We start from the raw sequence: 144179 nt of genomic DNA on the forward strand, positions 1-144179 counted from the left end.
TATTCATAACTAGCTGGCCCGGCAAACGTTGCATTGCCCTCTATATTATTTCTAGGTAAAAAATTGTTGAAAGCTATGTTGTTCAGGCTGGGATACACTGATAAATTTATTAATCGGATTTTCATTCAAGCACCTTGTTGTAAACGACATTCTTCGTTTTTTGGTCGGGTGCAAGAACAAATAATGCGGATCGTTTGCCAACACGTGAGCATGCCACGTACAATTGACCATGAGAAAAACACGCATTTTCTAGATTGAGGCCACAAATAGTCAAAGATTGGCCCTGTGACTTGTTGATCGTCATGGCGAAGGCAAGACGAAGCGGGAATTGAATTCGTTTAAATTCAAAGGGCATATCTGTTGAGCTCATCGGAATCCTAGGAATAAGAACTTCCTCATCTTTAAATTTTCCTTTGAGTATCAACGCGTGAATCACATTGCTCATCAGTTTTCTTATCACCAAACGCGTTCCATTGCACAGTTTTGGTTGGTTTAAATTTCTAAGCATGCAAATCATGGAGAATTGCTCTTTTCATAGCTGTGTTCATTTCTTGACGCCGGTCAAGTTGTTCTTCCATATTGCCCATGAAGTATATTTGCAAGAATTTTTGCTGTGCATCTTCAATAGGTTGCAATGATCCAATGCGATGGCAAATCTGGCCTTGAATCTTTAAATTCAAAGCCATAGTTATAGTTATATTTACAAACACTATTTACAGAAATCTAACAAACTACATTATTCCAAATTTTTTTTTGGCAGTCATAGAAAATAAAATTTTTAACGTAAATTACCTTAAATATCCGTCTCCAATATTTTCCGCCCCAAATTATGTCATTTGGAAACAGGCATTGTATTTTTGAGTGTTCGCTAGAAAATGTCGTGATTCTAGTGTTTCGCCATAAAGCAGGGAACGCAATGGCTATGGTGACCGCTAATGGCAATGTCACTTTACCACTAAGGCAGCACAAACCGGGCGTTTCACCAGCAAACTTCAATGCGCCACAATGCTAGCAAACAACGTCCATTGGACCAATGCAAACTAAACGATTCAAGCTGTAATCAATGGTGCAATCATATCGAAACGCTGCTCGATTCAAATCAATCCTTGAACCATTTCTTATTGCCATTTCACGGGCTGCCTCTCTTTGAGAAGCACGAATTAAGGCCCTTCTTCCCTGGGTACTAACGCGGAGCCTTTCTCGGGCGATTTCTCGCTCTTCGTCAGATAATTGACTCGCGCTATTCCGTTGCCTAATTGCATTATGGGTCCGCCGGGAAAGATTAGATCTTCTAGGACGCGGCATTTTTATTAATAGTAATACTGCCCTCGCACAAAACCATATAAAACAATCGAGAAATATAAATATAAATAATTTACACAAATTTATGTTTGAGACAAACAAATACCTGAACTTTCGATATTTAGCTTTTGTAAAAGTCCAAAAATACAATTTTTAATAATTAACTTTTTTTTTTTAATTTCGAATTTTGAATTTTGAATTTTTTATTTATTTTTGATTGTTAGGTTTTAATCTTTTGATTTTTTTTTTTTAATTTTTGCAGATTTTTGATTTGAAATATTTATAAAGTTTAAAAGTCCGAAAATATAAAAAGCCAAAAATACACTTTTTAATAATTACCTTTTTTCTTTTTTAATTTCGAATTTTTAATTTTTTATTTATTTTTTGAACAGTCAGGTTTTAATCTTTTGATTTTTTGCAGATTTTTGATTTGAAATATTTTTCCTTTTGATTTGAAATTTTTTTTTTTTTTTTTTTTTTTTTTTTTTTTTTTTTTTTTTGAATAGTCAGGTCTGCTCGAGGTCAGGAGACCGTAGACTGATTGACTACATTTGTTTATTTACTTCTACACTATTGTCAAAACTGTCACTGTTACCAAGCCTACTGGGTATAAAAAAAATTTGAACATTTGGGGAAAAAACCGCGTTTTTCAAGTATTCGGCAAATTTTTTCAGTATTTTTAAGACCCTATACTAAACTCGTTGCGGAGACAAATCCAACAAATCAAAAACCATGAAAATTGGTTCAGCCCAAATCAAGTTATAAGCAGTCTTCACTTTTACACAACTTTCTTTTATATATATAGATATATTTATATATTTTTGTTCTTATAGTAATGAAAACGTTTCTTTGAAGATCAATTAATCATTTATATATTGTTTATTCTAAAATTAAAATACAGATATTTAAAAATTTTTCAAAAATAAATTGTAAATTAATTTAAAAATTAAAATTGAATACTTTTCTTTATATTTTATTTTATATATTTAAATTTAATATTTTTAAAAATTTATATATATTTTTTAAGCTACCATTAAAAAATAAATTAAAGTACATAATATATTTGTTTTTAATCTGCTAAGCTTATCGAAAATGTTACTTTTATTTAAAACTCTATCATGTATGTTTCATTAAATTATTTTTTCTACAATTTAGAATTAAATTAAATTTTTTTTTTTCAATTTTAATATTATTTTTTCAATTTTAATATTATTTTTTCATTAAAAAAAAGAGGTTTGAATTAATTCTAATTACGAAGCAAAACACTTTCCCTTTACGCTGGCTCATTAATCAAACGCCCCAAAAAATGTATAAACAAAATGTAATAAACAATTAGCAATCAGTCGACATAACGAGCCAAGGTCAAATTTCGATGGCACAAGAACAAAACTAACTAATTTCTATAGAACAACAAAATAGGGCAACAGTTGTTGCTGCTGTTGTTGTTGCTGTTGGGGGTGTTGCCGGTGCTCGACTTCTATTTACAACATCCACAAGTCATTGCCAATCAAATAATTAGAGTCTGGCAATGCTGGCCAAAAAATGAGAGTTCAAGCCAAACACAAACAGGCAGTCAAAGTGTATGTGTGTTTGTGTGTGTGAGTCTTACAAATAACGCGCAGAATCTCTCTTTTGTACATATATATATATAAATATTTGATAGAGTATACACAAATGGCAGACAACAAAAGTTCAACGCGCGCTCTCCAGCCAAAAACAAAAAAGCAAAAGCAACAACAGCAAATTGTATGGCAAAAACTTTGTTGCAACACATTTGGGGGCAAGTACTAGTCAATGACATTGAAGAGTCTACAAGCACACATACATATTGATATATACATATATAGATATATATATATATATGTATATATCTGTGTGTGTGTCTCTCTCGGCATTATAACTAGTTACACATAAGTGTTGCGTTTTCCAAACAAGATTTAAATAATTGACAATTTAAATTTTCGTGTTTGGACTTTTCAAGGATTTTATGACATTTTCAATGCTAAATCTGAAAAGTCATCTCGATGAGAGCGTGTTTTCTATTCTATTTTCCTTTTGTTTTGTTCTTGTTTGATTGGCTTTCAAGTGCATTTGCATGAGCAATGCGAATGCTTAGAATTTTAAAGGGGTTTGAATATTTTTGTGTAGGCAATCGATGTTGCATTTGCAAACAAATGGCTAAAAAGAAAAAAAAACAACAACAACAAAAAAAACAGTAACTCCATTGGAAATTGAGCTAGAAATAGCAGTTATACAAAGTTCTTATGGTGTGCACAGAATTTTAATTTTGACTATCAACTAGGAATATAGATATTCAGCTACAGCTTAGAAACAAATTCAGTTTAGCAAATTTTCTTGTTATATGTGAATATTAATTTTATTTTAGATAAAGAAGTATTCTTCTAAAAATATTTATAGAACAATGAAAAATCTGAAGTGCAGCTACAAAAAGTATGCTATATAGATTTTTTTGCCTTTATAACTCGTTTAATAATTAAACAAAAAAAAAAAAAAAAAAAAAAAAAAAAAAAATTACAAAAAATATGATAAAGTAAACATATTAAAATTAAAAAAAAAAAAAAAAAAGAAAATGTTTGCCTGAAACTTAAGCTGTACTTAAATTTATATAAAACAAAAATAAAATTAATTTGTAATATCATCATTGTTAAAATAAAATGTATAAATTTGTATGTTTAAATATGTATGTATATATGTAGATATGTATTTTGCTTATTTCCGAAATATTTTCTGGTTATGGGGGCATTGATGAGGCATTATGTGAATCATATTAAATATAAATTTTCAAATGTAATTAAATCGTAAAATAGAATAAGTCATTAAAAATAAAATTGTAATAAAGTCTTCATTATGAAAACCATAATTCTATACAACTTTAATCCGCCTAAGCAATACTCAACCAAAATTAGATAGATATTCGTTGACCACAGTTCAAGTAGCTACCGATATTAAACCATCTTACGCTCTTGTAGTACCACAGCTCTGTCATAAAAAAACCAAACCCCGTCGCCCATAAAAAAAGCGAGAAGTAGACGGGAAAAATCAAGGGCTGCACGTGTCTGGTTTTTTATGATGTTGCTCGCATGTTCAGGCCGGACGCGTGAATAATTCTGCAGCAGGACCTTTGGTCACGCTGTGAATCAATCTTGCGTCACGAACAGGACACAGGAAGTAAACAGATCTAACTGAGTGCCAGACTAGAAGTCAGTTCTAAGACGCAGCTGGATAAAATGCAATTTTGTTGTTGTTGAAAGATTTTGTTGAAGCAGAAAATATTCTTCGTTTTCTTTTTTAGGTATTTAGGCAAAGCTTGATATATTTTGAATATATACAATATATATAGTAGATATATTTTTGGCTTGTTTTACAGGTTACACAAACAAAATGGAGCCAAAACGTTTTGCTGGGGGTTGTTTGGGGCCGAGACGCAAACTATTAGCGTTTAGTGCGCATGTTTAAGAAGAAAAGAAAAAATAAGCACACACACACACACGCACACCTCATCGACGTAAGCCAAACCAAACAACGGCAACAACAGTGAGAAGAAGCAACACTTAAAAGTGGTTGCAACCCTGCGTAGAGTTTGTTTGTTTTTTTTCCTTCGCTTCTGCCTCTTCATCGTTTTTGCTGGCGCTGCCGCAGCGTGCGCTTTTTTGCGCCATTTGTATTGGCATTTGCAGCGCGTGCTCCAATAAGAACAAAAGAAAATCTCATCACTGATTTTTTCTCGCTTTTTCTTTGCTTTCATTTTTTTTTTTTTGCCATTTCCGCAATGGCAGAGACAGGCGACAGCTAAAGGTTATTGAAATGGCAGCGCGCATTTCGGGTTCAAAAGTTTAAAGAGCCTTGCGGCTTACTTTGTTTTACTTTTTTTTTTATTGGCAAATCTTTTTTTTTACTCGCTTTGTTATGCTTTTTGAGCAATTTGTTTGTTGGCAAATTTGTATTTTCCTGCTTGCGATTAAATATTGCCAATTTTTTCAGTTGATTTATTAGAATGAAAGCTGGGAATATTTTTGAAGCAGGCATTTATTTTTGAGAATTTGTTTAGTGAAATGCTTTATTGTTAGAAGAATAGTTAAAAATAATATGAAAATTAAAAATAAAAATAAAAGGTAAGCTTTGTATTATATTATATTTATTATATAAAAATATAAAGTCTTTATAATATTTTAAAAACAACTGTGATATATAAACATGAATCTATATATTTTACTTTATTTATTCAACTTTAAAACAAAAAAGTTTCTTCAGAAAAAAGGTATATATAATAATTGTTTTTAATAAATGAGAAAATTAATTGATTTTAAAAATTATTATAAGTACACATAAGCTTTGTATATTATAATATATATAATAATAATATAACAATTAAAATATATAAATAAATTTTCATACTGGTGAAAATAGTTAATTTTATTAAGTTTGTACTGTAAGTTATAAATTTAATAAGGCTTAAGTTATAATTAATAATGTATATAATCGATAAAAATAATCAAAATTAGTTAATCTAATATTTGTTGTTGGCTTTAACATTTCATTTGATTTTACTAGATTTTCGATAACATCTCTATTTAAATCTATCCGCATCTATCTTCTCTCATCTTAGTGAAATTTGTTGCCGCAGCAATGACTACATAAATATAGAGCGAAACTATCCATAGCTAAATCGACAGCAACTGTCCAGAGCTGTGCATTTTCTCATGGCAAATTATTGAAGATTAACAATCATTATATTTATTACGCTGCGATGCCAGCAGCAACAACAACAACAACAATGAAAATGAAAATCAACCCTCAGCTCAGGCCTAACGAACATCGTTTGTATTTATGCATAAGGGGAGAGGGCAGCGGAGGTTAATGTTAGTCCCGGCTGGAGCTGAGGGTTCGATCTCTGTTGGTCAACGCAGCAATCTGTCATCTGGGCTTTAATTGCGGTTAATGCCAGGCGAGACTGGGCTAGGCAATGCGACATTCAAAATCAAATTAATCAAAAGGCAAATATCTGCAATCGTCAAGGAGAAAGAGAGACTGAGACTGAGACTGGGACTGGGACTGGGACTGGGACTGGGAGATCCCTTTTCAAATGCGGGCACACACAACATAAATAGTGGTAAATATTTTTAATTTTGTCCCAAAAATGGAAAATTAATCACAACGAAATCTTGTACGTATTTTTATTTGTTGTCTAATTATGCGTAATTATCATTGCGCTGCATTTGAACTTGACCTTACGGGCAGCCCATTAGGTCAGAGTTGGGTTTGGCCTAGGCTTGAAGGGCCTGCAACTTTTGTCATTTGAATATGCGGGCCTTTAACATATAATAACAAGATATAAATGCATTTTTATACATGTGAATATATATCACTAATATCTCACATTCATTAGGCATAATTTTCTATAATTTTTTCATATCCTTTTCTCTTTTTTTTATTGGATTTTATTTTTATTGGGGCACATAAATTTTTAGATTTTATTATATTTTCTTTTTGCTGGGTGGCATATTGATATTTGACAGTTATTGTGGCATGCGGAAACGCCCACTTTTTGCTTTTATTTTATTTTTTTTTGGTATGTTGTTTATGTGCTGTAATTTTGGAGGGTAATTTTTTGTTTCCTGTTCCTCTAAGGAATGCCATTTGGAAATTTTGGGCACAAATATTGATGGCTGTTTTTTTTTTATTCATTTTTTCGTTCAAGTTTTATTGATTGTAAGCTGTTAATGGTGTGTTTGAGTAAAAAAGAATGTTTATATTTATAAGAGAAGACCAGAAGAACATCTAAATTGATATTACAGAAATTTAATTATTTATATAATATGTTATATAAATTTTATATTTAAACAATTCTATTCATTTTATTAAAAATGTTGGTTATGATCTCTCAATAAAAAACCTAGCAAATGTCTGTAATTATTAATTAAACAATGTCATTTAAGTAATTAAATATGAAATAATAAAAAAAATATATAATTCTTATTAATAGTATATATTTTTAGATTTTATTAAAGTCGTTAAAATTATTATTTTATATTACCATTCAAATTTTTTAAATTTTAAATGCATTATATTTTTCAATATTTTTACTACACAAAATTTCATGTATCACATTTAAAAACAAAACGAAAATAAATATGTATACAATCCTGTTTTCAATACCGAACCAACTGCTTTACTATCTCACGACAGCATATCTATTTATTCTGAAAGCAAACAACTTTCTAGATTTGTTTAGATTTTTATCAGACTGGCCAACTGTTTGCGAGAAACTTGGCAAAACATTCATTACAACAAATTACAATACGAAAACAACTGGCCATCAAAATGAACGGTAAAAGGAAATCCAACCACAGGCAGCAGTTAAATGATGCTACTTAGGCGATAAGCACGACCTCCAGCAGTGGCGGCGACAAAAAAGAAAGAAAAAATAATAGAAATAAAAAAAAATACGCCCTAAGAGAGATAGAGGGAGAGGTAGAGGGAGAGAGACGGGACATTCTGCCATTCATCCCTATGGCCGGGCTGTAGGTTTGTGTGTCTGTGTCCAAAACAATTTCCTTCCTTAATCACATGGTAACTGGGACTAACAAAAATTGCATTTATCTGGCCAAGAGCAAAACAAATCGGCCCGAGCGAAAACAAACCCATGAACAACGCTTCTAATTGTAAAAGATAAAAAAAAATAAAAGAAAAACAGCAACAATAACAAAAAGAGGGAAAAACAAGACTTGGAGCGGTCGAAAACTCTCGTTAATGTGTTTTTATATACACTAACTGTGGGTAATTTTAATACATGTGAGCATGTGAGCATGTATGTAGCTATAAATATATATTTTATAAAAATAAATGTCAATAACAAAAATTAAAATATTTTATAAATATACAAAATTGCAACAGAATAAGAATAAGATGAAATAAAGAAAAAGTATATTAATTTAAGAAATAAATATATATGTATCTATATCAATATACTTCGAGTCTCGATAATTCGCACCCAGCTAAATCGAAAATAGCGATAAATCGAAAAAATTCTATCCCCTTGAAAAAAGTTCGTTCTCAATATTTGAATCGAAAAAAAAAGAAAACTGATCCTTTTGCTATTTGGAATTATCGGGATTTTACTGTATTCTTACAGATTTTAAATGATAAAGGGCATTAAATTAAAATTAAAATCCGAAATAAAATTTTAAAACCATTTTCGTAATCAAGCTGGGATTTTTAAGTGGAATATGAAGTGTTAATAACAACATAACATATATTAATATGTAAATTAATTAATAAATATTATATTTTATTATTTTCATTCTTATCAGTATTTTTTTCCCATAATTCTTAAGTTTTTAACTCAGCTTTTTTAGTTTGTACTCATTATTTTTTATACTTAGCAGAGTATTAGCATTTCGACAAACCCAACAGTCTATTCCCTTCTTGTTTTTTGGGTCAAAAAACCGAAAAAAAAACGAAATGCAGCGAAGATAAATGACGGGCGGACAAGTTTTATGGGGACAGCGGGCTGCGACTGAGCTCAAGTATTGAGGCTTGTAGATATATGATTGCATATGTGTGTGTGTGTGTGTGACTGTATGTGTGCGTTGAGAGGGACATTTGCCAGCAACTGTAGCATACTTTGAAGTGTCTTTCGATGCATGGTATGTATGCCAACAGCTTGTCGAGTGGTTTTTCATTTCTCTCTTTTTTTCGAGCAAAGTATTTGGACTATCGATGTCGCCATAAGTTGTGCAGCTCTTCAGACCAGCCACGCCTCTCTACCCCTACTCCTATATCTACCTATAGCTTAGCCCGCTACTGTCCATGCCTGACCAAGTGCAAAATGTCAAGTTTTTGCGCGCTCACACACACACACACACACACACCCTCGTTTTCGTTTTCTGTGTGTGTGTGAGTGTGTTTTTATGTTCATGCAACAACTCTTTGATGTATGTAAATTTTGTAGCTTATCTGTATCAGTGCCATGCTCTGTGCCTTTAATCGAAAAATGCAACCCTCACGCACGTTAAGCCGCCTGTAAATATGCTCGAAAATCCGCTTTGCCCAGTCGATGAGTTGCCCAGCCCAGCTCTGCCCCGCCCAGTCCCGACTGGAGTTTCTGTTGTAAATCGTTAGATTTAAAGTTGATTATTTCTGTATTTTATGACCAAGTCGACGGGCTGCTGAATGCCCGACTGGGCTGTTAACCTTATCTGCGCATCTTGTAACAGGTTGCCCAACTTCTGTTGTTTTAAGCTAAAGCACAAACAATTATAACGATGCCGGTTGACTAGGGGTGTGAGAGAGAGAGGGAGAGAGAGAGAAGGAGAGTGGGAGAGAGAACGACATAATGTTGTGTATATATCTGAGACAGTTCTTTAGTAAAAGGAGCTGTACATTTACGACTTATTGTATGTTTGATGTGGACTTGCCAAATACCAAAGGAGACAAATTTTAAAGCTTGAATGGAATTTTGCATGAGAGTGAAAAGTAAGAAGATAAATAAGTAATATATAAAGGAATTCAAAAGGTGTCTATTTGAAGCGATGAGGAATTAATACAATTAAAAAACTGTTTTATTATTATTTTCTTATAATTTTCCTTTAGTTTAATTTTTAATTTAATTTTCTTTTTATTTTATTTTAATTTAATTAATTTTATTTTGATTTCATTTCAATTTTATTTTAATTTTAATTTTTTATTTTTTTTATTTTATTCATATTTTTATTTTATAATTATTTGTTTTTTCTTTTTATTTTTATTCTACTTTAATTTAATTTAAATTAATTTTTTTTTTTTTTTTTTTTTTTACTTTTATGTTTTACTTTATTATTACTATTCTAAAAATGAAAATACAAATATTTAATTTTATATTATATATTTATTTTTAAAAATGTATTTTTATTAAATTGTCTAGATTTTCTGCTTTATAAATAAAAAATAATAATCAATTAGGGCTTGCCATAAAACTGAATTGTTTGTTAAATATAATATGTGTTGCCTAAAAGAAAGTAAAATAAGCTTAATATAATAATTGTACCATAGGACAATTAATTCTTAAATTTGACAAATAATTTCTAATTTGGTATGCAATTATTTCTTGAATTGCCAATCATGCACCTGAGCCAGCTCGTTAACACCCCCCATTAAAAACGTCAGCGCACGCCCCTCAATTGAAGTGTAAAAAAATTGGAAGTCATAAAACCGACTAATTGGGCAGATGGATTTGTGGTTGCCGTGGCTCATCGACAACAGGTTGCCAACAACAACCTGAGGCGAACTTCAGATTAACGCATCGCTGCACTGTCAAGTTGTGAACACAATCAATTTATATAGAGTATAGAAATATTTGAATATATATGTACATATATACATGGCAATCGTGCTGTTGGTGGTGTATATAAGTATATAAAAAAACATAATAATAATAATAATAATAATTATGTCATTCAGTAGGGTAAAGATTTCTATTGCCATATGCAAACTACACGCAAGTGGGGTGGGGCCACCCTTGCCTGGCGAAACCACCTCCACCCACCCAGGCGAAAGCGAACCCTGGTGACATTTTTGTGGTTAAGCAATTTACCCTTCAGGGCCGAGGCCGACGCATAATTTATAATTGTCAAAGGAATTGCCCCGGCTAAAGCGCGCAGCGTCCACTGATTTATGGAATTTCATAAATTTTCACAGATTTTAATCGTTTGTAATTATGAGCGATGTGGATGGGGTGGGTCAGCAGCATAAAAAATAAAAATAGAAATACTTTGGCAGTTGCAAGCGCATATTCAATTAAACTTTAAGATAGCTTCACTTATTTGATTGGATTTTTTTTTTTTCGTAGAGGATTTTGCATTATTCTGATTTTTTATTTTCATTTCATTATCTCCACTCATATACCATTAATTTCTTTTCACAACATCCTTTGCATTTTTGTCAGTCTGGACCTTGGTTGAATTTTTTTCTTTTTTTTTTTTTAAAGCTCGAGCTGGTAGCAGCCACAGATTGATTTTGTTATTACGTTTTATTTCCTTGGAGACAAACTGCCCGCCCACAGGACGCAGCTTCCCTCTCACTCTCTGTTCATTTATTTTTTAGTCCAACTTCAAAGAAACTTTTGGCCGTTCAAGTGTCCTTGCGCTCTCTTTGTGTGTGTGTGTGTGTGTGTTCTTGGTCCTTCATGCGGTCGTCGGCTTATGCGACAAATTTTTCAATTTATGTTACGTTGCGTTTTATCGTAAGGCTTCGGCTTCCCAATTTTTTTTTTTGCATTTTTTTTAGCCTTCTTTCGGCCTCATTTTTTTTTTGGCCCAAAAAAAAAACTTGAGGTACGAAGTAGTCGGCACTTTTGCGGCTTTTTCCAGTCAGAGTTTGATTGAGAGGGGGCGACGGAGCTGCTCTGTGCTAGTTGCGAAATTGTGTCGAGGGCTTTCGGTTTGATTTGACAACGTCGACTAGAGGGACGCACAACACGGACGTCAATTACTTTTTATCTCATTTAAGTTTCTTTTAAATTATGTTTAATTATAATTTTCATAATTATGAAATAGGAGAATAGTAATAGTATATTTATTATATTTAATGATTCTGAAATGTATAATACACTATTTTTTATGTCACACTGCATCTAAAAATTTACTTACATAAATTAGTCAAATAAAAAATATATAAAAATGTAATGTCTTTTCAACTTTTATACTACTTAAATTTAATTAATACATAAAATTACTTACATGCAAAACAAGATACATTAATATTAAATTTTTATATATAAATGTATAACCTCAAAATATATGTTATGATAATTTTGCAGAGGATAGCATAAAGTTCCCAAGTATAGACATAGTTTGAGCACTTCGTCCAACAAAAATCAAGTCTTGGATATAATCTAAAACAACATCTTTATATAAAACTTCACATAGTTCAATTGACATGTCAAGTTATAAACCCATTTACCCTGTTTTTCCACTCAAATCAAAAAAATAAACAAAAAAAAAAAAAAAAAAAAAAAAAAATGTATAAAAGAACTATATCTAAATAAGACTTGTAACTGAAAATTGTGAAACCAAAATTCAAGAAAATTCTATTGCCAAACAAAGAACACGCATAGGCAACATGTCGACTGAGCGCTGTCAATTCTGCGTGAGTGTGCGATCCTTTGTGAAGAGCACGCTCTATGTGGACGCCTATCTGATCGTGTTGGCCCTGCCGCAGTGGATGGTATTGTCGATGCTGGCCTCGAAGGAGCATATACTCTATACGCTCGGCTGCTTCGTGGCATCGTTCTTGCTGCTGAGCGTCATACAGAAGAGCGACACACTCAAGTACCGCTGGCCCTGGAGATGGATGGCCATGGGCTGCTGCTACGAGCTGCTGACCATTGGCCTGGGCACATTCCTGATGAACATCACCTTTCAGCATACCATGACCTTGGTCTCGGCCTCGATGATGATCTGTAATTTGGTCTATGTGATATGCTTCTTTATCATTAACGCCTTTCAGCTGCCCAATCCCTACAAGCTGGCCGGACTGGCCATAGTGGGCCTGCTGCAGGTGTTTGTGCTGTTGGCCGTGTCCACGGTATATTACTCGCCACTTCTGCTAGATCTGGCCCTGTTGCTGTTCGTGCTGAGTATACTGATCATATTGGTGTCTGTGGTGCTGATTTCCTATAATAATCATGGTGTATTGATACGAGACGATGCCCTGATGATGGGCTTTCTGATCTATGTGAACTATGTGCTTATTATGCTGGCCTGCTTCATATGCTATCAACGCTTCAACAGCAACTCAAACAGCAGGCGCAGCAGCTCCAATGCTGGCAAAAAATAAAGGCCGCCTCACCTAATGCCCGTTGACGTGCTGGCATGCAAGGCTGCGGCTCAATAACGCCCACCAGCCAAATACAACTATAATCTATACACACATGTACACCACACACACAAACATACACACGCATATATGCATGTATATATCAGTATAGAGTTGTATTTGTATATGACATAAATGATTCATTCGTTTCAACGGTACGTTGTAGCTGCCTGACTTCTCTTTCCACCTCCGCTCCACCGCTTCTCCCTCCTCCCTCCACCCACCTTTTCCAGGGCGCAGCCTCAATCACGTCGCATTCTCAGCGGGTTCTGCATCCGTTCGAGCTGAATCATTCGCTCTGCCCCTGCAGCTGAGCTGCGTACGTGACACTCGTTTTTGATCTCAAAGTGAATTCTTCTTTTAAATATATTTTAGACTATGTGTATTTTATTTTTTATTTTTATTCAATGCACAAATGCGAACTTTTACATTTCTCTTTGTTGTTATTGAAAAATTTAATTAGAGTTTATATTGTGAATGCATAAATATGAGACCTTCAGCGGGATGCGTATTTTTCTGTGTGTGTCTCATTCTTTTTACAAACTGGCAGATGATGATCATGTGGATTAAATAGAGTAAATCGGAACTATTTTTGGCAGTTGAGTGAGTCGAGGCAAAAATTAGGATAGAGTGAAATAGGCAATTCATAAAACTGTTATTATTTTTAAGATATTTGCATCTACACAAAAGTTTTTGAAGTAAATGTTTGCTATAAAGTAAAATAAGATCGTGAAGTCCTAAAAATATATTAAAATATACTTATACTTATAGCTCGTTTTATACCATTAGGAGTAGAATAATATTTGTTATTATTATATTTGTTTGCTACAATTTGTATATTTTACTTAGCATTTAATTATTAAAAATTAAATAAATAATAATAAAATAAATATATATTTGTAATTGATTAATTAATAATAATTTATTTAACGCAATTTGTAGATATTAAAAAAATAAAAATTTAGAAAAACGGAGTAGAAAATGTAAATAGTAGAGCAAAAATTATTAAAACTATTGTGGGTTGGTGTTCATAAAAAAGAGGATATATAACTTCTAGAAAGTCGGAAATGTATATAGGTCTGTAAATAAAAAAAATCTTTTATTTTTGTGATATTTTCAAATTTATATATTTTATAATATAAGTAAAATAATATATTATAAAATAATATAAAAAAATTGTACTATACTTTTTTAAATTGCTATTCAATAATATTAAATAATTCATACATATATAAAAGATAATATAATGACATGATTTACACATGAATTCATAATTTATAATAAATATTTATTTTATTACATATTTAGAGTATGAATAAAAAAAAATGTCGCAATAATAATTTTCATGTGGAATTTAATATTCAGTTTTTTTTTTTTTTTTTAAACAGCTTTAATTTCTATCCGCAATTTTATTTGCAAAAATTGTACCCCAGGCAATTTCGATTGGTTTGACTGCAATACAATAAAACAAAATCACTTAAATATGGCCATTGGTCGCATTGGTCAAACCATAAATTAGACTAGAAAAATATTTTTGGGCGTTAAATGAATGTCAATGCGCAAAGCGAGGCGCTCGCAATACAGAAAATGCAGAAATTTGTTATTGTAATGGGAGTGAGGCAATTGAAATGGTCAATGTTGTTGTTGCGGCCGTTGTTGTTGCTGGGTCAGAACGGATGCAATTCCTACAAAATGATAATTTATGATAATGATGCTTCCGGTTCATGCAGCAGCGAGCACAAAAACTGAACGCCATGCAGCATAAAAATCAGGCGAGCACGAAAAGCATTTTTGCTGGGAGACCAAAGGCAGCTCCAGATAGATAGATAGATAGATGGATGGAGTGATGATGACGGGGGGGAGTTTGGGGTAGTTGGGGTAGCTGGGGTAGTTGCGGGCGGAGGTTTATATTTTGCGGCGCGGCTGGTCTCGCATATTTATTGATAATTTCCGTAATTTCAGCGACAAAGCAAAAACGGAAGTTATGCCATTTGCAGCACGCCTGCGAAAAGGACAACGCCAATGCCAACGCCAACAGAGCACGGACAATAGTTGGCAACGCGACCAGAGGCTGCAGCTGTGTATGCGGAGGGGGAGGGGGAGGGGGGATAGGCGTGGATCATTTTGTATGGCGGGCCATATCAAAGTGCCTATCGATTGCGTCGATTTGCCTTGTTATTGTCTATAAATGTCGCGTCGTCTGTGCAATTGTTTTGACTGCGTCTACTATTTATGGGTTACGCTCGAGCAGCAATCGCAACAACAACAACAACAACAACAATTTAACAATAACAATGGCAACTGGCCTATTGTTGTGATTATCATAAACATTAACAACAAAAGGATGGCTGCTGCTGCCGCTGTTGCTGTTGCTGCTGCCGTTGCCAATGTCAATTCAGTCTCTCGAGTCGCTCTCAGCGTCTCTATTTGCGCATTCAAATGACCTTGAAAATTAGTTCCTGACTCTGTGTGTGCGTGTGTGTGTGTGTGTGTGTGTGTGCGTTTGGCACAATAAATCTTTTGGCACACGCCCACTTGGGCAGCAATAATTGCGCATCATCATCACCATCATCATCATTATTATTGTTTATTTATCTTTTATTGCATATTAATTGTTGTCGCCGCCATTTAAATAAATGCAATTTATATAAATGTTTACCATATTGCAGTCAGCACTTTTGGCACATATGCCATGGATCTCGTAATACTTCCGCTTCTCGGTGATTCAGTAGCCAATTGCCATCATTAAGGCCAAATAGTGTTGACCATAAATCCACAAATAATTACCCTCCATATTGCGGACAATTATAATGGAAATTGTTTTTCAAATAAATGTTCATATATGAAGTTTTGTGTGTGAATTATTGTTGATTTGTGAATTGTTTCATTTTCGTTATATACTTTTATATTGCATATATTAAAAATTAACATTTATCATTGATCAGGGATAACGCATATCGGATTGGTGATATTATTGTAATAAATTTTTGCATTTTTGTAGGTTATTTAATTTTAATTTTAGTTGACTTCGATTCTGTCAACATTTTTAAAATTATTAAATAAATAAAGATGCAGATATTGATAATAGAATAAGACCAGCTCTTTTGCTGCTAAGCACTAGCTTAATTTGTAAGAAATTCTTTCCTTAGATTTGTTAATAATTGAAAATAATTTGGGTTGAGCATCTCAAAGCTACATACAAAGTTTAAAAAAAAATCCTCTCCTTGCATTTATTCAATACAGAAACCCTTTGATCAACATATTGAAATGTAAGAGGGATTTATCATGATGAAAACTTTTGTTTTTTTCTTTATATTTTTTTACGAAAATAATTAATTTTTTTTTTAGTTAATTACTTTAATAGTACTATTTTTATTTATTTATTTTTTTATTAAATTTATTTTTTTTATTTTTTATTATATATTTTGTTGTATTTCCTCGACTTTTTAGGCACAATCGAAGACGATCGAATCCATACCAATTCTTTTATGAATAATACAATTTTAAATTTATATCATAATATAATATAAAATTTTATTTTTATATTTGTGTAAATAAGATAGTCGTATTAATATAATATATAATTAAATTTTATTATTATAACTTGCATATATACACAAATGTAAAAAAATAAAATGTTCTATATATATTTAAAATTTATTTAAATACTATCTATTTTGATTGCAAGTTATTCATTCAATTCAGCATTAAATTGCCAACTCAGAACGTAGCATCAGAGTCCGCAATGGTAAATATAGCCTTAGCTTCAGCTGAAGCAATAGCCAAAGACAATTTTCAGCTCAGAGTCAACCTGGTGCAGGACCAGAGGGATGCAAATCCGGCATATCTATTGAGTAGCATCGAGAGTAGTCAGCTTAGTCATTTGCAAGAATTTAAAGTGCACTTTGCACAGTCGCATGTGATGCTGCAAATAGTTTGGCTTATCTGCGAGCTGCCACAACTTGCTGCCATTTGGCTGCTGCAAGCAAAATGGCGCAGCAAATGGAGCCAAAGTTATGGCCGTACGGGTCACACACACACATACTCGCACACACAGAGGAGTTCGACTTCCTGCGGCAGGGCTTCTACTTATTTGCGCTCCGCGAAACTTTGGCCAGGATAATGCTACCAACAAAAAATAGGAGAAGAAGAAAAATACGGGAGTGTTTGCCATAAAGTTATGCAGCAAGCCAAACAACAATAAAATAATATAATATTATATAATTCTCCTTTTTCTTTTCTCATCTTATTTTGCTAACCAGCCAAGCAAAGCGAAGCCCCGAAATCGCAGAGCCCGTAAACTTTGGAAGAAATATCGAAAGTTTTCCAAGCTGCAAACTGCGAGCCTCGGCGCTGAGAGCCGCGCGAACTGCGAGATGAGCGCGCGAGAGACACACAAAGGCTACAAAACTTATAACGAGAAAACTTTGGCACTTGGTAAATGCGCGATAAAGAAACAAACAAAACAGAACGGCGAAGAACAGCGCGCGCAGCGTGCTGAAGATTGGCGAGGAGTGAAGGAGCTGCTGGCGGAGGCGGAGAGACGTGCGGGGATAACTACAAGTTGAAGATGTGGGCACGTTGATAGAAGTTGGCAAAATGAAAAAAAAAAAAAAAAACGAAAAATTTGAGAGAACAAAAATATGAAACGAGATGGAGAAACAAAAAGAAAGTTGAACGCGCCAATGGAAAACAAGTACAGTTATTAATCAATTTGACGAAAATTACATGCTCTATGGACTTACAAATTTAGTAAAATAAATATAGAAAAAAAAAAAAATTAAATATAAATAATAACATTAGTAGATCTATAAATATTTAGAAAAAAAAATTATATATAGCTAAAAAATATATATATATTTATTTTCATATTCAGATATTCATTTTTAATAAATTAGCATATTGCTTTTATAATAAAATACGTAAATATTTACATTATTTTTTATGTTATTAGTTTAACATCACCAAAAAATTAAAATGTTGCAAATTTATTATTTTCAATATATTTACTCCCTTATTAAAAATATGTATTATAAACAAACTTCATTTTGTGAATTGAATATAGAAAGTTTAAAATATATAAAATTAATAATATTAAATTTAAAATATAAAAAATTAATTATACATAATTGTAAGAATAAATAATTGTAAGAATAAGTTTTGAATTGTTTAATTAAGAAAAGAAAAATTATTTTCTTGATTACTTGATTAATATATGTTTTTAATAAATTAATGAGAGATATAAAACGCAATGAATTTATAAATAAATATTATATAATAAAATATATTCATATTAAAAGTTATTTTATAATTTAAAAAAATGGTAAATTTGAAGGACATTTGAAATTATAATATTATGATGATAATATACATTCAGACTGATGTCTATTATATAGTGTATACGAAAAATAAAAACGAAAAGATTTGGATAAAAAGTTGTTCAACCTTACGCACGGGAGCAGTCATTGGAACTGAAGAAATTGCCAGGCTGGCAAAAAACTTCTGCCGCTACAGAATTTTTCGCTCACAATGCGAGAGGAGAGGAGAGTGGGAGGGGTGGGAAGATGGGAAAGTCGTGGAAACTCAAGTAAACTCATTCGCTCGTTTTAACTAACTAGAGAGACGAGAGCGAGGAGCGAGAGGGACAGCGGAGTGAGTGCGCGTGGCTGGATAGAAAAGAATATATACGGCAAAAATTATTATTTACGCACGGATGGTGTCATCTAATTATGAATTCATTTTGCAAGGCACTGTGCGACAACAACAACAACAACAACAACAACAACAACAACAACAACAACAACAACAACCACAACATCAACAAAATGGCGGTGCTGCTGCAAGTGAATAGCTGCAGAAGGAAGCAGCAGCCAGAAAAGGACACGGGTGCACAGTTGCTTGAAGACGAAGGCAACTTTCTTTTGGCTTTTGAGGCGCTGAAAATTAACAAAATGCGCGCTGGCCAAACAAAATGGCGGCAGCTCGGACAATACACCTGCTAACGGTGCTGGCGGGCGAACAGGTGGTAATGTGGGTGGAGCATAGCAATGCCAGCAACAGCAGCCGCAGCAGCAGCAGCAGCAGTAGCAGCAAAAGCCGCGGCTTCTTTTAATGCAATATTTTCCAGCATTTTCTGTGCTAACGATAAAAAGTTTTATGCATGCATTTTCAGCATTTTCGCCAGGCCAAAGAAATTTCATGCTCTTTGAAAACTTGTTAAACTATGATAACCACAATGCTGGCCACACCCGCTCCCACCCCCGCAGCCCTCGCCGTTTGGAATAAAAAAATATTGCAAAGCAGCGTAAATAATAATAAGCAAGCTGAAATTTTACTCGTTAACTCGGCGCTGTACAAGTTAAGAAATGCATAAAATATGTTAACAAGCAGCAGCAGCAACAGCCAGAAGAAAAAAAAATTGGAATAAAACTAAAATCTAAATAATAAGAAACGGGTTCTTTACGTAGTTTTCTCTTTGGTCACCCAAGCCATTTTCTTAGCGGAAATAACTAACAAGCGCAAATTTTGTAAACCATTTTCATATTATTTGCAGTTTTTCTTGGCAAACGCTTTGTTTGGCCACAAAATGTGCAAAGGTTCAGGCTGAAATGCTTACGTAGAGTGTACTTGAAGCTAGCTGAAAAGCCAACTAATGAGCAACTAGTTAGTTAACAGCATAATTTAGCAAAAACATTTTTTTAACAGACCTATAAAATGTTTATACTATTTTATTGAAATTTTACAATAACAAAAATTTTACATTTTAATATGACTATTAAATAAATTATAATATAATAAAAAAAATAAATTAAAATAAAACTGTTTTTATATTACGATATTTATATTATAATCTTTTATATTTGATAAATTATGTCGCTTTTTGAACAAGCGATCACTTAAGCAGAGAAGGAGACCAGTTCAATTCAGCAGCGCTATAGCTTACTCTTCTCAGTGCAATATAGAACAAAGCTCTTATTTATTATATATATAAATTTATTAAAAAATAATATATAATACATTAAAATAAAATAATATTAATAAAATGAAAAAAAAAAAAAAAAATGTTAGTTTGCTGTGACAGATTTTTATTATGAATATTAAGTAGTAAATTAATTCCGTAAAATATCGTTTTTTTTAAAGTTACCTCTTCAATGTTTGTGAATGGTGTTTTGCAATGATTCATCTCTTTACAAAATATCAATTAGGAAAACAACAAATTTAAAACTGAGCGAACTTTGACTGTAAGTAGGCTTATCTACAATTTATGAATTAATTAATTCTAAAGCAACATTTAATGGTTGATAAAAAAAACTCATGAATTTTTCAGTAAGGCTTATGAAAAACTATACATATTTACATTTTAAAAATATATAAAATATCAAAGTTTATTTATTTATTTCTTTTTTTACTTTTAAAATATGTTCGATTGCCGACATACGAAAAAAATCTATTTAACTTAATTATTTAGTAAAGAAAGATAAAAATACGCAGCAATCACGATTTGAGGTTTCTGTCAATTTGGCCATAGCATAAAGCCTGTAATTCAGCATCATTTATTTCAATCATTTATCAAAATGTTGGGGCCGAATATCTTACTGGATCTCGGCCTCGGTCTCGGTCAAAGCGTACCAGCAGCGGCTAATGAGCCAAGTGCGAAGTGCCAAGTGCTGTGTGTCAATCCATGGAACTGTGACTCAGTCGACTTGGCCGACGCGGAGAAGTGAGTATGGCCCCTCCACCCTCCTCCTGCCCAGCCAAGTTGACAGGCCAACGACTGGATTCAAATGTGGCCAAGTTAAGTGCGCACATTCATTAATTTACATTAAAATGTAATTAGTGGTCAAAACAGCAAATACAACAAAATGGACCAAAAATGAAACCGCAACAATTTTGCGCATAAATGAAATGCAATATTTTTAAAAAATTTTTTAATTATTTGAGTAAAAAATAAGGAAAACGCAAAATGACATATTGATGGAGATTTGAATAAAGAAGTAAATCTGGTTGAATTGCAGCATATTTAAAAGCAAAATGTTGAAACTTTATCTAAATTTGTTTGTAATAAATTTAAAAATTATAAAAGTTACATATTGATCTAAAAATTTTCGGTTAGTATAACTTTAATGATAACAAAATATTTAAAAAATAATACTATAAAGGAAACAAAAATTATATATAATATTAAATATTTTATATATAATAATGTGTAAGTAAAATAGTAAATAATTATTATATATATATGATTATTGTAAATTAAAAAGCTAACTGAACCAATTCGTTTACAAATTTAAATACTGAATAAGGTAATAGGCATAAGTTATAATTCTCTGTTTATAAACAGAAAGTATTAAATATATTAAATAATTATTAAGCCTGAAATTATATTAGTTTAATGAAATTCTGTCTAGCATTATGAAGAAACTTATTTAATTTAATTTTTTAAGTAGCCCATTCTATTTAACTTATTTAAGAAAATAAAATACTATATAATATTTTTGATACTCTCAAGCTTTTATAACAAAGTCCCGTTAGCTTTGGCACCTCAATGTCTGCTATGCTTTTTTTATTCGCCAAGCTCATCCGCTTTTTTTCACCAACATTTAAATTAGCTAAATAAAAAAATGTTTTCCAGGTTTTTAAGCACAGTCTCATCATGCGCAGCTCCATTAAGTTCAGTGCTACAATCAGCTAATTTTGCACACATTTTGATAAGCTTTGTTGTTGTTGTTTTTTCATATTAAAAATATTTTATGCCTCCGCTGGGGGCTGTTGCATTTCCCTCCTCTTTTTTTTTTTTTTTTTTTTTTGCTTTCATGCGCATGCGACGCCAGTTTGTTGCCTGCTGTTATTTTTTTCTTACACCTATGCTGCAGATTGACAGGTGTGAATGGGGTGGCGCATTAGCAGATACTCGCTCACACACACACACACACATATGGCAATAATTATGCGCGGCATGCACACCATCATCGTGAGCATTTTTATGATTATGGCACTCGTGTTACCTGCCCAGCCCCGATTACAGCCAACCAGCCAGCCAGCCAGGCATCCATCGTGCTGCTGCTGCTGCTGCCGCCAACCCCCCGCCAATTAGGCAAATTGTGTGCTATTTTCAATTTTTAAAATTCAGCGTTCGCCGTCTCAGTCTCTGCTTCGTCTCTCTCTGTCTCTTTCGGTATCTCTGTTTTCATCTCTATCTCTATCGCTGACTGCCTTCCTGGTTGGCTTAAGTGGCTGCCACAGCAGCTGGCAACAAAAACAATGGCTAACTGCCATTTGTTGCTACTCGCCCCAAAAATTAGTCAACTTTCAAGATGGCGCACATGCGTCTATCTCAGTGTTTGTGTGTGTGGGTGGGTGGGTGTATGTAGGGGAGCGGCTGTCCATTAGCGAAATGGAGCAGGCTATTTTTGATTTAATGAGCCATAGTCTAATGGATTTGTTTTTTATAGTCTTTAGGTGTCTGCGATTATTTATGCGTTACTCAAATGGTTTTACATTTTAGCCGTGTGTGCAATTAATTGTTAATAGTTTATGCTAGCGAGGGTAGTTTTAGAAGTTTTATTAGTAACGTATAATAAATGAAAATAATATATACAAAAAAAAAAATAAATAAACATGTATATTTATAATATTATTATAATAAAATTATAAATATTTGAAAGAAGCACCTAATGAAGGGAGTTGAATTTACACTTTCTAATAAATTTACTAAATTTATATTTATTTATAAATAAACAATTATTAAAATTTGTTTAAAAAACGGTTTAAGTTACATATCATATTTTAAAAAATGTGGGATTAAATAATTTATTTTTTTATATATTTTAGATTCGTTAATATAATCAAATTGGTTTTTGATTCAAATGTTATTTTATTATATTTTTATTTCTTCGATATTTAAGCAATTTATATAATCCAGTTTGTTATTTCAAATATTTTTTTTTTATTATATATTTTTATTATTCTTTATAAAATTTTAAACTATTTTCATTTTCAAATAAAATTTTTTTGTAATATTAAATTCATCTACTAAGCTAAAATACTAAATAATTACCCAGCAACCCTCGCATTACGTTTTTTTCGCAATCTCTTAAATTTTTCTCTTTGCTAATGGACCGATTGTCGTGCCTTTCTTACCGCTCAAATGCTTCGCTGTTTGGCATAAGTATGATAAATATCGTTTCATATTTTGCTGATGACTTTTTCAGTTTATTTATCATATCTGCAGTCAGCACTTGGACCTCTTTGTGAGGTTGTTGACAGCCAAGTGAACGAGATTTTGAGCTGATGCAGGAAGAATGAAACCAGATAACAATTCAATTTTTAAAAAAATTAGTCAATTCTCAGAATTGGCTGTAATTAGTCAAGCTGTGAATGCTGATAATGTGGTTTGTAAAACAGGAAAAAGGAAATTCGAATATCATAACAAGGTAATCAATCCATCTTTATGTTAAATAAAAGCAAATATTCCTAAGGTTAAGTATATTACGTTTTAAACTCGGTAATATCATTCCCATTTATTCCCAGCGTTAATCTCTAATTAAAGTTCCATTCTCTTGGCTTTTGCCATTCTCAAAACACATCAGCATCTAATTCTCTTCTGTCCCAAGCTCAAGCTCACATCTTTCCCCAGGAACAACAAAATGTTGCTAGAAAGTAATAATTGAAGCGCACTGAAGGACTCGACCCCAAAATAGAAAACCTGAAACCCAAATTCGTATGCCAGGGACCAGAACCAGTAACCAGAATCTCAACAACTCAGGGTGTAAACTGCAAGAAGAAGAAAAAAATAAACAAACAAATGCCTCATTACATGCGAAATTAAATTTAAATGTTTGCTTAATGTGATTCCAGAGAGTTTGGCCCAGGGCCACAGGGCGATCAGGGTAAAAAAAACAGAGAGAAGGTATGTAGCCCGAAAAAATAGAAACCGAAAATAAAGCAAAGCAAACAAACCCAAGCACATAAAATATAATTTCATTTTGGAAGCCCTGGGCTAACCAGGGAGCAGCATTCCAGGCGTTGGTCCTTGGCGTCAACGCATGCTTAGAAATATTTCTGGTATTTTATTCTGGTTTCTGTTTTTTTTTTTTTTTTTTTCATATTACTTTTTTTTAATGATTTTGCGTTGTTTTGCGACTGAGTGGAGAAATTAGAATTTGTGTGCGGATAGCGGGTGTGTTAGTGTGATAATGTGAGTGTGCAGTTGTCTGCGGTCGCCGGTGGACGCCGACGGAAGCCGCTAACGCTAACGCCATGGCGTTCGCATTTCCTCTGCCCCCTGGCCTGGCGCCCTGCCACCCCTCACTCACCCTCGCTCCATGCCTTGCGACAAAAATTTAATATATTTTTCTTTGGGGCGTCAGAGAAAATCATAATAATAATTTCAATATTTTTGTAACGCTTGTCAAGCCGTCAAGCTGAGGCGTTTATTTGACAGGCGGCGGTGGAACTGAGAGGGCGAGCGGGCAAGGATTAGAGAGTGAGACTGAGGCTCAATTAAATTATATGTGCACATATATATATATATATATAAATATATATTTTTTTTTTGCAAACAAATATATGGAAAAAGTAATATGAAATGCTGAATTACCGGTTAGCTGGTGCCTGGCCATAAATTAAAAACTTAATAACGAGCGCTGCGCACGGATTCGTACATAACCAGGACATGCCCAATACGTACGTGTATCCTGTTCCGTTGTCTGTCCCGTCCTCTCTCCCTCTCTCTCTCTCTCGGTCTCTCTCTCTCTCTCTCTCGTTGGCAGACACACATCACAAATATTCCCATTGGCTCCGTTCTCTACACTATTTGCCCGTCTCTTCGCTCTGTCTCCTGCGCTCATCCTGCGGCAGCAATAAATCGCTAACAGCAAATAAATCAACGCGCATAAATTCCAATGTTCGGCGACGAGGCCTGACCCGACTTTATTTACGACATTGCGACAAAGACACTTACGGCAAAATGTTGGCCCCGCACTGGATAAAAATCGTGTTGAAAATGTGGAAAAATCAGCAGTAGCTGCAACAACAACAACAACATATGCAACGCTCCCAGGTCAAATGCCAGAGGATTCCTATTTGCTTTTGCATGCAATTTCATGGAATGGAAAAAAATATTGAAGTTTCTAATGCAAAATATCTTTAAAAAATATATATATAAATTTTAAATACTTTAAGTTTCAATTTTTCTACAAATTACAATATTCAAAATATAATTTTAATTTGGTAAGCAAATTAAATTGAAGATTCTCTTAGTAATTTGCTCATTATTAGCTTTTATTTTTATTCTCGTTTTTTTATTTTCTATGTAAATAAAAATTAATGCCTTATTATTATTTTAAAAAATTATCAAACTCATTTTTTTAAATTATTGAAAGCAAAATTGAATAAATATAAATTATATATTATTATTTATAAATGTTTTATTATATTTTAAAATATATTTCATTAATATATTTAGTGTTTTTTTTTTTTTTTCAAAGAGTTTTAAAATTGATTAGAAATGCAATCAGCAAAACTAAATAACATACTTATATGTATTTATAAGGATTATATATATATTTAACGTATTTAATATAAGTTTTTAATAAATATAAAATGTTTTATTCTAATAATATTTCACTTCATATTTAAAATTCGACCTAATATGAAAAACTAACTCATTCCAAAAGTAATTTAAAATTTGTTCAAAGTCAAATGAATATAAATAAAAATAAAAATATATTTATTAATACATATTTATGTGTATACAAATAGATATATATTTATATGCATATGAGCTGTCGCAAATAATGGGAACGAAAATTCTCATTCAGTACGCCAATGAACACGAAAAAGGTCGACCTCCGGAGTGTCGTGGCAATATGTCGGGACAATTCACATAGCCGAGGCGAGGGAAAAATGTCAGATACGTTGTCCGTGGTTAACCAAAAGCAGTTGCCATGGGGTTAAATGGGTTAACCTCCATGCAAAAATGGCTGTAAAAACAGAATATGAGAAAAAAGAAGGAAAATAGCAGAGAAAAACTAAAAGAGTAGATGAGGTAGGTGCCGCTGAGAGGCGACGACGAGTATATTTGGCATATTAAAACAAAAGGATGCCGTGTGCTTGGCAAATAGACAAAGGGATTCACACACACACACACACACACAGATGGAAGTCGCCAAATCAAGCGTTGATTTATGAGCAGTCAAAGGAGCCTAGAGGAAAAAAAGCGGAGAAAACTAACAAGGCGCAGATATTAACACCCTTGTAAAACTGTAAAACCGCCGTGAAAAATATGCAGAACAGAGACAGATAGACAGACAGAGTGAAAGAGAGAGCGAGAGAGTCTACAAATCAAATTGCAGAGTCCAAGTAGAACTCGTTCCCCCTAGCCGGTAGCTATTAGTTGCGCCACTCGGCGACGGCCACATACCCAGGCATGGTGATAATTTATTTATTTGAGATTATTTATTGCACATACATCATAATTTTGTGCCTCTGACGGCAACGCCCAAGCTCTAGGCGCTAGAGGGGGGCAGGCAGGGGGTGAAATATTTTATTACGACTTGTAGGTACGAGAAGATGTATTCCTTTTCTAATGCTCTTCCATTTTTTTTTTTTTTTGTGTCATTGTCATATCCCAGCGATAAGCGTATGGCTCAAGGATTTGGCGAGCAGCCGTAGAAGAAATATAACTTATAACAATGAAGGATGAGCCATAAATTAAAAATTCCAAACTTCAAAAAACGTAACAATAAAATACACGATACAACAGCAACAACAGCAGCAGCAAACGGGACATGCAGTTGATTTATTTCAAAAGCGAGAATCCTTGGGATGTTCCAATAATACCCAGCACAGCCATCGATACCAGCCAAGGTGCGCTGCTCAAAGAGACGGAAGTATTTATTTCATAATCGTTATGAAGTAATGAATGAAAAAATACAGCCGAAGATGTAAGATTGGGCCTGGCCAACAGTACGAATCATTCACAAGGTATATATTTGAAAAGTTAAATATTCTATATATGTGTCCGTTTTTTATAATTTCAAATTTTTATTTCCATTATTTATGTCTATTATTAAAAAAAATGTCGTGTATTTCTTATATAATTTAAATATTAAGTTAATAATTTAATATATAATAAATATAGAGGTATTGCAATTTTTTTAGCTGATATCACTTAAGAATACACTTCCTCGAAGGATGTACTAAAATGCTTCTAGCTGTACAGCTCTCAACATGGCTCTAGTGTAAATGATTGAGCAGCGGTGCAGATAAAAATAGGAAAGAAATAAAAGCCGAAAAGACATAAAAAAAGCAAAAGAAAACGAGATACAAGGCGCATATTAAATTCTTATAAAAATCAGCGCGCAGGATACGCGACGGTAATGCGCGATTCGAGGACATGTGGTAGGGGCCAGGGGACTAGGGACTAGCGAGTACGTCCCACAGACCAGGGTGCTATTGTTATAGCTACTTTTATGATGGCATTGTCTGCCCCTCGCCAGTGCCACGGCTCCTGCTAGAGCTCCTGCTGATGCAATATTAAAAAACTTGTTGCTAATAAAAGATGTGTGAATATGGATGCACGGACACGCCTGTCAAAGCAGTTGATCATGATGATGACATCAATGACATTTGTTGCGGTTCAATAAATTCGCAAGCGTTTCGAAAATAATATGTGTATTCGTGCACTTAGAGAATGTTTTGGCTGGGATAAGTTCAGCTATATTAGAAATTTGTTAACGTTTGTTAGAGGCATTTTAACATTTAAGATTTCAATTAAAATTAGTTCTACGGATTTTTTTTTTTAAATATTTTAAGTATCTTAATTAATTATATATATATATATATATATATATATATATATATATATATATATATATATATATATATATATATATATATATATATTGAGAAAAAGAATATAAATTTGATTTTCAATATTTTGAATATATAACAATAATAAAAATATATAACAATAATATTTTTTTTTTTTTAATTTTTTTAAGGAATATATATATAGATATATATATTTTTTTTATTATTGTTATATATTCAAAATATTGAAAATCAAATTTATATTCTTTTTCTCAAAACTTCCTTTAAAAAAATAGGTTTGATGTCTAAAAATTTATGTATAAAAATATTTTCTTTAGCACTATTCTAGTATATTTCTTTATTTGACAATATTTTTATTTAGCTTGATTCATGCTTACTTTTATATTATTCACAAGGAATATATATTTAAAATTTGGTATTCTTTGGTTCGACTTAGAAACAATTAAAAAGATGTCCCTAAGATTTTTAGGTAAGCATTTTATCTCTCAGTGTATTTAGTGCACAATGGTTTCATAGATTTTTTAACTGGTCGAACAAGTTTTACAACGAATTTTATAATTACTCCTTTTGTTACAAATAAAATAAAATAAAGTTAAGATGTGCTTTCGAAATTTTACAGTAAATATACATATTTTTATAGAGTTTATATAATTATAGAATTTTATAAATAAATTACTATATTTTGCTTTGAGTATATTTATATGTATAATAAATAATAATATATATTTAATATGTTTATATAGTAAATCAACCTGTTTGTCTTTTTTTTTTCTCAATAATTTGTATATGTTTATACAGTAACTACCTTTTTTTTAAGTTTCGAAATTATTTACTTTTGCAGTATAACATCATATAGCATTTTTTAATAATTATTTGTTTCGCTCAGTGTATGTATATAGCTTGTATATGGCACCTAAGTAGGCTGAGCCTCAGTGCGCATTTAATTGTTATATGGTTGGCTGCATGGCAATTGTCAACACGAATCGCTTCTCATTCAGTCAGCGCAAGGGAAACATGGCTTGGTTAACAATTTTGGTTTGGGGTTCGATTTAGTCTCTCTTTCCATCTCTCTCTCTCTCTCCCCCCCTCTTTCTCTCTTACGCTATTGCACTCGGCTCTACTCTAAGGCTACGCTAGGGGTGTTGTTTAGCTGCCGGATAATCCGTTGCATGTTGCCGTTGCGCCGTTTTTGATTAAAATTACATGACAAACCCATGCATACCCCTTAGGCGTGTGGGACGGGTGGGGGAGGGCATGTTGATTTGAATTGTCTATAAGCTGCTCTACGTTCGCCCATCGACTGCGGTATTTGAAGTGCCAAAAAGCGCACTTTGCCCATTGCTGTTGGCCTTTTCTTTACTCTCTTTTTTCCCTCATATTCTATATAGTTTTTTTTTTCCAGTGTTGTCGAGTGCGCGTTTTAGTGAAAGGATTTATGCCCATTGCTGCTACTGCTGCTGTTGCTGGTGCTGCTATTTGTTTAGCCGCTTAGTTTTGCATTTGCCCATTGTTTTAGGCCAAATAAATTGTGGCGCGATTTGTGCGCATTTGAACTTTTTGTGTAAGCCTGTGTCATTTTTTTTTTTGCTGGTATTTATTTCGGATATGGCTTGGCTTAAACTAAAGACAACCCTTGCGATAGACTAGGCTTTAAACGCGTTCGATTGTAAATTTTAAAATGTTTGATTGAGGTTTGCATGTAATTTATTGCAATTTTTATATATCTTATACATTTTTTAAATATTCTGTAAAATCAAAAACAATATTATTTAGACACTTACAAAATTTGGTAATTAGAAATAAGTAAAAATATATTTTATAATAGTCAAAAAAAATTTTTTGTTTTTTTCAAATATTGGTAATAACTTTTATTTAATTACAGTTTTGTCTTTAACAAATTTATTTGTATTATATTTTTTTCTCTATAACTAGATCTAATCAATTAGCAGCTTTAGAGCATTAGATTTTATTCCTTTGGCTCCAAGACAACCAAGTGGTGAAACTTTTTGCGCAACCAGGCTCTATAGTCGATCCGCTCATCTGTTATATGAATAATGGAACCTAAAAAGTGAGACGAAGGTGAGAATAACATGGCTGGCGATACCCTGTAGTCAGGCAGTATTAGATTAAGTTGTAGATATTGGGGGAGCTCTCTCTCTCTCTTTCTCCTTCTCTCCTATGCGCTCTGCATAACACAGGGTATTGTAAGCCCACTTACCTAATATTGAGAAACCAGCCCTATGATGCGAGTCACATTCTCTAACCTGTGCAAATAATGCCTCGCTGAGCACACGATAGGCCCACTGGAAGACCTGTTTGATGTGACAAGTTGCAATGAAGCTGCGTGAGTTCTGCCGTCCCGGCAGCAGTGGATCGTCAATGTAGAGCGAGGGAGTCCTAGAGCCCACTAATACGTTCTCTTTGCGCACATAGCCTTGCCATATGGAAATTCCAATTTGAGCGTAATTAAAGCTCAGGCCATAGAGCTCGAAGAATTCGAGCAGAAGAACGCCCAGATTCGTAGACTCCGGGTAATGTTGACGCGGATGCATTTGCAGGAAGTTAATGCACATGATAATCAGGTTATAGGAGGAGATGCCTCCATTCAAAGTGCTAATCAAATTGCGCTGCTCCAGAAACTGTTTGAGCACCAGCACCAGTTTGCCCAATACCGGATGCTCGTGCAAAAACTTTTTGACCAGCTCCGAGGATTCAATGCCATTTGGCATATTGACCGAGATATCAATTTTGAGATGTGTTTCGCAATCCGTAAACCTGATGATCGGCACTGCAGCAGTGTCCACCACTTGCAGTGTTCCGGGCAACACGATGCCGCTGCTGCGTAGCTCCGATTCGAGGCTGCGCAGCGGCAGATGCTCCCAGCGACCTGGGAGAATGATTATGGTTAGTCGATTCATATGCAATGTGAATGCCACTCCTCACCCAGCACCACCAGATCTATGTCTGAGTTGGGCAAATTGATGCCAAGGCGAAACGAGCCAAAGATCTCAACCAAAGCCTCCGGCCAAAGGCCTTGAATCACTCGCTCAACCCGGCTGAGCAGCTCGATTCGCGCTGCATGCTCCGTTGGTGTGGGCAGTATGTATCTGTAGAAGTGCTCGATTTCCTCGTGAAGTCCAATAATGCCGTCGCCGTAATTGTAGCTCGATTGTCGCCACGGATAACCACCATATTTGCGTGTTGTTTGCATCTTCCAATTGAAAGCTAATGTCAATTGTAAATAGTTGCAACGGCGTTGCCACCTGAGGCAGAAAATTGTGAGGCATATGAATGGGGCACGCGTGACACGATTAAGCACGAATATACATTAAGTAAATGTTGATTGAATATATATTAGATATAATCAATATTATTATTCAGTGAAATATTTGTGTTAAGCAAACGTACTCTATTTTTAGTTATTTTATTTTAAATATTATTTAATTTTATATATGTATATATTTCACACATTCAGAGCGTATGCAATTCGTGCTCCATTGAGCTTCAACACATCACTATATTCGCATTCATATGTAGATATAAAAGAGGGAAAGAGAGAGAGAGAGTTAGACTGTGTATTCGCATTGCGAATGGTATATAATTCAGTGTTGCCTGCTTAGCCTACTTCACAGTCCCTCTCTCTCATCATCTACAGAAGATCGTTTAAGTTGTCTATATTTGAGAAAACGAAGCTAGAATTCTTCAAGCAGCAGAGAGTGTTCCCATTGCTCATTTACAGCTCGACTGCAACGACGCCTACCTCGGGCCGGGCTCAACATTTGAGAGCGTGTTCGTGTATGCCCTATATAAAGGGCAGCAACGGCAGCATTTCTTCAGTCGCCCAGGCCTGGTGAGGTGACTCGTGCAGTACAGTAAAGTGAAGTTAAGACTGTGATCATTCATCTAATCAATAAAAGCCTTAGAGGAAGTACTTAGAGGGAATACTTAGAGGAAATACTTAGAGGAATTACTTAGACGAAATACTTAGACGAAATACTTTAAGGAAATACTAAAAGGAAATACATAGAGGAAATACTAAGAAGAAGTATATGTATGTGGGTAATAGAGCTTCTTATTGACTTTGTATCCCACTAATAAATTCATTTCAGAAATATTGTCTTATTTCCTTTTTGATTATTGTAAAAACTCAACTAAAAGAACTTTGTACACTTAACCCCTTTTTGAAGCACTTTTGAAAAAATTTTAACAGATGACGCTTAAGAAGGAGTCATTTACTCATTGCTGCTAAAAATGCCAATCAATTAAATAAAACACCACATGAATCAGCGTTTAGCTCGTAATTATTATAATTGCTGTGGCAAGTAAAAACCCAAAAATACAAAAAAAAATATATATATAGGTAATAATAAACAACAGCAGCAGGAAGCCCAAAAGGTAGGAATTGAGAAAAAAATGAAAAGATTTTACCAGCTATTGTCTCAGGCACGCGACAGGGTGACTCTAGGGATTTTGCATGAAAGTAACGCCCACGGCCACGCCCTCCCACACACAGTCGCACTCACATGGAAGTAAACGGCTGAGCAACGGATTTGAACACCCGAAAAAACTTCATTACAGCCTCCAACATTGAGAGATGACTTAATCAAAGTTGGATTATCTGCAGTGCAGCCGAAGCCCGGTAAACATTTGAGAGGAGGCATGGAATTCTCATTTGCTCGCCGGCTGGATTGGGTTGGTGTGGGTTGGGTTGGGTTGATTTTCCCTTGTATGGCTTTCATTTGAATTAAAAAGCGCTAGGCAAGTTTGACAGATTTTTGCAACAGCATGGGGCCATTTGGCACACATCTAAGGCAGATGGGAAGAAAAGAAAAAAAAAAGTGGCAAGAAGAAGAAAGTCTGGCTGGCTCAGCTGAACTAAATTAAATTCCATGTCTAATGCTCGCACAAGGATTAGGACAAACAACGCCTCATCGCCTTTAGATGGGTAATATTAAATAATTTTTCCACACTCATACATGCACACAGCCACACACAGACACACAGGAAGGACTCGCAGGACACATATGCCATGAATTCGTTCATTGTTTTGCATCGAGTCGAGTCGAGGCGAGCCGAGCAGCAGCAGCAGAAGCAGCAGCTCTCATAGCCACAGATTAAAGTCTCCCGTGGTGAACTTAATATAAAAGCAAAGGACGAGCCTGGCCAGGACAACGGCCATAGAGTGTTTCCAGCTAGCTAAAGCGCTCAGCGCCAAATCTTTTTTCGAGTGCGAGACATTAGCAGCATTAGAACAACAACAACAACAGCAGCAGCAAGCGGCATATATACATATATATAGTTAGGAACAAGGACTTACTGCAACCTCAACTTCCTCCCCTTAACAAATGCAAAAAGCTGTGCAGACCAAAGAGCGCCAAAATAATCAAAGGACTTAAGTCGGCTCAGCCGTTGAAAAGCGACGCAGATTTTTTTTTCGGGCTACAGTCGAACCGGAAAAGATATGTTCATGTGGAGAGAGAGATAGAGAGAGAGGAAAAGAAGATGAAGCAGCAGCATCAACACTGCAGTGGTGCTAAGTTTGAGCTGTGCTCATTTGTGGTGTCAGTTGCTGCATTATCAGCTATAACAGTTTCGAGTTTAGGAAATGGGGGCAGCTTAAAGCAACAAGGGAATAAATTGAAGGCGAAAATTGGGAATATTAAAAGAGAATCCAAAGTATATGATTGAGAGAAAGTAGTTAGTAGGGAGAGTATATAGGGGAAAAATTGTTATTTAGCTTACACAATGCATCTTTTTTTATACTTAGAGTTAATTCTTTGTAACAATTAAATAAATAAATACAAATAAATAATTTTACAAATTTATTGTAAAATATCAAATTAAATAAATAATTTAAAATTTAGCTTATACTTTTATATTTTACAAAAAATATCCATTTAAATCAAATTAATGTTTTTCAAATTATTATTATTTTTTATATTTTACAATATAAAAAATCTAAAATTAAATTTTTTAATTTTTTTTTTATGGCTTAATATAATTGAATATTTTTGGGTATTATGCAGCTCTATCAAATATTTTCACTAGTGACTTTTAATTTTTATATAATGTTAATTATGTTTATATGGAAATTTTTTCACATTTAAGAATTTTTTGCTTAAAAAAATAATAAATAGACTTAAAAAACATTATTAAATCTTTTTGAAATGGCGTCCGTCACACGTATATTTAAGGAATACTGCAGATTTGACAATATTTTACATAAAAACATGAATTTGAGTACGATTGTGAGTGTTAGTGTTAGTGATTTCTTTTCTCTTTTGATTTCAAGTAGCCCACGTCTTACATACATAACTTTATGCACTGAATCCCTTGTACCAATAGGAGGCGAACAGTATTAGCCATTGTAGGATATTGAAGTGTACATTATACGATACCCCCAATAGGCCCGCGCTCTGTGTATCGATGCCGATCATGCCCAATGTGAGTTTGAATAACCAACTGGACATCAGTATGAACACGGGCATGAAATGCCAGAATTTAGACCCGGGACTACTGCGCACCACTATAAACGGTGGCAGATTCTCGTCCCAACGGATTTGATTGTTGTGGAGTCCATCGCCGGCGCCAAGCATCGCGTTATGTAGTCGGAGCTCGCGTGTTAAGGCCATCTGTTGCAATATATTTAATTCGGGTGTTCCGATTCTGTTGCGTGGCACGTTTAGGTGTTCCGGAATGGCTGCATCGCCAGCTGTCTGTGGAAAGAATACATCCAAAATGTGCTCGTTCGGCAGATCCATGATGTCAAAATTCTCTAAGAAAACTTTTACTACTAAAAAAATTTTTTTTTACGTTCACTCAATCAGTTGTTGAATTCAATCTGACAATTGATACAAATTGTATATATGTATTTATAGAGAATGGAGAATGGAGAATTTACCATATATAAAATAATTTAATTCTTAGTAATTTAATTCTTAATATTCTTCAATTAAATTAAAATTAAAATTACAATAAACAAATATTAAAAATAATAAAAATATATGCATTTACCAACTTAAAAAAAAAAGGTTTTAATAATATAATTTATATATATATATAAGGAAAAGAAAATAAAATAAAAATCAATAATGAATAAGATCTTTAGCCAAATGAGTAAAGTAGAGAATAAAAATAAATATTTAATTTATAAATAAAAATATTATTTTGTTGGTTTCCAAGATGAAAATTATTCCTTTTCGATTAATATGATTTCAAAGAATTTCTTATTTGATAAACAGAAATGTTAGTAGTAAATTAAGAGCTGAACCAAAAATACGGTTTTGTTTAAACGAAATAAAACATGTATATATTATTATTATTATTAAATATATTTTCAAATTAATGGATTTTCCATGGAATGTATTTTCAAAGAGATTTTCCATAAGATTTTGTTAGTCCTGCACGTGGAATTTTTATGCTGAAAAGCTGCCAGCACAATTAGCGCATATGAATTCCGATTGTATTTATTCATTACAAACGCGAAAAGTTGTAATTTTTTTCCGCTATATGTTTATATTTTTTAATTTTAATTTTAATGAGTTGTGGCAACAAAGGCGCATTTTTAATGAAGCAAAAAACGGCAATTACTCACATTTTACAACACTATTGCCGTTGATGAGGACGATAATGATGATGAGGATGATGATGAGGAGGATGTTGATGGCAGTCAGAATTATGCTGAAAATCGCTTAAATGCAAAACTCATTAAAATAATTGCAAAATGCAAAAATATAACAAACTCATTTGGTATGGTCGGAGAGAGATGTTGAGGGGGGTGTGTGGGGTGTGGTAAAGCTTTGGCTGTGGATGGAACGCACACTCATTAAACCAACCATAAATAATTAACAAAACAATTTATTTTCAAGGATATGTGTGTCTGTGTGTGTATGTGTGTTGATGCTGTGGATGCTGTATGCACACCTATACTCCCATACCTGCTGTCTATAATTGCGAAGAGAATGCATTTCATGCGCTCTATGCAAACTTCAAAGCTCATTTATGCGAGCGTCTGAGATGAAAAGCCACACACACATGCACGCACACATACACACACACAAGCAGCCGTCTAAAAGTCAACAAACAGACGGCTGTCCACTGATGCGCGATATCTGAAAACACTTAGGGCAAACACTTACATATTGCGTATACGCAGCGGTTGCACTCTCTTTCTCTATCTCTTTCTCTCTCTGGCTCTGTCTCTGTAGTTTGCGAGTCATTAAAAGTAAATAACCTCAAAGCAAGCGGCTTTCTCCCCCTTTTGGCTGGCACTTGAACCACGTCAACGGTCGCTGTGGCTGTGCTTAAAAGAAATGCTCCGCTTTGACCCACCAAACCACTCAAACAGCCCAGCCCAAGCAAACATCCAAATGCCTTTGGCTAACCTGTCATCAGGGCCATGTCCAGTGCTCACACGTGTCGCTCTCTCGTGTGTATGTATGTGTGTTTGTTGTGCCAGCCATTTGTCCGCAAACACTTGTAATTAATTGCGCATGGCCGACAGAAGTCAGCTAGTTGCACTTGCCACGGCCCCCTCCCTTACTCGATTTGTTCAAGTTTAGACGAGTGGCAAAGCGATTTGCCAAGCAGCAGGAGCAGGAGGTGCAGGAGAAGCAGCAGCAAGAGCAGGAGCAGCAGAGGCAGCAGGTGTGTTAGCGGAACGTGTCCACACGATTTGAGCTAAAATAGGTCGAAATATTTACGACGTTTTTTTTTTTTTTTGGGGAAAACTTATATTTTGTGGCTTATGATATATGGAATATGACTCAGATTATTTAGCTGTGAATATATAATATTTTAAAATTCAAAACAATATATTTAACATTCACTTAAATATATTTTTAATTGGTGTTTTAATTTTAAGAGGTTTATTTTTTTATTTATGATCATTTGTACACGCTCTGATTGTTAAAATGTTTAATTAATTTTAATTAATTACTTAATATTATACTTATAATTCAAGAGCTTTATTTAAATTATGTATTTAAATGTAATATCATATTTTAATTCAAAATTATTAAACTTTTTTTTTCAAATATTACCAAGCTGCTTACATATATGTTGATTAATCTATTCTATTTCTATTTAAAGGAGATTTAATTAGATATACGCTTTCTATTTCTTTGATAGGAATAAGAAATGAAGCGTATACCTTTTAAGAAGGATTTAAGGAATGATCGATTATAGATAAATACTTGTAATTTATTCAACTTGACTTTAAAAACATAATTGCAATGTGATGGAAAATATTCCCAAATTGGATAAATTTAAAATATTTTTGTTTTTCATGAACTATACATACATTCATACACCCCCAAAGCTCTCTTTCAAATTTCTCAAGTACATCTCGCTTTAACAAACAGAAGAGCACAGCGAGGCTGTCGCTCTTTGAATTGCGTTGCAATTTTATTGTCATAGTCTAAACGAATTTAGCATAATTAATTGCCGTGTCGCAAAATGTGTGCAAATGGAGCGCCTGCATTGCCCGCAGCGGTGACGGCTAAGTGGGTGGCACTTCTTCTTCTTCTCTTTGCTTCTTCTGCTTCTTTAGCACTTGGCAAGGCAATGCAGCAAAATTTTTTTGCTCTCGCATGTTTTTACTTTTTTTTTTTTTTTTTCATATTGCAGCTTTACGCATTAGCTTCATGTGCCATGGGCCAGACTCTGGGAATCTGCAACTGAAATGGAGATTACGAGGCTGGAGCCTAACTGGCCGCCAGGGTGTTCTCATTAGCACGACTCAAGTGCATTTCGCCCTCGGGGAACTATTTAGCTCAAACACAACAGACAAACAACAGAAGAACAATGAGAGGGAGATTGAGAGAGACAGACGGAGTAGCTGCGAATGGAATAAATATTCATTTGAGAGCGTCGAGCATGCAGCATAATAATGCAATGCTTAAAATGGGAATTGACATAGGTCGGGCACAAATCTAGACTTTATTCAATTTTCAAATTAAATACATTCATAATATAATCATATATAATCATGCATCAATTATATATATATATATATATATATATATATATATATATATACAAAATATATAATATAATGTATTATATACATTTGAGTATAATATTATATTTATTTAGCAATTTCAATTTTGTTTAGCTTTAATTTAATGCTATAATGTGTATGAATTGAAAATTTTTTACATGTCTATTAAATTAATATAATATAATTATGATATTTAATAAAATATAAAAATACAGTATACTTATTGTGAATTTTTTTAATACAGTACATTCTATTTTATTTAAAATTTCTTCATTTTGATCAATTTTTTTTTAGTGCATTTTAAATTATTTATAAGTTGAATTATAATAAAATTTTATTTTATAAATGCCATAGATAGTTTACTCAATTTTTCGTTGTCTACTATATTTTCTATTATTTATTTATATATTTATTTTTATACTTAGGTTATACTTAAATAAAAAAAATAAAATAAAATAAAAAATAAACTTCTTATTTATTTATATCATATTACGTGCAACTCTTTTATTTATTCTTGAAAAAAATTACCACCAACTTTACGTAAGCATCTCACGGCACTGCGGCAAAAAATATACAAATTGTACTTAGCGCCTTTGCGCATCAATCGACGCCGCAATGGGCGTAAGTGGAGGGGGACAGCTGGTTGGTCAGAGCGGGTCACGGGGGGTATTATGCAAGGGTCGCTTCGCCTTCGAATGAGTAATTAAAACATTTTTCACTTTGCTTTTCTTGTTACGCGACACTTTTCTGTGTTTTGTCTAACGCGCAGAATTTATACACCTATAGAGGGTAGCATAAAATTATCATCATCTTCAACAATCATAACAAAAAATATTTTTAACTTTTAAGAGTGTACATGTTATATAATATTTTTAAGAGTATAAATCTGTAACTTTTCATGTTTAATTTTGTAATCATGTTAACAAGAGTATTTTGTTTTCGGTTTAACAATAATAGACACGTTTCTTGTTTTTTATGTCTCTGCCTTTTGCAATTAAAAACTAAGATGAATGTTGAGTAGCATTTCGCAGAGGAGACAGGCATGGCTGACATTCAGCTGCGCTACTTTATATTAGGTAACATTTTTACCTGCCTATTAAAAAATTTATATATTATATTAATTATATAATTATATTATTATAGTTTTAAGTGATCACTAATTATATAATATACAAAAATATAAGTATATATATTAAAAATTTTAAAACAAACCGACGGAAAATACTGAACAAATTATGAGAAAATTTAAAAAACACACAAAAAAGAAAAAAAAAAAAAATATATATATATATATATAGTTGCAAAAATTAAAAGTAAATGTATATGTATATAAAATGTCTTTTCGGCAGCCTTTGAAAAATGATTGCTGCCTTGATCAATTTTACTTTATTATTATTTATTTTGTTTTAAACATTTTGTGTTTACACTTTTGTTTGATTTTTTTTTTTTTTTTTTTTTTTTTTTTTTTTTTTTAATAAAAAATAAAGTGAATGTATTTAGCTGAATATTTTTAAATACCAAAAATGTATATTTCTATGTTATATACAAATTGAGAATATAATATTTTCATATGAATTCTCTGTGTATACATACATATTTGAATATATATACTGTTCTATATATTTATGAAAATTTTATTTATTTTATTAAAGTACTAAATTGAAAACTTATTATGATGTTATTTTAATTAAGTATAAATTGTTATGCAATCCGTTTTTTTTAAATTTATTTTTATATCTACATATATTAAAATGTACTATAAATATATACAGCTGCGAAAAATAAAATAGCACCACTTGCAAACGCAAAGTTTAAGAAGTTCTCCTAGGTGCATTTATCAATGTATTGATCTAATTTTTTCTTGTATATAAGCAGAAAACAATTAATAATCGCAACAAGCAAGAATTATCCCAAAAATATTAATCGTTTTTATATAATTCAAAAAATTCTCAAAAAAGTCGTAAAAATGCCGAAAAAAATAATAGCACCACTAACCCTTTTCGAGTGAAAATCTATATTTTTCGCAGATTTGAATATCTTCAAAAGCACTAATTGATGAGATTTGTTGGTTATATATCTATTTTGATTAAAAAATTTTCAGAATTTGTGAAAATTTAAAAAAAAATGGGTCGTGAAGAGCATTACACCACCGAACAACCCAATCTCATCAAAAAGTTGATTTCGGCTCAAAATTTTCACAGGAAAGTTGGTCATTTGATGGGTTGTTCAAATAAAATGATCCACAATGCATTAATCCATAAAAGAAATTAATGAAAAGCGCGGATTTCGTTGAGTTCTGACCCAAAATCATGTCACTCGTCTCATTTACGAGAGTAAAAGGATCCTTTTAAGCCGGCTACTCAACTGAAAAAGGACCTAAACATATCAGCAATGGACCAAACAGTACGGAAATATTTAAGACATCTCGATTTGAACACTTTCCGTTCAAGAAAAGTACCATATTTGAATATGAAACACATTTCCAAATGGATGCCGTTTGCAAGGGAAACACAAAAATTGGTCTACGCAGGAATGGAGAAACATACTTTTGAATAATGAAAGTAAGATGCTAATTTTTAGTGGAAAAGGATCGCGGTCCTACGTGAGACATCCACAGAACTTAGAATTCGGTCCTAGATATACAAAAAAACCCTTAAACATGGAGGATCAAGTGTATTAGTATGAGACTGCTTTTTTGCAAACTGCATCCATTTGGAAATGTGTTTCATATTCAAATATGGTACTTTTCTTGAACGGAAAGTGTTCAAATCGAGATGTCTTAAATATTTCCGTACTGTTTGGTCCATTGCTGATATGTTTAGGTCCTTTTTCAGTTGAGTAGCCGGCTTAAAAGGATCCTTTTACTCTCGTAAATGAGACGAGTGACATGATTTTGGGTCAGAACTCAACGAAATCCGCGCTTTTCATTAATTTCTTTTATGGATTAATGCATTGTGGATCATTTTATTTGAACAACCCATCAAATGACCAACTTTCCTGTGAAAATTTTGAGCCGAAATCAACTTTTTGATGAGATTGGGTTGTTCGGTGGTGTAATGCTCTTCACGACCCATTTTTTTTTTTAATTTTCACAAATTCTGAAAATTTTTTAATCAAAATAGATATATAACCAACAAATCTCATCAATTAGTGCTTTTGAAGATATTCAAATCTGCGAAAAATATAGATTTTCACTCGAAAAGGGTTAGTGGTGCTATTATTTTTTCGGCATTTTTACGACTTTTTTGAGAATTTTTTGAATTATATAAAAACGATTAATATTTTTGGGATAATTCTTGCTTGTTGCGATTATTAATTGTTTTCTGCTTATATACAAGAAAAAATTAGATCAATACATTGATAAATGCACCTAGGAGAACTTCTTAAACTTTGCGTTTGCAAGTGGTGCTATTTTATTTTTCGCAACTGTACATACATATTTTTGCTATATATCTACTCTGCCCTTGCCTTGCCTTATCTCCATCTTTGGTAGCGCATTGGGGTTGCCATTTAAGCTCAACCATTCTGTTGCTGCCCCAGTGGCGCCCCAGCAGCACCTCAAAAGTGTCGGCTTCAAGTGCAGCTGCAGCAATTGCTACTGTAGCTGTTGCAGTAGCAGTGGCTGTTGCTGTTGTTGCTGTTGCTTTTATACTCATTTGATGCACTAAGTTGGCAGTGTGTTCTCTGTCACCTGTTTTGGCACTTGAAGCGCAACGCCAGAGCGCCAGAGCCGCCAAATAAGCTAATTAGTATGCAAAACACATTAAGTGGCAGCTAGAAACATTGCCGCAGCACTTGTATATTAGGGCGATGGGGGAGTCAAATCAGGTAGAGGCTGCAATGGTAGTGGAGCGTGGGGCGTGGGCCGTTGGGCATGGGGCTGGCATATCGCGCACCTCTGCGTTTCCATTGTTTTCACAACCTACAAAACATTTCAAATGGAAATTTTTTCCTACAGTTCGCAATACAAAAGCTGCGCGACCGAGCGGCAAATATTGACAACCTTCACCTTCATTGATGCCCATAATTAGTGCACAAAGCACAGAACGCAAATCGCAAAAAAAAAAAAAAAAAAAAATGGGAAAAAATATGGGAAATATGAGGCAACCAGAGAGAAAAAAGCTGACGGGATATGCAGGGAAAATCAGAGGAAACTGCAGGGAAAAGTTGATGGAAATTTGCGGCTGGAGCTGTGTTTCAAGCAGTCGCATGGGAGCAGTTTATTAATCATACGCCATGTTGACGCAGTCTCACAGGGCTGCACTCGTTCGGCTGCTGTTGCTGTTGCTGTTGCTGCCAACTGGCTGTGTGTACTAATTAAGCCTTCGATTAATTTACGCCTTTTGGCCCCGAACGCCAAGCGAGAAAACAAAGAAAATTAAAAGCTTCATAGCCGCCGAACTTCAAAAGCCGGAAACGGGTCGAGCACCGACGTCTGCCATTGCCCAAAGGCAGCTGCTCGGGCCAATGCGTTAATGATGCCATCATCAACAGCAACAGCAACAACAGCAACAGCAACAACAGCAACAACAGCAACAGCAACAGCAAAAACAGCACAACAACAACAACACCCCAAAGCTGCTGACACTGTCTGGCTTAGTGGCTCCAACTCCGCTTTTGGCCAACTCAGGCGACATCAAAGCGTTGAAGCTTGGGAATTGTTGACACACCGGATGAACGTAGATCTCTCTCCCTCTCTCTCTTACACGTTTCACTCTATCTCACTCTTTCCTATCTATGCATATATATTATTTATAATACCCTGACTGCTGCGCTCGCTGATAAGCCTGGGGATTTTATTATTACTCCTCTTCGTTTTTTTGTTTTTGTTTTTTTTGTTTTTTATTTTTTTCATACTCCCTGGAGCTCGATATATTTTTTTTATATTTTTTTGCCTGTTTCTCATTTGCTTTGGGCTATGGCGTTTTGGCTTCTGATAGAAGTTGACATTTAAAGGGCTAATTTTTTAGAAGAGCCTATTTATGGCAAAGAAGTTAAAAAGCAGAAAAGTATCAAAAGAGTAGAAAAGGTTAAATATAGTAAATATTCAAAAAAAAAAAAAAAAAAAAAAAAAAATGTTACATTTAATTGTTTCATAATTGTCATATTTATTATTAATTTTATTATATATTATTATTATATTATATATTATGATTTATATTTTACATTTTATTATTTCAATATTATTTTATATATTATATAAATATAATATATATATATATATATATATATATATATATATATATATATATATATATATATATATATATATATTATATATATATATATATATATATATATATATGCTTACCTCTTGCTTACGAGAGTTTTTTTTTGTCCACTATTTTGAGTCTCTTTTACTTATTATAATTTTTTATTTAGTTGCTAATTTAAATGTACATTTGGAGAAGCTTAAATACTGGTTAGCGGGTGAGAAGACTAGCTGCCTTGCTAGTCGGTTGATTGAAATGAAATAACTGTTTATTTTGATAATTTGAAATGTTTATACAATCATTAACATTCGCCAAATTAATTCGGCTTTTTGTTTAGGCTGGCATCTATACGCATAATTCTCTAAATTATAATTAAAATCGTCCGCAAAATGCTTTTAGTTTTGTATGCATAATTTTTGCATGCTGAATTACGTTCCACATTAAAATTATTAATTGAAATTTGTGGTGTTTTTAGTATCTGTATAAATTAATCTGAATTATGTTCCCCATGCTAATTTGACGGCTGTTGATCCAGATCAACAGATAGAGCTCTTAGATTTTTTCATCTGTGATTTCATTTGTGTATAAATGTTATTCGTGTTCCCATAACTATGTATATTGGCTTGAGCTAATGATGTTAATGTTAATTTCTTCACTGTATTTGTTAAATGATCACTTTCGACTGAAGCTCTTTCTATAGAATGTTATATTGTATATTATAATATGTATTATAAAATATACAAAGAGAGAGAAAAAAAAAGATATAACGAGAGTCGACTGTATACATATAATGTGTATATATAAATAAATTTAAATTATACATAAAACAAAAAAACAAAAAATTTTTTTTTAATTATAACGTTTTTAATATTATGTAGAAATACAACACAGATTAATTTTATTTACATTACATTTTTGTATAATACTAATCTTTATATTATATATAAAATTATATTGAGTTTTTTAATAAATGAAATTAATTAGATGTATATAATACGTTAGTGTAATATTAAACATTTAGTATCAATTTATATAAAATTTATGAAGGAATTAATACATATCTTCTATTTTAGAAAAATATATTTCATTAAATTATATATTATTACTAGTTAGTTCAAGTTAAATCAATTCCATAATTTCCTACGCAATTTCCACCATTTGGTTGGTTGTTATTACTCTGTGAAATTGAACTCGAAGCTGTGAGCCCTTGGTCAAATTATGTTAACCAATTTCCAGCTAACCGGATGCAGAGGGCTTTATGTAATGCTATATGGCCTGATGGTCTGTAATATTAGAGCCCGAAATCCTAAATCAAACTTAACCACGATCCATTGTGCGCCACAGAAATTCAGCCGAACCACACACTAGCTCTAGCTGTTTGTGTGTGTGTGAGTGTGCATGTTTGTGTAAGTGTGCGCTGGCTTTGAATTTGCGGAAATGAATTGGTATTTAATTAATAGTTTTACCCTGATTAATCTGCCCTGTGCGTTGCCGCCCTTGAAGCCGCATACGAGTCGTGCGCAGGATGAGGACTCGCCAAATCTCCTGCACTCACTCTGCTGCTCTATAGAGCTTGCTCTCTCCCTCTGCCTCCTGCTCTGTCACTCTTTGGACTCGTTCTGCCGCATGTTGACCTAATGAAGTTGGCGTATAATTGTTGCTCAGACGTTGCTCATTGAGGCTGTTGTGGGCGGGGCGGGCGGCTGCCACGGAAATCAAATTGAAATTAACGTGAGAGATGGGTTGGGGCGGGGGTGCGGTGCGTGAGGTGAGTGTGGGGGGGGGGGGGTGAAAGGCATTTCGAGTTGTAGCTGTTGCTGCTGCTGCTGCTGCTGCTGCTGCTGCTGCTGCTGCTGCTGCTGCTGCTGCTGCTGCTGCTGCTGTGGCCTGTTGTTGTTAATTTGATTGGATTCTGATGATGGGGCGTAGCAATTGCAACGCCCACGCACACGTTCAGCCAAGTCTGGGCAGGTCTTTGCTTTTCGCTTTGGTCTATTACTTTAGTGCCCGAACTTTGATTTGTGCCCAGCAATAACAACAACAACAACAACTAACAACCCTTGTGCCTGTTTTGATTGTGTAATGCAATCACGTCGTTGTTTTGCCTGATTTTTTGCTGCTGCTGCTGCTGCTACTTCCTCGTTTATATTTCTTTTTTTTTTTTTTTTTTTTTTCGTTGTTGCTGATCTCTCTCCCTAGTCAAGGTAAGTTTAGTGGAAGGGTCTCTGAATTTTAATTTTTCGACAGCATTTGGCGCTGCGCACGAACAATGTGCGTAATCATACGTGATGATGTGTAGTAGTCGAACTTGTCGTCAACGACATTTGCCAGGGGTGTAGAGGTGTCTGTGTGTATGTGTGTGTGCCTCATGTTTAGGCCGTGCGGGTGAGGCGTATGCGTCCATTGTTGTGCTGCCTGAATTGGAAGACATTGATGTGCCGGTAATGTGGATGCTGCTACTGCTCCTGCTGCTCCTGCTACTCCTGCTTCTCCTGCTGTTGCTGTCGAAGTCTTCGCAGCACTTCACAAAATTAATAAGTTGATAGACTTGCGCGTTTCTTGCTTGATTGAACTGGGATTTTGGGCTCATTTTCGTTTCGCCTTGTCTGTCTGTCCGTCTGTCCGTCTGTCCGTCTGTCTTCGCGTCTGAGGTCAGATGTGAGTGCGTGCCCGCAACCGCAAATGATGCTCAAGAAGAGCGCGTGTGTATATATGTATTTATATAGTAGTATATCTAAATTGAATTGAACTTTGTTTTGCTGCTCAAAGCAGCGTGCGATGTGTGTGACAAGTTTTCATAATAAATAATCATTTCGGGCAATAATATATATGTAGTGGTAAATTTAAGCTCAAATGAATTTACAGGCAAAGCCAAATAAATTTTTATTTATTATATTATTATTATATAAATTTATTAATTATATTCTATAAAAATTGCTTGCTTTTAAATGAAATTAAATAATTAATTAAATTATTATTAATTAATTTAATTTAATAAAAATTTTTAAGTCGATGCTCAAGACTTAATTAATAGTTTCCTAATTTAAAAAAATTAAATTACCTCTAAATATAAGAATATGTATGATTGTTTCTTCTTTTTTTTATTTATTTTTTATACAACTTATATATATATATTTTTTTTGAAACAAGAATTTGTATATATAAAATTTTAAATCAAACTTTTTTTCTAATAAAATAAATAGAAAAATATATAAATAGAAAAAAAAATATAAGCTACAATCTTTTTTTTTTTTTATTTTAAAAATTGTGTATGTAAAATATATTCTTAAAGAGAACATATAAAGCATATTTATTAAAAGCTCATTATATGATCTCTAAAATCAAATACAATAATTTACCAAATGCGTAACAAAGAACTAATTTAATTATCATTATTATATTATATTTTAACACCAAATTTGTAGCTTGTCATCCGAAAAATGTATAATTATTATTAAGATTTTTTAAATTGTTATATTTTACATAAAGTTATATTTTTTATTTGATTATTGTCAAATTATATATAACTAACACTTAAATATTCTATCAAGATGGTTGTATAGTTGTAATTGTAGTACTATTTTTTTTTTGTTCTTTTTTTGGTTTTGTTTTGTTTTTTTTTTTCTTTTTTTTTTGTAAGTTTTCGAAAGATTTAAATAAACTCTTTTATTATTGCTAAAAAATTTAATATATTTCAATTTATTATTTACTTAAACTTCAATAGCATAATTTTATTTTCTTTTTATAAAATTTCTGTACTTGTAAAATAAATAAAATACTCACAAAATAATAAGCTCTCATTTATTTTGATTTTCGACTCAGCTATAACCAAAATATTTGCTAATGAATACAAAAAATTGAGGCATAAATTAAAATCAAGCTCTTTCAGCTTCATTGGGTGTGCTTGGAGTTGTTTTAGCTGCACCGCTGGGGTCTTCTATGCTGCTGCGTTCGCTCTGCAGAAAAACAAAGAATGAGACAGGGTGAGAGGGTGAGAAGGGTGTGGGGGCCGCTTGCCAGGATGCTGCTGTCTGGCAGGAGCTGCCAGCGCGTTGACATGCCACGCATTTAAACGTCACCGGAAATGCCTTTTGTTCTTATGCGCTGCCGTTCCACAAACTGACGCACTGACAGACGGACAAACTGACGCATTGACAGACTCAGTGACGTTGCAACCACCCTGCATGAAATATAGAAAAATAAAATATTGATATGAATATTTGTAATTTGAAATTTGATTTTGGAAATTTTCTTGTAAAATCATGCAAAAATCATTTCACCTGCAGCTGAAATGTTATTATTGTTTTTTTTTTTTTTTCAGATACAACTCAAATTGAATGATTGGGCATTACTGAAACATATAATTTATGATAGTTCACACTCGCACACACGAGTGCAAAAATGTGTCAGGATGCTGTCAATGACAACTGAGAAGAAGTAAGAAAAAAGACGAAAAAAAAAAAACTGCGTCATTCGTCATTCTTATTGTTGTTTGTGTCCTGTTAGGACTTCAGGGGAATCGACTGTAGGTAGCAGGTCACTCTCACTCGCTGTCTCTCCGTCCCTCTCTCGCCCCTTTTGTGGCCAAAAGTCAAACTCTGTTTGATATTATTACGACTATTTCGTTTTTCATGCTTTGTTTGCTATTTTGTTCGATTTTTTTATTGTTTATTCGGAATCCCTCTTTGGCCATTTTTTGTAGAAAATTTCTAATGAATCGGCACTGTAATCGTTCATTCATAAAGATTCCTTGGCTGTCAAACACTTGAGTTTGGTTTTACCTTTGTATGTCTACTTTTTTTTGTGGATATTTTCTTAATGGGTTTTCCTCAGCCCAATTTAATGGCATTGCCCTTGGTCATGATATGTGTGAGTTTTTTATTATTATTATTTTTTTCCTATATTTTTTGCTCGCACAACTTTAAGCAAACAAACATTTTAAAAGCCGCAAAGTGTTTGACTTGGGGAGAAAAAAATATAAATCCACTTCAGCTGATGCTTGTGTAAAAAGTTTAATGTCATTGTATGAGTTTTGCTGCTGAGTGCTCCAAATATTTATTTGCTCTTAGCTGATGGAGGGAACAGAGCTTGAGAGAGAGAGAGAGACAGCTTCTCACTGCATTCACTTTGCCTGGCCATATGCTCGTCGTTACACATGTAAAGCCCAAAAACTTTGCTAAATGCTGCCTGAAAAGTTGCTCCGCATACAAAACACAGCCGAAAAAATATGAAAAAATAAAATAAAATATAAATAAACAGAAATATGCAACAAAAACGCTTCGCATTTGCACGAATTTGCGCCCACAAACAAAGCCCAAAATACTGGCTGAAATAACAACGGCAAACAAAGTGTAAAACATTTGCCTGCCCATTTAGAGGCGCGGCATCGTGTGGAAACTCAGAGTTTTTCCTTGGCGCGCCTTGATGCGAAAATTGTTGGTAAAACAAACGCAAACACCTGCCAATTCCTGATTCCTGATTGTATATATATATATTCTGTAAGTGTAAGAAATTGCATTGGAGTGTACGTCTGGTGCTTCTATTGATTAGTTGTCCATCATTTTTCCATTCAATGAGCCGTAAAGCTGTTTTCAAGGCAGCGATGGAAGGAATTTTCAATGAGGTATTGGAGTGGTATAGAGTTTGAATCTTTATGGCAGAGGCTGGATGGTACGGGAGAACCATTCCTAAAGATTCTTCAATTTTCGTAGACGACTTAACAGTAATTGTTTTTATTAGGGTTTGAAATCATGGAAATTTCATGGAATCATGCTTTTATTTACTGAAAGTGACTTGGAGAAAAGTCGGGGCAGCACTTAGTAGAAGGTAAAAACACGTGGAGAGGCGTTTGAAGGAAAGTTAAATGTGTATAAAGAAGAAATAAACTTGAAACTTGAGTTAGGGCAGCTGCATGAAAAAGCTGAATGCTACAAGACTCGATGTAGGTGATAGATATTCTACCATCGTACATCTATGAAACTTGTGGAAATATGATAAACCAATAAATTTCGAAGTAGTACTCGATTTCGATGACTGTTCGATAACTGTTTATTGATTCCGATAAATATTTATCGAAATCTATGAAACATGTGGAAATATTGATAATATTTGCTTGAAACTTGAGTTAAGACAGCTGCATGACAAAAGCTGAATGCTACGACACTCGATGGTAGGTGCATTAATAAAACTTGTGAAAATATTGATAAAAAGTTTCCAGCTCAGAAAAAAACATAGCCCTATGTATGCCTCAGAAACTGGGGGTTAACTCTGCTAGTGAATGTGACAAAAACAAAACTTGAACTTGAGTTAGGGCAGCTGCATGACAAAAGCTGAATGCTATAAGACTCGGTGTAAGGTCATCAATGTCAAAGCCATCAGTTTATCAACAAATAAATTTCGATAACTCCTCGATAACTATTTATCGATTAAGATAACTATTTACCAACATTTATGAAGCATGTAGGAATATTGATCATATTTGCTTGAAACTTGGGTAAAGGCAGCTGCATGACAAAAGCTGACTGCTACGAGACTCGGTGTATGGTACATCAATTCCAAAGACTGAATATACGAAGCTTGTGGAAAATGTATCCTCATTGCCACGAAATAGAAAACATATCATATGCTTCATAGAAATATAAATGCTCTTAATTTAGATCTTCTAGCGAATTTATGGCAGAAGCTCTGAGTGTGCTCTGAGACTGCATGACAGAAGCTGAATGGTATGACACTCGGTGGATGGTACATCTATGAAACTTGTGGAAATATTGATCAGGATTTGATCGCTAAATAAAAGGCATAGCATTATGAATGATTAAGGAACTGTGCTCAACTCGTCTAGTGAATGTACCAAAAACAAAACTTCAAACTTGAGTTAAGGCAGCTGCATGACAGAAGCTGAATGCTACGACACTCGATGGAAGGTGCATTAACAAAGTTGTGGAAATATTGATCATAATTTGTCCGTTCAGAAAAAAAGCATAGCCCTATGAATGCCTCAGAAACTGGGGGTCAACTCTTCTAGTGAATGTGACAAAAACCAAACATGAACTAGAGTTAGGGCAGCAGCATGACAAAAGCTGACTGTTATAAGACTCGGTGTAAGGTCATCAATGTCAATGCCATCAGTTTATCAACAAATATATTTCGATAACTCCTCGATAACTATTTATCGATTTAGATAACTATTTACCAACATTTATGAAGTATGTGGGAATATTGATCATATTTGCTTAAAACTTGGGTAAAGGCAGCTGCATGACAAAAGCTGAATGATACGACACTCGATGGAGGGTGCATTAATAAAACTTGTGGAAATATTGATCATAACTTGTCTGTTCAGAAAAAAAGCATAGCCCCATGAATGACACTGAAACTGTGGGCCAACTCTTCTAGTGAATGTGGCAAAAACTAGAGTGAAGGCAGCTGCATGACAAAAGCTGAATGCTACGGAACTCGATGTAAGGTACATCAAGGTCTAAGACTGAATACTATGAAGCTTGTAGAAAAATGTATCCTCATTGCTTACGAAATAGAAAACATGATCATATGATTCACAGAAATATAAATGCTCTTAATTTAGATCTTCTAGCGAATTTATGGCAGAAACTAAATGCGATGAGACTGCATGACAGAAGCTGAATGATGTGACACTCGACGGATGGTATATTTATTAAACTTTCAGATCGTGATGATAAAATGCATGCAAGTTTAAACTAGAAATTCTCGTTAATATCAACAACAATTAAATTCTTGCACTGCACTAAAGCTAATCGAATTAGTTGAGTCTCCGGCAGTAGCTGCTTTGAACCTGAAATTCTTAAGCCTCGCCTGGCCTGGCCTGGCCTGGCGCTTGTCATGTCAGCCAAGTGCAGAGAATAGTCAGTCGGACCACTTGACTCGGGACTTGTTTTAGAGCGACTAGCTAGACTAGATAGTTACGCTTAGGCGCGCCCGGTAAGCTCGATGGGCTCAGCAGTTGGAGGAGTTGGTGGAGCTGCTGTCGAGTGCTTGAGAGGAGTGGCTGGGTCTCGTAGATGGCGTTGGCTTGATTTGCGCTTGGCTGCATTTTGCCAGTGATACTTTGTTTAAGTTTTCCTCCTACTTTGTGTGTGCCATATATATACATATATATTTTTTTGCCTAACCAACCCCAAGCAACGCCCATGCACTCCACTTGTGCGACGCCAGCGCCCCCACCAAAAAGAAGGAAAAAAAAAAACCCAGCTGGCAGACAGACAGCGGATTGCTTCCAATTCGTCGCGCAGTCGGCGGTGCAAAGTATTTGCCAACGGCATCATGAGTGCTAGGGATTAGTGCCCACTCACAGGCAGCTTTGGCCCGGCTTGGCTCGGCTTGGCATGGCTCGACTTGGCTCGACTTGGGTCTCTGGGCTCGCAGCGGAAGGCATTTTGTGCATAGATGGCACAACCTTGGGCTGCCTGACTGGCTGATCCCTTGCCACACGCTTTAAAGTAGCGCTAAAATGGAGATACAGCAGACATACACATACACATAGGTATATATGTGTGTGTTTGTTCGTATATATATAAATTAGTTAATAGCGGAAGTCATCGCACTGTTTTATGCATCCGCCTCAAGTCTGGAGCCTGCGCAGTGGCTTGGAAATTTTTGTTGGTTCGGCAACTGTTGCCATTTCAGCGCTCGGCTGGCCATAATCATAATTTATAATTTATTGGCCAGCCTCCGATTTATGTGCGTTTTATGGCCGCTAATTAGCGTGAGGCCAAGACCAACAGCAGTTACAGGCGAAATTATGGGAAGACGATTTTCAGCTGCTATTGACAATAAAATAAGCGTAGCTTCGACAGCAGAAAGAGTTTTCTATATTAAAGTTTTCTTGCAAGTTGAGTAATATTATATAAATTATGAAATTATGTTTTTATTATTATTGTTTGTAAAGTGTAAAAAGTATGATATGTATTTAAATATGTATTTTATATAATCTAAATATATTAATATAATAGTTTTTATATGACATATTTAAAGCAAATTATGAAGTATTCAATAATTAAACATTTTAGGAGTCGAAATAATTATTATTTAGTAATAATAATAAATTTAAATATTATATTTATATATTTAACAATATATAATAATAATAATAATAATTACTTATTAATTTTTAAATAAATGTAATAGATTTTATAATATATATTTAAAGCAAATTAAGAAGTATTAACAATAATTAAAAATTTTAGGAGTCAAAATAATTATTTTTTAATAATAATATAATAAATTTAAATATTAAATTTATATATTTAAAATTAAATAATAAAATTAATATAATGAATATTAAATTATTTATATATATATGATAAAATAAAATAAAATATTTAAAATTTATTTAATCGCATAAAATATAAGAGGCATATTAAATATGAAAAATAAAACAATGAAAATTATACTGAATTACCAAAATTAGCAATAAATGATTAGAAAAATAAAGTAAGTAAAACTCATTAAGAATTGGCAAAAATTTTAAGTTTTCTATATAAATGAAATGTAATCAGAAATATTCACTGAAACCTGCCAAAAGCCGCCTAAAATTGAATCAAATACAACTCGAAGCTTAGCCTAAAAAAATGCCAAAAACCAAAATTCAAATACAGGAGAAAATCTTAAAATAAATGCGATTGGCATGAGCCATGGTCAAGATGGTATTTTGTTTTGCTTGGCAAGAGCAGGAAGAGTATCAGAGGGAGCGACAGGAGTAGGAGCAGGGGGCGTCGTGGGGCAGCAACAACATTTGCAGCATTTGCCGGCACTTTCCAATTTTCATTAAAATAACAGAGCCGACGCGCTGGGCAGCCATTATTTCGAAAGCAGCTCCGACTACCCAAAGCGAGCACCACCACCAATCCCACTCCCGGCCCACTCCGCTCCCTCCCCTCACTTTTCCCTATCAACGGCAAAAGCCTCGAGTCGAACAGTTCTCTCGGTTTTTCATTTTTTTTTTTTTTTCTCTGTGTTTTTTGAGTCCAAAGAGGTTTGGGTTGCTCGCTCGTCTGCGTCTACGTGATTGCTGTGCCAGCCAGCCAGCCAGCGAGCCAGCCATGGAGTCCATGTCCTCATCCATATCCTTCGTGGCCTCCATGGACCAAAGCAGCCACACCCCCCCTCGGAGGCCGCCCATTTTGGTTGTTGTTACGTTCGTTCGTTCGTTGTGTTTCGGGCGGCGGTTTCGTTCCATTCGTTAGTTCAACGCACACGCGGGAGTATGATGAAATTAAATTGGGGAAACTTTAGCAGTCCAGCATGATGATGACGATGGGGATGGGGATGGGGATGGGGATGGGGATGGGGATGGGGATGGGGATGGGGATGGGGATGGAGATGATGATGATGATGATGATGAGCTTGATGATGTTGCTGATGGCAGCCATCAAGAACGTCATCCGCAAGCATCAGCGGTTGGTCGGCCAGCCTTCGTCCTGCTGCTGGCTTAAAATCCCATTCTCGTCCAGGGTTTTGCGACTTCCATTTTTTGTATATTTGAATATTTTTTTTGTTTTATTTTTATTATTATTATTATTATTTTTTTTTTTTAGCTGCGAAACGAAAGCGAATGTAAATTTTTCAACGTTGCCTTTTGGTTTGTTTAAAAATTTAAACTTGTTTGACTGGTGGGCGCTGGGTGGGGGTTGAGCGGGGACTGGGGTGCCTGGTGGTGCGATGAGCGACGTTTGTTTTAAGCTTTTACCTGTTTCACTTCCTTCGCACAGCTCCCAACCCCTCTGTGTTGTTCTTGTTCGAAAATTTAATCAGTTGCCAAAGTTTTGCAATTTTAATTAAATTCTCCAAATTGGTTTTGACTGCTCTGTGCCAAAGTTTTTCACTGCGGGTGTGTGTGAGTGTATATGTGTGTAGAGTGTGTGTGTGTGTGTGTGTGTGTGTATCATTGTCGTCGCCATTCGTCGTTTTTTACCCATTTTGCAGTGTCGCCTTTTCATTTGCCAGCTGCCTGTTTGGAGGTTATCCAAATTGGCAACTTTGTAGGTAGTCGCGAAAAGTTTTTAATTGTTTAAGAAATGCAATGCAATGCCAAGTTATCAAGAAATACACTGGCAAAAAAAATGAAAAGTTATGTAAATTGCAAAAAAATTAAAATTGGAAGAGAAATATGAAAATTTGGATATGTAGTATTAAGGAATGCAATAGAAGAAGAAAGAGTTCAGAGACCGGAAAATGAATATATTATATGTATAAATAGTTGAATGCATGTAGAGATATATCTAGATAGATAGGTACTTTCATAGATAAATAGATTCTTAGATGTATTTCTACGTAGATAAATGTATGTAATACTTATATATAAAAGGAAATTAGGAATACATAGGCAAACAGGTACATAACATGATTGATAGACATATAGATAGATGGATGTTTCATAAAAAAAACTAAATGATAAAAATTTTGTTAGCTTTCAATAATTTATATAAATTTAATTTGAATAAATAATAAGCAAAAATATTTTCATATTATTATTTATTTACATTATTATTCAATTAAAATTTAAATACACTGGCTATATGCCATATTTTTTAAACATATTCTCTGATTTCAGAGTTAAATGTAGCTTGATTCCTATTGATAACATTCCTTTAAAGTCATTTAGTTATTTCTTTTTTTTTTTTTTTTTTTTTGCAGTTTAATAAACTATCATATATTGCTCTATATTATTATTGTTGCTATTTCAGCAGCCTAATTTTTTTCAGTGCATTATAATGCAGAATAGTGAAAAAGAAGAGCAAAATAAATTATATAAAAAGTTTTGCTCATTTAATGTCGCCATTTTCCTAGATATATAGCAATAAAATATAGTCAGCGTGGGCGTGAGGAGGCTGTAGAACACCGCGTCCTAGATGCGCACAAAGTAACTTTGGTTTCATAAGTGATTACCGACATGAGAATACCCTGTTATAAAAATGTTACTCATTAAAAAAAATATTTTTTTTTTTCTTAATATTGCAGTATTATTATTTATTGAGAAGAATATATGCTTTACCTTAGAAACACGACATCCTATTTATGTATACCTATAAAACAAATTATTAAATTAAATTAAGCTAAAATTAAATTAAAATATTTTATATATTTATCATTTAATATATATATATTTTAATTAATGCAATCAATTTTTGAATATACCCGATCATAATTGCCTGTAGTACAGGGTATATTCAAGCTGACCCAAACGGCGTCATCGCTGGCGACGAAGAAAACGCGAACACAAAAACGCCATTTAGCGCACAGGAAACAGTTTTAAAAGCTCGCCCAGGATCGAGGGCAATGAACACAGACGGCAGACAACTGGCGACGCAACGCGTCGCCTCGTCTTCTCTCTAATGGGAGCTGGGGCGGCGGAAGGGCATACACAATTCTCATTCGCAGTCGGGTCCATCTCTATATGGACAGAGCAAAGGCAACGCAATTGCGTTTAATTGCAAAAAGCCGGCAAGAACTGTTAGACAAATTACGCGAAGAAAACACAGAGTAAAACGTAAAGTGGGAAAAAGTTTTTGGCAAATGACCAAATGGCATTTGAAGCCGAGCAATGGGCCAACTACTTATCAAACTGTTTGAAAGCTTCTATTTTCTTGCTACACTATATACGCTAACAGAAGGTATTTCTATTTTGTAAAACAATTCGCTCTTAACGAAATTGAGGGAATCTTCCAATGTTGAGAGTGTAAAGTGGAGAAAGTGGATATTGTGGATGTTAAGAGCGAATGAGTTAATCTTTGTATCCACATTTTACAGTTGACACATACTAGCCAATGGCGACAACTGAGAGCGAACATTCGAGATGAAAGCTTTTCATGGGCACATCACGCTCATATGCTTTTGATCCCGCTACTTTTCTGTGTACTCTAAGCGCCTTGTGGCTGGTGTGAGAGCATTACATATGTAATGGAGAGCATTACATTTTGGTTCCTCTTGTATTTGTCGAAAGGCTCGCTTAGCGTGGGAGTGAGCGTAATTATGCAGTTTAGTTTGTGTGCGTTCGCGAGTTTGATCAGTCTAGTTTTGTGTTGCGAGTGTGTTTGTGTAATTTTATAGAAAAGTCCAGTTTAAATTGATTCTTATGTTGAAAGAGCTAACATTTTGTTTCATTAAGTATTTTATTATTTTGTGTATCTAACAATTGTTAAACCAATTGGTAAAATATGTGTTTTTTATACCCTGAACCCATTGAAAATGGGAAATCAGGGTATAATGGTTTTGTGAAAAGTATGTAACAGGCAGAAGGAATCATCGCAGACCCCATAAAGTATATATATTCTTGATCAGGACGACGAGCTGAGTCGATATAGCCCTGAGTCGATATAGCCCTGTCCGTCTGTCCGTCCGTCCGTCCGTCCGTCCGTCCGTCCGTCCGTCCGTCCGTCCGTCCGTCCGTCCGTCCGTCCGTCCGTCCGTCCGTCCGTCCGTCCGTCCGTCCGTCCGTCCGTCCGTATGAGCAAAAGGATCTCAGAAGATATAAGAGCTAGAGAGCTGAAATTTGGCAAGCATACTCGTGTATACCATAGGCAGTACAAGTTTGCTTTATTTTTTCGATAACTCATCCGATAACTTTTTTATCGAGAATAATCGAAAAATCGACAATGTTTTTTCAGCTTATTTTGAACACTTTTAGACCTGGAGACTTCAAATTTGCGTTGTATATAAAGTTAATGGATACAAAGATTTTGTAATTTACAGATTTTGGATACCACGCCCCCTTCGCCCCCAATTTGTAAAAAACGCATTTCAAGTACTAGAGACTTGTGCTTTGAAATGTACACACATTTAAGCCATATGATTACGCTCTAAAAGTTTCATTAAGATCGTATGTCTACAAAAGAAATTATTCAACAAATAAATTCTCGTTATATTGCCCACACTGCAGTGCAGCCCAAGCGCAGCCGCTGCTAGCTGCGCAGTTTGCAAAGCGCGTGCTTATACGTGCATGTGTATGTATGTGTGCATAAAAGAAGTCCAGAATGATTAGAATATCAGTTTGGAGGGTTCAGGGTATCTCCTAGTCGAGCAGTCTCGACTGGAGCCTTCTTACTTGTTTTATGTTATTATTATTGCGCATTTTGAATGCGATCCACAACCAGAGCGCAACAATGTGAGAGGCGGAGAGCGAAGTGGAACGAATGGAAGTGAGTATTTAAAAGCTATACTTTCTTAGCACTTGTCTTGCTTACCATTTTATACTCTCACTGAGCTTTGCATAGTTATGTCCCAAATGTATTGTATGTAAAGAAAAGTTGTAAACAACTTTTAATATAAAATAATAAATCACTCAGTTATATTAAAAATCTAAGTACCGCATATGCTTACTATGTATTAAAGAGTATTTATACTTGTGCTCGAATCTCAGTTTTTTTTGTTATTTTTCTACATTCTCTGTCGTTGCTTGAGTAAACACATCAGCTGCAGATCGCACTGAGATCGATGCAAGAAAGCGATGTGCTGCAATTGAAAACTGTTTAATCAACCAAGTCAATAACAAGCGTGCAGAGGAGGGTCGCAAAGGGGGACTGGAAGGAGCGGGTAAGCGCGAAGATTAGTTGATTGCATCAATATGCTCGTTGTCAGTGGGAGTTGTCTGTGTGTGAGTGAGTGGGGGGCGAATTACCACCCCGAATGCGACTGGGCTGTACGATGCGCTATCTCATCGTTCATGCGAATCCGAAATTAAATTATCTGCCAACTGTCGGGCAACCCTTGTTTCAAAGTCTCCGCCATTCGGCCCGCCGCCCACTTTGACTCAGCTTTTATTCCAATCAGATTGTTTCCGTGGTTGTCTGTGTGTGAGTGTGTGTGTGCGTGTGTATGTTGCCCTCAAATAGGCTTTTTACATTGTCGCACTGCCAACAGCCTTGCGGATTGAATTCGAATTAATTCCTTTGACCCGCCCCTCCACCTAACACCCCCTTGGCATCAACCACCCATCCGCCCACCTCCTCTGGCCCAGACGACCGCCAAGCTCAACCTCATCATTTCCCAACATTATCCTCATCGCCCACACGTTTTGCAGCTGATCCTTTTGCCCAGCCATCATCATCTCCCCAGCTTCTGCTTGCGGCGCGTGTGCGTGCGCCTGATTAACATATGTCAACAGTATTATATAAAGTGGTATTTTGGTCCTGGGCATTTGGACTGTGCCAAGGCATTGGCATTGGCACTGCCTAGGCAGGGCCAGCAAATTCAATTACGCCCGCATTTGCTTATTTTTGTAAGAAATTAACTTGTAGTATATACATATTTTTTCTTACTTATCCCTACCCTTATGGAGAGCTTGTTGATTGTGTATTATGGCAGGTAGTTTATTATAGAGATTTTTCCTAGAGAACTTGTTGCGGGTAATGGAATTTTGTTTTGGAGATATTACGTGATTACTGATGAATAAATTCATCTATTAATAAGAATTTTTTCAGTTGATTATTACATATATTTTAATATTTTATAATATTTTTAAATGAATAGCTTTTGTAAATATTTTTATTCAGTAAACTTACTATATTTATATTATTCATTCACTTATATTTATTTCAAAATATGTATTGATAAATAATAAATATATATTTGTCCTTAACTTAAAATTGTTGAAATACTGAATTACTTTATATTTAATTCAAATATTGATAAATAATACTAATAAATATTAATATTTAATAAAAATTAACGATTTCAGTTTTTGTTTTTAATACATTTTTATTATTATTATTTTTTTAATTTATTAATTTTTTGCAATGTTGACATAACAGCTTAATTTTTCGTTTATTTTATTTTCTAAAAGTATTGCGATAAATATTATTAAATATACCAATAATAATAATAATTTTGCGATATCAAAAATTTGTTTTATTAAATATTGTATTAAATATTGTATATATTGTAAATAGTTAGAAATTATTTTTAGATATTTAATAAATATTTTAATTATTATAGAAATTATTCAAATATTACATGTTATTTAAATATATTAAATATTATCATATTAAATATATTTAATTTTGTTAGATTCTTAAGGCTTATGGCATTGCCATTATTGCTGCTGTTTTTGCAGCCTTTATCTTTATCGACAGGGGGCATCGATATAATGCTCGCCATAAAGGAAATTACACTTGAAATTTGCGCTCGCCTCGCCGCAGTTTGTTTTTTTTGGTTTTTCTACTGCCTTGGTCAACCACCGAGAGCCAGTCGAATGCAAATGAACAGCCCAGCCAGCCCATTACAGCCAGTAAGCGGAAAAAATGAAGGGCAATGGGGAAGAGCATGCCAATAACTCGTCTAGACCCGAACCCCAGCCAAAAGAACTGGCCAACGGCGACGGCAGTCGATGCAGCAATAAATCAGCGAGCTGGCCAAAAGGCTCCAATAATTGAGTGGCGCAAGCGGTGACCAAAGGGTTGCAAATCGAGTGGGAGAAAGGGATGTGAGTGTGCGTGCGTGTATGTGTGTGTGTGCTAATAAGTGTAGCAATAAAGTAGGAGAGCAATGTCTGCCTAGCACTGAGTGGAAGGGAGAGAGCTGACAGGGAACTGACAGGGAGCTGGCCGCTCCCTTCGGTCTGGTCAGACACTCGAGTTGGCTGAGTTCAATGAGTTTGTTTTTTATATTATTTTATTATTTCTGTTGGGGTTGCCGCCTTTTAATTAGGCGCGTAATTTATGAAATATTTTCACGTGCTGCTCGAGTGGCTGCCAAAAGGCTGACTGAATTCTAACCAGAGGCTCTAGTGGCAATCGGCATTTCGGCTTGTTTTCAATTTTGTCTGTAATTTTTTTTTTTTTATTATTATTATTTTTTTTTTTTTTTTGGTTCACCCACATTTTTAGTCGTTGAAAAACAATGAGCCGAACTGTACGCCTCGGTGCCTCAAGCATCATCGAGAGAGACAGAGACAGAGAGAGATAGACACTGCCTCCTACCCACCCTGTGGCTCCCTCTCTCTCGCATTGTCAGTTCTATTTGCCTCTCTGTCTTGCTGGCCGTGTGCACTCGAGTGGCTGGCGAAGGGTTCATCATCAACGTCGAGATATTTTCTTGTTGAGGAGTTTTGTCTTTGGCTGCCGCCGTCGTCCCCTCTCCGTTTAGCTCTTCTTTTCTGGCTGCTCCTGCTGCTACTTCTGCACTTGCCAGCCCAACGCAGCCCAGCCTAGCCAGCCAGTCAGTCATCCAACCGGGCCGCACTTGAAATATTTGTGGTTGTTGTTTGATTGAAGCGGTTCAAGCCGTTTGCAACGGAAGTGTGTTTGATTAAACCTAGAAGGACAGCAACAACAACAGCAGCATCAGCCACAGCAGCAGCAGGAGCAGCAGCAGCAGCAGGAACAGCGGCAGCATTAATGCCAAGTACGGACGAACGCTTGCTCGTCCTCAAACTGTGACGCTTTAAAGAGCAGGTACAATTCTCGCATTCTCGCATTTATCCATGCAGAGGCTTACCCAACAGAAGCTCAGCAATTGAGTCCACCAAACGTGAAACCCCAATGTCGAGCACAGCGAGTTGAGCCGAATTCTCTCACCCACGCTAAACGTATCGTTTCATTAGATGGCCAGATTATATGGCACAGTGGAGCAAACTGAGTATTAGGTGCAAACAATTTAAGTTATGCTAAAGGAAAAATATAGAAGAGTTAGTTAATATATAAGGATAAAGATTTTTGCATATAATGGAAAACAATTTATAATAATAATTATAATAATATAAATTAAAATGCAATTTTTTATATTTATATTTATTTTATTTATATTTATTATATGCTACAAAAGACTTTAAGAAACAATAAAATTTTTAATTATTATTATATTATTATTATTATTATTTTTAAGAATATTATTAAAATAATAATTGTGCTAAGAAAATTTATTATTATTGTTAGTAATATATTATATAAAATGATATAAATATTTTTAAAATTGTTCATATTTAATATTCGTTATTAGTACATATTAAATAATTATTTAGACTAAAAATAAATACTTTTATATTATAGGTTTCTACTGTTTCTTTAAAATGCACAGAGCTATTGGTTTTCTCATAAATCAACAAATTTCAAATAAATATTTTTAATTAAATGAAATTGTTTTGCTGATATATAATTTATTTAAACATACTTATTATTCGTCTTATTATTTTTAATGCTATACAAATTTATCTATTACTTTTATTAATTCTACTTTAATTTTATTCTTTTAATAACAATCTGAACGGGTACAGTGTAATTTAACGCATTGCATTTGCTGATAAATTGTGTTGCTCAGGTATTTAGATTAATTTCATTGTTATTATTCGTCATCTATTACAGTTGGATGTGGCATTGTGTTGTGTAGGGGCTCCTTAGCTGTAGGAGCATCATTAATATTGGGGCGCCTTTAATGGCATATCGATTTGTTGTTTATGGCCAGTTGGCTGCTCCTGTTTGCTGCCCTTGTTGTTGTTGTTATTGCTGTTGCTGTGGCGAGTTGTTGGCCAAAAAATCGGATGAAAAGGGCGCCACCATTTGCCAGTATGGCCAACGAATCTGTTGGCTCGCCCATGTTGGCCATGAGGAGGTCCGCAACTCTCGGCCAGCTGGTGTGACATTGTTGCCACTTAATCCGTTTATCTAACTTCGTACACCGTTGGACTCGATGCCGAAAACTTACAGCGCGTGGTTTAAAAGCACCGATTCCACTCGCTCTCCCTCACACTCTGGTCTTGGTTTTGCTTCTTTTTTTTTTGCGTTTTTCGTACAGGTCTTGGCATGATGACGTGGAATACATCGGCACTCGAAATTTGAAATGCATTCGACCGTACAAGCTGGCCGAGCTGCGAGCTGATGCCAAGTTCCCCTTTTGCCCTTTAAGCTCATCGTCAGCGTCAGCGTCGACGTCGACGTCGTCGTCATTCCGCACGCCGACATCCATTAGCAATCGCAGTCATACAGACTTCCGCATCATACTTTGAACTTCCGCATATTTTATGAGTGTGTATGTGTGTTTGGGTGTGTGTGTATGTGTGTCTGTGTGCGTATGCGGGCGAATGTCGCAGTCTGTAAACAAAATGGCGGACGCTCACGACATTCGTCCAGGTCCACGTTGGCCATGCGCGCACTTCGATAAACCCCCCAAACACGCACACACACACACACACACACATAGCCACAAATCCCCCCACATTCTGCTACCGTTTTCTTTGCCCACTTTTTTGCTTCACAAAATTTTTGTCGCCCTGCTTGGATTTCATGCTTTTGGCCATGTTTCTGCTGCTGTTGTTTTTTTTTTCGGTTATTTCGCTGATGAACTTCTGCTTCGCGCTTCAGCGTTTTGGCCATGTTACAGCTTTGAATTTTTTTTGTCAATTGCTATTCTATGTTTCAATAGCTTTCAAGACAGTTTCTTTATCTTCACGTACCCCAAAATCATTTTTTTTTTGTGGACATTCGCTGCTTGTATCTCCCACTGTTATTGTTTAGTATTTTTTGTTATATTTTTGAATTAAAAATTACAAGTACTGGCTGCCCTGTGCAGTGTGATGAGTCGCCATCATTGTTGGCACTTCCACATAATAAGATTAAATTTGATTGAATTTGCGTTTGGCATTGTGTTGGCTGCATAGCCTCCCATTTAAATATCTTATAATTGGTTTCTCAATAAGGAATTTTGTATTAATTAATTAATATATTACTTGGGATGTGCACTGTATGATAAATAGATTAGTTTAATGAGTTTAGGTTTTGTTCTCAATTCTCATTAAATCACCTTTAGTAAAACGAACTTTGATAATTATCATGGTCATAATCATTAAGGATAATATACAATATATATTACATTCAATTTTGATACAAATAGACTTTCCTCATCTGAAATTCTTCATTATATAATATACCATATACAATTTATTAATACAATACATATATACAATAAATTAATTTACATACAATTTTCATGCAAATATTAGAGTTTCCTTTGTATCTCCTACTTTTTCTGCTTCTTTCTGATTCTCTCTCTTCTATGTATCTAATTTGTTGTCTTTATTTTTCCTTCCTTCTTACTCGCTCCCAGCCTCTCTCTCTCCACCTCCTTCTTTCTCTATTTTATTAGCACTCTCCATCTCTCCCTTTCCTTACCCTTTCCTGTCTTACCTTTCTCTTACATCTCTCAGTCTAAGCCCCTTTCTGGTTGAATCTCTCTCTCTCTCACGCTCTTTCTCTATCTCTCTCTCACTCTCTTTTTCTCTCTTTCCGCCTAATTTGTCTCAAACTAAATCTGTGCTCTCTCTCATACTAGATCTCTGTCTATTACTATTTTTTTCTCTGCTATTTCTATTTCTTTTTCTCAGGTATTTTCTAAAATGATAAATATGTACATAATTTTGATATATAATAAAAAAATACAATTAGATATAATCTTAACCTAAATCTCTCTCAATTTCTTTAGGCAAGTAATTTCATGTGATTTTCTTCATTTCTTATCTGCTATCAAGAGCTCTCCCTACCTTATCCTGTTGACCGACTCCCTTAGCACTCCAACTCCCCAAAACGGAATTGTGGTACGACAAATTTAAAGGTATCGTTGGCAAACAAAATGCGGCACTTGGCCTTAGCCAAAAAGCCAACAACGACAAAATATGACAAATTCGGCTAAACCAAACAGGAAACAAGCGCCCAAACACACTCGAACAAAATTCGTACTTTTGCCAGTAAACATATCTGTATATATAGATATATGTATTTATATATAGGTTCCATATCTCTTATCTAAAAGGGCCCTCCCATAGCGCTCACGCAGGAAGGACTCGTTCTGCTTACGCTTTCTCTGTTTCTCCGTCTCACAGTTGGCGTGCTCGAATGCAAATCCTGTAAAACCAGCAAGGAGCAAACTTTTTAAAGTTTGAACAGACGCCTCTACCCGCCGCTCGCGCGCTACCAACTTTTGCTACCTTTGCCATAAATCATGGCCGCCAAGTTGTGTAGGCTTGTATTCTCCATTTCTCGCATTTGGTTTCTTTTGGTATCATTTTTTTTCTCCTCTTCTTTCTTTCGTACTTGGGGCTTTGTTTTGTGAAGACAGCATTTCCTGAATTTACCTTCTTCCTTGCTCGCTCTCTCTTCCTCTTTGTGCGTGTGTTTGTTTCGAGAAGCGTCGCAAAAACATAAATCCAAACGCCAAGACAAATTTCGCAGATCCGCCGTTGGCTCTTTATATATATATATATATGTATATATGTATATCTGTGTGTGTGTGATTTTTTTTCGGTGGGCGGCGAAACTTTGGTCGCAAGTTTTCTGCCTGTTTCTTCAGATGATTTATGCCTGGCACGCCATTGGGTAAGGGTGTCCCTGAGTATCCTGCATGTGCGCCTGGGTGGGTTCGCTGGGGCCGTGCAAAAGTTTTCGCTGCGCGCAAAAATTATATGCGGCCGGGCAAATAAGTAGCTGCCTCTACCGCCTCTACCCACCCACTGACGCTCTTTGTATCTCTCTCTCTCTGTTTCCTTCCCTCTCCCTATCCCTGTCTTGCTAATGCCACCCGTTGTTCTAAGCCATTTGCGCGGATTGCCAGCAATTTGCTCTCGAGATTTCCAAGATGTGCCCACGTAGAGCAGAGCGAGAGCTGGACTGGGGCTGGGGAGGCAAGTCGTGTGTCTGTTTCAAAATTATGTTTGTGCAAAAGATTTGCGGACTGTATGTGTGTGTGTGTGCGTGTGCGTAATGGTCTTGAGGCCAGGCTTTTGCCTAATTTTTAGTACTCTCTGTAAGATACACGTCTTTTGGACAGCGGATGCGCAAATGTTCCTTGGGCTACAGCACTTGAGTCTGTTCATCCGCCTCAGCTTGGGGTCCGCAAATTGCGTTTAAATTAATTGCAAATGGCGCATGATTAAGGGGAAGTAATATACAGCTAATTGTTTATGATTTAATAGCTTCGTATATATTTTCTGTGGATTTATCGAGCGGATGGAGATGCGGATAATTTTGGAGCTTATCTATTAAGTGAGTTTTAAGTGAATAAATGCAAAATTAATTGAGAAATTTAAATTAAATTTTTCCATAAGTTTAAAACCTTTTAAGTTTAAAACCTTTTTATAGATAATTTTTATAAATTATACACATTTTAAATTTGCTTATAGCTAATATTTTACAATAAAGAATCTTATCAAATTAAGTTCCAGTGATAATAAAATTAAATCAATATAATTATAATTAAATAAATCAAATATCTATAAAATAATAAAAAGTTTATTATAAAAATATATATACATAAAAATATATATTTAAAAGTAAAAAATAAATTAGTAAAAATAGTAGAGAGAGTAAGAAAAAATACACAAAAATTCATTAAAAAATTTATAGTATAATATAAAGTAATAAGAAATATAAGAATAACTAAAACAAAATTTAAATAAAAATTATGTACATATACTAAAAAATATGAAAGCAGCTTATATCATTTTTAAATTTTCGAAATACATATAACAAAAAGTAAAAAGTAATAAGCACTTCTAATGCGTACTCCTTGAAACCCTTGATGTAACGAAGGCACTTGGAGGTCCGTCGAGTAACCAGGGCTGGTTATTGAGAAATGTAACCCTACTTAAAATAATTACTTCGCCTTAATTGCGCTGTCAGTTGGTGTCTACTTAAGGAAATATTATCCCGTATGCTGCATAGACATACAAATATTGTCCATACTTGTGAAAGGGTGAAAAGTATTTTTGGCTTGGGTAAGAAACGGCAATGGTTAGGGTTAGCCGGTTGCAGTGGGGCGGGAATGGCGAGGAGCAGCTCTCAGAAGAGCTATTCCCTACGAGAGTGCTCAGCATATGTCAATTAAGCTATAATTCCGTTGCCATCGTGCTGAGTCCTGCCAACGACTGTCAATCATGCCTTTCACCGAAAATGTACGCTGTGTGTGTGTGTGTGTGTGTGTGAGTGCCTTACTGACTTTACAATATTCCTTCTTTTTTCATTTCATATTTCATTTTTGTTTTTGATTTTTAAAGACCAGCTCGACAGACATGTCAAGCTGGCTTTAAGACAGCTAACGACAACAACAACAGCAACCACATCAAGTTGTCAATCTCTCGAGGGAAGCCGTCGCAGCAACCCCTCGAGGCGAAAGCCATGCCATGCCAACGGAGGCGGGGGGCCTACACAATTATCAGCGATAATTATGCAATATTTTGTCTCCCTCTCTCTCTCTCTCTTTGCTGCTATTGCTGTTGCCTGTCTAACGGGAATCGAGAATTTTCATTTAACATTTTCATTCGCCAATTGCCTAATTTTCTCGTATTTTCCCACAAGCTGTACGCCATGGCGTCTGATTGATTGGAAAACTCTTTTGCCTTAGCATCGTTTTAATTAGGCAGCGTCGAGCTCTCTTGGCACTCGGCTCCTGCCTCTGGTCTCGCCTCGCCTAGCCTCACCTCACCTCATCTCTCTCTCACTCTCGTCTCGCCTGCTATTAATTGGCTGCTTTAAATCCTTGCCCAGGGACGCGACGTCGACGTTTGCGCTTTTTGTCCCACGCACACAGCTGCCGCAGCCCCCTCCCCCCACGCACACCTCTTCTGCAAAGCCCAGCCTTGGCTTTTTGCATGCGTCCGCGCCAATTTGCGAGGTTCTACCACTCGTCCTGCCCCAGTAGTAGTCCTTGGTAGTCGGCAGCAACAGCAGCAACAGCAACAACGGCAACGGCAGCACCAGATTCTGCTCAACTCAACTCAATGGCGTGTTAAGTCAGTCAATAGGCGCCGCTGCCAATCAGTGCTTCAAGTTGTTCGCCTCCCCCTCTTTCGACTCTGCTTGCGCCGCCCCTTTCGCCCAGCTGGCAATGTTCTTAATAGAAAAGCGCTTTTTCAATTATGTTAGCCAACTTCATTTTGGAGCAGCCTGCCAGGCTCCTACTGTGTCTGGCTGGCTGCCATGTTGTGTACCTTTTAATTTACTATTTTTACTTCCTTTTAATACCCAGCATAGGCAATTCTTCAAAGAGGGGTATATTAAATCCAGATATTTTTAAAGTCATTTCGGAGCATTTGCGAAATGATCTAAATAAATTTATACATATATTTAATCAATCATTAATTGAATGTTTCATAGGGCTATGAAGCCTGAAAACTTCATTTGAATTTTCTTAAAGAGAAGATTTACTTTAATTACATTTAGCAAATAAATAGTATAGTATATAAATATTATAGTAAATAAAAGTAGTTTTTCTATATATGTATTTATTCTCTAGGATAAAACCGGGTTTTTGTCTATTTTATATATTGTCTGCAAATAATATAATTAATTTTAATTAATTTTCATATACATATATATTCTAACGAAATTTTGAAATACAAAATTTTTGAAATTAAATTAATAATTTTTTTTACTATATTAAACAAAATTGCTAAATATTTTAGATTTAAGGATAAGAAATTATTATTAGATTTAAAAATAAATGTAAAAAAGTGATTTTATTGCTCATATAAAAAAATATGTTTTTCTTTTTGCTCGGAAAAAAAAAAATAATAATAAAAAAAATTAAGCTCCTGTTTATTAAAAAAAAAAGGAAATTCTTGTAAGCATTTCTCAAATGTAATATATATTTTGTTCTTAATTTTCTTAGATTTCTTATATCTGCGATCAAACTGGTTTTTTTTTTTGTCATTTATGTAAAGCACATCTTAAATAATTTTTAACACATATTTAACCCCAACTGCGAGATGTTTCGTAGTCGATCAGCTATATTTTTTCGCTGCTATACTAGTTTCTTTTTCCCTTTTTCTTTTCTATTCTTTTTTTTTGTTGTTGCCTTTTTTGTATTCTTTAGGTACGCCGTCCAGTTGTAGACGTAGTCCATCAGTGGCAGAGCAGGACGTTGCTGGCGAGCATCCTGCTGTTAGTATCCAATTAAAATCGAAAATTAAATGTCAGGCAACTACAGAACAGAACCCACAACAGCAACGGGTACCGCTCGATGTACTGTAGCTGAAGGTAGTTGGGGCAGTCTGTGTGGGGCTCTCTCTCTCTCTCTCTCTTTCTCTCTCTCTCTCTCCGTCTCTCTCTCTGTGTGTGTGTATGTATGTTGAGTGGGTCGCTAAGACGCTTACTTATTGAATATTTGCCTGGCCTGCGGCTGGGAAAAAAGAATCCTAATTGCCTTGACCGTGCGCAAACAGTGCCACAGTGGAAGAGGTGGGTCTCAGCTCAAAATGGGCTCAAAAATGCATGAGACACAACAAACACATACTCAGCACACACACACACACCCACAGCCACACCCACACCCACACAGAAAATAGACAAACATAATCAAAAGTATGTGGCTATACGTGCGCTCGACCACTTGAAAATCACGCCCAATTTGACGTGCGCCAAGTGCAAATATGTTTACACACTGCGGTTACCTCGGAGCTCGTCAAAAATCCGTCTCCTATATATATTCTCTGAATAATTGATAAGAGACGAATGTAATCAGCTGTAGCAAGTGTATGCCAGTGTGGGTTTGAGTGTGTGTGAGTGTGTGGGTGGTTGGTTGGTTGACAGGCTGACTGTGTGCATTAATATGCCTGGGGTGCTTAATAAATAAATGCATAAGTGTTGATGTTGATATTACAACGTAGGTAAACTCTCGGTGGATATTACGAGAAACGCAATTGACAAGAAGAAGAAAAAAGCTATGCATAAGAGCTGCAATTAGAGATGACAGCGTGTTTCAAATAATCTAAACTGTCTTATATACGACATGAAAAAATTAAAATATTCTAAAAATCGATTCAATTTTAAAATTTAGTATTTATTTATTTTTTTTGTTTTTTCCTAATAGAAATTCATATTTATTGATTATAAAAAATATCGACTAAAATAATAATTTTCAAAAACTCTATATAAACTTCTTAAAAAACAGCAAGCTTTATATTTATATGTATGTATTAGATATGTAATAAGCAAAATACATATATGTTAATATAATAAAATGATAATATAATAAAAAAGAATAATAGCAAAAATATAAATATAAACGTCGGCAACAAGTTTAGCTCACGGCCTCATCTCTGGGGTCTGTCGTTTTTGTCCTCCACGTGCATCGCAATATTTTCTTTGTGCATTTTAAATGTTTTGTGTATTTTGGTTTATTGGGCGGTTAATTTTAAAATTTAGAGATTGAGGCTGAGAGTGGAGAATGGGAAATATTATATTGACGTTTCTATACAAAAAAGGGGAAAAAATAATTATAAAAAATATAAATTTTAAAATCTTTAAATTTAATATTCACTTTTATAAAAAAAATAAATAAATAAATAAATATCAAATTTTATAATTTTTTAAATAATTGAAAATATAAGAAAATAATTTAAAATAAATATAAAAGTAAATGATATAATTATTTACAAAAAATATTAGAATATATTTGAAAACATAAATTAAATAAATTAAATAAATACATTTTTTTATAGACTTAGATATTGAATCTGCTAGAAATATTGCATTCCAATTTATATACATGTAGATTTCCACTTTTCGGATACCCCATAAATGTTCCGCTTATTTAAGAATACTAATCAAGGGGGAGACGTTCGAGCAGAAAACTAATGTAGCTGATCAAAATTATACAGAAAATTATTCAAGCATTAATATGAAATGCCAAAGCTGAGATGGATGGCATGGCCGATGGATAGATGGATGGATGGATAGCAAACTGGCTGGCTGACGGGCTCAGGCTCATGTGAGATTTTAATGCCTGGGAATGCTTTAATATGACGCTGATGCGAATGCTGGAGTTGAAGCAGAAGCTGATGCTTTATGCGGCTGTTTTTTAATAACACGAAAGGCACGAAGAGTACGGACTAAATATGAAAAAAAAAAAAAAAAAAACGGAGAAGCAGTGAAAATTGCATGACACAAAATGATAAACAAGAATGGAATGAAAAAAAAAATTATTATGTATAAGGAGATTTATTACGCAGCGGAGGAGGCAGCAGTTGATGATGGACCATAAAAAATAAAATAAATAAAATGCAAAACAACATGGAAAAAGCGCTGAGGCTGAGGCAAACGTGTACATAAGCATGGACCCGGACAAGGCAGAAGCAGAGGCAGCAACAACAACAACAACAAACTACAACTGCGTGCCACAAAAGCCATCAATCATTTTGAGCGAAAGGGGCAAGCGGAGGCCGAGCCTGAAGCCGGATCTCTGCTAAAGTCGGCATCGGAGTCGGAGAAGTGGGCGGCGTGGACGGACCGGAATAGGGTGGGGTGGGGTGATGTGGTGTGGGGCGGCCCACCAACGTATTAGAATAATCATCAGCGTCATCATTGCCAGCTGTGGGGGCTGCAACTGAAAGTCTCATGATTATTAAATATGCCAAATCCCGAAACCGAAACCGAACCCTAAAACCCAAGACCAAACCTCAAGCTGAAGCCGTAGCCGAAGCTGAAGCAGAAGCTGATGCTGATGCCTAGGCCTATGCTGCCTCACAGTTGAGTTGCGTCTCTTGGCGAGCTAATCGATTTATTATGCTAACCAGGCGATGCAGCAAAGTGTGGAAGTGTTTCCCTTTCCCCTCTCTCTCACAGAATCCTCGGGAGTTACGTCAAGCAAATGAAGCGTGCTCTGGCAGCGCCAGCCAACTGGAATTCTTAGGATGTAGCTTAGATTGAGTAGGCAGCTTGTATAATTTTATGTGTATGTATTTATATAAATAAATAGCACATGGTAATTTAATTAGCGAGGGCGGAATTTTATATAAAATATTGTGGGGTCTTTTAAAAAGATTGTGGAAGGAAGCTGTGGGAGCTGGAGCTGAAATAAGTTTGTGGACAGCAAATTATTGCTGTGCTTAAATCAAAAAATATAATGACTTGAGAGTAGATAAAATATGTGAGTGAAGGATCAAAGAGATGGATAAATATTAAATAATTACTTTAATTTGGTTGGAATATAATTTAAATAAGGTATGCAAATTAAAATAAAATATATTACATATATATTTATTAATTTTATAAATATTAATTCGGATATATATTACACACTACATTAAAATTCATATAAGATATTATATAACATTTTCAAATATTTTAAATTCAATAAAATATATAATTAACCATTCTACTTAATTTTTCTATATTTTATATATTATTTCAAATGTTTTTTTTTTTGACAACTCCACTTATTTTTTTTTTTATTTTAATATACTTTATTTATATTTATTAAACAATATTTTTATAAATATATTTAAATTCTTTACATAAATTCCCCTTATATATATATATTAGAGAGTAGAAAAATAATTAAATGAGGAGAAAAACGCAAACAAAACTTTAAATTAAATTATAATGATAGTGGTTAAGTTAATGATGTTAAGGAAGATACCAATAATAATGAATATCATAACATCATTTACAATCATCATGCTGCTGCTGATCATACTAATGAACATTTCGAATATATATATTTTTTTTACCGAATATTCCCAAATAATTTGAGTCTGCTTGAAGTGAATAAGTTCTACAGAGCCCAGCATCAGTTGCTGGCATTAAATGTCCTCAGGCATATGATTAATGATAATTTCTAGCTAATTAAATGCAGACAGCAGGCAGTGGCAGCAGTCGCTGAATATATTTTATTTGCATACTTTTTTTATTTGTTAATTTGAAAATGCTTGGGCAACACCTCACACTTGGGTCGTGGTAAACCTCCACTTTAAACAGTAGTCCTCCCAGTCCTGGAACTCACTCAATGCCAGCCAGCCAGCTGAACTGGCCAACTAATGGCGTTGGCAATGGTGATGCTGATGCTGATGTTGATGGTGATGGCAATGTTGATGCCTCGGGGCAGCGCACACACACACACACACACACATGGATACACACAGCGGGCATAACGTGGCTCGACACGTGCCGCCAAGTTGGATGAGCGTGTGCAGCATCATCAACGATGTGAAGAAGCTGATGGCGGTTGCTTCTGGTGGCCCAAGGTGGTGGGCGGAGGACAAGGTTGAGCCGCAAGTGTGAGTGCTTGTGGTCAGCCAACAGTGCAGCCACGCCTCCACCGCCTGCCGCCCCGTCACGCGCATTATCGGCGCGCGATGCCGCCTGCGCAATAACTTTTGACATTAATGACCAGCCGAGCGGGCAACGACAGCAACATGTCCATCATTGGCCATGTTTATAAATTGCCATTTGTATCTATGAGATGTGTGTTTTTTCCTCTCCTCTTCTTCTTCTTCCATCAATTTCTATGCCGCTGGCCAACATTTGACACTCGCCTGTCAACGCTACAAATTTTGTATCTATGTATCTGGATATCTCTGCATCTAGAGACGTCGTCTTGATGGCCTTTATCTGCACTTTGCGCTAGAATGCGCGCCACTCCACCGCACGGCTTTCACTTGGCTCGTCGTTGGCTTCGTCCCCATCAATGGGAATACACAAATACAGCTCAAGTTTTCAATCGCAAGCGATTCTTGTGCGCCTACTGTCGGGCCACGCCCATGCAATGATTCAATGTTTTGCTGGCCATGATTATTATTAATATGAATAAAATAATAGTAATAATAATAATAATACAAATAATAATAATCCTGTGCGTCTTACGCTTCACTGGGCTTCAGTTCCGGTTTATGTTAATGCATATTACTCAATTTATGCATGCATGCGATTTTCATATGAATTGATGTGTGTGTGAGTACGTGTGTGTATGTGTGAATTTATGCATTTGTGAGCTTTCCAGCAGACAGAGCTTATGCTGAATTTAAATATAAAGTCCTAAAGGATTAACTGTCAATAACTGTATTTAAGTTCATGTATTTAAGTGAGTTCATGTATGAGTGAGATTAAAAAAATTACAGTTCACATTGATATAAATATATTTTAAATTTGTATTTCGTTTATTTGTTGATATATTTATTTATTTATTTTTTTTTTTCGATTTTACATATAAAATTAAAGTATATAGAATTAAGTTTTTTATTAAATATAAAAAAAATATATAATATAATAATTGTGTCTTACTTTATTTTATTCACACTTGTTTTTTCCCTCATTATTATTATATATTACATTAAAAAAAAAAAAAAAAAAAAAGCACCAAGCCTATTTACACATAATTTAACTTAGAAATACTAAACACTCATATTTTAATAATTTAAATTTTACTAATTTTGTAAAATAATTGTTAATTATATATTAAAAATATAATATTTATGGAGTTATATACTTTAAATTTATGTATAAATAATTTTTTTATGATTTAATTATATAAAGGTTTTAGCTGACATTTATATTATCTCTTTATATTATTAATTTATATTATTTATTTATATTGGTATTTTAACAGCATATGAAATTCTCATTAGCTTAATTTATTTTCGTAAATTTGTACACAACTTTGTATAGCTTTTATATATATTGATTTTTCTTATATTATTGATATATCCTACATATATTATAATATTTCAGAATAGTATCACTTTACTATTTTAAAGGATAAATCATGAGAGGAGATCGGCCAGGAGCCTGCCAGCACTCACACTAGCTCAACTATTTCTCTTATCAACTTCATTTTCCGGACATTGTCCGTCAGCGCCACATGAGCAGCGTGTAAAATGGTGAAAAACTTGAAATTAAATTTGCTGTTGACACCAATTTTGAAAACCGGCTTTTCCTGCAGTTTGACATGTTCCTAATTGATTTTTTCTCCTCTTGCTCCCGCCACTCTATGTATAAATTTTGTCCACTTTTTCTTTTTTGGCAATTTAATATTGCAAAGGCGTTGCCTTCAGCTGTGTGCGTGTGTGTGCGTAGGTGTGTGTGTGTGTGTGTGGGTTGGATGGGTGTTGGTCCTTGTCAGGGGCTAGCGAAAGACGCAGAACGAAATCCTTTTCAGCGCATGTTTCTTGGTCATACAACAAAACTGGAAGGTGAACAGCAGCCGCCCGCTCGGTGCCCACAGCTCGTCCACTTTGGGTTCGTCTTGCTCTCGTCTCGTTTTTTATGCGCCACATGTGCCAAAAGCTTTCATAAAGCAGTCACACAGCCATACGCAATGGCAAGCACTGCATTGGTTATGGGAATTTTTGATTGACATCGGTTCAGGGCGGCCACACACAAACACACACACACACACAAAGCCTTTACCCTACCCTAGCTGTGCACGTTAACTACAGCAGAGCTCCTCAGTCTCTCAGTTCACCATTTTCCCACTTGGCATTCTGCACCGCCCGTGGCGCCTCTTATGCAATATTGACATGGCAAGCAAGGCAAACAGCAGCAGCAGCAGCAGCAGCAGTAGCAGCAGTCGTCGGGAGTGAGTGAAACTGGAACTGTACGTCATCATATTGGCAGCTCCTGCTTCTGCTCCTGCCAGCTCCTGGCTGCTGGCTCTTGGCTGCTCCTGCCAGTTCCTGGCTGCTCCTGTCTATAGGTGCCACCTTTTGTGCACCTACACGACTTGCCGGCGCGAGGGGCGGTCGCTGGGCTGTGGTGCCGTGCGGGCCATAAATGAAAAAGTTTTTCGGTTAGCACTCAGCGCTACCCAATTTTCTTTTTGCTTGGCCAAAATACGTGTATGTTTTTCTTTAGCCAGCATACATCCACACACAAACTGAGTACCCCTGCAGGCACGCCCACCCCATCTGCCTCAGCCGCCCTCCCTCTGCTGCTGCTGCTTTTGAAGCAGCGCAAATTAGTTTTTTCACTTTGGTCGCGTTTTTGTCGGGCCGCCTTTGTGCGCTCGTTGCTTTTAACGTTAAATGACGAAATAGCTTTACGGTTCATTGATGCACATAGCACACCCAGACACACACTCACACACACCAGCATATAGCTCGTACTCCGCCCATACCCTGCGCCGGCCTGACAAGTCACACGCCCAATTAGTGGCGCAAGTTTAGTCGTTTAGACTACGCAGACGTTTGCTAAGCTTCATTGAATTTTCACTATAAACTCGTATTTGCATTTTTGCCAGACCCAACCTCTGGCCACTCAGCCACCCCCCATCCACCCACCCGTCTATCCATCCACCCTAAATTTGTAGTTCCACTCTATAGCCTCACTCTATTTTCTTTTTACCAACAATTTTCGGCTACTGTTTTGTTTAACAGGCAACGCTGTTTGCTTAGGGCCAATGAAAGCCGTTAAGTTTCGCCAGCAAGCGTTGATTTATTCAATCAACATACAGAGCGCAAAGAAAAGAGAGTGCAGCACAAAAAAGAAAAAAAAAAAGACGTTCATTCAATTCAAAAGGTCCACACTCTTTGTATGGTCAGTAGCCTTTCTCACGTGGAGCGCCCCCTCTCCCGAAAGAGCTCCAGCAGCATGTGTAGCATCCTCGTGTTGTCCATTGAAAAAATGACTTTGAAACTTATTTTGCAGCTGCATCTGTATTTAAATATTGTCCATGATTGCTTTTAAGTGTAGTTTTTGTCGTCAAAGGTATTTGATGGAAACAGTAAATGGAGAGCAATTTTAAAAACCAGCTATACAAATAGTTAAATTTAGTACGATTGTGTATATGTAGAGGATTTAATAATAAAATTTGCTTATATTAAAAAAAAAGAAATTTATTTTAATATAAATATATTTTTAAATACCCATAATAATACAGAAATCTCTTATGTATAATAAAAAACAAAAAAAAAAAAAAAAACAAAAAAAAAAAACAAAAAATTAAAAAGAGATACTTATTTATAATTTTAAAAATTGTTGTAAAAAAAAAAAAAATTAAAAATGCTATTTGCTAAATATATTTACTGAAACATATATATTACTAATAATTTATATGCATATTTTCAATACATTCACTTATTATATTGACTAAATCGAAATCTTTATTCAAAATATTTTTATGTCTTAGCTCTTTAAAATCACTTGAAAATATATGCAAAAATTTCTAAATTGAATTTCTCTTCATATAATTGTATGCAAATATATATAAACTCAGTAATAATTCACCATTTATTTTCTATAATATTATTAAGTATCAACGGCCTTGAATGTTGTCCGTTGTTAAATTTTACGAACCCTCTCACACATGCAAAGTCCAAAATCTTACACAAATATCGTATATTCTTTAGCATTAATCATTCTTGTATACCCAAAAAAGAAAAGGAGACACAAGCAGAGTCTGAACAAGTGTTGGAGAGAGAGAGAAAGAAATGCTGCGTCGTGTGCTCATAAACTAAACTACTTAGGAATCCATTAGATGGTTAGACGAATAATGCGTGAACTGTAACGAAATTACGAGCATAATTTTACACTTGCACGCAATTTCATATTTTACGATTTAAAGATACATGCCACATGCTACATGCTACATGCTACATGCAACATGCGGCACTGCGTGCCTGACTTCGTATGCGTAACAAATAGCCCAATGAACCAACTATCTAACTATCTATGTAGAACTCTGCTAATGCACGTTTAGACAAATTTATGGTTGATTAAAAGCTTTAGATAACACGCAAACTTCGACTAAAAATCAATACAAGTTACGTACGTATTGATTGCAGTGTACGACGAACTAGGCAACAAAAAGTTTGGTCAATAGTCATTTATCATATGTGAAAATACCCTAATTACGAATTTTAATATTAAAGAACATTTAATAAATATATATACAATACATAATACTTAATAAATACTATAAGTTCTTATCTGTATCTGTATCCGTATCTGTATCTGTATCTGTATCTGTATCTGTATCTGTATCTGTATCTGTATCTGTATCTGTATCTGTATCTGTATCTGTATCTGTCTGTATCTGTATCTGTATCTGTATCTGTATCTGTATCTGTATCTGTATCTGTATCTGTATCTGTATCTGTATCTGTATCTGTATCTGTATCTGTATCTGTATCTGTATCTGTTTCATCTTCAATTCAGACTACCCTTCCTATATATCTGAGTACAGGTCATATAAATATTAATATGCCATATGAGTAGGTTGCCAACTGTAGCGGTCAAAGTGCCAAAAGGGTTTTGAGTTTAGTTTTGGCTACTCAACTTGTCTAAATGCTGCACTCACGCTCGTTCTCTGTCTGTTTCGAGGGAAAGAGAGACAGACAGAGAGAGAGAGAGAGAGAGTGAGTAATACAAATAGAGGAAGTCGAAACAGTGGATAGGATACATTTTGTTTGTGCTGTAGATGAAGCAGCTACTGATTGCTGGGCTTGCCCTTAGTCATTGACTCGCATGCTAGTTGTTTTTGTGTCAGTTCCTGTTGCAGCTGTAGTTGTTGCCGTTGTCGAAGTTGTTGCTGTTGTTGTTTGTGCATGCTGCTTCCTGTTGGGCGAAGTAAACTAAAGCTAAAGTGCACTGGACACGCCGGCATCCTGTTGAAATCATTTTAAATTGCAAACATGCCAAAGCCGACAAAAACAAAACAAGAAAAAAAAGAGAGAAGAAGAAAGTCATATGTGAGTGTGTGTGTGCGAAGGTGCGTGTATGAGTGTGTGTGTGTGTGCATAGCAATGTGACATTTGCATGCGCCTGAAAGTATGCAATGGCATGAAGTTGAAACTCGTTTGGTTCAATCTTTAGCAGCAGTCGAGAGAAATTAAAAATCCACTGCATAATACTTTACCTGAAAGCCAGGCCGGCCAGGAAGAGGGGAAAAGGGTGTGTCCACAGTCCAGTCATGGCCAGAAGCCAAATATATATGTGTATATGTATATATACCGACTAGCAGCTAGTTACGACCAGAGCTGGCTCGCCCGTTTAGTTGTTGTTTTTCGGTTATGCTTTGGCTTTTAATTTGCACATTTGTGGAGCGGGAAAGTTAACTAAACATGTGAAGTTTATTTTATGTTGTTGGCTCGTTTTTGGTTTCTTGCCTGGCTGCACACACGTTGGTCATCGCTCTGGTTACGATTTCGAGTGGCTGAGAAACAGGAGGAGGAGCAGCCTTCCTAGCTCCTGCTTTATAGGTGTGGCAACAGGGCACAGGATGTGTTTTTGCGGCATGTCGCATAGACTGAGCCGCAAGTACGACTCAGTTAGAACAAAGAGCGTTTGGGTTCATGGGACATGGACAACTGCTGTAAGTCGTGTTACAACTACATATAAATATGAACTCACACACACACACGCACCTGTATATTCGTATATGTTTGTTTGATGTTTTCTTTAAATTAATTTCAAAGTCAGCCAGTGTTAAGCGCAGACAGTTAGTAGTTGCCTTTCATTTAATTGACAAATTTAATTAATTTACTACTAAAGGTAGCTAAGTAATTTGTGTATATATGTATATACATATATTTAGATATGCATATAAACCTATATAGCAAACAAAATACAATTATCTAATTACATTTTAAGCTCGCTTTGGCTTTTAGTACACTTGAAATATTGACCAATATTTCTAAGGGGCTTAAAGAACATTTAAATTTTATTACCCCTTTCTCTACTCTCTCTCTCTCTCACTCTATATATCTAAGTTTTTACTCTCCCTCTCTCTCTCTCTCTCTATCCCTCTGTTTTTACTCTGCCTCTCTCTTACTGTCTCTTCAAATATCTCTCTATCTCTATTTTTCTCTCTCTTGCTTTCTATCTCTCTCTCTCAGTTTCTGATTCTATCTTTACATATCTTTCTCTCCCCCTCTTCCTCTCTCCAATTCTCGGCCTCACTCAATCTTTGTTTTCTATTCTTCATCGATTTCATTCCACGCCTATAATCCCAACTTTTCTTTAAAAACTTTCAGCTGTTACAGAGAAAATTTTCCTTTTATTTTTTGAATATCCGCTGAGTCGATTTCAACTTAAAAGACTTGACCCCAAGTCAAAATACTCTTAAGGGCAGCTATAAATATTATTTCCTTAATGTGACACTCATATCCACACTTTTCTTTTATATCAATCGATATAGCATTAAAGTATCCTCTGCTTAGATGAAACATGTCTGGAGTCTGCATTTATAATTAAACGGCAGCTGCTCGCCTTGACCCAATCCAAGTCAATAAATCAGCGCCAATGCGCTGACATTTTTCCATAAATAATATTGATAATAATAATAATAATAATCAAAGAGATACTTGAATGAATTGCAACACGTGTTTGGGTTCTCGGGTTCGATGCTCGATGCTCGACGATCGACGATCGGTTCATTGAGCAAACTCGATCCAAACAATGGCAATAGATCGCGAAAGATGTGGAGACAATGCGTTTGTGTTCATTGTTCTCCATGTTTATCAAAAGGCGACGACTACGACGACGACAACGTCAACGAAGATGTTGTGCAAGTTGAATGGAAGTTTTCTTATATGTGTGAGCCTCTGAAGAGGTTTTTCATAGAAAACTCATGTTATTTATGTGGCGCACACGCGGCGGCACACGGCGCTCGAAAGGTGTTTCCAACTAGGGTTGTGTGTCGTGCCACTGATCTGCTGTCGGTTTGCGACTGCGCAGCGGCTTTCGTTGTGGCAGCTGCGCAGATTGCGGAATGGACCCAAAAATATCACCAAGAAGAAGAAGAAGAATAACAAACTGTGCCGCATGCCACAAAATGGGGTGGATTCTATAGAAGTTATTGATTTATATGAATTATTTTTGACATACCATGAAGTAGGTTCTGTGTGCGAGTGTATGTGTGGGGGGAGGTTGATTAAGGGTTGCCTAGCAGATGCCTACAGAGGAGGCCTGATTGAGTTTCGAATAAGATTTTGTATGAAGAGTAGACGCAGCTTGAGCTTATGTTATTTTCAAGCTGTGCAAAAATTAGGGATTTCAATGAAGTTTCTGTTGTAATTAAAATTAAAATTATGTTTTGATGTGATTTATAATATGCTAATTTATAGATTTAGCATATTATAGATTTAGTCATAGTAATTGTAGCCCATTTCTTTTGAATTCAAGCGCCATAGATAACAAATATTTTAATATATTAGATAAAACTTTTAGATTAATTCACATAAATTGTATATATTTTTAGAGTTCATTGACGTTGGTGGAGTGATATTGGTTTTGTTTTTATTTACGAACAAAACATTTTCAAATTTGTTTCATGTCATGTTTATTTTTGTTAAATATAAAATAAAAAATAAAAAAATGTAAAAATTTTAGATAATTATTTTAGATAATTCTAGAAACTACGATGAGTTTCTTTCTAAGAAGCTCAAATATTTGAGTTGACCAAAAAAAATAATTATAAAATTACAGGAGAAATAAAATTGTTGGCTAGAAATGAAGAAGATATAGAAAATATATCAATGTCCACGGGCGTAGAGCAAGAGATTCCTCAAATCCAAGCTACGACCAGCAGAGCAAGTCTGGGCTAAAGACTTCACATTGGGAAGAGTATAAATAAACAGAGCAAGCCTACCAGCTATATTCAACTTATTTACCTATTTCGTATTGTTGATTATTTGCTTTAGATATTAATATCTTTTGCATTTTTGCCGACCACTGACAGGCCTCAAGTCAACTTGTCTATGGCTTATGCTCGGGCCCAAACTACGTGCATCGTTTTCTTAATAATTCGGTCTAAGCCGCCAGGAAATGCGGGGCAAAAAAGAAAAAAAAACTAAACTACTGCTGAAAATCAGAAATTTGCTGTAAATTGGAACAAAACAGGACACCAAGTACGGCAAACCAGGATGACAGGAGGCCCCGAAAAAAAAGAAAAAGTAGAAACAGCAGCAAAAGCAACCCTCCGGGCCGGGGCCACCGAGCACAGAGCGAACGAGCGAGGCCAGGTGTGCCCGTGCCGGTGCGCAATCAGCTTTGTAGGCGATTTGTGAGGATTAAACTGCGCACCATTCAAAGAGCACGAGAGAGAGAGAGAGAGAGGGAGAGCGGTAGAGGGTGCTAGAATGCGAGAGGGTGAGGTAGGGGCAGGCTAACTGAACTGAGCGGGACAGCTGCCTACCTGCTTTGAGGGCCATGTAGGAGGATCAATTTGCTAACTAAATACGCATGGAAAGGTGTAGCCGTAAAATCTGTCAGATACACACACACACACACACACACACACACACGCACATACGCACACCCTCACACACTCACATTCAGTGGAAAGAGCTCGCATAAATCTTTCATTTTTTGCGTTCCACTGCACTCTTTGAGCAACTGCCGCAAAATTGGTAAATTGCAATTGCAGCTCAAAATTTCATGCTTCCTGATAATTGGCCCAACAGGACCGAGGCTCAACAGTTGCTCTCGATAGCTGAAAAGGAAAAAAAAAAGACAAGTTACGGCATGTTTTGCCAGGTGGCACAGAATCTTAGGGGTTGTTTCAGCAAACGAAGAAAAAAAAAAGTGAATTTCGCACAACTAATGCGCAGTAGCAACGAGTTTGAAGTATCTACAAGATACACTTATAAAATGATAGAGAGAGAGAGAGATAGAGAGAGAGGGAGAGAAAACATGGACTTCATTAAGCGGGGCTGTCACAACTGCGCCTCAAAGTCTGGCAATCGATTAAGTGAAGCTAGAAGACAGTTACCCATATATAGAAATATATTTTCTTCACTCCCCTCAACTCGTCTTGATACATTACAGCACATCATCGATCATCATCACACACACACACACACACACACACACACTGTGTGATCCATTGCCTGTTCAGGTGTGCCTGTTCGGCATGCAGATGCATTTGCTCAATTGCTGAATAGAGAGATACGAGTTACTTGTCATTTTATTGCACCGCTGGGAATTTTCTTTCAATTTTTCTTACTTGACTATATTTTTTTTCTCTCTCTCTCTCTCTCTCTCTCTCTCTCTGAGGCTCATTGCGCAAGCGTCTTTGCTGCACTGCGCTGCTGCCGCTGGCAGTTGGCAATTGTCAGTTGCTGAAGGCTACTTGACTTGGGCTGCTATGCGCTGTGCATTGTGAACTCTTTTCATAGATTTTTGCCGACTTTTATCGTTGACTTTATGGCTTAAATCGGTGAAGAATGCTATTAGGAATTTGGTGTGACGCGCAGTGATAGATTGCTTGGAGCTGACACAGTAAATGGATGACTTAGATAAAAAATAAAATAAAATACAATAATAATGTTTAATAATTACGTTGTATATAATGAGATAATAATATATATATATATTTTTTTTAATGTAACCATTAAACTAAATAATATGGCAAATTGAAATGTTGCCTCGAATTGTTTAAAAATTATTTTAGCTTAGATAAAAGGATAAAATATTTTTTTTTTTTTTTAATTTATCTCATTACAACATATTATTATAATTCTAAATATTTAATATATTTATATAAATATATATATATCTGAATAATTTATATGCAAAGTAATAATAATAATTATGAAATATTAATTTAAGAAACATTACCAACTGTTTTAAAAAATTAGTTTACTATCATCAAAGTACACTTTGGTGTACTTACCGCTTCTTACGCCTTTTAGAAGTCTTAAAATGTGAACTCCCAAAACAGTTAACTCCCACGAAACACTTGTTTGTCTCTGTGTGTGTCTATGTGCAATTTTTCGCAGATCTCTTTAATGTTTTACATGCAATAGCACAAAGACTTTAAACGTAAATGATCATCGTGGATAATGTAGAGCTCTTTATTAGCATTCAACTCCCACACAGTGGGAAATAAAAATTTACGACCATGCACAATTTTCCCACCAGCAAAAAAAAAAAAAAAAAAATGAAATGAAATAGAAAAGGGGCTGCACAACCTAACCCAATATATGTGTATGTGTGTGTGTAGCATGAATTTGTAGGCAACAACTTAGAGAGACAGCCCCGCTCACCTATGGCCCATTGACAATGCGTCAAGCCAAGCCGCAGGATATATTCAGCTTGAGCAAATACAATAAATACCTGTTGGTTACGTTTTTTCATAGATATACAAATATATATAGACAGACAGACAGACAGACCGTATGCATGTGGGTCTGGGTGTGTGTGTAGTACTTATATCATGGCAGCTCTTTCCGCTATTGTTGATGATATTGCTCGAGTTGCTGTTGCTGTGCTCATTGTCAGCTATAAATGGGTAGCTACAAGTGCTTGCTCTGAATATCTCGCTCTCTCTCTTTCTCTCCCAGTCCCTCTGAGAACCCGATGAACAGTTAGCTAAGTGTCTAGGTATGCCACTTGAGAACACGAAATGAGATGATATGGAAAAAATGGTTAAAGGTAACAACAGTACAAAAAAAATTCCTTTGTATAAAGCTGGCATTGTTTATTGATTTTTGCACTTTGAGACGGCAAAATTTGCTGCAGGAAAATTGAAAATTGCGGCACAATTTTGCTGGAAATGTGCGCACAGTGGGCGTGCTAATGACATCGACTGCATACAGGAATAGAACTCGACTTTCACACTCGCCATGCAGTCATAAATCTTCTTGTAGTTTGTATTTTTTTTTCCAGAACTTCTTGGCGTCGTCTTGTCTGGCCGGCAAGTTTTTTTTTTGTATAAAATAAATTTCAAATATATATAATTTTTTTTTTTTTATGCTTGGCAACCCTGGCAAGTTGTTGATGAAAAACCTGATAGCAGCTGCACGCTCACAGACAAAAGGATGCATATATAAATCTTTAATTTTTATTGAATTTATTTTTATGACATTCCAGTGAGCACAGCGAATCTTAAAGTTGTCTCTTGTTTGCCAGCAGCCCCCTCGCCCCGCTACCCTCTACCCGGCTCTTCCACACGTCTGTCCACTCTAAAGACTGTAAATTAAGCGTGGAATCGTAAAAGCTGGCAAGGTGTGAAATTTTATGCCAACATTGATTTATGCACAAACATCAGATGCCGTTTCCAGTTGCTGCTCATTGGGATTAGCCCTGATTTAGTGCCCGGGCATTCCATCATATACTATATATACGATGGTAATTAAATTGTGTTTTATGGCCTTTACCCTAATGCTCAATATTAAGGCAGTGCGTGTCAGAGAGGGACAGAGAGGGACAGAGAGGGAGGGAGAGAAAGGGAAGAGAGAGTTAGCCAAATCAATAGCTTGATTTGATTTTTAACATATTTTAAGGTTTTTTATGCAAAATTGATGTTTTTTAAAGAATGTAAATTGAATCACTAAAGTTAGTATTTAGTCATCAACTAAAATATAATAGAATTTATATATAAGCTTCAGGCAAGCTTATAAGAATATTAGTTATAAAAATGTAGAATATATTAACTCGAAATATAATTCAATTAAAAATAAGCCCATGAGTATATATTATATATAATTTGAAATATTGAATTCAGTATTTAGTCAGCAATTACCTAAAAAAAAAAATAATAAAATAAATAAATAAATAAAAAAGTAAAAAAAAATTAAATTCTACTTTGTTTCTAAAACACTTGTTCAATAAAAAAAAGTATTAATATAGAATTAGTATAGAAAAAATAAACAGATTCACTTTTCATTCTCTTCTCGACTGGGGTCCCTTTTTCACGTTTCCAATCAACACTTCTTTAAGCCCGACAAATCAAATCGACTTTGCGCATTTTCCAAGCAATTTAACCAAAAAGCAAAACAATGCCAAAAGAAAAAACAATAACAGAAAATGCATTCAACAAAATCAATCAAAATGTGCTGAAGAGAAACAGAAAACAGAAGAGAAATATCCCTTGCCCAACGCCTTTTGCTGCTTGCTTGCTGCAAGTTCAAGTAATTTAAAAGCAATCTGAAAACAAACAAACAAACAAACTGAGGGATATGGCAGCCAAGTTGGCCTCACTGCAGGTCGTCGGAGTGCACTTTGGCCTAGGTAGCTGCCCCAGCTCCGAGTCCAGGAACCCCCAGCAGAAAGCCCAGAAGAAGTTGTCATCGAGTGGGCCAGAGCATCATAAGTAAGCTAAGCACTTTTGGCTCGACTAAATGTGTATAAAAAACATTACACACATATACATGCAAATCGTATATACGCATATATATGTATGTATTTATAACTGCTCGTAGGCAGTGACTTTCAAACTGTGCTCCAACGAAGTGCAACGAACGTTGCAGCTTCTGGCAAGGGCATCAACAGACCACATTCAAACACTCATACACGCATTCATATTCTCATTTTTATGCACTTGCTCAGGGGTAGAATAAATTCCAGACTTTATTTGTTGGAAAGAGTCGGCGCTAATAATTATTTGATTAGGCAACTAGATATAGCTGAAAAACATTTGATTAAAACGGAAATGAAATTATAAATATTATTTATTAACAATTTTTATAAATAGTCTGCAATATTTCAAAATTATTAAAGTTTCTTATTCTTATTCTTTTTTTCTTATTAAACATTTTTATTTAAATTCCTCTTTACTTTTATTTTTAATATTTAAACAATTATTAGATTTTTATAAGTAAGTAAAATCGAAAAAAAATAAAATCTAATAATTTAATTAACAAAATAAAGTACATATAATAATTATTTTAAATAAATTTAAAAATGTGTATGTTTATTTAAAATAAATTTAATAATTCAATTTATAAAATTTAATAAAAATAATAATTTTTAAATAAACGTTATTAATTTAATAAATAAAATAAAATAAATCTAAGAATATTTTAATTAACAAAATAAAAGAAATCTAATTATTACTAAATATCTAAAAAATATTCGTAATAATAAATTTAGTTTTGAATCAATACAATAAATTTATTTGATAATATTATATCATAGAGTACAGAGAATTCGTTCTATCTCTCAGCTAACTGTTTTTTCTTTCTTGCTGCACATGAGTTATTTTACTTAAGTTCTTGCGCGACATCTAACGTTCCACTCGCAAGGCACATGCACCTTATGGGGCTGTCAGCGCCAGCCAACCCAACTCCCCCCCTCACCCCCTCACCCAATGGCCCCCAGTGCATAGCGCAGCTACTACAAGCAAGCCGTGCAGCCTAGTCAACCTGTCTGAAATGTAGCCAAACGTGGCTTGAATGTCAGCAGCAGCAGTTGTTAAGGCCGAGCTGGCAGCAGGAGAAGGCAACTCTTGTTGCTGTTGTTGTTGCAGTTGTTGTTGTTGTTGGTGTTGTTGTTGTGCTCAAGTAATCAGTGCTACTGTCGCTTATTGTTTGTCTGTCGTCGTCGCAGTTCTTGTCGCTGTTACAGTCTGGCCGGGCCCGGCCTGGTTGGGGTTCTGGTTTGGTGGAGTCTACGACTGGGGGTATCTGTGCTTTGGCAATGGAGTCGCTTCTCGCCTTGGACGTCAACAAATCTTCCTCTCCCTCTGTCTAGTAGTTACATTTTTTATTTCTACTGCCGGCGCTGCTGCTGCTGCTGCTGCTGCTGCTCATGTGTTTTATTTCGTCCCTGATTTATGACATGCCACTTGCCTGCTAAATTAAGTGCTTATTTGGAGGGGCTGAGCCGCCATGCACTTGGCTTTGACCATTTGCGAGCATCTCTCTAAAGTTGAGACAATCCTGAGTTGTTTTTTTTTTCTATATTTTCTACTGTCGTATGTTTTTTTTTTTTTTTTTTTATTTCAAAGTGAACTTATTGTACTTGCAATTTTTAACGGTGAATTTATGTAGCGCTTGTATCTAATTAAAGAACTTTACAGACTTGTTCAGCGAGTTTGAGTTCGAGTTGTCAGCGAAAGTGATTCAATTCTGTTGACAATTACAATTAAAGAATGGCAATTCAACTTGGTTTCCTTTTATTTGAAATTGTGAACTCAGCATTTTTATGGAAATCATAATAAATGCAATGTATATTTGTAGCATTTAAAATTAAAATGAAAGCCGAAATTATCGGAAAAAATTTTAAATTTATAAAAATTTGAAATTTTTTTACAAAAAGTTTTATAACATATATATCCGTGCGAATTTTAGATAACGATATTTTTAGCTTTAACTAAAAATTGAATAGATGTATATGATGTAAAGATTTTGTAATACATAATTTTATTAAAACTATATTACAAATTTTTATAATTTAAAAATTTTGCTCCAATATTATATTAAATATTTAATTTTTTAATATAAAATAATATAATTTTTTGTTCAGTACATAATGCCCTATTATATGTATTGATATTTAAAAACTTATTATTTATAATTTATAATGAGCTTATATAAACAAGAAGTAAAATGTTTCTCGATTCGTCCTTTATTTTATTTATCGTTTTTATTTCTTTTTTTTTTTTTTTTTTGTTATTTTCTTCTTAACATTATCGGTATTATTATTTTTCAATATATTATAATATAATATTTAATATATATAAATTATTTATTTTTCTATTTAAAGAAATTCCATTTATATTTAAAATTTTTATTTTCATTTTTATTTATTAATTTATTTTTTTTTATTATGTTATATTATTATTTATTAATGCCAGATTGCTCATCAATTGAGCCAGTGTTTAGCTGTCGCAACAAGTCTCTCACAGCCAACTGCCCAATTGAGATGATGGCAAATTACGAAATTAGGCAGTCACACGAATCTACTCGATATAGAAAAGCACTCAACGGAGTTAAGTCATTTAAGCTATATAAAAGTATAAATTGCTTTAGTCAAGCAGAAAATTAGCGCATTTAACTGCCACAATTAGATGACGTTGACCAAAAGCTGTTGCCATATATACTATCTACATATATATATGAGCTATACAAAACGAAATGGCAACCTAATGAACCCTAATACCTCCTCCATGCCCAATACCTTCGTGCATATAAAACCCTAAAAGCCACAATCCACAGCGCTGCCTGGCAAAAACTAAACAAAACAATTGCACAGCTCAGCAGAAATTTGACTTTCGAACTTTTGCCTTTGACTTGGGTGTGTGTGTGTGTGTCTGTGTGTGTGTGTTCGTGTGGGACTGTGCTTTGGAGCCACGTTTATTGGTGGTGTCAATTGCCAGTGGCCATTTTTTGGTAATTTACGCTGCCCAAGAGCAAGCTCAAGTAATTTTCAAGACTTGAAAGACTCAATGCAAATGCTGATAATGCATTTCCCATTCAGAGAGCAACAAAATGCTGCAGTAGCAAATTGAAAATGGCTCCTACAAGATGCTGGACACACCCATGCACACACAGACACACATATGTATGTATGTATGTATGTATGTATAGCCTACATAGCTTTTATTTGTATTATTTGTCTTGGAACTTAATTGAATGAAATGGCAGATGGGCGCTGCAAGTGCGACAATTTCAGCTGCTCTTGCTTTTTATTTTAGAGACATTTTATTTTTACATCCACACACTCAAAGCACCCCCTCCGCACACACACACTCCACTCGCCACGCTGTATGTGAACATGAACGACAACGACAAATTGGCAGCCATATTAATAACATCTACGTGCCTTCGGTTAGCCGAAAAGGCGGGAGGGGGGTGCGATGAGCACTGGGCAGGGGGTAGGGCAGCGGTTGGATACCGTGGGGGATACTGCAGTGCACCCTGAACATTGTTCGCTCGGCTGGCCGGCCGGCACGTTCATTGTTCGCATTTTTCTGTTACTTGTAACAGCATTTCAATGGCTCACCAAGATGAAGAACAAGAAGAAGACAACGACGACGACGACGACGACGGCGACATTGTCGAATTGCTTATTACTTGAAGCTGGAGATGAGCAGACGTAGAAACACAGAGCAGCCGGCAGCGGCAACAGCAGCAGCAGGAATCGCAGCAACAGCAGCAGCAGCAGCAGCATCCCAACGGGCAGCCACATGCCACGCGGTCAGCAAGTTCTTTGTTGCCGCTGAATATGCGTGCGCGTATCTGTAAGATACCCGTCGCGTAGCTCTGATTACAATGGCCAAAAACTGAATTGAGAGTGCACAAAAAATACGTTGAAATATATGGAAAAATATAATATTATAGACCATATGCTACCAGAGTTGTCAGAACTACTTAAGTTTTATAAAGAAATTCAAGCAGTTCGTTTATATATTTACTGCACTTGAATTATAAACATTTATTATTAATTAAATATTTAATTATTTATTTTTAATTAATTATAGTTTATTATTAATTAATTATTCAGTGTAAAAAACCTATTTCCTTTCAAAATTAAATATGTTTTTTTTTTAAGATAAAATACTCAAATATTTTTTAAATTTTGCATAAATTGTTTTTAAATTTATTAAATATCAATAAAACAAACATAAACTTAAATAAAAAAATAGATAAATATAAGTAAATGTCAAACATATTATTATTATTTTCGCATATTTTTTAGTTATGTATATAAATCAAATTATTAAAAAAAAAAAATAGTAAAAAAAAAAAAATTTTAAATAATGGTTATTACAAATTAAAATTTACTAGTAGGAATAAAAAAATATATATATTTTAGATACTTAAAAATTAAATAATTGTAATAAGCATAAGCTTATCAAATTGTGTAAAAAAAATTTACAAATTAACATAATAAAAAGCATAAATTTTTCAAATTACTATTAAACATATATATATTTTTTAAGAATATAAGCAAGTAACATTTATAAGTAAACTTATGAATACTATTTTTATAGCAAAATAAGATATATATTTATTTGTTTTGCATAAATAATATGTTTATAAATATATCTAAGCAAAAAATTTAACATCCATTTGCATAAAGTCTACCATGTGCCGTCTAATGTCTGTCTATGCATATATAGTATATATGTACATTTATTGTTGATAATTCGTACGAATACATCCAAGCTGTGGCAGGCTGCGTTCACGTTCAACTGCTTGTTCTGCTAAGATCCGCAGCGCCATAAATTATAAACCCATCACAATCAACTTTTGTTTCGCGTTTTTTTATTTTTCTTGTTTTTGTTTCTTCTTTCTTTTTCTTGAGTTTTGGTGCGTGCTGCAGATTATGGAATTGCCTAATTATAAAATAATTTAAAACGTAAATTTGCACAAAATTCAAATATTTCTGTTCCTCGCTTATTTATTGTGAGTTTTGGGCCATATGGAATTATAGAAGTTGCCATCAAATGAAGACATAACTGTTAATATATATTCAGATGTATTCCTCTGATATATTTATCAGTATAATAACGTTAATTTATTAATTTCTTAAATACATTTAGCAAGATATCTTGACGTTGCGCTAATGTATTTCTAATTTATAGGCAGCTGTATTTCCTAATTTATCTATTTATTTTTCTCATATTTTTTTTTTTTGCATTTTTAAAATATTAAATTATGCGAAATCTAATATATGTGGGGTTGGATGGGGTGCATAAAGCCTGAGGGCCGTATAAAATGTATAATATATGACACGAAAGTCTTAACTGTAAGCGCAGTAAATTACCTTGTGATAGCGATAGTAGGTATTTAACAAATAAGCCCGAAAACATATCTCGAGAGATTTCGTATCTATCGTCTGTTTCGATTTGCATATGAAACGGTCTAATCTGCAGAGCATGGCACATTTGACGGGTCAATATGCTTCGACCGGGCAGCCAAAAAGAAAAAAATAAACACACATACATACACACACACACTCGAAAAATGAAGAAAAAAACTGACACAGCTCTCAACACAATCAAACTGAAACTTATCCATTGTATCTAGTTCGTTGCTTCAGCAGTCGACACGCTTCTTTCTATTCACGAAAAAACAACAACAACAACTGATTATGTGGTTAAAGTGAATGGCAGCCTGATAAGTGATCAGTGATCAGTGATCACTACGCATTCATAAGTTTTAGTAGTAGTATTATTTATATTTATAATATGTATATCTCAGCGATTAAACGTAGAATTATTTGACATCAGGTGGAAAATGTGACAGCTGATATATATTAGAAAAGTTTGTTTGATTTTTTTTTTTTTTTTCATTTTAATTTTGTTTTGTTTTCCAATTTAAATTTTTCTTAAAAAATTAAGTAAGTAGAAAAACTGCACAATAAATAAAATTATATTTTTTTAATAATCAATAATAAAATAAAGGAATACAATTTTTGGAAGGTTTCTTTTCTTGGCTAAAAAATAAAAATAGTTCAACAAATGTATTTTAATAGCAGGAAATTGTAGATATAAAAATAAAATAGTTTAATAAAATTATTAGATAAAAAAAAAATTAAATAGCTTCACAAAATTAATTTAATTTTTACCATTATTTTGTATAGAAAATAAACTGACACAGTTTTTGATGAAAAATCTAAACAAGTATTGGATATAGAGGGAAAATACCTCCGGTTAATAATTATATGCATATTCAAATTTTTGGTAAAAAATATTTAAGGTATGTATGTATATTTTTTACTTATTGTCTAATGCAACTAACTTATAATTGTTCTAAAGTTTTATCATATTTATTAAGAATTAATTTATGAATTAACAAATATAATTCAACCTTTGGTAATTAGTATATATGCATTTGTTTTAGTTCTTAAAACTTATGTATGATTTAAATATTTAATCTGCTTTCCCTTCGCGCCTAAGTCCATACAATTTGAATGTCTTCCATGGCCTACCTGTAAATTCCCCGTCCAACTATCTGCTGTTTGTACCTAGCTCGCCTCAAATGCTGCGCAAATTAGCTCCACTTTGTTCAAGACAAGCAACAACAAAATCCATAACCAGTTTCTTAAGACGCGCAAAAAAAAAAAAAAAAAAAAAAAAAAAAAAAAAGAGTGAAATAATAATAAAAAAAAAAAACGAGCCATAACTCAGATTGGCTCAGCGCCAGCGAAACTGTGTGCCGGCCATTAAAAACTCATCACCATCATCAGCGACCAACTGGAATGAGCACACACAAACACAAACAACAGCACGAAGAAGAAGAAGAGGCAGCGCGACATTGTGAATGGGATGTGCCCTAAGAAATTCGCGGGGTTGAGTCTTGAGGGAGTGTCCAAAACATGCGTCGAAACTTTCAAACGCTTCAGTGCACAGCTTCAGGTTTAAATTCAGGAAATATTAAAAAAATATATATGTACATATATATACAAATATTTATATATATATATATATAATTTGAGCAGCGCCATTTTGTGCTTACAAATTTTTTTCTTCGACGCCCACAAAATTTACAAAATATTTAAAACCAAACTTCCGTCAAATGAAATATATTTTTCATTTCTGCGCATTCTTATTCAAATTAAAGACGAGGCCAAGGCAAGGCAAGGTAAGGCAAGGCAACTCACCCTCAACAGCTAAGGGTAAGCGGGGCGAGGGGGTTCATTTGAAGGCAGGTTTTCTCACAAGCTGCGTAATTATAGAACTACTTTAAACTGTAAGAACTACGCAGCGTTCACCGTTCAGCGTTCAGCGGCATCTGATGAACTTTGTGATCCGTATCGCTGAACGTATCGTATCGCTGGGTACGCATCTAGCAGCGATCCTTCGTCTGCGGCTTCATTTTACTTGTGGATCTAATTGCAAGGGCCCAGCAACAGCAAGGCGAACCTTTTTATTTTTTGCGCTGCAATTAAAATGGAACCACCAAGCAGCCAAGCAGAGCAGATAGAGAGAGACCGAGAGAGAGAGAGAGAGACTCAATCTCAATCTCAGTCCCAGTCTGAGATCTGAGCTCTGAGCTGTGGGCTCGGTGAGTCTTGGCCCGAACAGCATGCCGGAAAAATCGACTCAAATTACAGAGACACAGAGCGAGTCTCAGTCGCGTTGCGGCCTCGACTCGTTTACCCCAAATGCAGAGAGGGCAGCGGCTCTTTGGCAAAATACTTGGAAAAATTTGCGTGTCTTAAATGGCGCTGAGAAACGGGCAGAGACAGAGGCAGTGGTAGATTCAGGAGTAGAGGCAGAGGTAGAGGCTGGAGTAGAGGCAGGAGCAACCTCTTATAATTGCCAGCTGTCCAGGGCATAAGAAAATTCAAATCGAAATTTCTGCTAAATTAGACGAAATAACGAGAGATCTTTAGCTATTTTTTTTTCTACTTCTTTTTTCGGATCAAAGCGCCGTCTTGATTGATCTGCATCGAGGGTAGTTCGGGTAGTTTTCGGGTAACTCGGGTAGTTGCCTAATTGCTGAGCATATTTAGCACTGTGTATACAATTACATGCGGTCAGCATCATTATTTAGTCTAATGTTACGCTAAACGATGTTTAAGCCTTGTTTTTTTTTTTTTATTTTTTTTTTTATTTTATTTTTTTTGTGATGTCTGCATTGGAATTCTTGGCGTTGCGTAGGTGGTCCAAAATACGTAATGGGCAGGTGAAATGTAAATACTTTGGGATTAGAGCTCTATAATTTACGGTAGCAAAGTATTTCTCGTGGCTGATTTTGTGTATTTATGTTAGTTATTTTTGGCGAATGCAGATCAAAATTAATTGATGAAAAATATATAAAAATAAATTTAATTTAGAAATGAGCTGTCATTATATGATATTTGATAAAAAAAAAAAAAAAAAAAATATTGTTGGCCATTATATAGAATAAAATACTATGATAAAAGTAATTTATATAATATAATTTACTCACACCAATAAATACATTTTATATTCCAATGAAAAGATAAATTGAATATTATATATTTAATTAAAAAAAAATGTATTCTATAATAAGTAATGATAAATTCTTTATATAATTTAATTTAATCATAATAATTTATATATTACATATTGGAATTAAGAAGCAAAGTGAATTTATATATAACAAATATTTAATATTAATACTTTTTTAATTATATTTTTTTATTTTTATTTATTTATTTTTTTTTTATGTTCTGGGGTATATAATTTATTTAAATATGTAAACATGTCTATGTTTTGCATAAATTTACAAATACAAGGATACTTATGGTTTTTAAATATTTTATAAGTTAATATATTTCTATAACATGAATTTATATTTGTTTTCCATTTCAACCTTATATCCTTATATCTAGAAATTAGCACAATAAACACACATAGCATAAGAAATGTGTTTGTATTTGCATTGGCTTATATTCTTAGAGAGAAACTTTGCGCTATCATCGCTCGCAATTCGCATGGGCTTGATGGGAAGGGAAGGGAAAGGAAGGGAAGGAAGGCAGCTGGCTGTCAATTAAATGAAGTTCGCATTATAAAGTTTGACTAGCAACATTTATTTATGAGTTTGAGTTTTCTGACTGCCGAGAAGTCCGACTGACCTTAAATCATTTAATCAGCAAAAGCAGAGACAGCCTCAGGGCCGAGCCAAGTCGAGGCGAGTCGACTCGAGTCTAGTATGCCAAAATGTGCCCGGACATTCGTTCACATGAAATATTTGTGAATTTGAAAACTTGATGCCAACTGTTTGCAGATTTTAATCTTTCACAAACTCAAACCGAGAGCGCACGCACAGAGAGCTGCCGGGAGGGAGGGAGGTAGGTAGGGCTGGTAGGGCTCGGGCAGGAAGCGGAGAGTAGTTTTCAAGAAGCTTGAAGCTGCTGTCCAGTTTCCAATGTCCAGTGGCCAGCAAAAAGGGGCGGAGCATGCAGCGAAAAAAAAAAAACAACAAAGTAAAAATACAAAAAAATAAAAAAAGTTGCAGTGACACTTGTTAGACGGGCTGACAGCTGGACAGGCTGGAGGGACGGACGGGGCTGGGAAGCTGTGCGAGCTGTGCTGACCACAATCCAATGCAGATGTTGTCGTCATCATCAACGCTCGCTGCCGTCCTTCAGCTGCAGCTGCTTGGGCCGGACAATGCGATGACGAAGGCGACGACAACTTTTCTCTTCTTCTTGCTTTTCTACTTCTCTTTTTGCAAGCAAAATGACTTTGACAGACGCCATAACTTGGGCTCTGGCGTAACGCCTTAACCTAGGGGCACACACAGACACACACACACACACACACGCACACTCACACTCAGTCGCTCAGCTCATTCAGCATTTGAGTAATGAGGACAAAGTTTTGCATTCGTAATGTCTAGCAACTGCGTCTTCGGTCTGCCTTTTTGGTGGTGGTCAGGCGTGGTGCAATTTGCAAACTTCATTTATTCACGCCCGGAGCACTTCTGACTACAGTTCAGTTGAGTTGAGTTACGAGTTCCGAGCACTGACTGCATTTCGCCTCTGCTCTAAGCTCTGCCTTCTGTGCTCTGTGCTGTGCTGTTTGCCAGTTGCCAGTTTTTAGACCAAGTTTGACGCTTTCGACAAGGCGACAGCAGCGCCTAATATATAGAAGAATATCTTGGGTGTTGCTTAAAAGTCGTCGATTTGTCACTTGCTTGGTTAAACAGCACAGCTTTGTTGTTATCCGAATAGACTGGGCAGCAAGGCTCTGTGGATTGTGGGTCAATTATGGGTAAAAGAAAATCATAGACTTGATGCGAGTTGGATTATTAGATTTATTTATTTTGTTTTGTGAGCAAGGTAGGCAGGCATATAAATAAAATTAATATTAAAATATTAAAATACCAAAAAGCAATTGTTAATGTATTTGTATATGTATATATTTATAATGGAAAAATAAGAAATATAATAAACTATCATCATAATACAAAATAAAATGTAAAAATACATTACAAATAAAAATAAATAAAAAATGTAATATAATAATAGAAAATTGTAATATATTTTTCTCATATTTATCTTAAAATTATTAAAATAATATTTAAGTCATTCTATGATAAATTTGCTTTTTAGCTTGTAAATTAGCAATACATAATTGTATTCGCTTTTTCTCTTTAAGACCAAATTTAATTCTACTATTATATTTTTTAAAATATTTCAGTGTTTTTTTTTATTTAATTTTTTTTATTATTATTATTAATTTTTTTAAGTTATTATTATTTTCTACTATTTAATTTTATTAAAATATTATTAAATCCTTTGTATTATTTCATTATTATTTTCCATCTTTATATATATATATATATATTGCATATAAAAATTTGCATTACAAATATCTTTGTATTTACACATACAGTTATATAAATTTTTAAAATCGTTATTTTATCACTTAATTTGTGGTCTGCCCCTCTTAGGCTTGATCATTTGTCAGCTTGTCTTGAACATGTTAAGTGGCAATTGGTCATTTAATAAAACTAATCAGCTCTGCGCCGAGCCCAAGAAACAAATCAAAAATAATGCAAACAGCAGTCGCTGCGCTCTCTCGTAAACGCTGACAATCTCCATTTTAGCTTCTAGAGCGGATATAACCAATTGACTGGGACGATGACTGTCAGTATCTGTGTGTGTGCATGTGTGTGTCTGTGTGTGAATATTATGGCTGTTGGAGCAAATTATAAACTACGGCCAGCCTATGTATATGGGATTGCCCAACACACAAATTGCAGCCATTTAATTCAATTTAAATAAATTTAAAATGCCTCCTCAACTTGTTGAGGCACTCTCGACTCTCGTCTTAAACAACCGATTTCAATTTGATTGCACTTAATCATACTAACTATATATGCTATATGCATACTAACTATATACATATGTATATATATATGTTAGAGAAAGTACAGCTGATGTAAACTATACTTGAAATTCTATTCAAAGATGAAATAAATTTGATATAATATTGACAAAGGTGTAAACAGTCGGCAAAGAAAGTTTTAGTTTAAATTCTAAAAAATTTATATATTATATCAAAATCGATATTACATATATGCCTTTAAATATGATATATTTATTTATGATTCTTATTTTAAATAATTTTTATTTTATTTTTATTTGTTTTTTTTTACATATTTAATTAAATGTGAGCAAACAAGAGTGAAATCCTTTTCGATAATCAAATTTCTGCAGCTTTTAAGTTTACGAAAACATTTAATTAAAACGCATTTGAAAACAATTTTTTTAACTTTAAAATTCATTCTATCAGTTTAAATTGCCAATAAAAATAAATTGAAAGTATAATCTTTATTATTATTTTTTTTTTTTTGCTATGAATCACTCTCCCCATTTAAAGCAAAACACTTTTAATTTTTCTCCAATATTCATGAGAAAATGCCTGTTCGCTTACCTGCGTCGCTTTTCCCTCTTCAGCTGTTCTTGCCCCATTTCACGTTTCCATTTTAATATGACAAATGTCTCTTGACTTTGATAATAAATTGTTTGCACTGGTTTATCGTCGGTTGCGCGTCATCAATTGTTACTCCACTTTCCAGCGTGCATTTTCATACCTTTTACGTTTGCCATTGTTGTTGCTACTGTTGCTGATACGCTCAATATGCACTCATCTATTGTTTTGGTTTTGTTGTTTTTTGCTTGATAATGATTATTGTTGTTGCCGCACTCTGCACTCTCAATGCGCTGTATTTGCACGTAATGCGCATCTGTCTCACTCTAGCGTTTGCTCACTGCAAAATGTTCTCGCTGGGCTTCGTGTTCCACTTGCCTTGCCTTGCCTTGCCTTGGCTTGCCTTGCGGCTTACTCACTTTTATTACAACAAAAAAGTTCAATGACACAAAAGTAATGCACAACAATGCAATAACAACAACAATAGCAACAGCAGCAACAACACCAATAACCGCTACAATAACATCTTTTGCTCTTTTCCTTTTCTTTCATTGTTCATCGCACAGCACTCGCTCGCCCCGTCCCGCTCTCGCTCTCGCCTAGCATGCACCACGCCAACTCCTTTTGTGCGACGAGCGAAAATAGTCTGACGTATGTTAGTGTGCGTGAGAGCGCACTAGCTAAAGAGAGCCATTGCGGCATTATTTGCATCTTTCGCTTTTCAACTCTTTTTGTATTAGGCACGCCAAATGTGGGTCGCAACTGTCTTGCATCTCGCTCGCACCCTTGACTTGACCGCAGAAAATCGATGAGTCGAGCTGAAGCCCTTTTGGACTCTCGACTGCGACTGCGACGGCGGCAGCGGCAGTGGCAGCGGCAGCGACTGCAATGGCTGCCATTGCTCGTTTTATTGTTTGCCAAGTTCAGCGCCCAAAAACTAAATGCCATTTATTGTCAGCGACAACTTTCACTCTCAGCTCAGCTAGTGGGCGAGACTTGCACAAAGAGAGAGAGAGAGAGAGAGGGAGAGCGAGACAGAGGGAGGCAGAGAGAACAATCAAGTCAAAGTGCTGGAACGTTCCCTCATCATCAACACGTTTCGCAATTTCTATGGCCAGAACTTCGCGCTTATCAACATCATGCAATCAGACACACACACACACAAACACACATACACAAATACCGAGTCAACATTCATTCATTCATTTCATTTATATGTTGTTGTTGTTGTCTCCCTATTGCGTTTTCAAAAGCTAGACACCGAGCAACCTGTTGCCGACTCTCAACTGAAACTGAACTGAACTTCGCCATGCAATGCAATTTTCAACAACGTCATCAACAGCTACTACAACAACAACAACAACAACAACAGCGCACAGACACACACAGGCACACAGTCAAGCCGGCAGTCAGTCAGTCAACAACAACCACAACAACAACAGCCCGTCGTATAATACATTCAACAAACAATTGAAATTTCGTATACAATTGCGAATTGAATGAGGAAATGAATGTGTAAAATGAATAACGTCTGAATAGCATCTCTTTGCGTGTGTGTGTGTGTGTATTTGTGTGTGTGTATGAGCGTGTTTGGGTTCAGTCTGCAAGTGTCGAGACAGGTCGTATACTTGTTTTTTACTGCTTCTTCTATGCTCTCGTATTTATTTTGCTTTTTCTGCCTTTTTTTCGCCTTTCGCCTTTGCCAGTGTTGGTAAATGTTGAGCCTCATAGAACACTGGCAACAGCATTTAGAGATACCATGCTTGCATCACTCTCTACGGCAGAGTTTTCCAAATAATCGCCGACGTGTTGAAACACGACTTTTGTTAGCTGCCTCTGCGGGCCATTTGCCGGCATTTTGGCCACAAAAGTAGGCAACAAAAGTTGGTGCCTCTATTTTTTACCACTTATCATGTATAGTTTGGGAAAGTTTTTAGCCAGTGAAATATGTGAGCTAAAACAAGGGATTACCGTATTTGACATTAAGTTGAGGTGAAAGTTTTTACTAGGTATTTAATGTGAGCTTTGGGAACTGTTTTGGGACGTCTTTAGGATGATTTGATTGAAAAAGATTTGGTACTGAAGGGGAACCTTATAATATAGTTTGTATAATAATAGTTTTTATTTACTTCTCATATTTTTCTGTTCAATTATAAATAAATACTAATAATAAAACCAAAAACTTATTTGATATGAAGACGGAAAAATGTGTAAGCAAAAGTCTAGTTTAAAGCAATATTTCAATATTTAGTTTGAGTCATAAATACATATAGATAATAAATATATACTAACTTATAAAACCAAAATCACAAAGTTTCTACGCTTCGCCAAAAATATAGAAAGAAATTAAGGGTTTTTCTTACATTAAAAATTGATCTTCTTTAATATATTTAAATTTTATAACTTGTTTGCTAAATACTATCTTTTATTTATTTATTTTTATTAATATATATGAAATATATATTTATATATATATTTATGCATACGCAATTTAATTCGCAATAAATTAATTAATTAACCAAATAATGCATTTTATATATACAAATTGTATAGCAGGCAATAATACAAAAAAAAAAAAAAAAAAAAAAAAAAAAAATGATTATATAAAATATAATGCATATAAGTGTAAAATATAAATAACAAAAATTATTGCTTGAGCCGAAAACTCTTTTTTTTTATTAAGCAAAAATTTCTTTTTAATAATTTTTAAATTTATTTTATTTTCGATGTGATGTGATTCCTATAATTTTATAATACAAGAGATTGATGATGAAATATCACTTATATTTAAATAATTTATTTCTTATTCAAAATTCTTTAACGACAATTTACAATATTTAAGATTTATTTTTAACTTCTTTTTTGCCAAATAATTTATTGAGATGATGAATTTAATATATTATTATTTATTTGTTTCTTTATTATTTATGTGTTCATTTCAAGTTGAATGTCATGTGGGGGCATTAATAGCTTTACAGGTGGTGCACACGAGTGCAATAGACATAGACAGCAGCGGTAGAGTGAGAGTGAGCGGGAGGGAGAGAGAGAGTTGCAGCATGTGTGAAGCATTAGATAGATAGAGAGAGAGAGGAAGATGTTGCTAGGTTTTCGCACTGAGTGAATTGTGCGAATATTTTTTTTTTTTTTTTTTTTTTTTGTGTGTTGAACTTGTTTGCTTGCCAAATGCCTTTTGTGGCTGTTGTTGTTGTTGTTGTTGCTGTTGTTGGCTCCTCTTGTTGCCTTTTGCCATTGTCCGCTGGCGCTGCCTGTTTTTGTTGCGTTTTTATTTCTTTTATTATGTGCGAATGTTTGTTTGTAATGCTCGGCGCCATTGTTGCTGTTGTTGTTGCTGTTGCCGTTGGTTGTGTGTGCGTGTTTGTATTTGTATTTTTATTTCATTTTTGTGTTGTGCGAACAATTAAAACTCTTTGCAATGACCTTGACTTTGTTTTTTTTTTAAGTGTGTGTATGTGTGTGTGTGTGTGAGCTTCCTTTTTCCCATTCACACGCGCCCAGCACGCTCAAACGTCAAACACAAAACACAAATAGCAACAACAACAACAACAACAAAAGCCGTCTGAGTGTCTACTTGGTCTGAGTCTGAGTCTGGAACTGAGTCTGGGCTCGGGCCTGGGCTCTTGTTTTTATTTTTGGGTTTTTTTTTTTTTGTGTGTTTTTTGGCCTTATTATGCTCTGCTTTCTTTTCTTATTTTTTATTCGAAATATACCCCAAAAAAGCAGAATCGAATGCCTTGCACAAATATACAATAATAATACACAACAATCACAGCAACAACAACAACAACAACAGCAACAACAAGTGCTCTCTGATAATGAACAAGAAACGTTTATTTCTTTTATATTATAGAAGGCTCTCAGCAGCATTTTTCCACTTTGTGGTTTAAGATTTGCGATATAATTTTGTTGTTGTTGTTGTTGTTGCTGTTGCTGTTGCTATAGGTCAGTTACTGGGGCAGGTTTTTGTTCTTCTTCTTCTTGTCATACATATACTTACTTTTTTCTCATTGTTTTCGCGCATTTGTTTTATTTATTTTTTGGGGCTTTGTTCGTTGTCAAATCATTTGCAATTGGCCATAAATTTGTTTTGCTTTGTTTTCGGCATTTAAGGCAATTTTTATTCAACTCTTTTTCTTTATTTTCACGCATTTCTGGGTTAGTAACTTGATGAGCAGCAGCTCGGCAGTGTGAGTTCCAGGGCAAGAGAGCTCTGGGCGGGGCTGGAGCTAAAAATGACTTGCAGGAAATTTATATTGTAGTTGAGGCAGTTGAGGTGTAAAAGTGATTCGGCATATGACGAGTGAGAGCAGATATCGATTAAATGTAAAAAGGGAACATTTTAATCATAAGCAAAATATTTATAAAAATTTAAATTTAAATAAAATTAAGGAATGCTTGCAATAATTAAAAATATTAAAACTAAGATAAACATATATTTACATTTTTTTTTTAATTTTTTTAAGTAAATAATAAATATATACGAATAAATACAATATAAATTTAAGTAATTTAAATATATATAAGATGTATAGAATTTTCAAACTCATTTATAAATATCTAATTTAAAAATTCAAAATAATAATAACTTATTTAAATTATTAAAATTAAATTAATTAAAAAATATAATAACAGTTACGAAAACCAAAACCACAACTAGAAGACTATCAAAAAATTAAAAAAAAAAAAAAACAAAAACAAAAAACAAATAAATAATTTTAAATATTAATTTTCAATATTATATATATTTAAATATAATATATATTATTATATAAAACTGATAAACATTTATTGCCTATGTAAGTAATAGTAAATTAGAATAAAATAAAGAAAAAATTAAAAATAAAATAGTTATACAATTACAAATAGATAAAAATAATAAATATATAAAAAAGATAATAATAAAAAATACATAAATAATAAAAAAATGGAATGTACTTTTTAAAATATTTAATGCAAAATGTAGTTTCCACATATTTTATGTTTTATTACATTACATTACATTACATTACATTACATTACATTACATTATATACTAAATTGTTTATGTTTAATTAACACACAAATATTTAGATGACAAAATATTGGAATATGTTTCAATTGAAGATGCTAAATATAAAAATATACAAAGTAAAATCGGTGGATTGAAAAATGTTTCTCATATATCATCGGCGAAAAGAGTTTCTCTTTACGATCCCAGCTACCTGCTGGCATTCCAAAGTTCTTTGGACCAAGGACTGCAGCTACTAGTCACACGCGTTTCAATTAACTTGGCTCAGGCATGACGATCCATGCCAATTGCCAGCTACAGTTACGCAAACTAACTGCAATTACACATATTAGAAGTAGGAGAAAGAAACCCGAACTGAATCAGCAGCGGCGTACCCGAAATAGTAATACGATCCAAAATTGTATTGCCATTAGTGCTGCGGCTCATTAGCAAGAAGCTGACGCAGAAAAAACCCCAAATTCCAAGTTACTTTACACTAATGAAAAGCAGGTGAAAAATGAAGAAAAAAGTACACAAAATAATTACGCATATGTGCAGGTAGCAGGAGGCCCCCCCCCCACATGAAGTGGAGCATGCCCGAAAAACCACGTGGCGGCTGCTGCTGCTGCAGTTGCTGTTGCTGTTGTTGCTGCTCGGGGAAGACAATGCGGTTGCCTATTCACATGTGCAACTATAATTACAACAACGTGGCAACATATGCTTCGTGCCATCCAAAAGGATGCCAGACCGCATCAAAGTCACACACACACGCACACACATAGCCACACAGTGCATCACAGTCAAGTACCGTTAGTTATAACTGTTTGCTGCAGTGCACTTGGCAGCACTTGCTTAATACATTTTTCGCCAGCTGCCGCCGACTGGGCTCGACTATTATTTCGCTACCTTGGCAAACCCATTAGGTTAATAAGTAAAAAACCGAGGTGGGGCGGCAGAAGACGAGAAGAGAAAAGCATGAAGAAGAAAAAAAAAAAAAAAAAAAAAAGAATTGAAACTATGCGCGTGAGACGCGCCAATGGTAAATACGCCGCAAACACTGCCCCGCCTCAGTCAGTCCGTTTCCAGGTGCTCCAGCTGCCCGGCTGTCCGTTTTTTATATTTTTGCTTATTTTTGTTGTTGTTGTTGTTTGCCTGGTCGGCCATATTTAAAGCGTCCGTAAGCGCAAAAAAAATTCCGCCAGACTTTCAGTTGAAGCTGCGCCTGCTAGAGCGCTGCTGCTGCTGCTGCTCTGGCTGCTAGAAAACTGGCAACATCGCATGCCATAAAAACGACTGGCCATGCGACGACATTTTTATGGCAACGCTAGCAACAGCGCCACAGATCGATATGTAGCGCAAGCGAATGCGCTGTATATTGCTAGCTCAGTCACGCGCAGCGTTCATTGGCGCTCGACGCTGCGCATAATCCAAGCGAGCAATGAAAGCAACACCAACACACACACACACAGCAACAGCAACACAGGCCGCGCATAGCGTTTATTTGATTTATTAGCGTACACAGCAGTCACTAGCGTTGTCTCTTTTTAACGCTCACGCCTGCCCGACTACACAGTGTAACTGGTTTGCAAATGCCGTCACACACAGGCACACACACACTGTCGCACCACACTATACCAGTTTGACTAGCCACCCTGAACATACACACGTATGCATGCGCGTGTGCTTGTGTGCGTGTAGCTCTGCGGCAAACGGCCTCAGTCTCAGCTGCTGGCCAGTCAGTCTCTCATTCGTCTCTCGTATTCGCTGTCGTCAGCACACGCGCACGCAACGAGCAACGGATTCGAGAGTTTCGCGTACGAGTTTTCGCCCTCACCTCGTCCAGCGCACACACACACACGCACACATAACGAAATACACATATATATTTATATATATACGCACGTCGTCGGTTATTCGCTTCGGTGACGGCGCTCGTTAACGCTTGGGAACAGGTTTCGCCGCTGTCCGTTCGCTCAACGGCGAAACAGAAAGGTGCTCAATTCCGCGTTGTGTGGAGGTATTTTTCGACGTCTCACGCAACGCGCTGATTTTTTGCCCAAATAGCAAAAAATTCCAAAAAAATAGCAGAAAATTACAAAGAAAGCAAAAACAACAACAAAAAACTTAAACAAATTTGTCAAAGCACATTTCGCGACGCGTTTTAATAAACAAATTTCAAGTGTTTTTGCGTTCAAAATAAAACAAGAAAAAAATAATAGCTAAAACAAATAGCAAAAGCTGTTGCAAAAGGCGAAATGAAAAATTAAGATATATACATATATCAATATACCTACATATATCTATATGTGTGTCAATTGCCAAAACTTGTGGCGATTCCGAACAAATTCAACTAGATAAATCAAAAAGAAATTCCAACAAGTGCAACATGGTTTCCCTAACAAATGTTCAAACAAATCATAGCCAATAAAATAAATAACTGATAAACGAAAAAAAAAAAAAACAAACAAAAACAACCAATCTAAATCAAATTTTAAACTTAAAAAAAAATTTAACTAATTGAGCTGGACTAAGGCAACAGCAAAAGTGTCAAACATCAAAAGTATCTGCAAGATACAAGCGTGCATTTAACGGATTTAACACTGAGTGAAGTGTTCTGGAGACTTTGAGGCATCTACAGGTGCTTACGAAGAGTCGAAAAGTATCTGCAGCTTCAAATAGCTACAAATTGTTCAATATTGAGCAAAAAGTAGCGACAACTCAACTCAGCTACGAAAAAAAGGCAAAAGATACAAAAGTATCTTTGAGTTGCAAAAGTATCTGCAGCTAAAGCAAAATACATCCAAAATATATCCAAGAGATACACAAAAGTATCTGCAAGTATTTAAAGTCAACCAGAAGAAAAGTATCTACAGCTGAACAAAGGCAGCTAAAGCAAATGTATCTATGACATGCAAAAGTATCTACAGCTACAGAAAAGTGTTTGCAACAGAGCAAATGTATCTATCGATTGATAAATTAACTAAAACACACTAGATACAATTAAACGGAGATTACCTGCCAGCATTGCGGTAGCTTAATGCCTTGCCTCGATCGCTAGCGCCTAAAATCCAATTGCCAAGAGCAACAGCAACAACTACGACAACAGCAGCAGCAAAACAAACAGCAGCAAATAGATACACAACCACAACGCTTGCAACGATGCTGACGATGGAAGCGGACATGAAGTGCGGCATCCTGCCCGGCCAAATGCCGCCGCTGCACGGCCATGCACATGCCGCAGCTGCGGCCACATCATATTCGGCATTGGCGCCGCTGATGAACCTGGGCCCCTCCCATCTCACCCACTCGCACCTCAGCCAGCACAATCATCATCATCACCATCATCATCATATGAGCGCCCACATCGCGGCCAGCCAGAGTCCGAATCCGCTCAGCTCGCTGCAGTCGAGCATTGCCAATACGCTGAACGGCGCCACGCAACAGCAGCAGCAGCAGCAGAGCTCGCCGCTGCACAGCTCCAGTGAGCTGAGTCCGACGCAGAGCAGCATTGGCAGCCATCACATGACCTCACCCGTTAGCCATCATCAGCAGCAGCAACAGCAGCAGCAGCAGCAGCAGCAACAACAGCAGCAGCAGCAACACTCGCAGCATCCGTCGCTGATGGGCGCTGGCAGTGCTCTGAGTAGCATGACCGCCGGCAGCAACAACAACAACAACAACAACAGCGCCACTGCGAACAAGAATCAGCAGCACGCGGATCGCGTGAAGCGGCCAATGAATGCGTTCATGGTCTGGTCACGCGGCCAGCGTCGCAAAATGGCCTCGGACAATCCAAAGATGCACAATTCAGAGATATCGAAGCGCCTGGGCGCCCAGTGGAAGGATCTATCGGAGGCGGAGAAGCGGCCCTTTATCGATGAGGCGAAACGTTTGCGGGCCGTTCACATGAAGGAGCATCCGGATTACAAATATCGTCCGCGTCGCAAGACCAAAACCCTGACCAAAACCAAGGAGAAGTACCCGATGGGCGGCGCAGGTCTGATGCCCGGCCAGGGTCCGCCCGGCGGCCAGGTGGGCGATATGCCCGGCACACCGACACGCCTCGGCCAGCAGGTGGGCGGCGGCGTTGGCGGCGTCGGCGGCATGTCACAGAATCAGTCGAACGGTGCATCGGCAGCGGCTGCTGCGGCGGCTGCCGCTGCCGCGGCCGCCCAACAGGTGCGCCCCAACATCCATCAGATGGGCGTGCCCAATGGCTACATGCCCAACGGCTACATGCATCCGGATCCTGCTGGCTATCAGACGCACTACATGAACTACGCGCCGCGCTACGAGATGACGCACATGTACAATGGCTACGGCATGTACGATACGGTTGCTGGCGGCCAGACGTCGCCCTACGGCAGCAGCACCCTGCAACAGCAGCAGCAGCAGCAGCCCGGATCGCCGTCGCCGTACGGCAGCGCCGGACTGCAGCAGCCGAGCAATGGTTCGCCGGCGCCGTATGGTGCACAGATATCCTGCCAGAGCCACAGTCCCAGCGATTCCAGCATCAAGTCAGAGCCCGTTTCGCCCAGTCCCAGTGCGATTGCACTGAATAACAACAACAACAACAATAACAACAATAATAATAACAACAACAACCACATCATGAAGCGGGAATATGTGACATCGGCGACGGCAGCGGCAGCCGCGGCGGCGGCAGCAGCTGGCGCCGGCACCGATCTCAACAATCTGATGAACATGTATCATCTGCACGACGCGCCCGAGCAGCAGCGCCACCTGATGCACTACCAGACGGCATCGCCGGAGCTGCAACAGCAGTCGATGCAGCACGTGATGCACCAGCACCAGCAGCAGCAGCAGCAACAGCAGCAGCAGCAATTGGCCCAGCAGCAACATCCGCAGCAACAACATGCGCAGCAGCAGCACCTGCAGCAGCAGCAGCAACACCAGCAACATCAGCTGCATCAGCAATCGCTGCGCGCAATGGCGCCGCTGGCACATATGTGAGAAATGGCCAGCGCCTATGGAGCAGCCGCCGTTGGGTCTGTGACGCCGCCGCCGCCAACCGTTGCTGGCGCGTATATGCCAGCAGGGGCCGTGCAAGCAGCAGCGGCAGCAGCCGCCGCCCAGCAACAGCAGCAGCAGCAGCAGTTGCTGAATGGCCGGCCAAGTCCGACGGCGTCGGGTTCGGGCTCGTCGGGCGGCCGCTCCTCGGCGCATTCGAGTGGTCATATTGCCACAGCGCATTCACCCGCCTTGGCGGCGGCTGCTGTTGCCGCTGCCGCCTATCAATTGTCCGCAACAACAGCAGCCGCAGCAGCCACCACCTCCTCCTCCGCTGCCGCCGCCGCCGCCTCCTCCTCAGTCGCTGCAACTAGCTGCCAAGCGGCCAGTGCATTCGCGGCCTCGGCCAGCATGCTGGACATGCAACAACAATTGGAGGAGCAACAGCAGCAACAGCAGCAGCAGCAGCAGCATCACCAGCACTACCTGCAGCATCAGCAACATCTGCAGCAACAGCAGCAGCAGCAGCAGCAGCATTTGCAGCATCATCAGCAGCAGCAGCATCCGCATCAGCAGCATCCACATCAGCATCAGCTGTATCATTATCATGCCACGCATCCACAGCAGCTGCATGAGGCGAGCGCTGGCTTGTTGGATATATCCACATTGTAAATTATTGAAAATATATATATATAAATATATATGCATAAATATATGTATAAATAGAACCTACACACACACACACACACATTTAGCGTTAATTGCAAGCGTAAAACATAAACAATTTTTTAGCTTTAGTTTAACAAGAAAAACAAAAATTGAATTTCAATTGATAAATAAATACGATGATTATAATATTAAACGAAATGCATTTTACAATTAAGCATACGCACTGTTGTACCATACAAAGCGAACATCTTTCCACAATCCACACATTCCACAACTTGCATTCCACAAACAACATTTTTGCTAATGAGAAAACAACAACAACAAAACCTAAACGACAATTGTGTGATACAAAAAAATTGTTGCAAAAATATAAAAAAAAAAAAAAATTAAATTAAAAATTAATATTAAAAAAACAATTGTTTCATGTTATTTTGATTTTTGTTTTTTCTGCGCTGTACAAAAAAGATTCGAATTTCCAAAAAACAAGAAACAAAAAAAAAAAAAAAAAAAAAAAGCCACAAAAATAAGGAAGAAGCAGAGGAAGGAAAAACACATTCTATTTTATAGATTCTCTTATACATTAAGTAATTCTAATTATTATCTATTATATAAACAATTTAATTATAATTATTAATTATGCTTACGAAAATACTGCAAAGATTAAAAACAAAAGCATGAAAATGAAATAAAACACAATTAATTGTAATAAAAAACATACAAACAAAAACCATTATTATTATTATTACCATTATTATTATTATTATTATTATTATTATTAAAAGGCAAGCATCTACCACATAATATTAAAAGAGGAAGAAAACAAAAATAATTATAATACAAACAAAATGTTAGTAAACCTAAAGAAAATTTAGTAAAAACAACTGAGAAAACCAGGCGCAAGGCAACCAAAAAAAAAGAAGAGTAAATGAACAAAACAAAAAAAAAAAAACAATACAGAAAACTGCTGCCAAAACGTCTGGTAAAAACACAAAACCAGAAAAATACACAAAAAGAAAAAAAAAAACACAAATAAAAAAATCTTTACAAAAAAATATATGAAATCAAATTTTTTATTTACAGTTTTAGGGATATGAAACTTTTACGCTTAGGTTTTTTCTTTTTGTAGAATAAATATTTCGGTACTCATATCATTCACGAAAATGAACTGAGTATATTGGTTTTGTGCAATGTCCGTCCGACTCTTCAAATTATTAATATTATTATTAATAATGAATGCAATCAGATTTTGAAGCTAAGGACTTGAGATTTGAAATATAATAGTTGTCAAGATATTCCTGATCTCCCCATCTGGGGCGGTACAAATCGAAAAATTCTTCTTCCGGTATCTCAGCAATAATCGTGTTCTGCTAGAGACTTGGAATTTGGAATATATACTCAGGTTGCTAGTCCAAAATCTATTAGATATGGCGAAATATATTTCCCATTGGGGTAGAGCCAAATCGGGTAAAACTATATCTTCTACAGTTTTAGAGTTAGAAACTCCTAATGTAAGAATTGTATATTTTTTATTGATTTAAACGAAAATAATATATGTAAATATACCAATTGGGGGCGTGGCAAATTGTGTACTGCAACGTTTCTACTTATTTGCTTTTTCACTGCTTGATTTGCCGTCGGCTTAGCTAAATCCAAAGAAATATTTGTTATCTTTATTTCAACGTCACGTGTCAATTTGCTTGACATATTTATTTTTAACAGTTTGTTTTTGTTCTTTTTTTCTTATATTTACGATTATAAATGTATGCACATTCTCCATATCAAGTTCTACATTGTGTTAAATTAATAAAACGTTGAAATGCTATTTTGATATTTGAGATTTACGATGATATTTTATGGCGTTCACTTAGTTCCGTCAGCATACGAATTTCATGATAAGCGCAACGAAACCTGTTGATATGCATCTGATTAGCATCTTCTTCATCTTGATTTTCATGTTGATTTGTGCCAGAATATTCAGTGGCTCTATAAAATTCTTACTCCACTCTATGTCTACTTTAGTTGCGCCATTTAAAATACAAAATTCGCATCATTAACAAATTAAATGATTTAACAAAAAACGTCGACCATTAAATGAGATCAACAAACATAAACCAGCCACGACTATGTTTATTGTTATTTATTTTTTTTATCACTTAGAATATCAATTTTATGATGTATTAAATTACTTTTTTAAGGGTCAATAGTCTAAGACTTAAGAGTGCTAAACTGTCAATCATATGCAAAGAGTTGAGCTGGAGGTAGAGCTTTACCAGAAATAATATTCGAGAATGTAGACAACAATTGAGCTTAGACTTTATTTTCCGATATTCGATATTATCTGTTATCGACAAAAATCGATTTTCTTCGTGGCTTGTATAGCGTAAGAGCTTATTATTCGGGATTTGTGCTTAGGCAAATATAAAATATATGTAAATGTGAATGTGGTTAACCCATGCTGAAACTTTGAACCCGAAATAAATTACTATAGAAAACCAAATAGGCGCTGATTAACCGCAGTCGCTGCGCCAACTGCACTGTTATCAGAGCGCGTAATTATGAATATTTGTGCTTCTATATGTTGTTCGTTATGTGTTCGAAAAGAAACCAGTCATGGTACCTGGCTGTAGAGACGCTACACTACTCCTGAAGAGTGATAAGACATACCTATTGGAATATTCGTTACTCTCTAATAATATCATTATCAAGATATCCGAAATTTCCTCATGAATGTTTTTTGCAAGCTTTCTTCTTGTTATCACATTAAACCAATCACATCAGTTTTCACATTCATTAATTCAAAATCAAAAGTCACGTTTTGCTTCAGTTATGTTAAATGCTGGTCAGATTTTTTCCGGAATATTTACAGAAATTTTTACATTTGTTAAACTGTAGCTGAAGATTTTAAAGCTTTGATAAACTGAAACTTGTTTTGAGTATATTACAAATTGTTATCTAAAAATTGAATATTCATAAAAATTGCTTTACAAATGTATTCATGTTCTATTACTATATTTAATTAAATATTTACTACAACGTGCGTCATCAGGTTGGGGCACTCTTGAATATTTTCGTTATTATAACGGCTATAGTAAGTAGTAGTAAGTAGATTTATTTAAATTAAAACAGAGCTCGATATTCCGGAAAATAATTTTAACAATCTTTTGAAAGATATTTTATCAGAAATGCTCATCAAATATGTCTAAAAATATGTCATCAGGTTGGCACACTCAAATTGAGCTTTGAATAGCTATATATATAGGATTTTATATATACATATAAGCTGTATAGTTTTTATTTGCTCTGGATCGCCCAGCCGCAAAATATTAGTTATTATCAGCGGCTAATTTGAAAATCATATTTTTTGCACTATTATTTACTTATTATTTTTTTTCTAATATTTATTTTAAAACCCACAATTTACGTGACCGGAAGGCGGAGTTTTGTAGTTGTCGCCGTTGATTTAATGCTAATTATATTAATTTGAGATCTACTCGAGTGCATTTTGTATAAACAAAAATGTTACTTATGTAGACATATATATATAGTTTGTTTATTCCGCTTTAATTTTTTTGATTTATTTTCCTTTTTATATATCATATATATTTAGTTTACAAATGACCTCGCACTCTTATTAACAATCCATAACATTCAAAGATATTACTAATTTATGCCGCAGACATCGGGGGAATAGCTCGAAAATTGCCCACACTTTGGCCATTTGTATATAAAGCGAAGGGTGAATACTAGTGAAGCGGCTTTGAAATACTCTTTATACTCATTCATGTAACCGAAATAAGTATATTGGTTTTGTGCAATGTTCGTCTTACTATCCGTATAATACTAACCTTATGAGTTCACTATTTTCCCAGAATTTTACCTATTGGAAAAAATCAGCATTGAGAAAAAATTCGAAAAGCCAGAATTTCTTATATCTATAAATTAAATAAATTTTGTTAAAGGCCAAAATGAATTAAATATTCCACAATATTTTTGTTTTGATTTTTATTTTATTTTTTTATTTAATATTAACAATTTTTTATAAAAATCTCTCGACTGTCACATTCACAAATTTGCTTTATTATAAATAATATCCATTATGCAACTCTACCCTTTCCATGCATTTCATCTAGATCCAATAAAATAACATAAAAATTATAACACTTATTTATTATTTATGAAAATTGCCAATTCGGAAAGCAACAAAACTCAAATATGGACACAAAGAGCTGAACTGATGTCAAGACAATAAAAAATCCGAATGTAACAATAAAAAAATTAGCAAAAAAATAATAATAATAATAAACGTAGACAAACAAAATAAATTATTTAAATTGTGTGTAAATATTAAATAAACTTTGTCGTTTTTGCTGATTATTGCAATTTTTATAAATGACAAAAAAAAATAATAAAAAGATGTAAATTAAAACTGAAAAAAAATAATAATAATAAAATGTTGTACGGAATTTCAATTAAACTATGCGAGGTTTGTTCAAAATGTATTGTCTATTTGGTTTCTAAAGATTTTTCTATATATAATTTTTTTTCTTTTTTTATCATAATTCTAAATAAATCTTCGAATTAATATTTTTAATTTTAGTTTTAAATATACGTAATCCACATAGAATATAATTCATCATACTTATTAAACGTACTTCGCATATTATTATATTTTTTAGTCCCATTCCTTTTTATATCAATTAGCTTTTAATTACAAATTATTTTTATGCAAACCTGTGCATGATTAAAAATTCAATTTACGATTTTTTTTTTTTGCTTCTTGTAATTTTAATTCGAATTATTATGTTTTTTTTCCTTCTTGCTTTTTTTGTGGAATTTGTGATCCACGAACGAAACGGAATTTACATTTTTCGCAACGCAGTTTTTGTTTTGGAATTGTTTGATGCATGTTGAAAGCTGCGATTGCTGAGATACATGCATAATTAAATTGCATAAAATCAAATTTATTTCACTTTTACAGACGTCATTTGTACGCTCGACAAAGTACAACAGATATCGAATGTCTATGGCCATAGCTACAGCGATACATATCGCTGCGATGAAATTCGAGTTGTTTGACATGCAAATCGTTTTGTTTATTTTGTTTTAGCTCGCAGCAATATTTGATTTAGATTTATTTTTATTTCTAATGCGGTTTCTGTTGACATTACTTGTTGTTGTTGTTGCTTCCTCTCACTCTCTAATTAGCTGAAATGCTGCGACGCTTTTCTAGCTGTTGTGCTGACATTCATTGCAATTTGTGTGAAAATTAAGCAACAACACTTAATTTTGCCATGCAATCGGCGTTTGCAAATTAAATTAAATTCTAAACGAAGTTCACAACATTCTGTTTTTTTTTTTTTTTTTTGGGTATTTTATTTTTGTTTTTATTTCTGTTGTTGCTGTGGCTTTAGCGGCAGGTTCTGCTTGTCAGTTGCAGCTGAGTCATCCGACAGCGCATCTCTGACAGCGGCAGATCGTGAGAGTTTTGCAGTTGGAACAAGTTTATTTATGTCTAAGCTTGATTTATTCACTTAAGCACAAGAGCTCTTAATGATTTAAATATATATATTTAGCTAAAGAATTCATTGAGCACATAACAATAAATATATATTTATTTTTTAATTGTATAATATTTTTTTATAATAGTATTAACAATAAAAAATTTAAATTTGCCTTATATCTATTACATAATAATAATTTATTTATTGTATTGGATATATTTTGTCAGCTGTACTCGGATCAAAATGATAACTCACTCTGTCTCTGTCTCTCTTTAGGTTGTTCAATATTCTCCATTTTTTTACGATAGAAAACAACTAACTATGCTTTATCTCTCTATGATATCTGCTAGAATAAAAAACAAAATAATAATCACAGACAGTTTAAGAGTTCTTCCTTGCTAAGCAGCATAGAGATAGGAAGACATTTATCCAATCAAATAAATTGCAAATTCACTTTTAACCAATTAAAGTTCAACAAAATAAAACCTGACTAGCGAATGTGACTAAGCCAAGTTGAAGACCATTTGGAATGGCCTTTATAGAGGGCAGTGGGAGGCGGCAGTAAGAAGGCGCCCTTTAAAGTAAGGGCACTGACGAACGCATTTTCATTTGGTATTTTTGTTCGACTACTTTTCAAAACTAGGTTAACAGACGGCGCAACGTTATAAATGCTCGAGTTGATTCATAAGCCTAAAACTGTAACCAATTCCTCTCTTGGGGTTGGGTTAGTTTTTTCTCTGCTCTTTTTTGACACTGAAGCAACGTACATAAACAAATCGGATTAGTTGACAAACAGCAACAACAACAACTGAAAAGAGTTTGGGTAAAAAATAAATAGAAACAAGTAAGAAGGCTCCAGTCGAGACTGCTCGACTAGGAGATACCCTGAACCCTCTAAGCTGATATTCTAATCATTCCGCACTTCTTTTATGCACACATACATACACATGCATCCACACGCACGCATAAGCCTGCGCTCTGCTTACTGCGCAGTAAGCAGCGACTGCGCTTGGGCTGCGCTGCAATGTGGGCAATATTATGAGAATTTATTTGTTGAATAATTTCTTTTGTAGACCTACAATCTTAATGAAACTTTCAGAACGTAATCATAATGTTCAAATGTATGTACATTCCAAAGCACAAGTCTCTAGTACTTGAAATGCGTTTTTTACAAATTGGGGGCGAAGGGGGCGTGGTATCCAAAATCTGTAAATTACAAAATCTTTGTATTCATTAACTTTATATACAACGCAAATTTGAAGACTCCAGGTTTAAAAGTGTTCAAATTAAGCTAAAAAAACAAAATCAAATTTTCGATTATTCTCGATAAAAAAGTTATCGGATGATTTATCGAAAAAATAAAGCAAACTCGTACTGCGTATGGTACACACGAATATGCATGCCAAATTTCAGCTTTCTAGCTCTTATAACTTCTGAGATCGACGCACTCATACGGACGGACGGACGGACGGACAGACGGACAGGGCTATATCGACTCAGCTCGTCGCGCTGATCAAGAATATATATACTTTGTGGGGTCTGCCACGCCTCCTTCTGCCCGTTACATACTTTTTCACAAAACCATTATACCCTGATTTCCCATTTTCAATGGGTTCAGGGTATAAAAAATCCAATTAGTTGTGCACCGTCGTGCAATGGCAACACTTTTAAACTGTTGTCAGCTCACAGATACACACACGCGTATCTGTCGCTGAAGCTGTTCGATGTATCCGCATCTGTAGCTGTATCTGTATCTGTATCTGTATCGATTTGATTTGATGGATGTGTGGCATGCGTAAGAATTTATGTTGTTTGGCTTGATCGATGGACCGCACACTGATTTATGTCTCATGCAAAATCGTTGTCGCTCAGACTGCCTGGCGACCTGGTCAACAGCTACCTACGGCCCGGCCCATAGCTAAGCCCGACACCTGCGCACACCTGCAGGGGAAAACCGGGCAGCCGAACAGCCGGGCAGACAGGTAGGCAGCATGGTAATGAACCTCTAAAATCCACGCCTCACTGCCAAATCCGGGCTCAGAGCAGGAAGAAGGAAGAAAACAAAAACCGAAAGGGCTACAATAATATTCGCTCGCTGTGCGAATCGCAAAAGGTTCAAGCAACACCATCAGCCCGAACAATAGGGCCTAAGCAAACAGGGCACATTATCATAATCACCAATAAAATTTGGACAGCGCACGAAGCTGGCTTAGCCATCGACTCAACAGGTTGCAAAATTGCCAAAAAGTTTTGCAGCTTTGCGCGCTAAGACTTCCTCTCTCAATATGCTCAATATTCCTACTCTCCCTCTCTCTCTCTCTCTCTTAACCTCTCTCTCTCTGTCTCTGTGATTTCTGCATATTCCGAGGCGCATATCTTACCCGCATTTGCTTCGAGTATTGTAATTTAATCAGTATTATGGCTAGAGTGAGAAGCTCTTGTTTCGCTCTTCGTATTTTTTCGGGGCCCAGCATAAAATGCACAATCTGCATCTCGAAATAAGAGCGGGAGGGTGGGAGAGAGGGGGCGATGTGGCACCCCATGCTAATCGCTGTCAAATTACTAATATATAACATTCTGTGTTTTTTTTTTTTTTTTTGCATTTTTATGACCCTTGAGGAGGATGAGGGGAGCGGTAGACGGGGGTGAGGTTTGTTAGATACTGCTGCGGTTTGTTTGCAATTAGGCATTTAGTCACGCCCTGATTTGACATTGATATTTTTGCTGCAGATGCGTAACTATGCGGGTGACACACACCCAGAGAGAGAGAGAGAGAGAGAGAGGGGGAATGGAAGAGGACAGCGCATCGTTGATATGAATAACAAATTCATAAGAAAATCTCAGTTGATGCTGTAGCAAGAAATGTAAATGCAACTGCATGCCATATTATTTATAATAATTTTATTTCAGTTTTATAAATATTTTCTTCTTACATAACTGGTAATTGATGAATATTAAATAAAATATTTTATATCATTTAATACAAAAACGTTTGTGTTTACAAATGTAGCTAAAAAAGTGAGTTTAATATCAATGCGAATTTTAGTCATTAAAATTTTCTTGTCGAAATGCAAACTAAAATTATATAGCAAAAAGTCTGATTACAAAAATCAGTTTAAATAATTAAATATTATTTATAATATATATCTTTTTTTTTAATTTATTTATTTATTTTATTTTCTAGATTGTAGTTGGTAACATATATAAATATAATATTTAACATAGGTAAAATGATATGAGATAAGGTCAATGCAGCTGAGTACTCAGTTTTAAATGATTTAATATAGCTTTTTAGATTTTTGGTGAATTAGTTTAATATTTTTTTTATTTTTATTTTTTATTTTTTTTTTGTATTTCTTAATAAATAAAATATTGTATAAATTGTAATATAAATAAATTTCATGAAATAAATCTACGGAAGTAGCTTCATATAATGAAGCATATATAGTAAACATATTTATAGATTTATATGCTTATTCTTCTAATAGCCCTAGCTTATTGATATTATTATAAATGTAATATATTTAAGTTATAATGAATTCTATCAAATATCACATTCTCTACTCCACAATGAACTTGTCATTCGCCTCAATGTTAAACTTTTCCAGCATATTTTCGCTTGCTCTATTAATTCCAAAATAAACTCTCTCAGCAACAGCAATATTTATGACAATTTGTGAATGCACAAATTGTATTAAGCTTGGAACTGAACTTAGCAGGCGCAACAAACAAACACACACACACACACATGCACAATACTGTGAAGCACTTCTGTCACTTAATTAAGTCGGCGTTTTATTGTCGTCGCTCAAGTTAATTACTCAACGCTTGAGCCCGAGCAGCTTTCAACTACCAACTGATGCTTGAGCATCCAGCAGCCAGCAGGCAGCAGCCTGCATCCAGCACCTGCTGCCCATGCCACGCCCACTGGCAGGCTGCCTAGCTGGCTGGCTGGCTGGCAAGTGAGCATAACAATTCCTCGACTGCTGGCAACTTCTTTCAGCAACTAGGATTGGGTCGTTGCAGCAACTGGAGCAAGGGCAGGCGCAGGAGGCAGGCAGCTGCTGGGGTTGTGGGGTTGTGGGACTGTGGGGCTGCTGGGCGGTTGGCTCTGCACTTTGGCGCATTTGTTGATTCGCGCACTTGAACAACATGGCAACCCGGGCAGCAGTCAGCCGTCAGTCTTCAGCTCTTATCTTAATGAGTTTTATGCATCTAATTAAATAAATTGCACCTCTCCGAGGCGCCATGACAACTGAGCCGCAGCAACAGCAGCAGCGGCAGCATTCCATTAAAATTTTTTTCTTTTTCGGAGCTAAATGTGAAATGCACTTGTAATCCATGAAGCCCCAACCCAAATTGTAGCGCCACATGTGGCAGCCACACCCAAAAGGCGATATTCAATTTTAATTACATTTTTTTTTCTCAATTCGATTTTGTTAAGCTTATATACTTATGCCATATATGTATATATACATGTGTGTATAGCTAGCTTATATGTATATGGGTATGTATTTATTTTAATCAACCGCGCCCAGTTGAGCGACTAAAGATTGTTTTTTTTTTTTTTGGTTTATTTTGTTGCTTTGTGCTCGCATTTATTTATTTACTTGCTGGCAAAGCTCTCAGCGTCGCATTTTCAATTTTTCGCTTGCAAATTGGAAAAGTTCAAACGCGCAGCGAGCCAAAGAGCCAGACCCCAATTCCAAACATCCCAAATCCCAAATAGCCACGCCCCTCCCATAGCCCCATGGCCGAGTGTGCCCCGACAGGAACTGACCAGACATATGCATGAGCTCAAAAGCTACAGATAAATGCAACAACAACTGCAGCTGAAACTGACAAACCAAATGCACAGTGGGGCAATGGCGTCGAGCAATATTGAAATCAATTATATTTCATATTGTGTTTACATTTAAATATTTGTAACATATACAAATAAATATATTTGATTATAAATTAATATACATAAAAAAAATAAAATAAATGATTTGATTATAAATGAATATACATAAAAAAAATATATAAAATATGTACATACATAAAAAATAAAAATATTACTATGTTCTCTATAGCATATGAAAATGTAAAAATATTTATTGCAACTTTACCTTTTTTTTAATATCCTTGGATATTTATAGTCTTTAAAAGGTTTTAAAAATTCACACATAAATTATTTTTATTTTATTTTTTTTAAATATATGAGTAAAAGTGTTATTAAAAATCAAAATATGTATAATAAAATATTATTATAGTTATTGATTACTTTAAAAAAATAAAAAAGGAAAAATAATTAAAAATTTGTATTTATATTATTACTTCTATGATACATATAAATACATTTTTTTTTTTTTAATTTTTATATCATACCATATATACAAAAAGTCTCATTCATAATTTAAAATATGTATATATTTTTAAAATATATGTACAATTAATATATATTTAAAATATAAAATAAATAAAATTCCATTAAAGTTTAAAATAGAAAATGTTTTAAAATATTTTAAATTAAATTTTAAGTAAATTAAAAAAATTAAAAAAGTTTTTTCTATATCGTATATATTAAATTTCATTCAATTTCGTTTTATTTTGAATGTAGATTTGCAGCCACTGTGCAAATTTAAATTTGTTGTTATAGTAGCACATTTACATGCACATTCCACAAAATACACACGCACACAGACTTTTGCTCATACACACACAGCCTTTCACATACTTATTTTGAACATTTCGCCATGTCCGGCAAAGCGACGTCAATGACAAGCCCCGGCTGGCTGAGTGACTGTCTGGACAGATGGACAGCTGGACGGACGGAGAGACAGACTGCCTGACTGAGTGACTGAGTGACTAACCAATGCCATAAAAGTCGCCGCCTGTGCTGCCTAGATAGTGTGCCCTGCAGCTTTATGCATGTGTATGTGCGTCTGCGTGTGTGTATGTGTGTGTGAGCTGATTGATTGATTATTTGTTCCGCATCACTCACCTGGAAAATTCAACTGAAGTGGCAACTTTAATTAATTTGCTTATATATATATATATATACATACCTATATACATGTATATGTTGCTGCCAAGCTGTCTGTCTGCAATAAACAGACACACACACACACACACACACACACATGCACACTCTTATATATAAGCACAACAGACAACAGTTAATACATAAGCTTGCAAATTAATTGGTTTAACGTACAGACAGGTGAGGCCTGAGTGCGTCTGGGCCTTGATTGGGCCATCAATTGGGCTGCGCCAAGCTTTATTAAAATGGCAACAAACAACTTATTTATGTAGATGTGAGTATATACACTCATTTGTATGTACACGTATGTAATATTTAAAATACGTGGCGAATTGCCATGAATTTTGACCCATTTAATCACAAGAACTTATTTGTCAATATAAATTAATTACATTTTTAATTAGTTTAGCTGATATTGAAAGCTTTTTTGCTGTAGAAAATGCGCAATTTTTTTTAAACAGATATTATTTAAAAAAGAAACTTAAATTATGTATAAAAACAAAAAATTATGATAAAAAAAAAAAAAAAAATGATCAGTTCATATAATTATTAAAATTAATTAATAATATATGTTGATACAATAAAATCTTTGTTGTGACAAATAAATTTAGGATTATGTATTATTTAATAAAATTTTGTGCAAAAAATATATTGTATTTTAAATGTATTGATAAATGAAATAGTAATAAATTTAATTGAAGAGATAAAATCTGCTTATTAAGAGTGTAAACTTTAAACGTATGAAATAAATTCAATTTAAGTAATTAAATTTTTGCAAAATAATACATATACATTACAAAAAAAAAAAAAAAAAAAAAAAAAAAAAACATTAATAATTATTGAAGTCGTGAGAAAAATATACTATAAAAGTAAAGTGAAAAATAAATTATATATGTATATATAAAATAAATAAATAAATAAAATGTATATAAGACAGTTATATAATAAAAAAAATATAAAAATAGAATGTATAGCACATTTAATTAAAAGTAAAAAAAAATACTGTTTTACCATATGATATTATTTTTCATAATTGTTGATATGATAAAGTGTTAATATTTTCCAAGAAATATAATCATATAATTTTTTATAAATTTCCAATTGTCATTGTAGATATCATAAAAATAAATGTAATAAAAAAAGTAAACACTAATTAAAATTAAATAATTTAAATATAAAGGAATTCAATACATTTTTTGCTCTTGATAAAAGTTCTTATTTTACAATACAATTATGTATATGTAAATTAACCTTAAAAGGCATTTTGATTTTATTATTATTATTGTATATTAAATATGTTAAATATACTTGTAGCATTCAGCTCAGTTTCACCGAATCTATTGAATAGTCTATTGGCATTAATTGTGACTCTAATCCCTTATTCTGGCACATCTCAGGCAGTTTCTTTGAATATCGCTGGGGCCAAACGTCATGGGATGCCAATAAATTGTTTGGAGCCCAGACAAAGGGCGGGCAGTCAAAAACTGAAACAGAGATCATTTATTAACAATATCGTTTATTTTCAATCGAAATTACAGTTATCTTCACACTTCTAAGCCTATCAGCAGAACAGCACTGGGGAAATATCTGAAGAGGTGATAAAACATTCAAGAAATATAACAAATCGAATCTAATAATTTAGCGTGCGCCAAAAACTACCGTTGTACGTTGAAAATTCCAGCATCGCTTGGCTAAATAACAATGGCATCTCATATGTTCGGCTGATTTGTTTATGAGTGTATTGTTGTTGTAGTTGCTGCTGCTGCTGCTGCTGCTGCTGCTGTTGTTGTTGTTGTTTCTCTCTCTTTGTTTACCGTTCGGTTTCCATTCGATATGCCACCGACCACCTACTTATCAGTTGAGATGTGATGAGCGCTTTATGGCATATTAAATGCTTTATCATTTTATGTATGCATACGAATATTTTAAACTTTCTTTCAAAGCGCGCATTTCACCAGCTGCTGCTAATCTAATTCGTATTTAGCATATTGCTATGCTTTTTTTTGTATCTCGTTAATTACCAATGAGATAACCACGAAGACAACAAGACGACAAAAAAATCACACTCTGATTTCTAGATCACTAATTGCTGATAAATGCAACTGTTTCTGGATTTATGGCTTGCGATTTCGAAACGGAATGCTACTACTCGACCTTGTCACTGTGACTTCTCTCTGCCTCACTTTATCGCCCTCTCTCTCTCTCTCTCTCTCTCTATTTCTCTCCTTCTCTAGTTGGCAGCGAGTCAATCGTATGCAATTGAAAGCTGACTGACAGCCTGTCAATCGCAATCAGTTGGCTTTAATTTGTGGCCAGATTTGGCTTTTTTTTTGTTTTTTGTTTTTGCTGTAATTATGACGAAGATCACAGTCAGGTATTTAACTTATGCAATTACATATTTACTATAATTCTAAGTTGTTGCATTTTGTTTGTAATGAAATAGGGTTAGTTAGGGACTTATTTTGCTTATAAATATATAAAAAAATATAAAAATTATTTAATGTAAATAATAATATAATAAAAAAAATTTAAAATAATATTGCAGTATAAAATTTTATAAATTTTATGACAATTTATATTTTCATTGTGATAATTTCATTTGTAATCTAAAGCTGAACAAAATTATACATAATTAATAATTTATATAATAATAACAATATAAATATATTTAAAAAACATATACATATCATTTAAGGGTATTTTTTTAATCATGTTAAATGCTATAATCAGTTGAGTTAGAATTGGATTCCAGAGAGATATATGGCCTACCATAGTATATTTGACCAATATAATAAAATTAATAAATTATTTATTAAATTACATTTCATTTATATGTATTTTATTTATTTATTTATTATTATTATTTTTTTTTTTTTTCATTTTTTGACCAAAAGCTTATAATTTAATTCATAAAACTTGATTTATTTTTTATAAATACTGAACAATTTATTATTTCTTATAAATGCTGAATAATTTTAATAACAATTTTAATTATTTACTATTAAAATACATATATAAAAAATACTTATTATGTTATGTTTAAATAAATTATATCTATATACGTCTAAAGGCCTTTTAACATTCTCATATACCTTACAGTCTATTATAACTATATTCATCTTAACCAGCTCACATATTTAGAAAGTCATTTAACACGTTAAGTGGGCCCTGCAGCGCCCCTTTTTCTGCCTCTCCCTCTCTCTCGCTGGCCTTACAAGGGTCGTAAGTCTGCAAGAGGCTTTATCAAATAAAAAAGAGAGGAAAAAAAAACGAACGCATTAGCTTCTCAACAGCTAAACGAGCGAAACGCTGGCCCAGCGGCAATTGCCGGAGAGATGCGATGCAGAGCGTCCGATATGATGTGCTTGGGCTGCAGCTAATATAACCCTAAGGTGTTGCTCAGGTCCTAAAAGGTGCTGAACTGCTTATTTAAATGCAACACCAATTTATTGTCAACGGCAGCATTTCATTCACTCATTGTCCTGCCGCATAATCCTTGAATGGGCTGCATGCCCCTAAGGCGGTTCCTTAACGCATTTGCGACATATCTGACGACCGACTCGCTGACTCTGTCTCTGACTCCGACTCCGACTTCGACTCTGACTCTCCGACACTTTTAGACTCTGCGCCTCTGTGACTTCTTGCCTCGCCTTAACGACTTCCGTTCGAGCTTTGCGCACGCGCAGTTTGCCGTTCGCAGTCTGTGGAACTCGGAGCGCCCACAGTTTTTAATGATAATCTCTTGAGTTATGTGTTTTTAAATATAATTTCGTTGTTGGCGTGCAGACGACGGCCCCATAATTCACATAGCGCCAAGTCACGAACTGTCAGGCAGTCTCAGAATTTCAGCTCCAACTGCAGCTCCAGCTCCTCCTGGCTACAGCTGTCAAGCTTGAGGAGACTTTGGCAGCGTTTATAGCACATTACAGCACGTGAGACACTCCCACGGCCAAACAGTGCGCTCGCATCTCATTAATTGGGCTCATAAAGTAATGGACCAGGTTAACAGTTACCAGCTATCAGCTACCAGCCATGCCTGGCCATAAACGCATCTCAGCCAAAACAAAATTCTTTAGCTGTGCGTGACTGCGGCGCATTCATAAGCCGTGCGTTTAACTTTTTCACAAGCTTTTGCCCGCAAATTTGGCACCCAATTTATCAAACGAGAGCAGTTTTCAGCTCTCGGCTCGCAGCAGCCGTGGGAAATCCATCAGGTTGTATGTAGGTGAGTGAGTCAAGCTTCAGTCTAGCGCTAATAATGCGCCAGAGTCCCCTGTCCGATGCAGGCAGCAGTGAGGAGCAGCTGCAAATTCTGTCCTGTAACTTGAGCTCAAGGGTCGCAGCACCCCCTTTACTCACTCTCTCCCCCTCGGGTAGCCACATGCTGAGCGTGTGCTTCGGCTGTGTGCAATCAAATCAAATAAAATTAAAATCCACTTTGAGCCTATTAAAGTGTGCCAGCGTATGGCGAAATGTTCTGGCTCTGGCTTCCTCCTGCCCCAGAACTTTTTTCGTCCTGGGCTCGGGCAACTGTCACACGCCGTCGTTAGTTTTAATTGACATGCAAGTCAGCGTCCAGCCGACATGTCAATCAAATGTGCAGCCTGCCCGGGCATTCGCCCAGTTATTCGTACTGCCTTAACAATTCCACCCCCCACCCGCTCGACGTACTACATAGGCAAATGCTTAGCTACAGCCCTGCCAGCCTGCCAGCCAGCCTGCCACCTCCTGCTCGCCTCATTATATTGCTGTCAGTCTGCGGTTTGTTGACACACGCGTTTAGCCCAACACCCGTGCGACTTACAGCTGCATTGAGCAAAGCTGCTTCGTCTTTCTCTCTTTTCACTTTTTTTCGGGCATTTCGTTTTTTTTTTTTTTTTTTTTTTTTTTGTTAAGTGCTAAATTGTGGGTTTATTAATTGGTCGTCTCGTCGTTGTTTGGGCTGTAAACTAATTAGGCTCAAGTGCTAAACAAATGGGCTTGCTTCTAATCGGAAATTGGGCTAAGGCAGTAAAATATGTGAATTTTGATTTGTATTTGAATAAGATTTTAAATGAAAATACGAAATTTAGTTGTTTATTTACTTATTTGTATTAGTTATTGTGCTTTATTTGAAATAATTTTATTGGCATCTAGCTTATGACACAAATTTATTTTTAACATAGGTTAGGATATTTAATTTTTATTAGTAAAAGATTTTTATTTTATTTTGTATTTTAGTTTTATTTTTATTTTTATTTATGTCATTATTTATTTGATTATTTTAAACATTTTTTTCATGCTTGATAACTTTATTTATTTTTTTTTTTTTTTACATTTATGAAATATTTTAAAATAATACTAATAAATATTTTTATTTCTTCTTTTGGTAAATTGCATGTATGTGTACATTAATTATATAAATGATTGAATATTCAATAATTTTCTAAAATGACAAGAAAAACATTTTAATTTTATTTTATTATTATTATTATTATTATTTTTTTTTTTTTTTTGTTGATAGCTTTACTTTGTTGTACATTTAAAATATTTAAAAATAATATTAATAAATATTTGTGCTTCTTCTTTTAATATATTGAAAGTATGTGTACATTAATTATATAAATTATTAAATAAAAAATATTTTTCTAAAATAACTTAAGAAATAACATTTAAATAACTTAGGAATTGAAATTTAAAGAAAAAAATTTTTTAAATCTAATTCTTTATCATACTAAACAAGTCCAAATATCAAACAAGCTAAATAAAAAAACAAATTTTAAATAAATTTTAATTTACAACTAGAGTAAAATCTAAAAAATTTCATTTACTTTTTTCCTTCTCAACCTGAGATATAAATGAAATATCATGATAGGAAGAGATAATGTCATGAAACGTGTATATTCATAATTAAATTATATAGCATATATATTAAACACATTATATACATAGCAGCCCACGCAACGTGTCATTTCACTTATGCAACTGCAGCAATTCCTTATCTTCATTTAGTTTACATCGAATTACATAGAATATTATTTCGTTTACAGTTCGCACAGGCATCGAGTCACGTTTCTGAGGCGTCTGCCAAATGCTGAATGCCGATTCGGAGTTAATAGGCCAATAATTGCTGTCCATGGCAGAGACAGGGACAGAGACAAGCTGCCACACAGTCTATGTGTGTGTGTGTGTGTGTATGTGGCAAGAGTTTGCGCAACAAATTGCTTTGAATGTGTCAAAGAAAACAGAAATCCACAAAGCTGTTGTAACTGCTCAAAGTCTGGACAATTGCCAATTCAATTGATGGCGCGATCTGCAAGGGAATAGCGCAACTTGAAGGCAGAGGAGAGGAAGTGAGGGGAGTGTTGTCAAGTGCACTGCTGCTTTACAACACTGGCCAAGCGCTGCAAATGAGCATAATGCTATACAATGGTGCTAGTATTTCAGCAAAATTTCGTATGCTTCGCTGAGCTCAGATGCAGCTACAACATATTTACATACTATTCTACAAATATTATATGTATATATAAATATATAGATATGTATGTGGTGCATTACTTGTTTTGTGTGTCTTGCTTGGTTTTGTTAAACAATTTGTTTGCTCTGTCACACGCACATTGTGACGGCCCAGAGAGCTGCTAATTGCACTTGTTGATTGCCTGATAATAGGTTACTCAGCCATCTCTCAGTCTGCCTCTCCCTCTTGGCTCCTCAGCCAGGTTGCATAAGTGCCAATGCATAAGACAAACTTTTGTCCACACTCAAAGACATACACACACACACACACACACACAGGCACACACGCTGAGCATCTATGGCTAGAGTTGGGCGTGTCAGCCACGCAACTAAATGGGCGGACACTTGCCCCTAACAATGGCGCACATGCCCCACACGTTGTTGCCACAGCAACAGCAACGGCAACAGCAGCAGCAGCAGCAGCAGGAGCAGCAATTGCAACAGTTGCTGCCACTGTCATCGCAAACAGACTTAAGTAGGTAATTTGCAACTAATTTTCAAGTGCACAATTCAAGTTGAAGGCGAGTGTGCTAGAGTATGTTTATGTGAGTGTTTGTGTGTGTTGACACGCATTTCGCATTGCTCATACGCAGCGTTCTACGCCAGCAGTTATTGTCGCTAGTTGCTGTCGTTGTTGTTGTGTCAAGCAGGTGTCACCGTGTAATTAGAGTGGCCCACCAAACCAGAGCCAAATGTCTGCCCATGATCATAATATTGTTAGAGTGAATGCCCTGCAAAACATTTGATCAGCAGCAAGCAGAAATGGTTCTTAATAGTCTAAAATAAGTGTTATTGGAAAGAGTACAGTAAATAAGAAATATTAATAATGTTTTTAATATATTATAGCAAAACAAATTACAAAAATATAATAATATAAATAATAATAATCAAAATAAGGAAAGACTAGGAAAAATCGTTTTATATTTATTTAATATATTTTATTTATTTTATTATGTTTTCTATATTAAAATATATTTTAAAATATTTATAAAACTATTTTTTATTTGTTATTAATTATAAAACTATTTTTTATTGATTTTTTGGAAGTTTTTGGAAATATTTTTATACTGCACTTGTTTTCACAATTTGTTTTGATATTTTTTATAGATGGCTAATTTCAATTTATGCTCTTCTACTTTGCATCATATTTTAGCCTAAAAATATTTTATATTACATTTTTTTATTTTTAATAATTATAATTTATTGTATTTTAATTATATTCTTTATTTTACTAATATCTATAAAATTCATTCTCATTCTATTGCACCATTTGCAATTTTTTTTCATACAATATATATAAATTATAAATGGCATACAATTTTTGTCCCCAAATAATTACTTTATTTCTAAATATTTTCAATCATATTATCTTTTTTATTATCATTAAATATTCCTTATACATTTTTCAAATTTCAAAATTATTTGCAAAAATAAATATATTAAGAAATCTCATGAGTTTAAATAAATTTACAAAGTTTATTCAAAATTATATTCTCCATATGATTTATTGCCACTCGAACAACTCGTGGCTTAATTCAACTTTAAACCAACCCACACTTGACTTTTAGCCAACCACGCCCACTGCAATTGACAAACGCCCACCAGTCACATCATCCACCCAATTTCTCGTCCTTCTGCAAATTCCATAATACCAAATAATTTGATAAGCAAAAAAAAAAAAAAAAGCATATTTTTTATATTAGCAACGCATTCTCAGCCAGGCTAATAAAATTTCCAAAAGCGTATAAAATTAAATAATGAAATAAAATCATAAAAAAAGCAGTACAAAATGGAAATGGAAAACAGCTGCCAGGCGAGGGCCAGCAGACGCAGTCAGTGCGTGATTTCCGCACAGCAGAGTTCCAATGTACGCGCCATTAAATAATTTCCGCCCTCGCATGGCCCCAAACTCCGAGACATCCAGACAGCTACAGCGGCGGCAGACTGAAAACCCTTCAGAGTCGCGCTGAAGTTTCTCAAATGAACTAGAAATATTGCCAACCAAAAATGAAAAAAAAACAAGTAAGAAAGCTCTAGTCGAGACTGCTCGACTAGGAGATACCCTGAACCCTCTAATCTGATATTCTAATCATTCTGCACTTCTTTTATGCACACGTACATACAGATGCATCCACACGCACGCATAAGCCTGCGCTCTGCTAACTGCGCAGTAAGTAGCGACTGCGCTTGGGCTGCGCTGCAGTGTGGGCAATATTATGAGAATTTATTTATTGAATAACTTCTTTTGTAGACATACGATCTTAATGAAACTTTTAGAGCGTAATCATATTGTGAATATGTGTGTACATTCCAAAGCCCAAGTCTCTAGTACTTGAAATGCGTTTTTTACAAATTGGGGGAGAAGGGGGCGTGGTATCCAAAATCTGTAAATTACAAAATCTTTGTATCGATTAACTTTATATACAACACAAATTTGAAGATTTCAGGTCTAAAAATGTTCAAATTAGGCTAAAAAAACAAAATCAATTTTTCGATTATTCTCGATAAAAAAGTTATCGGACGATTTATCGAAAAAATAAAGCAAACTCGTACTGCGTATGGTACACACGAGTATGCATGCCAAATTTCAGCTTTCTAGCTCTTATAACTTCTGAGATCGACGCACTCATACGGACGGACGGACGGACGGACGGACGGACGGACGGACGGACGGACGGACGGACGGACGGACGGACGGACGGACGGACGGACAGACGGACAGGGCTATATCGACTCAGCTCGTCATGCTGATCAAGAATATATATACTTTGTGGGGTCTGCCACGCCTCCTTCTGCCCGTTACATACTTTTTCACAAAACCATTATACCCTGATTTCCCATTTTCAATGGGTTCAGGGTATAAAAAAAAACCAAAACCAAAAGCGAAGCGCATCCAAAAACTGGAAATTGAGAAACACACGCCGATTTCACTGAAAATTTATAAGAAAAAAAATAGATATATGTATTTATTCGAAACAAACTAATGCTTGGGTCTATTATGCAGAGTTGGCCATTAAAAGCGCGGCAGCTTAGTTAAAGCCATCACGAAATTAGGGTACATAGCGGTACTTATTATTATGGGTGTTAACGGTTTCGCAGCGCCAGCTAGTCGACGGACTTTGCAAGCCAAAAAGAAGAAAAAAAAACAACAAAAAACATACAAGCAAACTGAAAACATACTAAAAACAAAAACAAAACTCGATTGTGGCTTGGACTCGCTCGTCGGGAATAATTTAAAACAGAAACCAAATGTCATTCGCATGGCTTTTCAGCTAATATATTTAAAATTATGCACAACACTTAAAAATCAACGCATTTATTTATTTCACTTGCCATATGTATATATGTGTAGGTATATGTGTATATATATTTTTTTCTCTGAGCAGCATCTGAACCGCGATGGATCAGTTTGACAAAAAACGTCACCAAACTGGTTTCGAATCGAGCGACGGGGGAAAAAATAAACAAAATTTCGAAAATGTTGCCGTTGTTCAAAATTTAAAGCTCATAAATAGTATTGGGTTATCTCTTGAGCTCGTACAACGGAAGAGGGAGCGGTCGGGTGAGGTCGACGCGTCGGTCGATCTGGCTTTAGTTAGTCTTTGATAATCGGCGATGCTGCTGCTGTTGCAATGCTTTGGCTTCTTTTTTTTCTTTTTGGGGGGAAAAATCTTGGAACTCTTAATTGTTGTTGTCGGTCGATGGAAAGTGAAGCTGGGCTGGCTTGGTACAGTTAGTTTGTCGTAGGTCTGTGTGAAAGCCAAGTGAACACTGACCTGGCCTAATAGAAATTCACGAATAACTCGCACCCAGCAGCTGAGCTGAGCTAACAAATCCAATAATCGAGTATTATGAAAATTAAATTTAAATTAAGACTGAAAATGCATACAACTGAGAATATGTCATTCTTGAGCTTTAAATATTAAGCAAGCAGATTTATGTAATATTAGAATATTTAAAATGTTTAAGCATTTGAAAATTAAAATTTTATATAAAACAAAAAAATATATGAATTTTGATATGAGAAATGTGACCTGAGACATGTATTTAAAAGTTTTCAAAATTTTTGTTATTAATTTTCTAAAAAAAAAAAAAAATTAATGACTACCCTTACTCATGCTTTATTTATATCCTTAATTATATTTTCATTTAATATATTTTTTTTTAGTGGATTTATTCAAAAAGAAATTAATTAAATTAATTGAATATGATTATTATTAATTTTTTTACAATTATATATATTATTTTCATACATGCTTGCGTCTTTCAATTATGCATTGCTAAATATAATAAACTTTTTTTTTTAATTTCCTAGAATTGAAAACATTATTAATGACTGCACTTACTCGTACCTAATTTATTTATATTATTTATTTATTTTAATTTTATTTATTTATTTTTTTTTTTTATTTATTTAAAAAGAGTTTTACTCACAGTTTATTTTAAAATTTTTATTTTTATTATTATTATTATTATTTTTTAAATTAATTTCTACAATATAATATTAATTCTTTCCATTATATGCTTGCCCCTTTTCCATTGCTATTTCTGCATATCTGTTTTCAAATCAGTCTATATCTAACTGCAACTACTGGCCCTAGACCAACCACACTATCACATGCACATGCCATGTCCCGAGATCCTGTCGAACTTATCGGCTGTCGCTGCAGCTACCCGCAACCGCAGACGATTCCGTTGAAAACGCGCCAGGCAGTCTGCATGCATGCACGCATGCATATGTGGGCAACGGGACTGATGCGATCGGTCGTGGCTAATCTTATCGCTGCCGATGCAACGCGCGATAAGCAGTTGTGGGTCGTATCAAACGAACCGCAAGTGAAAATTCAAGAAACGAAAATACTCTCAGTGCACAGTAGTCGCTGCAATGATTACCTACACACCTTGGCATTGTCTAATAAATACCGCAAAAAAAAATACAGTAAAGAACCGAAATAAGGGAAACAAAAGTTGATAAAAATCAAAATCGTAAAAATTCGAGGCCAACTATCTGAGTGTGTGTGTGTATGCGCATAGTTCTGGGAACAGGCAGTGGCTAAAAGCAACTCCTACGACTTGCCTGTGCCACATCCTGTGGCAAAGGTGGCAAAAACGCGCAGCTACCTGCAAAAAAAAAAAAAAATAGAGAGAGAGAGAAGAAGAAGAAAAATGTATGTATGGCTCTGGTCCCTAGCTGGGTGTAAGTAAAGATTTATTATGCTATACATTTCATGAATGTGTCGAGGGGCAAAGTTGTATGTGTGGGAGTGTGTGTGTGTGTGTGCTAGGGTTTCCCTAGAAAACTGCAGCAACAACAACAACAACACATGAGCACAAAAGGTGTGCATCATAATGGCTGACAAAAAGTCGGCCTTAGCCTTTAATAGCGCAGAGTTTAACAGCCAACACAAACACCACACTCACACAGACACACACACACACACACAGACACACACTCACACACACGTAATCATGCACACACACACACAAGCAGAAAATGGCGACATTCCGCACTTCAATTGAAATGGGGCTTCCTTGGCATTCGCATTGGCCGCCACACATGCGAATAAAAAAGTGAAACTATTTCAGTTTCTCTTGTTTGGTTAAGCGTTTTAAAGCCTGTCTGCCACTTGTGCACCTCTTGCCCACTCTCTCATATTTTACCCTCTCAGTCTCTGTCTCCATTCACTTTTTTTTTTTACTGCAAACCTGGCTAAGGGGACTGCCAACTAGCAACTGGGCACATGCAAATGCCAATTAACATAACAAAAAAAAAAAAAAAAAGAAGAACATTGTCTATCTCCCTCTCATACAGTCATCCATATCTATATATTATATATGTATTTATGTTTGTGTCTGAAAATAGAGACATGCTATCAACGGAGCCTTGGGCCATAAATGCAGACTCAGGTGTCGTCTCATGCGTTGCGTGGGCGGCCAAACGCGAGATAATTATACTAACTGAATATACCTGCAGGCAATCTGTGCAGAAATACTACGCTATACCCATTTATTTAATTGAAGCAAGAGCAGCTTGCTCGGCTAGTAGCAAAGTTTGTTTTCATAATTTAGGGAACAATTTTTAACTATATATATAAAATATATAAATATTATATAAATATTTTGATTCATATTAGCTTAACAGATTTATAATTTCAATTTTAAACATATTTAAAATACAAATAAATTTCGAAATTAAACGCTTGTTAACCAATTTCATTTCTGAATACATAATCATAATCGATAAATATCAAGAAATATATATTTGTGTTGGCTTTAAATTTGAATACAATTTAAAAACGATTCCGTTAGTCATAATATAAAAATTATACAAAAATCAAAATGTTTCTCTCATAAATAATGTTTTTAAATTTCTAAAACTTGAAAAAAAAAAATGGTAATTATTAGTAATCAAAATATTATTTAAGATATAAATATTTTTTAATTTAAAAAATATTTATTTTCGGAAAATAATTAAACATGTTATGAATAATTCATTTATTTGTGTGTATATTTTTATTTTTTATATATTTTTATTTTGTAACTTTAAACTTAAAACATAAATTCGGCTTGCTTTTATGACTTGAATAATTTTCCTGCACACAAAATAAATCTTATTTTCATACTGTTAGCTATTGCTTATGATTATTATTCTTATAAAATAAAATACCAAAGACTAAATCATAATTTGAGCAAATCTTTTTCTATTTTGTGGGGATATAAAACATTTTCTTGATATTTAAAATTCACTTAAATATACAGCATATCTCGTAGTACATCAACTGTTTGACGTTTCTTTTCATGGCCTCCCCCACCAGTTGCTGGATAGACACTCGCATTTGGCACCGTTCTAATATGCGCAAGTAGCCAACAGCATCCAGGCACATCCAAGAGCATCGCATTGATGTAGATTATGTTGGACAGCAGCCAGTCAGACGTCAATCCGTGCTCAACCCCAAAAACCAAAAAAAAAAAAAAAAAAAAACAGAAAAAAAGAGTAGCTAAATGGGGAAACGGCTGGCTCTGTGTGGGCGCATAAATTTTTTACTCACTGTGTTGATATGAAATATGAATTCGTGATAATGTGTGCCGAGAGACCTCAGGCCAGACAGAGTGTGAGAAATCTGTGCGTCTGTGCGATTGATACTTGTCTACGAAATCACAAAGAGGATGTGAAGATTTCATAAAATGAGTCATTCTATATATACAAAATGCCATGGGAACACTCATTAAACACATTAAAAATGAAAGGTAGCGAAAGGTATGCGATTACATAGTGATAGAAACGTTTAAAATTTCAAATTATTATAAGCCGTTTGACATATAATAAACAGGTTTGTTATATCTTTTTTATAAATCTCAAAAAAGTTAAAAACATTAATTTGTAAAATTATATTCGGTTATAAAAATTGAAAACAACATCATATGCTTTAAAATATACGCTTGAATTAAATTAAATTCTTGATCTGAGAATTTTTTTTATTTTTATTTATTTATTTATTTTTTGTATACAATTTTTTTTTTTTTTTTTTTGTAATTATTAAAACTATTAAAGTTGTTCGACTTCAATGAAAAGGTGTTAAAAATTACAAAAAAAAATTAAAATTAAAATATAAATTTGAATAAATAAATAAAAAATTTCAAATAAATAATTTATATACTCCTTTCAAAATAATATCAAATCTTACAAAAAAAAAAAAAAAAAATATAATTGAATTCATTTTTAATAGCTCACGCGTTTTTAAACCAGTCTGAAAAAATGCAATCAAACTTTAGACAAAACAAATAAAAACAAAACTTTTGAAATGCTTAAATTAGTTATTCAAAAACTTAAAAATATTTTTGTTCATAAATGATAAGGAAGCTGCACAGAACAGCGGCCACTCGGGCGGAAATTCCTCTCCTATCGTAGTCCAAAAACAAACAAAATTCACTTCGTCTTCTAGTGCTTCGAATATTGAGCTTATTATCTAATCAGCATGCACTTAGATTACTTTGATTGGCCTTCGCTCTACAATGTTTATAGTAAATGGCTTTTATGGTAACCTAATGCGTCGGTTTGGCTAGAACAACCTGTCCAAAGCTGTAAACAAGCGTAACAAATCGAAATGGAAACCCTACTATGCCATCCACTTACCAATTCGGTCTCGTTTTTTTTTTTTTTTTTTTCTTTTTGAGTGACAACCAACGCAAACAGCGAGCCAATTAATATTCATAAGAATTTTGTTACGCTGCCGCCATAAAAAAAAAAACGTATACTGAAATTCAAATAATAATAAAAATAAAAAAAATCTACATAGTCACCGTCACAGTCTATCGCAGCAGCGGCCCAAATCCAAAGGCCCAAAAGCACTTACCACAGCCAACACACACACACACACACAGAAGCACACTCGCACACACAGAGAGCCGTTGAGTGTGGGGTCTGTAGTTGGAATAAAATGTATAACAAACGTAACGAATCGAATGTTTTAGGCCTGTTCCAGTGTCCATCCAAAAATCACTGGGCTGCTGCATACGCAGCGAAAAACACGACTTGAAAACGCGTCGAAAAGTAAAAATCACACATACACACACACATAAACACACACTTATATAGAGTGTGAATTCGTCATGATGACGTCACGGCATCCAAATTGATTATATATACAGCCAGCGTATCCTTTCTTTTTGCATTCAACAGAACGCCCCTTCCCGCTGAGAAACCAACCCCCAGAGCAGCTGCCACAGCCGATATATGCATATATATATATACATATGCATATAGTACATAGTATATACTATATATGTATGTATTTACAGCCAGTTTAGCTTTAGCTTTGCGCTTCTCAAGTGCTGTTTATTTCTATAAATTACATTTGCTATGAATAAACATTTTGACAGATTTTTGGTTATTTCGTTAATTTATTGGTTCTCCCTATTTTATAGTTTGTGATTTTTTTCTGGCTTAACTCTTTGAAAATTTAAATATATTTCTTTTAGTTTTATGTTTTGTTTCGTTTTTTGTTGTTTTAAGGCGCGATGATTTAGGAATCGGACTAACGCCATAAATATTATTGAGCATGCATATGCATAACTGTTGTTGAGATCTTTACTATATATATAAATATTCATGTATACATATATTTATGTATTCGAATCTACATATTTGAAGGGCCTTAAGCCTATTCACAGCTTGTCAAATCGCAAACACAACGGTATTTATTAAGGTTTTTTTTCTGGGTGAACAGAAGATTGAGCTAATTAACTGTGATATATCTATTAATTATTTAATTAGAATAAATATAAATATTGCTAAGAATATTATCGTCTTTTATGGAATACAAGAGTTTTGGAAAACAAAAAATTTACTAAACAATTAACTAATAAATAAATATAAATATAAGAAACAAAGCAAGAACACTAAGTATTTAAATAAAATATAGATAGAAGCTTGAATTAATTTTATATATATATATATATATATATATATATATATATATATATATATATATATATATATATATATATATATATATATATATATATATATATATATATATATATATATATATATATATATATAGTCTTGAATATAATATATTATAAATGTACTACTATAGTAGTATATAAAAATAGAGTATATATTATAGTTTCTCTATTTAATATGCTAAACTCAAAATACTTCCCTAAATAATCCATTTAAATAATTATCTTATTTTTAGCTTATTTAAGAACTTGTTTTGGGTGTGACTGCTCGAGTTTGTCTATTGTAATCGTAGAATTAACCTGATTGGCATTAGGCAGTGAGAGCTGTTTTTCTCACCCCAACAGCTTGAAATATGTTCTCAAGCGAATTTTACATTTCAATGGTCCATTAAACAATGAATACAATGGGAAATGCGCTACGAAAATATTTTCTAATTCACTTGTCAATAACTTGCGCTAAGCCTATAATTATGCCAACAAGAGTGAAATATACGTTTATATCGTAGTTGAAAAAAGGCAAGGAAAAACTAGAAATCTGAAATACGTATATGGTATATTTAATTGCTGGCAATTTTGCGATGCGTAGCTAAAGCTGCAATCGGATGATGGACAGATTCCGGTAATGCGATTCGAACCCTGAACGAGGCCAACTAGAAAGATCGCAGTGCGCGCAGCTTTGATTGAGAACGAAGCGAAACGCAATGTATCCCCCAACCCTTAATCGTGAACGTTCAGGTTGATGTTGTTGTTGTTGTTCTTGTTGTAGTAGCTGCTGTTGAGGGTTGTTTGTGGTCGCTCGGCTGAGTGTTGTGCGTGGTTATTGGCGGCTGTGCCCACTCGAGCATCTCTCGGCATAATTTCAAGTGGACCACAATACTCGAGGTCGGTCTGGCTCTGGGTCTGAGACGCACAGCGCGAGGGAGAGTGAGAGTGATAGAGAGAGGAAGGGAGATGCTGTGCGGCTGCGTTTGCGACTGAGTCCAAGCAGAGACCATCAACTTGGCATACATACTGGAAAGACCAGCAAGATGAGTGTAGTTGTTACTTGCCTTTCTTATGACAGATAGATACCTTATTATAGAAGCTGATTCAACTCTTAGCATGCTGCAGACCCTCTTGAGCAAGAAAATATTCTGGTATTCTTAATAAAGACTAAATTTGAATATTGATTTGACAGATCGATTCCCTAATTTCTTTGCCAATTTGAATATTGATCGATACGTAAATGAGTCGGCTGGTATTTATGACATGAATTAACATTTGGCTTTGACTATTACATACCCTTTATAAATTTGATCAATTTATTCTATCTCGTTATCTGTTCTACTATATATAATCGAATGACAACCTAAAGATGGGCAAAATAATAATTGTAAAATAGGCCGCATTTGCATATCTTACATACTGTCTAAGATATATTCTTCGTAAAGCTTATACTTTAGTTTTCACTATTATACACCTGAAATTGGTTTGATCTGCAATTTTAAAAACAGTTCACTGATTGATTCTAGCAAAAAATTAAACAAAATAATAATAATACGAATATTACAAAAACAAATTTAAAAAAAAAAAAAAAAAAAGTTCACCTCCACCTGGACTTGAACCAACGTCTATATGTGTTCCTCAAAGCACAACACCTCTACTAACAATGTTATTTCATATTTGAAAAAAATTAAATAGTAGTAGAATAACTTGTCCCAGCCTAGGTTCGAACCTAGGACCACCTCGTCAACGTGACAAGCATGGCCCAACAGCACCAACCCTTTCCTGCTAAATTTGTCCGGTAATCTGAACTAAACTAACAGCTGTGCAGTTGAATTGTAATTTGAATGTACATATGTATGTGTGAACCTTCTTTTCGCTGCTGCCACGCGCTTTTGCTAATTGGCCGAACATGGTATTTAATAATTTCTGTTGAATTAACGGATTTTGATGAAACTCACAGCATATGATCTACATACTCATTTGAATATTTAACGTTTAGAAAGAATGCCAACTCTTTACGATTTGAGGCCCTTCCAAATATCTTCTTTAACTGTTTGCAATGTTAAACTTAAGACATTAATTTAAAATACATTTTATTTATATAATTTGCTTTTCAAATTTCCCCTTCCTCTATCATCTTTCCGTCTCAATCGTAGCATTTATATTTTTTGCTCGATCCAATGCAGGGCACAAGAGGAATTGAAAATAATTTAAATTGGCCGCTAGCCGCGACCATGGCAACAATTATTTTGCTGAGCAGCTGGTTGAGTGGTGTGTTAGTGGGTGGTTGGGTTCGCTGAGATAGGTGCTACTTGCCCTTGGCTGCTTGCGTAACCCTTAAGCTTCGAGTAAGCCGTGGCAACGCGCCTCATTTAATTTGTATTAGGTTACCAAATTTGGTGAGCCACAATCCGATTGGCAGCACACGCGAGTCGCATTTGTGGCTAATTAGCTGGTAATATATACAGGTAAGTATACAGGTATATATATATACATAGTATATATCCCTTTAATGGCCGACTTTGACAGCTGAAGCCAATTAAAGCGATTTATGCAAATTAAAGCCAAGGCAAAGCCAACTTTCTTCGCTGCCCTATTTCTTTATTTATTTATTCATTCATTTATTGTTTGTCCAGGCTCACTTGACCTTTTCAACTCCAGTTCCAGGGAACACTTGACACCTTCACCAATTGCCGCTCAAATATCTATGCATACATCTATTTTCTATTTTCTACCTCTATTTGCATTCTACTGACCGCTCCCACCACTCTGACCTTACACAAACAACAATAATATGTGTGTATATTGGTCACTTGAGAGGTGCGAGTTGTTATTTTTCTTTGGTCTATGGGCAAAGAGTAGCACCCACTCGAATGTGACCAATTCACATTGACTGAGTGACAATGGCAGCCACTGCAATCAGGCAAATGTTGCTTGGCAAACTTTAAGAATTTTAAGTTCTTTACCTGACGTTATGCAACACTGAAAAAAGCATATGATTTGTGCCAGCACTAGCAGGCATTGATTAACTAAAAGCTGTCGTTGAGCAACACTCCCGCAATTTCAGCAATTTTGCAACACTGATTTTTCGTATATAAGCTCGAGCGCCGCGCCATGGAGTTCATTCTTAGCTTAGCCCTCGAGCTGCTAGCTATAAATTATTGTACTGCATTTTTGGTATTGTAGTCAATATATATATATTTTGTTTTTGCGCTGTTATAGACGTTACGTTTGCGCCTGAGATGTTTCTGTTGAAACATTGCTGAAGCACTATAAAATATTTATATTTTGTTGACTATACAGTGCATTTCAGCATCTATTACATATTATTGTAATAGTATTATTGGGTATGGGAAATTATTGGCATATTTAATGGGGGTAAATATGCTGCAGCATCGGGGGCGTGAAGATATTCTGCCTGCTGCTAATCAACATTTATTGTTGATTTCCTTGCTTTTTTTTTGCAAGGATTATTTTTTTTTTTTTTTTTTTTTTTTTAACATAAAAGTTTTTATTTTGGGTCGGTAGTGTAAACGACGCCCAAACTGCGCTCTGTTAGAGCAAATCGGGCAATAATTGTGTGGTCACCTCATTTAATCTCATCGAAATTATATTGTATGATGAGATTCATTGATACAATCCGAAGAAAGATTAAGATCTTTGTCGTGGCACTTTTGTGCTTTACGATTTCGGAATAGAGGCGTGACATGTTCCGAAAAATAAGTTGCTTGTTTCAAAATCAGGTCGCAACGTAACCGATCTAGTCTGGGTCGTGTGAAGAATGTTTCTGGATTTTTTTTTATATTTTTTTTTTTACCTATGTTGATTTGACCAATAAGGTGCGCCAATGACGGTTCCCCGTCTTGGCTACTACCCGACTCACTATGGTGCAATCCTTAAAGCCATCGAAAAATATTGGACGGTATGCAACCGAAATAGTAACGGAAAAAGTATTTCGATATAGTTTAAGGTCGCTTAATTTGTGATAATGATATTTAGCTAAGCAATGGAATGTTTGGAAAGTGAATTTAAATTCGAAAATTCGTATCCGGATTCCTTCGGGCTTTTGAGTCCCCATAGGGGTTGCAATCACATTCCGTGATTTGCGAGTTTCGCCACGATTTTTGTACCACTGATGCTTTGGATTTCAAAAGCTCTTTATTCTTCACATTGTAATTAAGTGACTGAATATTTGTCGCGGACTGTATTACAATAATGTAAAATCGATATTTGACGGAACTGAAGAGTCGTGCTTAATTTGTGTGGATAGTCATGGAATTCTTAATTAGTGATAATGGTGATAATGTTATTTAGCTATGCAGTTAGTGGATTAGTTTAAATGTGATTTTCTTGAAATATATCAGTCGCGAATACCATATTCGTAAGTTCCTTGTCGCGGATTGTATTACAATAATGTAAAATCGATATTGGACAGCGGAAGAGTCGTGCTCAACATGCGATCTAGTTTGGGTCGCGGAGCCGCCGTGAGGCCGCTGTGGTGTTATTTCTTTAATATTAACATTTTATAAATGTGTAATTCTATTCGGCACTGCACAGGATGACTCGAGGAATACAGGGGATTTTTGGTAATATCAAAATCGCTCTGCTCGTAGCATTTTTAAGTGTCTTTAAAGACTTAAAGCATACGTAGAGAACGTATGGTGATCTAGTGATTGGGTTGTGGACCCGCTGTGGAGGACGTTTCTTATGGAGGATGTTTTTCGAAATCGCATTTTTTTTTTTTTTTTTTTCAATTTTTAATATACTTTGGGTGCCACTGTGCACGGATATTTCTTGGCGCGTATTTGTTTCGCCTCAAGCGACTCCCACTTTTGGGATAACTGGTTTGGGAGTGTGAGTTGGAGTAATATTTTTTAGTTCCTTCTATTTAGACCAGTCTAACGAAGGTGTTACGCAGGGTTCTATTCCGAATGTATAAATGGAATGAATTTAGAGGAGTTTTGATGGTCTGTAGCGCGTACTGTGCGGACTTATGAGGGGGTCTCGGATTTTGTTCATCGATGTGATGCAATCGCTTATGATATTGCTTTGTATATTTCGGATTTTCTTGCTATTTCATGTACAGCAACAACAACATCTGCTGCAGCGGCTGATTCTGTTGCCAGTTTGTCTGGCTGCGACAGAAAGAGAATGAGAGGGGAGAGGCGAGAGACTTGGGACTTGCAACACTGCATGGAGTCACATATATATAGTGTATGTAGGTGCATCGATGTCTCTACCTGCAGCGGCGGCAACAGAAAATTTATCGATCTGCAGTCGAGGCCAGTTATGAAAAATGTACTTTCGTTCCAAACTCTGGAAGACGTCATGAAGTCTGAGTCGATGCAGACGGGCTGTTGCTGCTGCTTGAATCAGGATGCGCTGTGCCGCTTTGTTTCAGCTCGAGGTTTTTGGCTTGGGTTTCGGTTGCTCGGGGCCCTCCGCACAGCATGTGGCCGGAGGTCGAGAGCAGCGCAATGTACGTTATTTTTATAATTTTTATGGCCTGGTCAGGTATTTTTTTTCATCTCTCTTCGGGCCAAGAGCGAGAGCTATCGTAAACTCCTGATGAACCTCATAAATAATATGTATTTCGATAGTTATGCGTGTCGCTTCACACACAGTTTACACACGCAGTGCGAGCCTGTTGCTGACTCCACAGTGCCCCGAGGAGCAATTCCATAATAAAACCCATGTCAAAGAAGTTAACACGCCAACTCACTCGATCGGCTCTCAATGAAAATATTGGCTTGTGGAATTGTGACTGTGACTTAAGCCGTCTTTCGGCTTTTCCAAGGCAACGCCTACTTAGCACAGTTTATAGGAGTTATTTTTCCTGGTGGTAATTTTCCCGAAAAATGTCAAATGTGGATAAATAATACGTGTAGCCCCCGTGGCGCTGAGCAGCTGCTCCTCTCCACGTTGCCACGACTTTTTAACATATTTATTTCGTGGCGCAGTCACAGCAAAAGATCAAAGCCTATTTAGAAGAGAAGCCTTTTTGGTCCTGTATATTATGTATATTGTTTTACTGCTGAATGAAAGTTCTTTAAATTTTGTGACTTTCCTTTTAAATGCATTAGTACGTGATTATGTTACTTTCGAAAAGTTTGAAAGTATGTTTCCTTGAAGTATCTATATCAGTTGCGAATTTCAATTTGATGAATTCCTTGTCGCGGACTGTATTACAATAATGTAAAATCGATATTTGACGGAACTGAAGAGTCGTGCTTAATTTGTATGGATAATCATGGAATTCTTAATTAGTGATAATGGTGATGTTATTTAGCTATGCAGTTAGTGGATTAGTTTAAATGTGATTTTCTTGAAATATATCAGTCGCGAATGCCATATTCGTAAATTCCTTGTCGCGGATTGTATTACAATAATGTAAAATCGATATTTGACGGAACTGAAGAGTCAGTCGTGCTTAATTTGTATGGATAATCATGGAATTCTTAATTAGTGATAATGGTGATGATGTTATTTAGCTATGCAGTGAGTGGATTAGTTTAAATGTGATTTTCTTGAAATATATCAGTCGCGAATACCATATTCGTAAATTCCTTGTCGCGGATTGTATTACAATAATGTAAAATCGATATTGGGCAACGGAAGAGTCGTGCTTAACATGCGATCTAGTTTGGGTCGCGAAGCCGCCGTGAGGCCGCTGTGGTGTTATTTCTTTAATATTAACATTTTATAAATGTGTAATTCTATTCGACACCGCAGAGGATGATTCGAGGAATACAGGGGATTTTTGGTGATATCCAAATCGATGTGCTAGCAGACCGCACTCGGTCTTGCCCCGGCTTCAGGGCATACTTATAGTACGAATGGCGAAAAAGTATTTCGATCTAGTAAGGGTCACTGTGGTGTTATTTCTTTAATATTAACATTTTATAAATGTGTAATTCTATTCGACACCGCACAGGATGACTCGAGGAATACAGAGGATTTTTGGTGATATCCAAATCGCTGTGCTTGCAGAAGTTTTGAATGTCTTGCACGGATTAGGGCATAAATGTCTGGAGTACGAATGGCGAAAAAGTATTTCGATCTAGTTAGGGTCGTTGGAGGATGTTTTTTTAATATTACTGTTTTTATAAATTTGATTTTATTCGGCACCACACGGAATGACTCGAGGAATACAGGGGATTTTTGGTAATATCCAAATCGCTATGCTCGCAGGAGTTGTGAGTGTCTTTCACAATTTAAAGCATATGTAGAGTACGTATGGTGATCTAGTGATTGGGTTTTGGACCCGCTGTGGAGGACGTTTCTTATGGAGGATGTTTTTCGAAATCGCATTTTTTTTTTTTTTTTTTTTTTTTTTTTTTTCAATTTTGGTATACCTTGGGTGCCATTGTATCTCTTATATGTTTCGTATGTAAACCAAGGGAAAGCCGAATATTCTATATCCTTTTTTTAAAATGTCAATGCGGAGTTGTCGGTTGACTTGTAAGTTTGATGAACTTGTATCACGTGTATCAGTCCATCTGCTCAGCATTCCAGTATTGATTTATCTAAAATAGGCTGGATCCTCACGTCTCGATTTCATTATTATATGATAAATAAATATTTCTTCTCCAATAAATCTTGTATTTTTTTAAAACTATATTCTTCATTCGACTTTGATTAAGATTGGGAGAGTTTGATGTGTCGGAATTGCATATCGATGGCATGTAAGGCAATATATATTGAGCTTGAGCTAAAGCCTGATGATGATGGCGACTTTCTCGAGACATTTCATTAGGGGGGCCTAACTCGTCATAATTTCGAGTAGAAATAAAATAAAAAGTCAACTACTATAAAATCGGTACCGTTATAAGCCGAAAATGGAATCGAGTTCAAGGCAATGTCTAAGTCATCGCACCTCATAAAAGCTACTCGTAAAACCAGGCAACATAAAAAATAAAAGCTCAACTCGACAGATTATCATAAAAAGCAATATCTTTCAACAAAAAGAAAAAAAAACAGAAAAAACTTCAAAATTTAGGTATCATGCCAGCCATTAGGGTCGCTCGAAAGGTTCAGACCACCAAGACGTCTGTCTGGTGAACCCATTCTAAGTAGCATATTGTTGTATTCGGATTTAGAAACAAATTACAAAATTACGCTAAACGCGCGTAGTCTCTGTGCAAAGGTAGCGCGGCCCTAACGATCAATAATGTCACATAAGTCAGCGATTAAAGTGCCGTAGTCCGATTCAAAGATGGGTTTTATGAGCAGCAGTCGAGTCTCTTCAATTTGCTCTGTCCCTCCCGCTGCCCCTGCCCCCGCCCCTGCTCTATCTCCTGGCGGGGTCGTAAAACGTTGCTTGAGCATGATCGCAGCGGCTGAGCGATTGAGTCTCTTGGCTGTATCGGAAGACGAACAGGTGCGAAATCTCTTTCAAAATAACTCTCCACCAAAACTTGGACACCAGCTCTGCATTATTCGTTCGACGAGCTCTTTTCTGATATGGATTTTACGACTGTTGTATTTTCGTTTTTTACGATCCCACAACGTACAAATCGTTTAGCGCTGGAGCCACACACACACAAGATTCCATTCGAAAGCCAGGCTCGAAGGGAAATAAATAGACTTTTGGATACCCATCAATTGACGGCGGAACAAATTTTGGAGGATACCTAATATGAATTTTAAGTTGAGAAAGGATTTCGATGGAATATATTTATTATGTATTTAAATAAAAATAAAATAAAAATGTTTCATGCATTAAAAGTAAAATTGTATAAATTATCTGTAATACACATTTCTCTATCAAAATTTTCAGGAAATACAAAAAAAATTCATATTTCAAATCACAAAAAATTGTTTTCACTGCATTATTAGCTGGTTTACTTTAAAGGCACATTAAAGCTCTCTTCACTTTCTCAAGCACTTGCACACAATATACCCAACTGGGAAATGGCTTGCATCCAGGGTATATATACTATTGTATATTATGCAAATCGATGAAGATCTAATTGTTTTCTTCTTTATTTTTTGCTCGTAAAATCAAATGAATTCGATTTGAGAGAGAGTTGAGGGGCATATATGCTAGCCGGTTCCTGAAATATTTCAATACAAAACAACTATTTAATAT

General features: G+C 35.0%; 4 protein-coding genes and 2 long non-coding RNA genes across 8 annotated transcripts in view; 2 read left to right on the forward strand and 4 right to left on the reverse strand.

The window, feature by feature from the left end:
* LOC149269855 (uncharacterized) overlaps positions 1–2110 on the reverse strand; it is a 2785-nt gene extending 675 nt beyond the window's left edge. The window contains exons 1-3 of the long non-coding RNA XR_016269257.1: positions 1409–2110; positions 793–1322; positions 1–668 (exon numbers count right to left, since the gene is read on the reverse strand). The exon at positions 1–668 is cut by the window's left edge and continues 93 nt beyond it. This is a non-coding gene — a long non-coding RNA (uncharacterized LOC149269855). The remainder of the gene's footprint in view (positions 669–792; positions 1323–1408) is intronic.
* A 10133-nt stretch (positions 2111–12243) lies between these two features.
* Positions 12244–13341, forward strand: LOC108609878 (uncharacterized). Its single transcript, XM_018001650.2, has one exon. It carries the CDS (start codon positions 12421–12423, stop codon positions 13135–13137), a length of 717 nt encoding a protein of 238 aa, XP_017857139.1. The 5' UTR covers positions 12244–12420; the 3' UTR covers positions 13138–13341.
* A 16532-nt stretch (positions 13342–29873) lies between these two features.
* LOC108609511 (non-canonical poly(A) RNA polymerase protein Trf4-1-like) lies at positions 29874–31423 on the reverse strand. The gene is made up of 3 exons (XM_018001232.2): positions 30955–31423; positions 30230–30898; positions 29874–30072 (listed from the first exon to the last, which is right to left on the reverse strand). The coding sequence occupies exons 1-3, from the start codon at positions 31220–31222 to the stop codon at positions 29978–29980; spliced, it is 1032 nt and encodes a 343-aa protein (XP_017856721.1). The 5' UTR covers positions 31223–31423; the 3' UTR covers positions 29874–29977.
* A 2745-nt stretch (positions 31424–34168) lies between these two features.
* Positions 34169–34876, reverse strand: LOC149269856 (uncharacterized). Its single transcript, XM_089463946.1, has 2 exons — positions 34410–34876; positions 34169–34343 (listed from the first exon to the last, which is right to left on the reverse strand). Exons 1-2 carry the CDS (start codon positions 34770–34772, stop codon positions 34329–34331), a joined length of 378 nt encoding a protein of 125 aa, XP_089320072.1. The 5' UTR covers positions 34773–34876; the 3' UTR covers positions 34169–34328.
* An 11787-nt stretch (positions 34877–46663) lies between these two features.
* Positions 46664–103246, reverse strand: LOC149269857 (uncharacterized). Of its 3 annotated transcripts, none has more exons than XR_016268934.1 (4): positions 102786–103246; positions 96976–97390; positions 47242–47404; positions 46664–47180 (listed from the first exon to the last, which is right to left on the reverse strand). It is a non-coding gene; the product is annotated as an uncharacterized LOC149269857 (long non-coding RNA). The 3 variants fall into 3 exon arrangements; XR_016268935.1 differs by having other exon boundaries at positions 102884–103245; XR_016268936.1 differs by lacking the exon at positions 102786–103246 and adding an exon at positions 100988–101563.
* Positions 103247–103704: 458 nt separating this feature from the next.
* Positions 103705–108683, forward strand: SoxN (SRY-box transcription factor soxNeuro). The gene is given in 1 exon segment (XM_018004760.2): positions 103705–108683. A coding segment is annotated over 1 exon segment (2484 nt). The 5' UTR covers positions 103705–105136; the 3' UTR covers positions 107621–108683.
* The last annotated feature ends 35496 nt before the right edge of the window (positions 108684–144179 follow it).

Source organism: Drosophila arizonae, chromosome 3 (genome assembly GCF_054131065.1).
Source record: "Drosophila arizonae isolate 15081-1271.41 chromosome 3, UAZ_ARI_1.0, whole genome shotgun sequence".
In the NCBI taxonomy this organism is placed as follows: domain Eukaryota; kingdom Metazoa; phylum Arthropoda; class Insecta; order Diptera; family Drosophilidae; genus Drosophila; species Drosophila arizonae.

Bases quoted from the DNA above. Each gene is read 5' to 3' on its own strand.
- LOC149269856 (XM_089463946.1), bottom strand. From the start codon at position 34,772: ATGGATCTGCCGAACGAGCACATTTTGGATGTATTCTTTCCACAGACA.
- LOC108609878 (XM_018001650.2), top strand. From the start codon at position 12,421: ATGTCGACTGAGCGCTGTCAATTCTGCGTGAGTGTGCGATCCTTTGTG.
- LOC108609511 (XM_018001232.2), bottom strand. From the start codon at position 31,222: ATGCAAACAACACGCAAATATGGTGGTTATCCGTGGCGACAATCGAGC. The intron at 30,899-30,954 runs GTGAGGAGTGGC...TCATTCTCCCAG, and splicing joins CATAGATCTGGTGGTGCTGG to GTCGCTGGGAGCATCTGCCG. The intron at 30,073-30,229 runs GTAAGTGGGCTT...CTCACTTTTTAG, and splicing joins GGCTGGTTTCTCAATATTAG to GTTCCATTATTCATATAACA.